The sequence below is a fragment of the Urocampus carinirostris genome, chromosome 5 (assembly GCF_059441175.1).
Source record: "Urocampus carinirostris isolate Australia breed hairy pipefish chromosome 5, RoL_Ucar_1.0, whole genome shotgun sequence".
Taxonomy (NCBI): domain Eukaryota; kingdom Metazoa; phylum Chordata; class Actinopteri; order Syngnathiformes; family Syngnathidae; genus Urocampus; species Urocampus carinirostris.
Genome location: NC_142353.1, coordinates 39483417 through 39627595, shown reverse-complemented (window position 1 = coordinate 39627595; position 144179 = coordinate 39483417). Strand labels below are relative to the sequence as shown.

Below are 144179 nucleotides of genomic sequence, written 5' to 3'. Positions count from 1 at the left end.
GTGTGCCCTGCGACTGGCAACCAGTTCAGGGTGTCCCCTGCCCACTGTCCAAAGATGGCTGGGATGGGCTCCAGCACCCCCGCGACCCTACTGAGGATAAGCGGTGCAGAGAATGGATGAATGGATAGACGGTAACATCAACAGGGCCTATTTAAGCTAAAAATATCTGTGTTTATTTTTAATGAACAGTGCAAACTCCTGCAGTCTAGTCCTGAAACCGGGTGTCAAACCCTGAGTAGCAGCACCTTTATCAATGTCATTCAAGTGTTTGTTGTTAACCTTGAGCGCTGCTTTGTTTTATTCTTGTTTATCACAGAGAACACGTGTTCAAATCAAATCAAAATGTATTTGTTTAGCATTTTCCTTGCCCTCATGTAGGTTTTAGATCAGGGTATGATGTCATAATAGTCTGTAGTTTGCAATAATCTGTGGTCTGTGCAGACCTTTGAGACTCCTTGGGATAAAGGGCCTCACAAATAAACATGACTTGACTTGACTTGAGGTTCTTGAGTTTTTCTGTGCCCTCATGTAGGTTTTAGATCAGGGGATGGTGCCATAATAGTCTGTGGGTTGCAATAATCTGTTGTCTGTGCAGCCCTTTGAGACTCCTTGTGATTAAGGGGTATACAAATAAACTTGACTTTACAGGCAACAAATTTAAATTAAAAACATTCTCTCTTAGGAAAACACGGAGGCTCTAATGCATGCTTTTATAGCTTCTCGTTTGGATGATTGTAATGCCCTGCTCTCTGGTCTTCCCAAAAAGAACATTGCCAGGTTGCAGCTATTAGGAAATTCAGCAGCTCGAGTGCTTATCAGGGCTAGGGAGAAGGATCCAATGACACTTATTTTAAACTGCTGTATTGGATCCCTGTGAATTTTAGAGTTGATTTTAAGGTTTTCCCAGTTTTTAAAGGTCTAAGAGTCTTGGGCCATTCTATCTGTCTAAGTCGATTTTATTATATCAGGCCTTCTGGTCTCTGAGGTCCTCTAGCAGTGGTTTGTTGACTGTTCCCAGAGTGAGGACCAAAACCTATGGTGAAGCAGCATTCAGCCATTTTGGTCCTCACCTATGGAACAGTCTGCCGGAGGACATCAGGTCTGCAGGGATTTTTAAGAGGGGGCTTAAGACCCACTTTTTAAATATGGTTTTTAACTGACTTTAGTTATGATTTGTTTAACTTCTATTATTTTACTGTCTCGTACTTTACTTCTACTTGACACTTTTACGTTTTATTATGTAGTCGTTTGTAGTTGGATTTTTATATTTGAGTGTCATTTTGGAGGCCCACACTGTTCAATGGCTGAAACCCAGAGGTCATCATGTGTGGATTACCCTGCCTCAGGTCCCTTTCCTCACATGGTTAATCTGTGCCTTGTCATCATCACATTTTATATCTATTACTATTTATTTTGCTTTTACAGTACTTTAACCATTGTGTTTCTCTGCATTACGTGTTTTGGGTTGTTGGCGGGGATAAAGGAAGGGATTTTATTGTCTCATTGTTCATTGCATGGTCTAATTGGGCAGTTTGAATGGCAATTTATCGCCTGCTTTAGAGATGAATTGGATTTACATATATGATTGAATTCGGGGATGGGCGCCACCAGGCTGTACTTGCCCAAGATACACCACAGGAAATCGTGCTCCTACACCCCTAGTGGTTAAAGGATCCGCCCACCCAGCCACTAAAATAAGAAAACAAATGGCGGCATTTTGCCCCACCCAACTATCCGGATACAGAGGTCTTAAACATCTGTCCTGAGAGTCAAAGTTTAGAATTTCACAATGTGTTAAAAACGTGGGAGTTATTTTAAACTCGGACCTTCATTTTATTCAACATATCTATATAAGTAAGATTGTTTTTATCAAAAAAAAATACAGCCAGAGTACGCCCATTTCTCTCTCAGGCCAACACAAAAGTGCTGATGCATGCTTTCATATCCTTCCGTTTCAATTATTGTAATTCCTTACTCTCCGGTCTCCCCAAAAGCAATATTGCAAATTTCATCAGCAAATAGTCCCAAGGATGGATAGAACCTTATGCTGGAATTCAGCGCTTTTACATCTTGACTGCGCTCTAGCAGCGAGAAGGAACATTTGGTTTCTATTTATTTAATACAAATCATAACTTTTGATAGAAATGAGCTAGGGACTTGCTTCTTTTTTGACACACTCGTCAGATTATATCACGTTTTGTGTAAAGACACACGCACTTACTTGCAATGGTGCTCATTGACGTCCACCAACAACATGCATTGGCCTCCGTTCATGCAGTAGTTGTCAAAAGTGGAGTCACAATTCTGTGTGGAGCGTTTGACCACAGGGGGGCGCACTTCGCCATGGCCTGAAAGGGAACACACTTTAATATCTATGCTGGAAAAGCCTAATAATACGTCACAACTTCATTTGTAATCAATTAAAGGCATTTGTCTTCTTTTTGTTACTATTGAGTTATGTCAGTGGTGGTCAACTATCAGGTCGCGGGCTGCATTGAGTTAAAAAGGGGCTAATCCAGGAGACATATCTAATTTTTCATTTATAAACGAATAACACATGTTATAGTTCTTTGTATGTCTATTTGAATAGATTTGTTTCAACAAATTGGTTTTGAAACTCTCCCAATTAAAGCGAAATCATTTATAAGGTCCCTGTTTTAAGCACACAATTTTAAATTTGGTTTTGTAGTATTATCGTAGTTGGCCTTTTTATTATTTTTGTAGTGCTTTTGCAGTAAGATTTTTGTCGTATTTCTGTAGCAGTATTTTGGAGTTTTCCATAGCAGTATTATTGTAGTATTGTAGGAGTATTTTTGTTGTATTGCTCTAGTTGTATTTTTTATTATTTTTGTAGTATATTTGCAGTAAGATTTTTTTTTCATATTTCTCTGGTAGTATCTTGGAGTATTTCCACAGCAGTATTCTTGTAGAATTTTTGTAGTATATCGATAGTATTTTTGTAGTATTACTGTAGTTGTATTTTTAAATATTTTTGCAGTAGGTTTTTTGCCGTATTTCTGTAGCAGTATTTCCACAGCAGTACTGTTGTAGTATTATTGTAATATCTCTAGAATTTCTGTAATACTGTACTGTAGTGGCATTTTTGTTGTATTTCTGTCGTAATATGTCTGTAACAGTATTTTTGTAGTATTTCTGTAGTAATATATAGTACCACTGTATTGGTATTTTTGTAGTATTTCTGTAGAAAAAAAAAGTATTTTTATAGTAGTATTTTTTAGTATTTCTGTAGTATTTTTGTGATATTACTGTTGTTGTATTTTTGCAGTGTATCTGTTGTAATATTTCTGTAGTAGTATTTTTGTATTTTACTGTTGTAGTAGTATTTTTGTATCATTTCCATGCATTTTTTCTTTTCAGAATGAAAGCCAAATAATATATTTAGTTCCTGTTTGTAAGCATAACATTTGATATTTTGTTTTTTTTAGTAATTTTGGAGTAGAAATTTGTCGTATTTATATCGTAGTATTTGGGAGTATTTCCATAGCAGTATTGTTGTAGTATATCTCTCGTATTTTTGTATTTTATTGTAGTTGTATTTTTGTATTATTTCTGCCGTAATATGTCTTTTGTAGTATTTCTGTGATAATATTTCTGTCGTAGAATTTTTGTTCTTTAGTACTACTGTACTAGTATTTTTGTAGTATTTCTGTAGAAGTATTTGTGTTGTATTTCCAAAGTAGTATTTTTGATGTCTTTATTTAGCATTTTTTGTAATATTACTGTAGTCTGTATTTCTATCGTAGTACTTTTGTATAATAGTATTACTGTTGTAGTATTTTTGTATCATTTCTATCGATGTTTTATTTTTCAGAATGGTATATAACATATCATTATAATATATTAGGTCCCTGTTTTTAAGCACTATATTTGATATTGAGTTTTTTTTTTAGTAATTTTGTAGTATTTTTGTTGTAGACATACAAAGGACAATTGGGACAAAGTTGGCACCAAAAAAAAAAATAAAGATTTCTATTCGTCGTACTTTATTTACTGTTATATATTTTGCCAGGAAATATTGACCATTTTGTTTGACGGGCCGTATGAAAAAGCCTTATGGACCTCACGTAGCCCGCGGGCCATATTTTTTCCCCTGTTTTTTTTTCCTAAGATTCTACCCATCAAGGCAGTGTACCTGCAGTTACGGAGGAGTCCGCATGTGTCGTGTGAAGTATGGATGAGATGCTCTTTGTCAGGATAAAAGGCCACAACAGCATGACACCTAGTAAAAATATACACAATACACAAAATATACACAATAAATGAGTATTTTACGTGGTTGAAGCAATATAACGTTGTGAAAACGTGTAAAAGTATAGCAGAACCCTTGCTGATCACGGGGGTTAGGTTCCATATAGAAGGCGAAATCCATGAAATAGAAATCTTTATTTATTTTTTTGCAATTACGATACAATTAAAGAGACACTGTGTAATATTTGACCACTAGATGTTGTTGTATTGTGTATTACAATTGAAAGCGCACAAGGACGAATACAAACTATGGAGTCTAAAAGTAACCTGTATCCTTTTTCTTCAATTTTCTATGTAAAAATAAATAAAATGAATGTAGTATTTAAAAGAATGAACGTTAATATAATAATTTATGTCTTTTTTTTGTGCTTATTATTGTCATGATTACCGATGTGATACACCTGTGCCAGCTCCTTCGGACTTTGATTGGCTCCCTGCCACTATTTGAACCCATGTCTATCTGTCACCTGTTGTCAGTCCGTCGGCGAACCTCCGTTATTCTAAGCAAGCTCTTTTCGACCCTGACTCCCACCTGTTTTTGCTCCCGTCTGTTCCCCGGCTTCGACCCATTTTTTGATCCTGACCACGTTTTTTGCTCTCCTGTGCCGGCTACTGACCCGCTTCTTCCGTTCCCGACACCGCCATTGCTCGCCACGGAAGGCCCTCTTCCGCGTTCAGAGCGACCTGCTTCTCACGTCCAGCAAACACCGGATCGTGGGTACAAACCTTTCCTTTCTTCTAATAAAACTGAGAGGAACGTAACGCAAGTGGGTCCTGTCTCCGTTCTGGTCTTGACAATTATTCAAATCAATATTGTTTTTATTTAAGAATTACATTTTTTTAACCACAATAACACGCACTTTAAAGGGACACTGTGTAGAATGGACCACTAGATGCCGCTGTATTGTGTTTTGCAACAGGAAAAGAGTGCTAAAAAGCACAGGAAGAAATACTACATTTGTCAGGACCAGAATGGAAACAGGACCCAATTGCATAACGTTTACCACAAGTTTTACTGAAAGAAAGAGAAAGGACTGCGCCCACGATCAGGTGTTTGCTGGACGCGGGAAGCAAGTCTCTCTCGCACTAGGATTGTGATCCGAATATGGAAGTGGATCTTCCGTAGCGGGCGATGGCGGTGTCAGGGACGGAAAAACTGGTCGGTAGCCGGGACAGGGAGAGCAAAGCGTGGTTGGGGTTGGAAACGAGGTGTAAGCCAGGACGGGAGAGTAGAGGTAGTCGGGATCAAAAATAGGTCGTAAGCCGGGACGGGAGAGCAGACGTGGTCGGGATCAAAACAGGTCGTAGTCGGAGACAAACGGGAGCAAAAACGGGACAGGCGGGAGTCAGGGTTGAAAAAGGCTTGCCTTGAATAAACAGAGGTTCGCAGACGGACTGACAACGGGATATTGACAGGACTGGGTTAAAATAGGGACAGGGAGCCAATCAGAGCCCTCAGTGGTTGGCGCCAAATGAGCGGGCACAGCGGTAATCATGACAACATTTAAAGCGACCAAGCTGCAAAGTTTTCTTCTCATATTTTTTGCCAAGCCTCTCACAAAATTTGGGGGTTTTGGGGATACCCATAGCAGCAAGATGGCGGACAGTCACGTCAGCCTCATGTCATGTAAAATAAATATAAAATTCCCGACCTGTGAGTATTTCGAAAATGCACGTTTATGTAATAGTTTATGTAATTTTGCTTATTATTTAAATCTATTTTTTACCGCTAGTAGGCGAAAAATAACACACATCTTTAAATACTCTATTAGTACATCAAAACCAAAGAACAAACACTTTTTAAAAGCATTTGTTTAACAAATACAAGTAACTATTAAACCTTTTTTACCTTTAGGAAATACTTAAAATAATCATTGTGACCTAAAGCTGAGATCCCATTAGCCAATCAGAATGCAGAATGCAGTACACGATGCAAACGAGTGAAATAGCAAGACAGTGGAAGGTGAAGCACGCTATAGCGAGGGTTTACTGTATTTCAACAATTTAAAACTCTATATACCCAGATTCCTAAAACTCAATTTCATGCCACGTTCAGTGTTTTTCTGTCTTTAATTGATGGATTAGTTGGAAGCGGACCAAGTATAGGATCATTTGTTAATTACTACCGGTAAAATTGTTCTGACGTCATTATCAAATGAGTCACGTTTTTCAAGGCACAAAACAAAAAAACTGACAGGAAATGACACAGATAAGAAACAGTCAACTAGTTTGGACAATGCATCACTTACAGTATTGTGCAAATTTCTACTACTACTGGTAGTTAAACAGGAACTCCTATTATATATTTTGTTAATCCACTTGCCACCCGAAATTCTGCCATTGTATTTCTGTGCTTTAAGGAGTTTTGGCTTTCTATTGGTTGCTAGCACCCCTTAGTGATCAAATGAGTAAATCATAAACTGCTTTTCAGGTTAAACAGTCTGTCAAAATGGCCTAAGGCATAAACCAGGGGTGTCAAACAGGTGGTCAGGCATGCTAAGGGATTGAATCCGGCCCACGAGACAACGCTGAGAGAAGCGCAAGAGAAAAACGAGCTGCAGGTTGAAATATGTTCACTTGATGTTGCCAAAGCCAGGTGCCTCTCACAAACGCTGTACTTGTCTCTCTCTCTTCCTCCCTTTTTTCTCGCTCTCTATCTCTCCATATCTTTATTTCACTCTCCCTCTTTTTCCTCTTTCTTTGTTCCTTTTTTCTTTTTCTCTCTCTGTGTCTTTTTATCTTATTTTGCTCTCTTCCTTTTTTCTTTTTCTCTTATCTCTCCCTCTTTTATATATATATATATATATATATATATATATATCTTTTGCTTTCCCTTCTCACTTTCTCTCCTTCACTTTTCTCTCCTCTCTTTCTCTCTTTCCATTTCTGTTTGGATTTCTTTCTCTCTTTCGTTCCCCCTCTCTCACTATTTCTCTTTTTATCTCTTTTATTTCACACGTTTTTTTCTCTCTCTCCCTCTCTCTCTCTTTTCTCTCTTGTTCTCTCTCTCACTCTTTTCTCTCTTGTTCTCTCTCCCTTTCTTTCTTTCTCTCTTTCTCTCTCTCTTCTCTATTGTTCTCTCTCCCTTTCTTTCTTTCTTTCTCTCTATTTCTCTCTCTCTCTCTTTTGTTTTCCCCTTCTCTATTTCTTCCCTTCTCTATTTTTCTCATGATCTTTTCTCTCCTTCTCTCTTTCTATTTCTCTCTGGATTTCTTTATTTCTCTCTCTTTTCCCCTCTCTCACTATTTCTCTTTTTATCTCTTTTGTTTCTCATGTTCTCACTCAGTCTCTCTCTCTCTCTCTCTCTCTCTCTCATGCTTCCCTTCTCTATATTTCTCCTTCTCTCTTTCTATTTATCTTTGGATTTCCTTTCTTTCTCTCTCCTTTTCCCCTCTCTCACTATTTTTATCTCTTTTATTTCTCATGTTCTCACTCAATCTCTCTCTTTTTTTGCTATCCCTTCTCTCTTTCTCCCCTTCTCACTCTCTCTCCTTCTCTTTTCTCTCATTATCTCTTTCTATTTCTTTTGGATTTCTTTCTCTCTCTTTTGTTCCCCCTCTCTCACTATTCCCCTTTTTATCTCTTTTGTTTCTCTCTCTCTCTCTCTCTCTCCTCCCTTTTCTTGTTTTGTACATTTGTTGTTGCCGTTCATTTAAAACAAAACTAATTTCTGTTTAACTGTGAATTTATATACTGATTTATGTATTTTTTTGCCTTTAGATTCAGTACATTTGTACATCTGATGTTGCAGTTAATTTAAAAATTATACAGCAGGTTGTGTTTGCAGTAGATGATTGGTTTATTTTATTACTTTTAGATGGCTTAGATGACCCTCGGTGTCTTTATAGTATAATTGAATATTTAGTGTAAATCAACCCCTAGCTGCTCTTGTAGTTAGATTTTTACCCTTTCGGATTATAAACCAGATAAAAAAACAAGCCTGGCGGCCATTTTAGGTATAGATTCCTGTGTGGCCAGGGTTTGATACCCGGTTTCAGGAAATATTCAAGTAATAGGAGGCCACTATATCCAATTTCGCTTAGGGCCCCATGAAAACTTGGCCCTGGTCAATCGTGTCTCAGTCTGTTTGTTATCCTTCAATTGCTAAAACCTCGCCCTTTTTTTTGCTGTTATCCTGTTACATCATTTTCATGTTTTTACTTGTTGGACAACAACGATGGAGACTGATTTATGCAGGCGGACGATGTTAGCCAATGCCTAAAAAAACAGTACGTTCTGGTTTTCACGGTCTGTCGTCATGACGAAGGTGTTTACACCTAAGAGTCACACTGGTAGTCCGGAACTAAGATCTTCTACACCGAGTGAGAGTCAGATGAACCCTTTATTGACTAAGTATTGGAATTTTGCGATACTGAGTTTTCTATAACATTGGGTAAAAAGCATTTTATAGAGCTACATATCTCATTTCTTATGAGTTACGGTAACTTCATTACATTTTTGTATCCGTGATTATTTATGACTAATTACCAGAAAATATGTTTAATCTAGTCAAGTTTATTTGGGGCGCCCTTAATCACAAGGAGTCTCAAAGGGCTGCACAGACCACAGACTATTGCAAACTACAGACTATTATCACACCAACCCCTGATCTAAAACCGACATGAGGACAAGGGACAACTAAAAAAACCTCAAGTCAAATCAAGTCATGTTTATTTGTGAGGCCTTTTATCACAAGGATTCTCAAAGGGCTGCACAGACCACAGATTACTGGAAACCACAGACTATTATGACACCATCCCCTGATCTAAAACCTACATGAGGGCAAGGAAACACTCAAAAACCTCAAGTCAAGTCATGTTTATTTGTGTGGCCCTTTATTACAAGGAGTCACAAAGGGCTACACATACCATAAACTATAACAAACTACAGATTATTATGACACCATCCCCTGATCTAAAACCGACATGAGGGCAAGGGAAAACTCAAAAACCTCAAGTCATGTTTATTTGTGCGGCCCCTTATTACAAGGAGTTTTGAAGGGCTGCACAGACCATAAACTACAACAAACTACAGATTATTATGACACCATCCCCTGATCTAAAACCTACATGAGGGCAAAGGAAAATCTCAAAAACCTCAAGTCAAGTCATGTTTATTTGTGTGGCCCTTTATCACAAGGAGTTTTGAAGGGCTGCACAGACTATAACAAACTACATAATACTATTACACCATCTCCTGATCTATAACATACATGAGGGCAAGGAAAAACTCAGTTTTAATTCCTTCATAACATTCATAGTTTCATGTGCTAGATACAAAATGTGAAAAAACTTTTAAAATGTATTTCCTTTAAAAAATATATATATTTGTGGTTCACGACTCACGGTAGTTAACTCATCAATTCTTGAAATAATAAACAAAGTATACAAATAAAGAAATAATTGAATGGAAAAATATATAAATTAATATGTTTTTGAAAGGCTTTTGTATGCAATGTGACAATGTGACACATATATTTATTTTTATGTCTAATTATTTTCATTTTATTGTTTCTTAATGCAACATCCATTGTAGCCTGGTCATCCTGGAAGGGGGATGAGCTCAAGGTCTCTTCAATTTCCTCATGTTGATTTTTTTGAGTTTTTCCTTGCCCTCATGTCGGTTTTAGATCAGGGGATTGTGTTATAATTGTCTGTAGTTTGCAATAGTCCGTGCATCTCTTTGAGACTCCTTGTGATTAAGGGCTATACACATAAACATGACTTGACTTGACTAAGGTTTTGAGTTTTTCCTTGCCCTCATGTCGGTTTTAGATCATGATTTGACTTGACTTTTGTTATTTTGGCCATGAAAGAGTCAGAAATCATGTTATGAGTGATTACCTTTGGCCCATTTTTTCCAGACACACCCCGAGCTTTCAATATCTGGCAATATCTACCCTAAATCCGTGTTAAGACAATGTAATAACGGTTTAAAATGAAAAACAGACTGGGATTTTTCAGGATTATAACGAAGTAGGGACTGGAAATGCATATGAAGGGACTGAAACTGCCAATATAAACTGTTTTTAATATCCTGAAAGGTTTTTGAGTCTTGTTCTCACAGTTGTCTGTATACTGTCAAATATTTTTCACCAATGACCAGCCGTTTTATGGGACTGTGTGGTAAATGGTGAAGCAATTCCTAGAGACCCACATCATACATGACCCATAAGTACCCCAATTCATTTCCCCATTGACAATCAAAACTATTAAATTAATGTTTAAATCATTTGCATGGTTTTTTTTAAATAGATACAGAAAACTTAAAATGCATTCTGTGTCATTTCATGCCTGTGATTGGTCTGTTGTCACACGTGGATGCCTGTGAGACACGATTTTGGGAAATTGCTGCCACCTTGTGGGTGTTTTGGAGAACTACTTTGATTCTATTTGATTTTTTATAATATATAAAGCCCATCTTTTTTTCTCCCATGAAGAACAAAAGCTTGCGATCTTCAAGAAATAAGAAAAAAGCACATGAATCGCTACCCGTGCTAAAGGCATGGCAATCCTTGCAAATGGAAGGTTCAAAATATGTTTTAATTCTAATCCGTCTTCACTGTCTCCTCCCCCTCTGCATCCACCTGGTGCTCCACTCCGCCAGCTCATGTTACATCACACAAAAGATGACTCGAATGATTTTTCCTCTTACATGCGCGATAATTTATAGTGTTATGTAATCATGTGCATTTAAATTAGACATAAGCAGTACTTACTATATACTATTTTGTTGTTTCAATATTTTTATCGGGGTACGAGGTTTGGGTCTCCTTACCATATGTTTCTTTCCCGTTATATGGCAATTTTATGTTAACAGGTTAATATCATATATTGGGGGCCTACTATTTAGTATATGTGCATTCAGGTTATCTTTATTCTATTACTAATGAAATCTCACAATGTAAATGAACTAAATAACACAGAATTAAGGCTCAGAATTGCAAAATAAATCTACTTCCTCAAGCACACTGTCAAGAACCGGAACAGGAGGAGAACCCAAATGTGTGACGTTTCTCACACAAGCTTTTATTTTACGGGTAATGGGGCAGTCATACATGTTAACCCAAACGCCAGTGATTCGGCGATCGTTGGGCGTAATACGTAAGGCAGCAGTCTGGCGTACAATGACAGGAAGCCAGAGGCAGACGAGATCGATACCAGATATCGGATGGATGGGGTCGATACTGGACAGGACGGGACAGACAGGATTGATATAAAAACTGGATATCGAAATTAAAAAGGACAAACTAGACGGGAGCGAAACTGTAGATAGATATTAAACAGGACAAAATAGACGGGAACAATACCAGCCGGACAGGAAACACATGCAAGAAACCGGACAGAGTCTAAAGCCATGTCTTGCGGTTGCAGAGGTTCGTTGATGGACTGACAAAGGTTGACTGAGAGCACTGAGCTTAAATAAAACTGAAGCCAATCTGTTAACGAGCCGCACCTGGCGCCACACGGGCGGGCCCAATTGGGCGCCACGGCAACTGTGACACACATACTGTGTTACAAGATATTTGATAGATCTCATACATCATTTTTTATTTTTCATTAAACTATTAAATCAAATTGGTTTAGAAATGCTCACATTTAAAAAATGCCCTTTTAAAAATGTAAATTGATAATATACTCAAAAACTCAAAATGCAATACAACAGCTAGTGACTAGCTCAGGGGTCAGCAGCCTGCGGCTCTGGAGCTTCATTCGGTTCTTAAGCGCCATCCTAGTAGCTCCCTGGACCTTTTAGAAAAATGCTTGAAAACAGAAAAAAACATTTTGAAATCTGGTTTACTGTAGGACAAACACAAAACAAACTTAACATTTTTTAAAGTCCTAAAAACGTTGAAAACAGATACTCGTTTTATTATTGTTTAAAAAGGCTTATTAAACAAGGATTTTATTTATTTGTTATTTTATTTAGCAGCTCCTGACATATTTTGTTAGTCTATTATGGCTCTTTCAACATTTTTGGTTTCTGACCCTAGCTTTTAAATCTTCACAATGTTGATAGACACAAGCTAGCTCAAACTCACAAGCTAAAGTCTTTGGCATGGTAATAATATGAAATGAAATTAAATGAAATGATCTGCATTTATATAGCGCTTTTCAAGTCAAGACTTCCCAAAGCGCTTTACAGTGTCCTTCACATTTCCCAATAGCGGCCGTGCAGCCATGTAAGGTGCTAACCTGCTTATTGGTGGTATTAGGGGTTCAGTGTCTTACCCAAGGACACTTCGACATGTAACAAGGAGTAGCCAGGATTCGAACTGCGATCTCTTGATCCCAAGACGAGCGCTCTACCTCCTGAGCCACTAACATAGCTTTGACAATCAACGTATAGAGTATTGCCAAATATTACCAGGTTTTGTCGATTCAATGCTTCTTAGTTTACAAATGCATGGGCTTTTTGTTGTTGCTGGCCGCCACCAGGCTGTACTCTCAAAACACACCACAGGATTAAAGCCCCAACGACCCAAGATGTTAAGGGGTCCAACCAGCCAACCAACATCGTTTTTAATGAAAATAAACGGCTTTTGATTTTGATTCATCTCCTGCTAGTAAAATGGATATTATTGATGATTTAGTTTAGGAAAACAAACAACGTAAGCATTCAGGTACGTTGCATTTCCATATCTTTTAAATAGTTTTTAATTATTAGTATTATCATTATCAGTTTATAATTATTATAGTTTTAATATTTAATATATTAATACCCCGTTGTAGTAATCATGCCCGGCGTCACTTTCGTATTTCAATTATTTATATCTCTTCTTAAAACTATTTAGTCATTTTTAATTCCAATATTTAAATTAAAAAGGAATTTCCCCGTTTTAATCAAACGAGGAACTAATCAGATTGATAAACTAAGATGTTAAATAGCGTTTGAGAAAATATATATTTTTTCCTAATTGAGATACCAAAACTACGTGAAATATCTACAATAATTCAGGAACTCGCTATATTTAATAAGAAAACAAAAATAATCAATGTTAATTGATTCATTAATTCACACACACTGTACACGTTATACAGTATGAAGTCACCTAAAAACCACATTCAAGAAAATCAGACTTACCAACAATTGAGAGGAGAGCTGAGACTTTTGCCATCAGGAATAACGAGGGAAGCAAACAAATAAATAAAATAAAATTAAGTACGACTCGTTGAGTGTTGTGCAGTGTTGTGGTGTCGCTAACCAACTAAAACAAAAACCAACTAACGGTGAGAAGAGGCGAGGCTCACGTAGCCAAGTGGGTGCGGTCCAAAAGACAGCCAGTAATTCGCTCCGAGCGAGAAATTCATCAAAAGTCCCACAGATACCGACAGCCCCTGAAGGCATCACGACTCACTCGTCAAGACCATTCATTCATTCTTTTTTCATTTTTTTCACTTTAAAACAAGTCCAGTGAGTTCACCCATCAACCACACAACATTTAATATTTATGTTATAAAGATAAACATGTTTAATTTCAATCCATTATCAGTGAGCTCTGAATAACTATTTTAGTATTGCGGTTCATTTAAATGGCGTGCGGTGAGGTTCGTGTCAGGCAGAGATGAGTAAAGTAGCCAAAATTGTTAATCCAATTAAATAATTGTCATTTCAGAATAATATGACTCAAATAGAGGTGAAAGGTAGTCATCCACATACCGTAAATTCTGGACTATAGAGCGCACCTGATTATAAGCCGCACCCACCACATTTTAAGAAGAAAACCGATTTTGTACATACACAAGCCGCACCTGTATATAAGCCGCATGCGCCCACATTTAAACATGTAACGCAAACACAAAATTAACCCAAACCTGACTTTGCGTCCCGCGATTGAAACTAAATGTTTTTTTGGTTTGAACAAATTTATTGACACTAATAACAGAAAACAATCATGACAATCTCAACAGCAACTAAGCACATTCACAATATTATATTTCAATATGACGTTTAACAGCAAACACAATGTGAGGTTTGAACAACCCTTCTCGAAAATCTTAATAGCAATCAAGCATATTCACAATTTCATTATATAACATCTTTGTTAGTGTCAATAGATCCGTTTCTCTTTCCCAACTTTTTTTGTTTCGAACAAATTTATTGACACTAAAAACAGAAAACAATCATGACAATCTCAACAGCAATTAAGCAAATTCACAATATTATATTCCAATATTACGTTTTTAACAGCAAACACAAAGTGAGGTTTGAACAAACCTTCTCGAAAATCAAACATATTCACAATTTCATTATATAACATCTTTGTTAGTGTCAATAGATCCGTCCAGGCCAAAGTCGATTGTTCTCGGTCTGAACAAATCCACTGACACCAACAGCAGCAAAACACAGCCATCAAGCATATTCACAATTTTTTATATTTGACAATATGACGTGACGATATGACGTTTTAACATTTTTTCCTGATATTTCCAACATCAATTAAACAATTTCAGAGTTATTTTCTTTTAACAGTAGTTAACCAGCGTGTAAAAGGCAATACTATTGTGCAAGGGCATAGCTCTGCTATCCCACCCTCCCAAGCAGCATTCTTCCAGTCCTCTGTGTGGGTCCTTTCCCTTCTGCGTGGGTCCTCTCCCTTCTGGGTTCCACAACCCAGGCCGTTGCTGCCGGGACTCCCACAGCGTAGCTCCGGCTCCCCCCTCCGGGTGGGTACAGACGAGTCTTCTTTATGGCTGCGTCCTAGGCCCGCCGCTCGCAGATTGTATGGTATCTGCAGCCATTTGGAGCACAGCCACGGGGGGGATCTGCCTGCACCTCCATACCAGCAGGTTTCTGGAGGTCCAGATGGCGTCCTTGATGGCGGCGAGAGTGAGCCAGTCCCTGGCAAAGTCGTTCCGATGTCTCCTCGACCGACTCACCCCGTAAAGCACGTACTGTGCATCAGGGACCTCTCCTGCTGGCAAGTCCGGGAACTTTCCTAGTTGTTCGGCCATTGTCCACAAGACCTTGGCAGCGCTGCACTCACAAAAAAGGTGCCTCACCGACTCCTGGGCGCCACAGCCAGGTCGAGGGCACGTCGAAGTCGCTGACATTCCTCGGTGGTGCATTACAGCTCTGACTGGGAGAACTTCATGAGCCACCATCCATGACAAGTCTCGTAGTCTGTTTGGGAGGGCAGGATGATTGACGTTGCTCCAAACCGTTGTGGAATCGCCAAACGCAAGCCCCCGCACAGGGCTTACTGTAGCTCGCTCTTGCACAATAGAAATAAGGGCCCTGTGGTTTTGTAAAGTGTGACATTCTTGTGTTTCCAAATCAAACTTCTTCAAAAAAGCCCGAATAAAGAGATGTGTTGGTGGCAAGTTAAACGAAACTGGAATCAAACGATTGTTTGGTACAAGCTTTAGCTTCCGCAAATATGAGCCCATCCAAAAACGGGTCATTGCTTGACTTTTCGGGTTGTTGGGTGGGCCCACAGCGTTTTGGAAGTGGAGAGAGACATATTTGCTTCCCAGGAAAAGCTGGAGTTCAGGCACTCCTTTCCCCCCTTTTTCCTTTTTCTTTTTCATTGTATCTCTTTTTATCCTTTCCCACTTTGAGCCCCAGACAAAGCGAAAGATGGCTCGGTCCATTTGTAACAGCACGTTTCTTTTAGGCATAAAAATTAAACTGATTGACAAAAGCATTGGGAGGATGATCGCTTTGATGATTAGGACCTTCCCCTCTATTGTCAGTTTTCTTAGTGACCAAAAAACAAGTTTTTGCTTAACTTTCCTTGTCACGTCATCCCAGTTGGTCTCGCCTCCTCCATCCGCATTGAATTTTACCCCTAGGATTTTCTGGTCTGTCTTTAACACCGTCAGCGGGAGTCCTGCCTTTTCTGTCTCTTTCCACATTCCATAAAACTTCACTTGCGATTTTTCTCTATTTAGCCTTGAGCCAGACGCCCTCCCAAACAGGTCAGTCAAGTCAAGGGCTCTTTCAACAGATGCGCGGTCAGTACACAAAATATTAAAATCATCCATGTACAAAACACACTTGGTAATTTGTCCCCCACTTCCTGGGATATTGATGCCTTCGACAAATCTATCTTTTCTTAACATTTGTGCCAAAGGTTCAATGCAAAGAACATAGAGAAGGGGAGACATAGGGCAACCTTGACGTACACCGCAGTTGATCTCGATTGCTTCCGATAAATTCCCGTTAATCATGAATTTGCTGTAGATGTCTCGGTATAGCAGTCCTACCCAATTGATGTATTTTTGGGGGAAACCACATTTTTGCAATACCCTGAAGAGGTATTGGTGCGAGACTCGATCAAAGGCTTTTTCAAAGTCTAGGTTTAGGACCGCTAGTCGCATGTTTCTGTCTCTTGCATAACAAATGGTGTCACGGATCAGCATGAGACTGTCGCTGATCTTCCTTCCCACAATGGCACAGGTTTGGTCTGGATCAACCAAGTCTCCCAAGACAACAGACATTCGTGTTGCTAGAAGCTTGCTGAAGATTTTACAGTCCACGTTTAAAAGCGTTATGGGTCGCCAGTTTTTTAAGTCAATTTTGTCTCCTTTTTTGTGCAATAGAGTAACTATCCCGATTCTGAAACTGTCCGGCATATGGTCTCGACTGGAAAATTCGTTAAAAACAGTTAACAGATCTGGTGCTAAAATATCCCAAAAAGTCCGGTAAAATTCGAGGTTGAGTCCGTCCTCCCCGGGTGATTTGCCTTTTTTCATAGTCTTTATGCAATCATTCAGTTGGTCTTGGGTAAAGTCCGACATTAAAAAGGGGTCTTGACGCACTGATCTTGAAATATGATCTAATACATGCCCCATTTCATTCTCATATGTTTCTTTCTTTTCAAATAATTTTTTGTAGTAGTCTTCGACCAATCTGGTTATTTCACTACTTTCCTTTGTTATTTGCCCGTTTTCGTTTTGAAGTTTAAAAATCCCCTCATTTTTGCCCATAATTTTTTTAAAAAAGTAGCGTGTACATTTTTCCCCTTCTTCTATTTCTCTTTCTCTGCTTCTTATTATGATGCCTTTGCTCTTTATTTCCGCCAAAGCGTTTAGTTCTTGTTTGGTCTCTTTGATTTCATCATTAAAGTCCATCCCCTTTTCTGTTAGGATGAAATAGCGTTGGAGTCTTCTTTGTAGTCCCGACATGCGTTTCATCTCTTTGAGTTTCTTGTTTTTCCCTGCATTTTTAAAAAAGGTCTGTGTTCGTTTCTTTGTCATTTCCCACCATTGTGCTCGTGAATCATACGAGTCTTGAAGGGTCTGCCAGTCTTTGTACAGCTCCCTGTATTGTGCGGCTAGAGCCTCATCCTCCAGCAGGGAGCAGTTTAACTTCCACAAACCCTTCCCAACAGTCATACCTGAAGGAAATGAGAAAGAGCAGGACAGTAGCAAGTGATCCGAAAAAAAAACTGGAATTAATCTTGCATCACTCTGTGCTAAACCCCTCGTAAATATGTAGTCTATTCGAGAGGCTCTGGCATTGTCACTACTGAACCAGGTGAAGCCCTCCTCTCCTGGATGTATGGATTTGAAACAGTCCACCAGTTTAAATGTCCGGCACATGTCTTGTAATAAAGTTGATGTTTTATCTACTTTAAACTCCTCATCATTCCTCTTTCTATCCTTCCTACTTAAGATGCAATTAAAATCTCCTCCCACGATTAGTGGTTGATGGCCTAGCATATACGACTGGATGTCCTCTAAAAGTTCGTACCTGAGTTGTCTGTCGGCATGGCCGTATATGTTAATGAGGTTAAAATCATTCCCTATATAAGAAAGTCTTGCTAAGATTGCGCGTCCGTCTCTCATCACAGTACTCCCCTTTATGATGAGTTGAGGGTTGTTTATTAAAATGGCTACCCCATCGTTACGGTTTTCATTCGAGCCACTCCATAATGACGGATATGGCCAAATCTCTTCCCACTGTTTATAATTTTTTAGAAAGGGGATGCAGCATTCCTGTAGTAAAAACACATCCGTTCTGATAGTTTTTAAAAACGATAAAACACTGTGAGCCTTAACCTTTGATCTCACACTTCTTACATTGATAGTAGAGAATGTAATGTTCATAATTGTTGTAAAAGTATTTAAACTAGTTAGACAAAACTGGGGGATCTGAGTCCATTCTTTGGTGATCATCGAGGGTGTCACCTGTGTCAGACACATCACTTAAGAGTAGTACCTCATTTTGAGACTCACCGGGGAAAACTCTGGGACCCTCTGACTCTCTGTCTGTGGTTCCAGGTCTTCCCCTTTTTTCTGGGTTAGGGGGTGAGCCAGAGGACCTATCAAGGGGTCTCTTACTTCCTTGCCCACTAAGGGTCAGGTTTTTTCCCTCCCCGACTTCCTCCGTCTCAACTTCATACAGTTCCCTTGTGGGCTTATTCACCGGCAATCGGCTTTCTTCTAAATCTCTTATCTTTGTTTCTGGTTTTTTCACCACTCCCAATTTTGTCTTACTTTTACTCCTCTTTCCAGTGCCCGTATGGGTTTTTGGAGAGTCATTCGCCTTTTCGATTTGTTTGTCTTCTCCAAATCCCGGCAATGGCGTAGCAAACAAATTTGCTAATTTGAACTCTCTTCCAGGCCCTTCCTGATTAATATGTGTTTTCGGAGTGGCAGTTGCTTTTTCTATTCGTTTGTCATGTCCAAATTCAGGTATTTTATGAGAAATCGAATTTGAATTTCCAGGTTCTTCCTGTTTCAATTTTGATTCTCTGGTCTCTGCTCCAGGGGTTTTGGTAGGTACATCTGTTTTTTCAATTTGTTTGTTTTGTCCAATTTCTTTGTGCATTTCTTGATCAATTTCATTGGGTATTTCCATAACTTTATTCATTTCCTGTTCATCTTCATTGGGTATTTCTATAACTTCATTAATTTCTTGTTCATTTCCATTTTGTATTTCCATGACTTTATTAATTTCATTGTCTTTGTTATCTTTATTCACTTCATTGTCTTTGTGACAATTATTCATTTCATTATCCATGTTGTCTGACATAATTTCATTGTCTTTGTTATCTTTATTCACCTCATTGTCTTTGTGACATTTATTCACTTCATTATCTATGTTGTCTGACATCATTTCATTGTCTTTGTTGTCTTTGTTAACTGCCTTCCTAGCTTTCAATTTGTTAGCAAACGAATTCGGGCAGTTTCTAAAGAGGTGATTCGTTTCTCCACAGAGATTGCATTTTCTGCTATTGCTACATTCCTCAAAGGAATGTCCAATTGTTCTGCACTTTCCACAAAAAATTCGATCACATACCTCAGCCAGATGCCCATGCTCACCACATTTGCGACAGAGTTTTGGTTGCCCTTGATAGTGGATAAAGCCACGGTTTTCCCCCAGGAATATAGTCGACGGAATTTGTTTCAGTCCCTGAAAGCCCTGAGGATCTTGCCGTAGTTGGACTGGTACCCTCCAGGCACCATTCCAATAGCCTTTCTCACACCTCACCTTCATAGCCTGGCCTTTTACTGAGCAGTATCTACTCAACCAATAACAGACGTCATCAGCACTGATCATTTCACTAAACATTCTAACAACGACAATTTTGTTAGTATTATCAGTCAGCTTCTCCACTGTAAATCCTGAAAACTGGGACCTCACTCCCTCACTAAATGTCCTTCATTAAAGTCCACAGTCCAAAAATCACAGCCGGCAAAATTAATGGAAAATGATACCGGTACTTAAGGTTTGATGCAGACCTGCAGAGTCCGGGTCCCGTTGAAAGTAATACAAGGAAAAAAGTGTATATTTCCAAAGGTAAGGGTGGGAAAAATATATCAGATGAACACATTTACTGACGCAACTCCTTTTTTTTAACCAACTTTTTACCCCCTCTTCTTTCCTTCTCTGTCCCTCACCTTTAGCGGTCCCCACTTAAACTCGGCACCCCGCGTTTGTTCCGCCCTTCATTTTTCGTTCACACGTGCAAAACATATCAGAATAAGTGTCTAAAATAAATACAAATAAATACATTACAAAAATATACAGTTCCAAATACACACTATACATGGGTTACACATATTTACAAAGAAAGACCGAGAGAGTTTTCAAAGCTTTAAAAATAATAACATAGCTTTGACAGGGCAGTTAATGGTAGCAACACTCGAGCGCCGCTTGCGGCCGTTAGAAAAATTACGTAAATTGGCCGCATCACTGAATAAGCCGCAGGGTTGAAAGTTAGGGAAAAAAGTAGCGGCTTATAGTCCGGAATTTACGGTAATTATTTGAGTAAAGTAAACAAAAGTATTTGGTAAAAAAAAAAAAACTACTCGAGTACTGAGTAACTGCAGAAACGTTTTATTTCTTCTTATTATTTTTTAAGACGATTCAATCAAATCATTAGTCAATTCGATCAAAAAAAAATTACAAGTGTAATTGTAAGTGTGTGAAGCCTCTTTGGATCCGGCTAACACGCGAAAGGTCCCCGGTTCGAGCCCGGGTGGAAACAAATGTTGGCCTAGAGAGGGATGGGCGCTACCCAAAACACACCACAGGAAATAGTGCCCCTTGAGGTCAAGGGATCCAAAGAACCACCACAAAAAAAATAGATAATAGACTTTCAAAATAAATTGTTCTTCTTCAGACTGAAGAGGAGCATCTCCTTTTAAATGTTATTTTTCTCAGTTTTCTTAAAATTGAGAAAACAAAGTTGTCCTGAAAGATATAATTATGCGCAAAGTCCACTTCATCATCAAAGAGTTGCCTTTTGCTTTTTTGCGTTAATTTGTTTTTATCATGATCATTTAATGTTTTCTCCGATCTCTAACATTCGTTTCTGGTACTGTGGGTAAAAACAGTGGGATAATGAGATTAAAATCGAAAGTCTTGTATTGTAACATCTGTATCCCTGGATGTCTAGTGGTTAGGTTTCGGCACTCACAACCGGGTTCAAATCCCATTCTGATCGGGGTCAGCGACATAGTTTGACATAGTTTGATAAATCATTGCACTAAAATATACAGAATCGTACTTTGTATTCATTACAGCCCTAATTACGAATGATATCGTTCGCAAGTTAAGGCTATGTTTGAGGCTTGTATAGGTTTTGTACTATTTCATAAAATATGCTCTACAAAGACAAATGAAGTTAAGTTTAACTTACTTTTGGAAGATGAGCTTCAAGAGTTAGGTGACTTCCTCCTCCGCGATAAAAAAGTGGCAGAAAAAAGTGATCCGACCATTTTCTCAACCGCATCAAGCTTTCTTATTCCACTTTCATGACTAAAGAAACGTCTCGCCTCTTATTTAAACTTTACACAAACCATATTGAATGGATGCACAAGATATTAAACAATAAAAATGTCAAAGTTCTTGGCGCGCTGAAGATACGGTGTAGTATGTTTACACACGAACTGGGAAGTAGAAGCCGGATTTCTTCTCTCTCAAAGCGCCACACGGCAGAAAGAAGCACTACAGTTCTGTCTTCTACTCAGAAACACCACATACCACCACCCAAAAAAATAAGATGGAATTTCTCAGTGCAATTTATTTTCGTAACACGGTCGACAAACACGCGAATTAAATAAGTAATTTTCTTTTTTCTTTTGGATTAATAAGGTGAGGGGGGGGGTTTTGGGGTTTTTAAGGGTTATTGATCTATCTTCGTTATTCATTATCCGTTATCGGTCAGTTCATAATACGCTACAAAGCCTAGGAGCCGGGACACTTACTCTCAGCCAAAAGGCCAAGCTAAGGTCCTAGCCTTAAAGCATTGCTGCGATCATTGCGAATGCACCGTTCCCGGAAGTACTGCAATACCGGGCTGATGCGTGGAGTGGACAGAGCAAGCTCTTATTCCATCTCCGGATTGCAAAAATCTAAGCCAAAAGGTCATGCATCGTTTCCGGAGGCACTGCAATTTTAGCTAACTTTGGAATAGAGAAATAAGGTGAGGACGTTTAATTTGTTGTCTTGGTAAAATATTGTTTTAACATGCTTTGTATGTCCATCCATCCATTATCTGCACCGCTTATCCTCAGTAGGGTCGCGGGGGTGCTGGAGCCCATCCCAGCGGTCTTTGGGCAGTGGACACCCTGAACTGGTTTTCAGCCGGCCAATTAACCTGACATGCATGTTTTTGGAATATGGGAGGAAACCAGGGTGCCCGGAGGAAACCCACGCAAGCACGGGGGAACATGCAAACTCCACACAGGAAGGCTCGATCTCATGATCTCAGAACACCCGCGCCACTGTGCTGCACTGCTTTGTATGTGATTTGTGATCATAATTTAGTGCTGTTAAACATACAAAAAAAATAATTGGTATTCACTATCAATCCAAAACTTTCATTGACAGTCTGACACTGACAGTGAAAGCACGCCTCCTAGTGACACTTTTCACTATCTGCCCAACACTATGAAATGAAATGAAATGAAATGATCTGCATTTATATAGCGCTTTTCAAGTCAATGACTTCCCAAAGCGCTTTACAATGTGCTCCACATTTCCCAATAGCGGCCTTGCAGCCATGTAAGGCGCTAACCTGCTTATTGGGGGTCTTAGGGGTTCAGTGTCTTACCCAAGGACACTTCGACATGTAACACGGACGAGTCGGGATTCGAACCGGGATCACTTGATCCCAAGACGAGCGCTCTACCTCCTGAGCTACTGCCGCCCCCTATCATCTCCTATCTGAGTTTGAGAGCTTTGTTTGAAAAAATGTGATTGCCAAACTGTTTGGTCTTTCTTTCTTTTACAATTTTTGTTGAATTGTATTGTATCAGTTTTTTTCTTTATATGCAAACTCTTTTTGGTATTATAGGCGGTCGCGTGAGACTCACATCTAATAGGCCAGTGCGCCGGAGCGGTCATCCAATTGGCCAGTGTGCCATATGAGCCCACAAAAAAATTAAACACCTATATTTCATGTTGGCAATGTCTCTGTATTGTTTGTTAATGCAACATCCATTGCAGCCTGGTCATCCTGGAAGGGGGATTACCTCATGTGCTTCTCAAGGTTTCTTCATTTTCCTCATGCTGAGGTTTTTGGGTTTTTCCTTGCCCTCTTAGATCAGGGGATGGTGTCATGATAGTCTGTGGTTTGCAATACTATGTGGTCTGTGCAGCCCTTTGAGACTCCTTGTGATTAAGGGCATCACAAATAAACTTGATTTGACTTGGGGTTTTTGAGTTTTTCCCTTGCCCTCATGTAGGTCTTAGATCAGGGGATGGTGTAATGACAATCTGTAGTTTGCAGTAGTCTGTGCAGGCCTTTGAGACTCCTTGTGATTAAGGGCGTCACAAATGAACATGACTACACATAGCCCTGGGAGAAGAGGGGGGGCACCATGCAACCGGAGATAGGCCCGGGGCACAAAGCAGATACACTTGCTTTTGTATTGTTTAACCATATTAGCACATATTATATTAACACTTTACACTTTTTTCTTCCACGACCCCGATTTTTTTCAGTGCCCCCCTGGACACTTGATGCCCTACATAGTGCGCGTTATGTGCCTTTGCGGGGCTAAAGCCCTGTGCAGCTCCCAAACAAAAAACACAGAACAAGCATAAATCAAACAATGAATGGATTTTGAGTTCACAGCACTATCATAAAGAAAACTAATTCTGTGGCATATATTAGGCGAACATAAGACTTGTACAAATGTGTAATTCATCGTGAGTAAAAATGCAAAAATGTCATGTACTTCAAGAACATCCCGACACAGTCAATTCGTTCGGCAAAGTAATAATATCAAAGGAGCATGAAAAAAAAAATACAAATATTAAAAATCTCACAATAAAAAAACATGTTAAATAAATTGAACACAAAATAAGTTAGAACCATAAATAATCACACTTTTCGTGAAGTTTAAAGACAAATTGCATAGTTGTGTCGCTTTAGGCTGTTTTGTGATGGGTAAAAATACTGAAAGTCAGCTGTGTATCAAAGAAAATACGTTTTTGTTGCATTGGCTAAAACCTGGCTGGGGATGAAGAACGCCTAAAGGCGAGATTGGGAGAATGTCACACTGTCACGTCGAACGGTGGAGATTCTATTATCTTGGCTTTTGCGTCTGATCTTGCACACCTTAGAAAAACAGAACAAAACAGGAATTACAGTATGTAAATGTAGAGGAGGAGACCTCTACTTTAATGGCTATTAACCTTTTTAGGTCTTTTTTACTGATGCACCAGCAGTAGTCAACACACACACACAAAAATAAGAATATGAAAAATATCATGATTAAAATATTTTGTACACGGCCAAATGTCCAATTAAAACAGTATGATCGAATAAAGTCAAACTAGTGAAATAATCATCTTTTCAATTCAAATGTTCTGGCAGTTTTTCATTGTTATTTTTCTTGTTCAGTTATTCTTTTGAAATATTATATATTTGTTTCAATATAGTGGTAAACAGATTTGCCTAACACACAAAAGGCCCCCTTGTTCGAGACCGGGTAGAAACGTATGTTGGCCTGGAGAGGGATGGGCGCCACCAGGCTAAACTTGCTCAAGGTACACCACAGGAAATGGTGCCCCAACAACCATAGTGGTTGAGGGATCCAACCATCCATCCAGCCATTATCTGCACTGCTTATCCTCAGTAGGGTCGCGGGGATGCTGGAGCCCATCCCAGCTATCTTCGGGCAGTGGGCAGGGGACACCCTCAACTGGTTGCCTGCCAACCGCAGGGCACGCAGGGACAGACAATTCACTCGCCCATTCACACCTAGGGACAGTTTAGACTGGCCAATTAACCTAACATGCATGTTTTTGGAATGTGGGAAATCCACGCAAGCACGGGGAGAACATGCAAACTACACACAGGAGGTTTGATCTCATGACCTCAGAACTGTGCCGCACATGCGTTAACCACTGCGCCGAAAATGAGATAAAACATTCTGCCTTTTCGTATGTCATTTGTATCACTGGTGGTCTAGTGGTTAAGTATCAGCGCTCTTATGTCACGACCCCGGTTCGATACACGTTGCTTTTTAAAAATGAATAATTATTGCATTCATTTATACTGCAACGGTTATACACGAATAAATGCTTACTGTAGTTTTATATGAATGCGCCTTATAGTCCAGTGCGACTTATATACGAAAAAAAATATGACAAAAGAATACTTTTAGGGGGTGCGCCTTGTAAGCCAGTGCGCTTTATAGTGCAAAAATATGGTACATAGACCCCTTGCTACTCTGCGCTTTGCTTATTGCTGGTTTACTCCTTCGCAGATTTTGAATTGAACTGAATTGTCTATTTTCATTGATATCATTGTAGCGTGTATTGTGTTCTGATAGACAGGTTAGGGAGGGCGCTCTGTGTTGGGTGGGTGTGACTGCCTGTGTGCATGACTGTGATAGGCTGGTGTATGCTGTCAGTAAAACAGCAGAGTGGGCACAGAATTTGCCACCAAAACAAACTGGGGCATAGCACTTGATAGTGACTCGTTAGATTGAAAAGGAATTCATCTGTTGAATCGGACTCTAAGGAAAGACAGAAAAGTGTGAAGGTTTTGGAAGCAACGTAGAGGTAGAAGGCAAGAGTGGTGCTGCAGGTCCATCCTACTGTGGCTAAGCTACGTAGCAACCCTTACAAGTTCCCCCCTCAGAGCCTGTATTTCAGCAACGCCAAATCCATTACCCATAAAACGGATGACCTGGAGCTACAACTCGAGGGAAACTGCTACATTCAGGACTCTTGTATTTCAATCTTTGCGGGGACTTGGCTGAAATCGAGGACACCCGATGCTAGCTAGCTGCTCTCTAAATTGCTTTATTACACTGAAAGAAGAATCACTCCAATTTCATTTGAATTTTGTATAATGACAATAATATAATCCACTCAACTGCAACCATGTGTTGTGCGTTGTTATTATTTGTAGATCTATAGTTGTTATTTTGTCGCATACTCTCAGTCAGAAATGATGTTCTCTCTGTAAGTCTTGGGGGCTTTTATGGAAGTGTGATGCTACCACGCAGATTTTTACTTTTCGCAGGAGGTTCTGTTACCCATTAACCATGACAACTGAGGGATTGCTGTATTTAGAGTAAATTAATAAAAAAAAAAAAACATGACATTTGACCGAATCAATGCTCGATTCCTTCACACTAGAACTCGTCTCACCTCTTGCGGACAACGCAGTAAGTGATGAAGACGGCGCTCAAAACCAAAGCGGCTGTCACGCAGCTGAGGGAGAAGATGTGCTCCACGACTGTGTGTCTTTTGGACGACATGATGTCCACCTCATTGTGGCAGCGTTTCCCGTTGAAGCCAGATGTGCAGCTGCGCCGTGAAAAACACAAAAAAAAAACAGGTAAGCTTATTCCCAAAGATAAAGGGAGTTGCACCTGTCCGTTGAAGGCCATCTTACATGCAAGAGGGTTTGCTGGTGTCTTGAGGGTAGAAGCACGAGCCGCCATTGAGACAGAAATGCTGGTCTTCGCTCGCGCATGGCCTGTGGAAATTCAAGAGTTTGGGATCCTCCATTGTGCCTGCACAGAGAAAAATATTGTTAGCTGCCGTACTTTTATATAAAACTGCTTGAAAATTATAAGGAAATATTTGAAGGCAACGTAGTGGACATCAGTGTATGGACAAGAGGTAATATTTTGAGTCGGTTAGATCTTAGACGTCAATCATTACGTTCAGGTTTAGGCCAAGCATCTTTATCGTTTTTTTTTTCCCCTCCTAATTGTCCACCCGTCATTTTTCTTGATTTATTTTTCTATGGAGAATCCGCGCAGCATGCACGCTCGTGGGCGTTCGAGTTGGCGAAAACCATCCTTTCTCCTCCCAAGTCCTCAAATATAAAATATGAAAATTCATGTTCGCTTCAGGCTCGGTCCCTCAAATCACAAAAATCGGGCTGGTTTGGGCTGAGTTTTTTCAAGCCTGTTTTTACCTTCTAGTTGGGACTGACGTGCTAAAAATAAACGCATTCTTGGAACGCAGTTACTATTCTCAGTAAGTACTGTAACATTTTGAGATTCTGTCGTGACTACATAGTAAATTACTGTGTTATTCCACAACTTATTAATTCCAAAATGAATTACGGTGTCCTCTTATTGCTGAATACTCCTGCATCACTCAGTTTCACATATATCCTTCTAAACTTAAGGGTGGACATGTTTATATTTACCTACTAAGTAAGAATGAATACAGTTATGGCTGTGCCTTCTCTATCACAAGACCCTGAATTTCCCCTCATGAAGATATTCACCCTACCAATTGTACTTGCATAAATGCAGAATTTACAGATATAAAATAAAATACTGAAATCAGGGGGTCAGCTTATATGCACATATTTGGTTAGAAGGCACCATAAGGAAGGGGGCGTGGCTTGTACAGGAACAACAAACCAACATTAAATAGTGTGCCAAAAGTGAGCACAGAATTCTCAGTAAAAGTGTTCTGAACTTTGGTCTTTTTACATAAAAATAATATTTTTGCAAGACACCATGCCTGAAGAAAAAAAGAAAACGTCTTGGACTGTACCCAGAAATGGAGGAGATCTTGGAGTGGTTTGAAGCCCAAAGACAAAATGGATATGAAGTGTCTCGGGTAAGTGTTCATTTGCAAGCTCTTAATATTGCATTAGCCAAGAAATATGAAGGTTCGCTGCTTCCACAGGTTGGTGTATGTTTTTTTTTCTATCTATTTTATTGTGTGGCTATTTTTAAAACGTTTTAGCGGTAGGCTTCTATTTGAGTATTTACGGTAATTTATAATTAGTTACTACCTTTGTGTGTCAGTAAACTGGGGAGGGGGGGTAACTTAATTGCTTTCTACATGAAGTAATTGTTAACTTTAACTAATTACTCTTTTTCAGTGGATTGCAATTTTGTAAAAAGAAATGCCATCTGATCAAAAAAAACATTGAAGTCCCGAATTTTTGAGACAAGCTCCAGAAAGAAAAAAACCTGAACCGAATCCTTGAATTTGAAGAATAGCTTCTGCCTTTGCGTTATATCTTTCTGACCTCGAGACGGTGAGTTTTGGGGGAATTTTAAGTGAAGTGACAAAATTTCTTCTGAAGGTCACATTCACGATAAATTGAAGAATACAAGGACCCACTTGAATAAAGTGGTTTGTTTTTCCACATAAGTCCCGAGACATGTGGTATCGAACAGCCGGAATGCTAAGAGAATCAAACATTTATTTAAGATGAATTTTGAGTCAAAGATTTATTTTTTTAATATTGAAGGCCTCACACATGATTTTTTAAACTGAGAGTTTGTATTTTGTTGGATTAGCGCGTTTCTAAAATAACTTATGTTATTACTATGTTATTACCCTATTAGCAGGGTGTAATTATTAGAAGCAGTGTTAAATTAAGCTCAGTCAGCCACTGAAACATCATGCAAGTTACAAATCAAATTTCCTAGGGAATCACAACAATCTATCATTCACTAGTGAGTCATTTTCAGAACCATTTTGCAGGCTACTCAAGGCTTCTTCAGGGGCTACCTGTTGCCCACGGACACCATGTTGACGACCCCTAGAATGGTCAAGTCAAGTCATGTGTATTTGTGACGCCCTAAATCACAAGGGGTCTCAAAGGGCTGCACAGACTACAGAGTAATGCAAACTACAGGCTATTATGACACCATCCCCTGATCTTAAACCTACATGAGGGCAAGGAAAAACTTAACATAAGGAAAATGAAGAAACCTTGAGAAGGGACTGCACATTTTCTCTCTTTTTGTTTCTCTATCTAGAAAAACATATTTTTCAACGTCAGCTACATTTGTTAATATTCACATATTTTCACCAACTATTTTATAAACGTCAAACAAATTAGATTAAAAGCACCCCATTTTAAACTTTACTGTCTAAGAGTGCTTACAGTGATAATTTTATTACTATGGTTTATATGTTGTCATAATTTATTGTATTTTTTTTTGTGTATAACACGCACTCATGTATAACGCCCACCACATTTCTTTTAAATAATTCGTATAAAAATTATTTTCACTATTTCTCAGCTCAAACGAAGCATTGTATGAGAAAAACGCTGTTGTGGTTGCTGCAGTATTGAAAATGTAAACTTTATACACAATACAGATGCTTCCCTACTTACGACCATTCTACTTAAGTAAAACGGTAGATACGAAAAAAAAGTGTGGATGTCGAAAATATCCAAACATTGCTGTAAGTTAGGTTTTGTATTGTGTGCACCTCTTTTCGAGTCCAGGACCTTACTGTAGTGCTTCTTTCCGCCACTACCAGCGTGTGGCGCTGTGAGAGGTCACTCAGCATCCAGCCCGAAGAAATCCGGCTTCTACTTCCTAGTTCGTGTGTAAACATTCTATATTGTAACTCCAGCGCGCTAAAAACTTTGACCTTTTTTATTGTTTAATATCTCGTGCGTCCATTCAATATGGTTGGTGTAAAGTGTAATGAAGAGGTGAGCCCTTTCTTTTGAAATGAAAGTGGAATAAGAAAGCTTGATGCGGTTGACAAAATGGTCAGAACGCTTTTTTTCCAGCCACTTTTTTCCACAGGGGAGGACCTCTTGCAAAAGTAACTTTAACTGAACTTAACTTTATCTTAATAGAGCATATTATTTTATAAAATGTTTATTTTTTTAGTACAAAACAATACAGGTTACTTAGACGAGCCTTAAACAAACAAAATATAGCACTGAAGCAACCTGCGAACAAATTCAACTTACGATCGTCTCGTTTGTAAGTAGGGCAGCATCTGTACTAAGATAAAATTTACAATATTTATTTAACGCCTTTCAAAGTCCAGTTCATCATCAGATACACCAAAGAGTTGTTCCCATTGTCGTGCTTTTTTGCGTTTGTATCTTTCAGGACAACTTTCAGTTTTCTCCATTCACTAACATTTGTATCTGGTCCTGTGAATGAAAATAGTGTGATAACTCCTTCCTGCGCAAACTCCACTGATTTTAACTGAAACACACCACCTAAACGCCCATTTCTCTCATAGTACCCCCCTCCCCACCTCAAAACATTTTCTCCTCAGATTTATACAATTCACGTAGGTCACCCCTTAACATTTGTCTCTGGTACTGTGAATAGAAACAGAGTGTTAGTGAGATAAAATACAATGCTTTTTTCTATGTTGTTTATATCACTGGTGGTTTAGTCGTTAGGATGCAGTGCTCTAAGCGCAGTGACCCAGGTTCGGTTCCCGTTGCATCCAATGTTGAGCTATTGTGGTCAGCGATGTTTTTTGACTGATCAATCATTGGACAAATTAACAAGTATAACATTGTGTATAACACCCACTCACAATTTAAGTTATAGGTGAAATAAAATGCACCGTATACACGTATAAATACGGTAAGTTAGATAGGCGAGTCACAATATTATGTATCACAACTTTGATGCAGTCACACATTTTATAACTTTTGGTTTTACTCAACTAGTTGATTTGCCAACCCATAAAAGTGGGAACACGCTAGACTTGATTCTGACTCGAGGAGTTTTAACCTCAAACATTATGGTGCTACCGTGTACTACCGTTATCTCCGATCATTATTTAGTGACATTTGAGGTGCTAACTAAATGTAGTGTTAAATAAGCTGAAGGATTTAGCGGACGCAATATAAGCACTGGCACAGTTTCTGAGCTCCTTGAACTCCTTCCTGAAGCAGTTGCGTCCTTTCCTAAATACACTGGCTCGATTGACTCACTCACGAATGAGTTCAATACCACCCTGACTAGTGTGATGGATACCATAGGGCCCTTAAAACTAAAATCACGTCCTAAAAGACGCACACCTTGGTTTACTGATGAAACTAGAACCCTTAAAAAAGAATGCAGGAAATGGGAGAGAAAATGGCGCGCTACCAAGCTTGAGGTTTTCCATCAAACCTGGTGTGATAGCTTGTTAAAGTATAAAGCGGCCCTTGCCTCTGCAAAATCGGCCTACCTTTCGAAGGTGATTGCGTCTCAAAAGAACAACCCCAAAGCCCTTTTTGACACTGTAGCATCGCTTACAAGGCAACAGACTACCGCTGATAGTTCGACACACTCTGCTCAGGACTTAATGGTCTTCTTCACTAAAAAGATTCAATGCATACAGGAAGAAATTGCTAAAGATACTATTAGTACCACTCGTATTAAAGAACTGAAATTTGCAGATGCACGACAGGGTGGCTGCCCAGGGAAAATGGCCGGTTTTAGTGAACTGTCACTTGATGATCTCAAACATGTGGTGACTGCGGCCAAACCGACAACTTGCCAGTTCGACCCGCTCCCAGGTTCACTTATTAAAAGTCTTTTTAGCGTCATTGGGCCTTCAGTTCTAAATATTATAAATACATCACTCTCCTCAGGTGTAGTTCCAGCAGCTTTTAAGTCCGCCGTTATTAAACCCACACTAAAACGACCCAACCTTGATCCAGAAATCTTAAGTAATTACAGACCTGTGTCAAACCTACCTTTCCTCTCTAAAGTACTCGAAAGAGTAGTGGCACAGCAGCTGAATGCTTTCATATCTGAGAACAACCTTTTTGAATCGATGCAATCAGGATTCAGGGCTAACCACTCTACTGAGACAGCGCTGATCAAGGTAACAAATGATCTCCTAATGTCAATGGATTCTGGCGCTTCATCACTTTTGCTGCTGCTGGATCTTAGTGCTGCTTTTGACACAGTGCGCCACAATATCCTACTAGAACGGTTGGAAAAATGGATTGGTCTCTCAGGAACCGTCCTCTCGTGGTTCAGATCCTACCTCTCAGATAGGACGCACTGTGTGAAATATGGTGAAACGACATCTGAGCCCTTTAATGTTACCTGCGGTGTTCCGCAGGGTTCTGTGCTCGGCCCCCTACTTTTCAACATTTACATGCTTCCATTAGGTGATATTATCCGCAAGTACAATATCAGCTTCCACTGCTACGCAGACGACACTCAACTATATCTTCCGTTGGAGGAATCTTCCACACTAAACTGTGGAAATTTGGAGGCCTGTCTCACTGAGATAAAAGAGTGGATGTCACTCAATTTCTTGCGTCTTAACCCTGAAAAGACCGAAATGTTAGTCATTGGTCCTTCTAAATGCCGTGACTTCTTCTCAAAAACTGCTGTGAACCTTGACAAATGTCACATCACACAGAGTGACTCAGTTAAAAATTTAGGTGTCATATTTGACCCTGATCTATCATTTGAGATGCATGTAAAGCAAATTACTAGAACTGCCTTCTTCCATCTTCGCAACATTGCTAAAATCCGTTCAATACTGTCTCAGTCTGATGCGGAAACAATAATTCATGCATTTGTTACCTCCCGTCTCGACTACTGTAATGCACTACTTTCCGGTCTCCCGAAGTCCAGAATCAAGTCTCTTCAGCTAGTACAAAATGCCGCAGCGAGGCTTTTAACTAGGACAAAAAAGTACGATCACATAACACCGATTTTGGCTAACCTGCATTGGCTCCCAGTTAGCCAAAGATGTGACTTCAAAGTTCTCTTAGTACTGTACAAAATCATACATGGACTTGCTCCCTCTTATCTTTCAGATCTGATCTGCCGCTATGTCCCGGTCCGAAGCCTGCGATCTGAGAGTGCCGGTCTTCTGGTGATCCCGAGAGCAAAGAAGTCTTCTGCTGGTTCGAGAGCGTTCTCCATCCGGGCACCGGTGCTGTGGAATGCTCTTCCCCCTGAGATCCGATCTGCAACCTCAGTGGAAATGTTTAAATCTAAACTTAAAACTCACCTCTACTCTATTGCATACGAATAACCTACTCCTCTTGTCGGTTGACAATAGTCTGTGTAATATAGTGTAACAATCTGTGAAGCCCTTTGAGACTCTTCGTGATTTAGGGCTATACAAAAATAAATGACTTGACTTGACTTGACTTGATAACCTTAATGATATGTAGAAAGGTTTATAATTACTGTTTTGAAGGTGAGTGGAGCTTGTTGTGGATTGTGCCGACAGCCCCGTCGTTGATATGAGAATGAGGACGGCTGAGAGGATGCCTGCAAAAAAACAAAAACATTCGGTCAAGATTCTAGCTACGGTTTTAGAATTCTCCGTCACAAAGCGGTGAAATTCACTCACCTCTTTTGCAGTTGCGCGTTGCCATTTCTTCCCGGTGTTAAAATCGTCGATCGGATGCCGTGCTACGACTGAGCGACCTCGCAACTTTATATAGAGCGCCATACTCAAGGTTTTTAAATAACCTCGTAATAAAAAAAAAAGTCTCCCAGGGGTAATTGAGACTAGGGTTCCCGAAAAAAAAAATCATTTCATCATACTTCAAGTCCCACGTACTTCGCATGTACAGGCAAGTTCCATCTGTGCCGATGTGATTGGCGGTGGAGGCGTAATGGCCCCCAGGTTCCTTTTGGACGCAACGTGTGCTTTACGATCGCTCTCGGCGCTTGGAAACACGTTTCTTTTTCAAGCATCTAGGATACGCTTTATTTCATATTTGACTTGAAACCTGACATGTGCCACAAGTCATTCGGTAGAAAAAATATGAACTCTTATAAGAAGAAATAAATACATAAATACAAATAAATATCCACCGTATTTTGCGCACCGGGTTATAAGGCGCACCCCACAAAATTAGTCTTTTCTTATATATTTTTCATATATAAGGTGCACCAGGCTATAAGGCGCATACAATTTTGACGACAGTGAGAGCTTACTGTGTTAAATTTGTGTATAAATGTTGGGCTCTTAATACCCTTACTATATATGTATATATATTTGTGCAAATTAGTGCAATGATTGATTAGTGTCGCTGACCAATCAAATCAAACCGGGTTGCGGGGGTGATGGTGCCAAAACCTTACAACTACACCACCAGTGGTACAGATGACACATTATTTTTTTACTAATGGTGCCAGAAACACTTGTGCGCATAGTGCATTATGTTCTGTATTGTGATCAATTGTCAGGTAACAAATTGCAACTCAAAGTGCTGTATTAAAACATTCCATGTACAATAAAAATATACCCAAGCCCTTCTCTCCAGTCAACAACCCAAAATGCCAAATACACAAAAACAAGATAACGTTTTCAAGGAAAAAATATTTCGTATATTTTATTTATTTATATATATATATATATATATATATATATATATATATATATATTTTTTTTTTTGTTTGTTTTGTTTACAAATAAAAAGATTTATTCCGATTTCGAAATCTTCGTTCGTTTTGGGAATTTCGGAATGTTGGTCTGTTTGGCAAGTTGCATGGTCGGCAGCCAATCAGAAGCCTGCATCAAATAACTTCGTGCTTCCGGACTTTCCCGAGCGTTATAAGGTCATGCCTTTGCATACCATTTTCCAAAGTAGATGCACAGAGAACACAAGAAAAATGGAGAAGTGGTTAGGAATTAAGATTTGTCATTTTAATAGCGCTCTTACTCGCGGTATTATGGTAAGACGTTGTCCACCGTGTGACGTCATTACGCACGCACTATATTTCGTTTTGCTAATTGTCGATCGCCATGTTGTATTGAATGAAACCGCGTTCTTGTTTTCTTGCTGTTGAGGAATAAATATGCTGAACCACAATGCCCTGCTTATCTTCTCACGCGTGAAGAAACTGCACACTCTGACATATCCTTATCAGGAATCAAGCCAAAACCTCAGCCCCAGAAGAAATATTCGAAAGAAGCTAACAAAATTGATGACGCTACAAAACATAAACTTATATAAAATACAGATGGCAGATCAATACTTAATACTTTGCTATAATGGCTTTTTTTGCGATTAGTCGTCTTATTGTGTTTCAAGTTGTGAAATATGGGGCAGGCAACTTTATGGCTGGGCAGGCTTTTCAGAGCTGTCTGCCCTGGTGTCCGGTAACTTTTTGTCATGAGTTTCAGACACTGATAATACTGTAAATATAATAATTCTGAGGTTCGGTGCCTATAGGAGAGGACTCGATCGCGTCACTACTGCCCAGAAGACGTGCACACTATTGTTAAAGACCACGAGAGTAGATGTCAGGCGTTAGCATTTTCTAAAGCTATCTGCTTAAGTCCTGGAAACGGCTATGGCTTTGGTTGTAATTTGATCCATTTATTTGATGTTTAAAAGATTGCACAAAGTTGATTTTGTCATTTTTTTGAAGAGCAAACTTTCTTCTAACTAAATAAATGAACACTTAAATGAATCATCCAATCGCTTAAATATATGACACAAATGCAGGTTACAGTAATCCCTTTCTGTATCGTGGTTTACTTAAACGCGGTTTTGCTACTTCGCAGTTTTATTGATTTTTTATACAGTTGCTTTACTTCTTCACCATTCAATAATGTTGCGGTTAAACATGTATACGTACGTAAAAGAACTTCTACAGTATTTTCTTCATTCTCTACCATTTGTAATTGGCTACATGAATGAATATAGTGTGATCATGAGAAATTGTAATGCCTTCTAGTTTGTCAGCTGTACCACTGGTTGTCTCGTGGGAAAGTGTAAGCGTTCTCACCGCCATAACCCCGGTCCGAATCCTGTTGCAATACAATAGTTTGCAATTATTGTCAGTTATGGTGATAGTCACAACTGTAAAACCTTGTGTAGTAACGCACACCAATAAATATTGTATGCATTTCAATCTTATCCATTGTATTCAGTGGTATATAAGGTGCCATTTCAAATATCTGGCAAAATAAAGATTTTTAGGAGCTCCTTATAATCCGGAAAATACGGTAATCGAAACATGGTATAAGTCTGTCAAGTAAGCAGGTATGAAGTGAATCTTGTATAGCTTTTCAAAGTATTCGTAAACAATAGGCACCAGGGTACTTCTCGGAGGCAGTGATTGGCTGCAACTTAATACCATAACAAAAATGTGTTGACATAGCCAAGTGTATTTTTTTTTGTCTGGGCTTAGTTATCGATCACAGTTTGTTTAGCAGCACGATTAGCAATCGTTTGATCTTTCACCACCTGGAAGTACACGGTAAAAGATATGTGTGCAGCATGCTAATGCATTAGCGCGATTCTGGCGGCTGTCACGGTGTTCTTCATCAACATGGCCACAGTCATAGGACCGACGCCTCCAGGTACCGGGGTGATGAAGCTGACCTTCTCTTTCACGCCTGCAACACGAGGGAGAAGGGAAAAAAATGCATGTTAGAGAAATTCCAAGCCTGTTTTTTTATTATATGGTTATAAAGTACCGTATATTCTTGACGACATAGTGCACCTGATTATAAGCCGCATTCGCAAATTTTGGGAGGAAACAATCAGTGAAGTAACATATTAAGTAACTCCTCAGCTATCAATCTTAACTCAATCAGTGCCATAACGTATAAATACGTTTACAGAAGCATTGTCCCTGAGTGCCAGAAATACAGTTTTTTTGTGTTTTATTTTAAAAATCTACTATTAAGTGTTTGGCACTGCTCATCAGTAAGTATCACGCATCTGGGAATGAATTCAGTATGATAAATCACCATTAGATGGCAAGAGTGGCTTTGATCAGATTATTGTCCACTCATCAAGAAAGCCCCCACCACCCACTTTTGCTTCCTGTATCCAGCAATTTAGAAGGTGTAGGCGGTCCCCGAGTAGGTATAGTGAAGCAGCGTGGTGAGAGTAGCGAAGATATGTTAAGTCAGGTCATGTTTATTTGTATAGCCCATTATCACAAGGAGTCTCAAAGGGCTGCACAGACCAAAGATAAGTACAGAAAGACACTTCAACAGCTTTTTTCTTTCTAAAAAATGATGACAAATTCCGTTTGTCATCGTCGGGGCAGGAGGAATGACGTTTTGTGTAGGTCGACAGGAATGTTGACTGACATGACAGCATTTAAAAAAGTAAAAAATGAACAAGTACAAAAGGGGTTTTAATGTTTTAACTCCTGTTAAAAGCTACTTCAACCCTTTTTTTAAAGAAATGTTAAAGCATTAAGGGAATTGTAATACTTGACCACTCGAAGTCGCTACATTGCGTAGTACTACAACGCACAAGAAAGATTACAAACTACGGAAACTCAAAGCGTCAAAACCACACAATGGTTCTCCTAATTTTTTCCCCCAGCCTTTTACAAAGCTTTTGTTTTTTCGCGATACTCTTAAGAGCAAAATGGCAGACAATCATGGCTCCCTTTAGGTGAGCCTCATGTTATGTAAAATAAATTGTAATTTTTTTTAACTACAAGTTTTTTTTGAAAAAATGCATGTTTATATTATAATTCATGTATTTACTAGGAAGTGCTGAATAATAAAAAAATGTCCCTTCACTTGAAAAGTTAAATGTGATTCTATCAAAATTGAAGCTCCAATGTTTTAACCAGGGTTAAAAGCTACTTTAAAACTTGTATTAACTCAGCTTTAAAGATTTAACTCTGAGGTAAAACTTAAACTGTTGATGGTACTAAAAATCAGCAATATTTTTATTTCATAGCAATAATACAACTCACAAATCACTGTCAGACCAAACAACATTGAAGAACATGTTCATAATTGCTGTAATTAACTGATATGTTGTCAGTACTTATTTCCACTTGGCAATCTGTTCTTTAGATTGCCTTCCCAAGTATGCAAAACACCACATGATAAATTACCTTCAAAGTCCACATCACCGATAAGCCTCATTTTTCCCGTTTTGGGGTCTGCGATCCGATTGATGCCCACGTCAATGACTGCAGCACTCTCTTTCACCATGTCCGCCGTTATCAATCCGGGAACACCTAAACACGCACAACAGTATCATCTTCAGTTTCTCTGCTAAGGGATAAGGAAAAGTTCAGTTTAAATAGCTTTGGAGAAAATCTATCAATACAATATGTTACTTAGTTGGTTAGTGGGTAAATATTCATTTGTTGTTTGTACTAAATTTACCTGCAGCAGTCACAATAATGTCTGCCAAGCTGGTTAGCTCTTTCAGCCGCTCCTTCGGTGTACATCTGTGAGTGATGGTCACGGTGGCATCGCCTGAAATCAAACACATGAAATAATATACCATTGTAAACATATTCATCTAGATATATTAGGTCAGTGATTTTCATCCACTGTGTCGTGGCACACTAGTGTGCCGTGAGAGATAGTCAGGTGTGCCGTGAGAAATTATCCAATGTCACTTTTTTAAATTTAAAATGTTATAAAACATTTATGAATCATTTTCTGCAAAAATGTCATTGTCAAGTGTCTGTGCTGTAAAAATTGGGGGTATTATAAATTATATTGTAATTAAACATACTGTTTCATTTTACAACATTTTTGGTGAGTGGTGTGCCGTGAAATGTTTCCATTGTAAAAAATACGTGCCCTGGCTCAATAAAGGTTGAAAAACACTGTATTAGGTTATGTGAGGAAGACCTAATCAGCGAGGTAATGTGAAGTTTTTGGGTTTCAGTGAAGGCGCAGCCAGAAAAGACAGGTGCCCAGCCTCACCTGCCATTATAGCAATACATTACCATAAAATTCGGACTATAGTATGCACATCATAATAACCTCCACCAAATACATACATAAGCCGCACCTGACTATAAGCCGCATGTGCCCACATTGAAACATGAGATATTTACAAAGAAAGACGGTACACAGAAAGAGTTTTAATAATATACGGTACCTTAACCTCTTAACATTCTGGATAAACAAATACGTGTCAGTATGATGTCCCGTTCATCGAAATATGTCATGCCACACATAATTGAAAAGCTTAAACATGGGATTCAAGATATGCTCATCAGAGAAACATCCTGATCAGTCTGAAACAAGATACCTGAAACCTATAAAGCCAGCGTAACTCACAATTACGTCCCCTGGTCATCTTCTACTTCTTTGTATGTCCACCAAAACGGCTTTGTTCCATCAAGGACAATCCATAGAATCCAACCGTGTAAAATATTTACTTCAAAACACATGATAATGCGAATGGATGACTAGTAATCCACCCGAAACATTTCTGCTTCGTTGGATGTTGCTTCTTGTTATCAGTTTGTTTTGCCACATTATTTCCGTTTACAAAAAACAGACTCGTAAAATGGTTCCCAATATGGTGGTTAGCCCTCCCCTTTCGATTGACACCTTTTCCATGATGAGGGTCAGTTCATGCTAGTTTTATTCATGCACAAAATGAGAAGTTACATTCCACTTGAGTCTTCTTTGGCAAATATATTCCACGTGTCTCACTCTTACCTTTCCAGCATGAGCGCCCCTGGCGGCCGTTAATAAAAATGCACCAATTAGCCGCATCATTGCATAAGCCACAGGCTGGAAAACTCGGGGGTAAAAGTTGCGGCTTATAGTCCAAATTTTACAGTAAAAGGTTATGTTAGAAGAGAAAAGAATGGAACACTTTAATTGTCATTACACAAAGTGTCAATGAAATTCAAAGATGCCCCATATAGTGCACATATACGTATCGAATTTTAAGTGTCATAGAAATAACTCAGTGTTAACGTTCTTTCACTTTTTACTTTAGAATTTTTGGATTTATCTTTCGAAATTGCGGAATTTTTACATTATACAAAAAAATGATAAATACAACGTAACATATTACTGCGCTCTGCGTCTGCAGATGCAGAATGAGGCATCCAATTCTCTTGCCTCAGTAGGCAATAGTGAGACCAAGGATTCTGATTTGGTGCACACCTCAGCCCCAAACAATGAAAATAGTTACATTATTAGGAAACTAGGGCAACATGGCGGCGCAGTGGTTAGCGCATGTGCGGCACAGTTCTGCGGTCATGAGATCAAACCTTCCTGAGCGGAGTTTGCATATTCTCCCCGTGCTCGCGTGGGTTTCCTCCAGGCACTCTGGTTTCCTTCCACATTCCAAAAACATGCATGTCAGGTTAATTAGCTGGTCCAAATTGCCCCTAGGTGTGAATGAGCGAGTGAGTTGTCAGTCTCTGTGTGCCCTGCAACTGGCTACAAACCAGTTCAGGGTGTCCCCTGCCCACTGCCCGAAGATAACTGGGATGGGCTCCAGCACCCCTGCGACCCTACTAAGGATAAGCAGTGCAGATAATGGATGGATGGATTAGGAAACTAACAGCATCCATTATTGTTTTCCCACTGCATAGACTTTATTAGACAAGGTAAGACAATAACACCTTTTTTCCCTATGCTACAGTTTTTTTATCGCTTTCATGCTAAATTCATTTATTTGTAAATCTGACTGAACCTCACCAGAGACAAAGCTCACCGCACGTATATTATATATTTTATAATAAACAATTGATGGTATGCAAGATACATTATCATAGTACTTACGGAAAATTTTGACATTTATAGTTCTTTTCCTTTTACGCTTCTAGGTTTTTAACAACAAAAACTTTTAATATGATAGATCTATTTCCCAAAAGTGGTAATTATTATTATTACCCGGTACAGTAATAAAAAACAATTTACGTAACATAACATGAAGCAGAACAAGAGCAGCTTGTACTGATCTAGACGCGATACCGGTGAGGCAAGGTCGTAATAAATAAAACAGGAAGTCCTCATATGGGCGCAAGAACAAAAGTGTTTCCCTGTTTTCGCCTACTGAATAGAAAAAAATAGGAAATTGTATTAAATTACTATTAAAAAGAAGAAATTTCTTAAAAAGTAACCTAATTGATTTGGTTTCATATAACATTTCAAATAAAATCTCTGAAACGATCAGTGTATATGTGAAGAGCCAGCAGGGAAATAACTCTTACTTTCATTGTTTTCATTATTCTCTGATCCATGTTAAAGTACACAAGACTCAATAAACCTTTTGATGATGACACAATAGTCGCGATGAGGGTTATGTTTCCCTACAAAGTAACGCGTTTCTTTCAAGGTGAGCACTTCCCGTGAGTTGAAGCCTGAGGCCACGAACACGATAACACAAAAGAACTTTTGAAAGGAAACAGGAATGTGGTGGAAGGCAATGCAAGTCCCAGCGCATCCTCGCCACCGCATTGCATACCTAAGCGTAAGGGAGAACCTGAGAACTACAGTACATGGCAGGCATACAGAAATATGATTTCCGATTTCATTTTGGACTGAGTCACTATAATGTACTATGGTACCTTTCTACATGAGCACTTCTAAACATGAAAAAGTCGGTATACGAGTCTTATTTGCAACAAAAATCTTGCACGTTATACAAATCCAGAAATCCCAGAGACTACCACTAGAGACCATTTTAAGCTGCTGACCGCCAGCAAACCACTACGGACTTAAAAAAAAAATGTTTTATGTACGTTAATTTTAAGTGTACGGTAAGTGCATACATACCATCAACAGTCTCTCGATCTCAAACCCGGCAACGTCAACTAATTGCTTTCCTTATTAATGGTAGCATATCCTCCTTGTTAACCCATTCAAAACCATAACATATAAATACATTTCCGAAGCATTTTCCCTGAGTGTCAAAACATAGAAATGCCTCTTTCTGGTTGGGTTTAAATAAAAATATTATAAAAGGTTTGAAGCTCCTAATAAGTAAGAATCCAATCCCTGGAAATGATTTCAATATGATAAATCACCATTAGATGGAAGTATTGACTTTGATAAGATTTTCGTTCACCCCTCACTTTCTTTTTCTAGCAAATGAATATCGGTTGGCGGCCCCAAACAGGAAGTTGAAGTACTGACGCAGTGTGGTGAGACTTGCAAGGCATAGAAAAATGGGCAACATAACTTCAAAATAACTTTTTCCTTTCCCAAAAAGATGACCCAGCCCCGTCGTCATCGTCTAGTTAGAAAGGTATGACGTTTCGTGCACGCCTGAGGTAACGCCATCACCAAGGTGACCAAAATCATGGGATCACCGAAACAGTTCTTGGAATGTTAACGCATTGTTCAGTCATAAATTCAGTGTTCTTGGAATAAAATTTTATATTGAAAGCAAAGTGGCCTTGTGTTTATTTAAAGTATTGTTTGGATTTTAGAGGTATCATATCCATCCATATATAGTGTAAGTCAATGCTTTAAGCTAGCCACAAAAGAGCAAATCTTGATAACACACGAGACGCAGAAATGGAATTGATATTTTCAGTTAATTTATGGAGAGGAAAAGCAGAGTATTTCGGTGAATATGGCAAGTTACATAAATGAAATAATCCTTTATTTAATGTAAAATACTAAATGCAGAAACCAAGTCAATTTGCTTCATGTCATTGCTCGTGCATTACAAGCCCAAATTTCATTGTGGATAGTGTTCTGTATTCTGATTGGCTTAAGAATTGCCTACCCCTTATCTGCCTGTGTCTGCCTGTGCATCTATAACGTTGCGGTCCAAGTTGCACGCGTATGTAGATGCAAATCTTCTTCAATTTAATGTTTTTCTAAAAAGCATAATGTCAAAAAATTATCTGGACCGACAAAAGCACCTGCGGCCCAAAAGCAAGAGGAAGATGCTTTTTATCGCTAAAAAAGTTACAGCAGTGCTGCTCAATTACTTTCCGTCATGGGCCCCTCACGAAGAAAAAAAAAACTCTCCCCTCCTCTCTCGGCTTGTCTTCTCATCCCTTTTAAATGTTTTTCATAGCGTCACTTGAGGGCCTGCTACACTTTGTGTCTACACTACATACTTATGCCATGTGCGAAATAAATAAAATGTTCCCCGGGGTCAAATACGCCCTCCTTGACGGAGCCTCGCACCCTTATATTTGAGACGGAATGTAAAATCGTTTTTAGGGCACATTTATGATCTCCAATAACGTCCACATGATGGCGACAAAATATCTCAAGTAAAACAGTGGATAGTACCTTTAATTAATATTGCAATATAGCACCAAGATTATTTTCAAAATGTGCTTATATTTGTTAAACAAATGCTTGAGTCTGTAAATATGGTCTGTATTTTGGTTTCAATGTATAATAGAGTATTTAATAAATAAAAACAGGTTTCTACTTTGCAGGTAATGACTTCTGCGAGTGCTTTTTGAACGCAGCCCCAGTAAAAACCTACCTACTCTACCTTGAAATCACCTCTCTGTTGCTTCATCCTTAAAAACGTAATCCCGTAAATGCCTATCCAAATTTCTTTACAACTTCCTGCTACCTTATAAGGTTGCCATGTCTGTTTGCATCCTCCCTCATGTGAGAGCACGCCCTGGCAATCATTTCTGCTAATCATCAGGCAGCACAAGCGGAAGTGAACAAATATGTGCAGTCTTGAAATATGAATGTGCAGTTGTGATTATGATTAATTGTTGGGTATCACGCAAGTACTTAATAGTCTAGACAAATATGCTCTTCATTATTTGTGGGTCAGGACTTCAGAATGTGAGAACGGTGAAGGAGGAAATACCATATTGATTTGTGTGAAACACGCACCCCTTATTTCAAATGTTTGAATTTCTCAGCTCAAACTAAGCATTGGCAGGGACAAATGTTGTTGAACACGTGTGGCCAGGATTCAAATTATTTATCTCTGAACACAATACCAACATAAAATTGACAATATATTTCTTTTTATGTCCTTTAAAGTCCAATTCATCATCGGATACTTTAAAGAGTTGTTTCCTTCGTCGTGCTTTTTTGCGTTCTATCTCTTTTAGAACGACTTTCCGTTTTCTCCATTCACTAACATTTGTATCTGGTACTGTGAATGGAAATAGCGTGATAACATTTAATATGCGTTACACACGGATGAATACAGTACTCCTTCCTGCGCAGACCACACCGATTTTAATTGAAACACACCACCAAAACGCCCGTTTCACTCACGCTACACCCCCTCCCCATCTCAAAACATTTTCTCCTCAGATCTATACAATTCACATACGTCTCCCCTTATTTTTTTACTTTCAAATTGTAAATTTCTCCATGGATTTATTATTTATCAAAAAAATGATGCATCTTTTGTCAAAATTCAAAAAGTGGTTAAGTATTTCATGGTAATACACTTGCTTATTTGAATACCGATTATGTTGGACTTTGTCAACATAATACATGCAAATATAATTCATAGATTATGTATATATATATATATATATATATATATATATATATATATACACACACAAATAGATACAATGGTACACTCACCACCAGGGCGCTCGTGGTTGCGATCAGTATGCAGCAACATGGCGATGGGCATCCCAACATTTTTAGAGCGCCCGGCAACCAGCACATTCTTCCCCACCGTCTCGATACCTGTATTTTCAAGGAGAAATATTTGGGAATGAATTATGCTTGGCACCTCAGGGAGAATATAACTCGAAATGTGAATATGTGGATGAAGTCATGCATTGCTCGCTTTTTTGGGTTATGAGATTAGATTTAGTCCTTCGTTTTAAGGACATAATAGGAGGGGGTATTAAAAGCATCCAATGACTGCAACAAAAATCTAATGCTGACTAATGTTACATACTTTACATTCTCATGGAACCCTGTTGCAGAATCTATAATGATTTTGATCTTTTCCCTGGACCGCAGTTTGGTGATGATGAAAAAATCATGTAATATTTTAAGCTTTGATTTATTTTTATAAATTTATTATAATCCTATATCATGTAAACATGTTAATAATATAATAACTGCTTTTATTATACTATTTTAATAACAGTTTTGAATTTATTTGTATTATTCTGTAAATTTCAATACGTAAGCACATACGCCTCACAGTTCTGCTGTCCGTGGTTCAATCCGAGCTCTTGGCCTCCCTGTGAAGAACTTGCATTTTCTCTGAGCACTACCGTTTCCTCCCACGTTCCAAAAACATGCATGGAATGAGTGTGTGGACAATTGTCTGTTACTGTATGCCCTGTGACTGGCTACTAACTAGTTCAGGGTGTCTCTGCACACAACCTAAAGACAGCCATTAAAAGAAAAAATTCTCAATTCAATCTTCTTTTTTTTTGCATGAATCGAAAGTTTACAATGGAAAGAGTGCAAAATATAAAAAGGGGCATATTATAATATACATTTTTATTTATATAGCTAGAGTCCCACTCGAAGATGGGAGGATGAGAAAGAACCCCAATCTGATGGATCATAGGGCAACAAACAAAGGCAATTGCTAATCGACAATGATTGCACTATGGAGATGCGGGAAATTCTGCAAAATTAGCCGAAGCCTCAAAATTCATCAGGCCAGGATAAAGTATTTGGATGAGGAGAATGTGTCACAGCGCACATATACCAAATTTATTGAGATGAAGAGGAGCCGGGCCAGGAAGCACCCCACAGAGCACAGAGCCTCGTGGTGGTACCACCTCTTCTGACTGCCTGTCCCTTACAAAGGTTCGAATCAAGTGCCCATGGCCCTGCAAGACGAGAGTTTGGCTTCAAAATGATGAGGACGTCGATAAGATGCTTGAAGCATCTGCAAAGAGAGATGTGGACCAAAGAAGAGTCTTGCCCAAGAGCGGTTTGGGGCAGAAGAAAAGAGTATTTTGGAAAACCGACACCTTAAACCAACAGGTAGTGATTTGACAGGAACTGCAGTACCTCAAGAAGCAGCACAAGGCAGCCAGCGAGGAACTGATGATGTGTTCAAGTGCACTCTCCCTTAGAGATAAGGTGAGAAGCTCTGTCAGCGGGAGGGGCTCGGCGTAGAGCCGCTGCTGCTCCTCCGCATTGAGAGGACCCGGTTGAGGTGGCTTGGGCATCTGATAAGGAGGCCTCCTGGACGCCTCCCCCAGGAGGAGTTCAGGGCATGTCCCACCGGCAGGAGGCCCCGGGGACGACCCAGGACAAATGGAGAGACTACGTCTCTAGGGCGGGCTTGGAACGCCTTGGGATTCCGCCGGAAGAACTGGATGAAGTGGCTGGGTATAGGGAGGCCTGGGCTTCCCTGCTCAGGCTGCTGCCCTCGCGACCCGACCCTTATAAATGGAAGAAAATGGACGGATGGATAGTGTTCAGGTGCATCAGTTGATGCATTTTAGAACGTTTCTTCCGAAAACTCACCAAATCTTACAAGAATGTATCTTCTGGGGAAACTTTCAGTATATTTGGGTTTGCCAGAAATTCAAAAACTGGTTTCATAGAAAGAAAAGTTGTTACTGTACAATATACATTTTTGGTTACAGTATTCTGGATTGAATTGCAGGGTGGAAATTTGTAATTTACTGCCATAAGGTGGAGAAAAACAGCAGACCTTAATGTCGGGCAACACAGGAATTTGGTTGCTTGTCAGGTTCAGTACAATGACTGTAAAGAGTAGATTAATCTATAAAAGCAAAAAAAATGTGTTTACCGGATCTTTTGATGATCTCCCAGACAGCGGCAGGAGTCGCAGGCACCATGGATCTCTGGTCAAGACACAGCTTGCCAATATTCACGATATGAAAGCCGTCCACGTCCTTTTCTGGCGCGATGGCGTTACAAACTGCTCTTTCGTTTATGTGCTCTAAGGGGAAAAAAAAAAGCTCCTGTTAAAAGTTTCACTTTTGATTTGAAATACTTCTCAGTGTTTCCCGAACATTAATGAATCCAGTATGTGTTTTTGAATAACACACTTGATATGTTGTATTTTGTTGATAATAATCACCTCAACATTATTGACCTTGTTCTTCAAATAATAGTTTTTTTGAACAATCATCAATATTTAAAAATAAATGTGTTTCAATATATCACTTTTCCATAGTATTATTTTCCATGTGATACTTCTGATGACACAGCAGATAATAGTCCAAAAATCCACATTCAAACAGTCTATGGGAATTTATCAGGAAATTTTCTGAAACATTCGAAAACCTTGCAACCAACGCGTGCTAATTGTTTTTATTTATTCAAGGATAAAAATAGTCAAATTGAAAAAGGACCGTTTCAAATGCAGTCCAAATGTTAATCCAAACTCCCAAAAGAGATTTAAAAAAAAAAAAAAAAAAGAAAGAAAGAAGAGTTTATTAGAGTGCGCCTAAGAGACGCACATTCGCGCACGCAAAGAAACCGCAATGATGATTTCAGGCAGAATATGGCGTCAGCAAGTGGAATATATTGGATATTACCGACACCATCTTTTACTTTGTCAAAGCTTGAGAAATTTAATCAACCCCCCAGTGAAAATCAATACTATTCGTCAGCCCACACAGGTAGGTGATTTTTTATTTCATATTTTATTTTCTAACAAATGACTACAAAGTGCTAAAATACAAATATATTGTTTTTTTCTAACACAAAATAAGTCAAACTGATCACATAGCTATATCCAATTCAAGTTTTTTTTACAATTTAAATTTTATTTCATTATATAAAACTATAATAAACATATTGAAACGGAAATTATTTTATGGTATCTGATTCATTGATTAATCCAGTGTTTTTCAACCAGTGTTACGCGAGACCTTCTCTAGTGTTTCGAGGGAAATAACTCAATTTATCTTTGCAAAAAAGCTTTCCATTGTTCAGTATCTTTGCTTTCTTCCAGTGATCATCTGTGTATCTGTAACTTTCATCCATAAAATATTCACTTTGGCTCAATAACGCCTTATCTTCTGAACATTAGTGTGCCGATTGGTAAGAAAAGGTGGTGTCATTTCGCCAAAGTAAATATTTTCTCAAATGATTCTTCTACAACGTGCAACTAAACTTTTCTGTGCTTTACCGTTCTAATACGTTTTCCCCAGAATGAGAAACAAAGTCATTTTAGTGACGTTTGTGCGAGTGACTTATGTAAGGGAGGGCTTTTCACGCAGCACAACACGGCAAGGTGGAAATTACCAACACAGGTCTAGAGCGCCCTCTTGTGGATTGGAGTGAAAATAACATAAGCGATTATGTACCTAGTAATGATGTGTTATCAAATTCACATCCAAGTCGCATCCGGAGTGTAAGTCGCTCCCCCGGACAGACTATGAAAAAAACCTGCGACTTATAGTCCTGAAAATACGGTACTTGAGGAATAAACTTTCTGAGGCTGCGATCATGACTTTATGACAGGAGCTGGCAGCAGAGAGTAGCAAATTTACAAGTTGCGGACAGCACCTTAATGCTGAAAAGGAAAGAACAAAAACTGGTGCCAGGGATAATTTTTAAACATTTTCGACACACTGTGTGCCCTGACATCCATCCATTATCTGCACCGCTTATCCTCAGTAGGGTCGCGGGGGTGCTGGAGCCCATCCCAGCTATCTTCGGGCAGGGGACACCCTGAACTGGTTGCCAGCCAGTCACAGGGCACACTGGGACAGTCAATTTGCTCGCTCATCCACACCTAGGGACAATTTGGACCGGCCAATTAACCTGACATGCATGTTTTTGAAACCGGAGTGCCCAGAGGAAAACGCACGCAAGTACGGGGAGAACATGCAAATTCCGCACAGGAGGTTCGATCTAATGACCTCAGAACTGTGCTGCACATACACTAACCACTGCACCACCGTGCTGCCCTGCCCTGACATTATTTAATTTTAAAAAATGCGCTTTTGCTCTAAAAATATTGAAAAACACTGGATTAATCGACAAAATAACGAATCAGTTTTAAAATAACAAGTGCTGATCTCGCTGCATACCGGGAAGCGGCAGCTGCACCAACAGTCCGCTGACCCGCCAGTCTCTATTCATCTTGTCGATGAGATCCAACAACTCCTCCTGAGAAACTGAGCTCGGCCGCAACACCGTGTCACTGGAAATACCTGGATTGCACAAAATATTGTCAGTGACTAAATCTTAAACTATGATATGAAACTCTGTCATGTCCAAGCACAAAAAAAGCTGATTTGGATTACATCTGGATAGTTAGAATAAATGTGACATCTGACCCAGAATGCTGGCAGCCCGTGTTTTGTTGCGAACATAAGTCCTGCTGGCCGGGTCGTCCCCTACGAAGACCACTCCTAGATGAGGTCTCATGTTGCCCTGAGCGACCAGCTCTTCCACGTCACGTTGGATTTCCCTATGGATCTGGCGAGCCAACGCCGTCCCCGAAATCACCACGGCTCCGTGCCTGGACAGAAATTAAATGGCATTTGTTACCGTTGTCATGATTGATTAATGCTACATCCATCAGCACATTGTAATTATTTCAAAAAATAAAGTTTGGATGTTCTAGTAGGCTTTATTATTTTTTTTTTTTACACTTTAGTTTCTAGCTTATGGCTAAAGCTTTGGTACTTATAGGAACAGTGTCTACTGGTTATTGCCTCCTAGTGGTAAAAACGTAATTAACAAAAAAAATATTGATTTAAAAAATAATAAAATACATTAACTATCACATAAACGTGCATTCCTTTAAGTACTTGCATGTCGATTAATTTGCATCAGAGATCAGGCCTAAACCCTTTTTTTCCTTTTTTCTTTGCAAAAAACACATGTACGCATCAGTATTTTGTAATTTAAAAAAAACCTGGTGATTAAAACTCAATCATCAAGCATGTGAGTGTACTTCACCGGTCAGGGTTTGCAAACTGAGTCTTGATAACGATATTTTATTGTAGGTCGCTGTGCAATAAAATTAAATTAAATTAAAAAATACATAGGGTGTCATACCAGTAACAGTATTGATACACTGTCTCCCTCTAGTGGGATATGAAAGAATCATTAGATGTCAGTTTCTCTGCATACAAAAGGTACAGTGTATGTAAATAGATTTATCTATACCTAGGAATTATTTATTTTGATGCCATCCTTTTCAAACCAATATTGATACTCTATTATTGAGTATACCGGTACCAGGTTCAGATAACACTCTTATGTAAAATTGCCTTCCTCTTAAAATGGCTTATATTTCTAAATAATTACCTTTAAAGCTCAATATAAATTTTCCCCTTGATGGTGAACTTCATTGTTAGCAGCTTATTCCTCTAATTTATCGAGGAAAGCCCCTTCTGATATCGACTGATACCTTAAACTTAAAGGGACACAGTGTATTATTTAGCACCTTCTCCGATAATAATTGAAATAATAGTAAAAATACATCATTAAAACATCCATTTGTAAAAATGTTAGTAAGTTATTAAATGTGAATTCATTTCACATAACACATAAAAGTTTCACCTAGACAACTGAGATGATTGTCCACCACCTAGATGCTATGGGTACCCCAAACCTCAAGAAAGGCTGAGTATAAAAAAAAAATTAACGAAATAGGAAGCTCTAGAGTCTCTGTAGTTTGCATTCTTCTTTGTGCTTATTAGCACTCATTTTCGATTACGCTGCACCAAGGATTTCAAGCATGGTTCCCGCAGTCCCGAGTAGCCCACAGACAGGTTCTGAAAATAACTCACCAGTAATGGGTCATTGCAATTTCCAAGGAAATGTGATTTTTTTGAGGTTTTTGTAGTTGATTGAGCCTATTTTAACTCTACTTCTATCGTAATAATATGAGAAGTTATTTTAGGGATTCCTTTCAAACTGGTGTCAATCAGTAACAAAAAGTAGCTCTCAGCTTACAAAAGGGTCAATCTCCACAGCTCCATGCCCTTACAAAATGTTGTATTTTCCCTTACAAAATACAAAATAATCTTACACCCTATATATTTTTTTCAAACGTGTTTATTTATGTAGTTTAACATTTTATATTGTACATGTGTTTCGTTATATCATATATATTTTTAATTAACATTTTGTTGTGAGATACTGAGTTGCTCGATATGAATGAGGTTTATTATAAAAAAGTTCAAAAATTAAGTAGCTTGGACGTTCACTGTAGAAGGAAAAAATAAATGCAAATATATTTAACTAGAATAATACATTTTCTTATTCAAATTATTAATTCATTTTCTGCATTAAATTATTGCTGGTAAAATACTGATTAAAGGGATAACCACAAACCTGTCTTTTGTCATTTTCTCCTTCTTTATACAACAATAATGATTTGTAATATAATGCATCAAAGCAAGTGAGCCGTTTGAGAGCCGGCTCTCTTGAATGAGTTGAGCCGAAAAAGCCGGTTCTATAAAAAAAGACGGACTTCCTTTCACTACACAAATACCCCATGGATGCATGATGGGAAATCCCCAGGCGGCAGACGCATGGGCACAGTAGCATCAAACCGCTCCCTTCGTTTGCAATGGAAAAAAACGCTACCGAGATAGAGGCTACCGGCGCGAACTCGTTTTTTCGTACAGATTTTATTGTACGTCGTACACGTCTTAAACTGCATAATAAAACGTACTTTGTACAGCAAAAACGTACAGGTTGACAGGTATGCTGACATGCATATAACTCGTGGTCAAAAAATACACACTGCTCCTTTAAAAAAATGGTTGGTATTAGCATTCATACCAGGTCAATGTACTCGCCCGTCCCTACTAAAACAAGATAGATTGGTCGGATAAACTCGGCAAGGGAAGTAGGATGGAACAATAATACTGTGTAACATTTAATAAAGCAGAAAGACACAATTATAATTACTTAAATCGGCCTAGATTCGCATATGGCGGTTACTATCTTCTTCAAACCCAACCCCTGCAATAATCATTCATTTTTGACAGCCGTTGCATCCACGCGGCTTAGAAAATGCGGACGGTGTGTTTTCTCAAGCGTCCGGCGGTCAGAATTGCCGTTCTGATGTAATATTTCGCTCTCAAACGTGATTTCATTAGGGAATTTGACTCACAACATAATAACACAGCACCTGCAGTGAAGCAGCGTGTCATTTAAAGCAGGTGCGCCCTGTCCCACATCCATCACTATAACCTCCGCGTTAAAGTGCCATAAAATCGGCTTGGAGGGCTTTCACCTCGTCGCTGACTGGTACAGGTGTCTCCGCGGACTCTCCCATGTTCTGTGTATCCGAAGCTTGGCCCGGCAGGAGCGTCGAAGGTCCGCCAAACTGCTACACAGCGTCCAGTAGGAGCGAAGCGGTGATACAGTAGCCGCCATGTTTGCGCCGACGCGCGTGCGCGTGAGCGTTGTCATAGTTACACGCGAGCGGGAAGCTAACGCATGCTAGGTGCTAGCTGGCGATCAGAATTTAAAAGTGAGGTGTTTTGTTTGAGGTGTCCTTAAATATGTTAAAACTTATATACTTCCTCATTTAAAGGGACAGTGTGCAATATTTAGCGCCTTCTAGCGGTAAAAAATACAAATATTGATTTGGGTACCAGGCAAAAATACATGAATGGTAATTTTTATTTAAGTATAAATTATAGGTCGAGAAATTGGTATTTCTTTTAGCATCCTGCCGTCACGCTGTGCTATGTATCAATAGACCTCGCTCGTACCAGACAAAACAGTGCCATCTAGCGGTCAAATTTTAATGACGGGGGCTTTAAGTATGTGTTCACGATGGTCAAATGAGTTCAGAGAGCCCTTATGTTTTATTTTCCACTACCCCTATCTGCTTTTATGTTATTTTTAGAAAAGTTCGTCATCAGTTTCAGCGACAGACTGCTGTCACTGTCTTGTACTACGGACAGACTGAAGAGATCTTTTCTTCCTCATGCCATGAGGCTCTTTAACTCTACCCGGCAGAGTAAAAGCCCACAGTAAACCACACCACCTACATTGCATATTACCGAATCTTATTGCAATATGTATTCTGTGTAGCACTATTTAGTTATTCTATATAACACGCTACAGTGGGCATTTGCACGTCACACTGGGTATTTGTATATTGTATTCTTTTTGCTTTATTATTGTATTGTTTTCAGCTCAGGGATGCTGCTGGAAATGTGAATTTCTCTTCGGGGATGAATAAAGTATCTATCTATCTATCTATCATGTAGAACACATTCGGTAGGAATGGGGGCATGGTGGAGACTAACGTCATGCTCGTTCCCACTGTTTCTTTCTTTCGATTTGTTAGTGTAGCATTAAAATGGTGAAAGTAAGAAAATAACTGCTTCAGGGAGACTCCAAATGAGAACCCAAACCTCAAGGAAGATGAAAAAAAAGAAGAATTGAGATGAGACGTGACACTACAATGAACATGTAATAGAAAACTTTAAATATTAAAAAAAAGGATATCCGGATAGGCAAAACTGCATTTCCAAAATGGTGCTTGTAGACTGGTTGCAAGTTCATTAGAAAATATATCAATATAAATAGTGCGAAGACACTTGTTGTGCAACTCACACTAATTGGTTTGTATTTATAATAGACCGTGGGTCTCAAACTCGTGGCCTGGGGGACATTTGTGGCTCTCAGATAGTTTAAGGCACCAGCCTTATTAAGAAAGTTATGTGGACGGAGTATATTATTCGACCACTAGATGTAGTATTCTGTCGTACAATCGAAAATGAGTGTTAAATATCACAAGTTATAAAGAAGATTAGGGTGACTCAAATCGACTATACTGTATAACATCACAGTGTCTTCTATTATTTAGCCTGGCCTTTCACTCTTCTTTTTTTCCGTACCCGTTGCAAGATGGCGGATAATTAGGTCCCTCTAGGTCAGGCTAATGTTATGTAGAATAAATAGACATATTTCGACCTACAAGTATTTAAAAAATGCACATCCGTATAATAGTTAATGTATTTTTGCTAATTATTCATTTCAGTGTTCTTTTTTTTAATAAATGGCATTTTTTACCACTAAGAGGCACTGACTAATACATACTGTCCCTTTAAGTGCAGCCCTAGCTGATGATGGATTTATTACTGATTGAGAATTTATACAAAAATAAATTCATGGTTTTTTTTTAATCTTATTTTCTGTGTAATATCAGAAATTCATACCGCAGTTAAGCATTGATTTTAATTATTGTTATTTTTTGGGCCTACCCCCTACTTTGGCATACAACCAATAGACCTTTGTTATCTTAAATAACTTATTTCAACGAGAATTACAAAAAAAGTAGACACATACACTAATTACTGCTTTCGACATTCTAAAAATATTTTCACCTCAAATACTTTGCCATCATTGAATTATAAACAGTAGTACATCTTTTGTCTACGTAACTTGAAAAGTGCTGTATAATGCAGACCATTTACAAAAACAATGACGCGATATTAATAGACGAGTTATATTCCCACCACTAGATGGCAACAAATATGTTGCCTCCAAGGAGTGCAACGATCCAAGGAGTCCTTCTCCCTTGAGCATCAGGTGCCCATTAGAACACAATTATGTCAACACTTAAGTTCTAATAACCCAGAGGACATTTTCTGTTGACATTCATTCCCGTAGGGAACAACCTAGTGGCAATCCAATTATCTTGGTGAAACAATGCTGGAAGACTGATTTATTAAAGTGACAAAGTAACCACAAGGAACAAAGAGAATGACCTCCACACTGTATTGAGTGTCTGAAACTCATGACAAAGGGTTACAGGACAACAGGGCAGACAACTCTGAAAGGTTGCCTGCCCAGCCATAAAGTTCCCTGCCCCATTTTCCCCAACTTGAAACACACTAAGACGACCAATCGCAAAAAAAAAAAAACACTTGTTGCAAAGTATTAAGGATTGATAATCAGAATATATAACAGAACAACACTTTAAAATTAAGTTTATTATAAATCTACTTATAACATTCATTGTGTCATGATTACTGATGCGGGGCACCTGAGTCTGCTTGGTTGGCACCAACAGCCGTGGACGCTGATTGGCTGCTTCTTTTTTAAACCCCAGCCTTCCTGACAACACTCGGCTCGTTTGTGAACCTACGCTACACGCTAGGCAAAATTTTGTGACTCCTGACTCTATCCTGCTGTTTTCGATCTGATTCCCGTTGCCGACCGCTTTTCTGGACCCGTTTATATTTTTGCTCCTCCGGCCCGGCCATTGACCTGTTTTTCCTCGCTCTCGACATTGCCCGCGCTCGACACGGAAGTGCCACTTCCGCGTTCCCAGCGATCTGCTACCCGTGACCGACGATCCCCGGATCGTGGGTGCAAGTCCTTTCCTCTTTCTAAATAAAACTGAGTGAAACGAACGCAATTGGATCCCGTCTCCGTTCCTGGTACGTGACACATTGAATGTATATGACATCGCTGTTTTCCTTCTGCCATCAGTATGTACCTGTATTTACTCATCTTCAATCATGCAATGTTTGCGTTGCGTCGTCTGCTACAACTCACCTGAACTCCTCTTTCCACGCTGCTTTTAATGTGCGTTTACATTTTGTAGCGTCATAGATTATTTTAGCTTCTTTTGAATATTCTGGGGCTGAAGTTTTGGCTTGATTCCTAACCACTTCTCCATTTTTCTTGTGTTCTCTGTGCGTCTACTTTGGAAAATGATATGCAAACGCGCGACCTTGTAATGCTAGGGAGAGTCCGGGAGCACGAAGTTATTCGATGCAGGCTTCTGATTGGCTGCCGAGTATGCAAATTGCCAAACAAACCGAAATTTCCAAACCGGATAAAGATTTCGAAATCGGAATAAAGCAAACGTTTGGGGGGGAAAAAAAAATCATTCTTTGAAGAAGTTGTCGACCACCCGGGAAGAGACGTTTTGTAATTTGTACGTCCGACGTAAAAGATGCACGCCCCGGGCGGACGTTATTATTCGGCACTGCTGTATTTCAAAATGTTTTTTAAAATACATTAGTTGTATTTTGATGGCTGCTACTTGTGAGGATGGCAGATGATTTGCGAGTTGATGTTACTTGACTTTAAGGAAGGGGATATTTTGCCAGTCAATGAAAATCACACATTGCTGTGGCCAATTTGAGTCATGAAAGAACCTTGATTTTCTGAAGAAAACACACGGGTAGGCCTATTTAAGGAGCATGCAAAGTCTAAACGTGTTCGAACCAGATTTGTTTTCATTGTGTGGTAGGAATACTCTGAGAAATGTTTAATTGGAAAAAAAAGCCAGCTTTGAACCTCACTATTGTGAGGTTTGTTCGAGGCTTCATCTTGTTTTGATAAAACATGGCAAACACCACACCCTGGAAGGCTTGCCTGGACAAGAGATGATAAAGGATGCTGGCGGCATTTGTCCTTGTTTGCTCAAGCACACCAATGCAGTCAGGATTACAATGAAGTGTTCATTTTTCAAAAACAGTTGTGTAACCATCAGGAAAGATATTTCATATTAGGTGAAGTTGATTTACCTTCCAAATCTGTGACAGACTTAATTAGTGAAGCAATTTACTGTAGCTTGATGGAAATTATGTAAATAGAAATAAATACTTTCAGGTTAAAATCTCCTGTTACCATGAAACATTTATTAACTGTAGACACAAATATGTTTAACAGCCATTGTATTCTTCCTTGACTCCATTTTTTTGTCTGTATAACAAAGTGGAAACCACCACCCCTCAATAATTCATATACAGTATATCACAAAAGTGAGTACACCCCTCACATTTCTGCAGAGATGTTATTAAAATGTTTAATAGAACATCACAGAAAAAACATGGTTTGGACACAATGAAAAGAAGTATGTAAACAAAGGCCAAGTGAGGAGACCCTCTGGTCTGATAAGACAAATTCATTTGGCTCAGATGGTGTGAAGCATGTGTGGCGGCAACCAGGTGAGGAGTACAAACATGTTTGTGTCGTGCCTAAAGTCAAGCATGGTGTTGGAAATGCCATGATTTGGGGCTGCACGAGTGCAACTGGGGTTGTGGAACTGCATTTCAATAAGGCAAAACATGAACTCAAGCATGTACTGTGAAATACTGGAGCGGAGAATGAACCCCTCCCTCCAGAAACCGAGTCGCAGGGTAATGTTCCAGCCTGAAAATGACCCCAAACTAACCTCTAAGATGGCCAATGTTTTTCTAAAAGGGTTAAGGGTAAAGGGGATGGACTGGCCAATCATGCCTCCAGATCTAAATCAGATAGAACATCTTTGGGGCATCCTCAAGCAGAATGTGGAGAATCACAATAACTTGAATATACCCCAGATAAGTCGTGTTGTCATGGAGGAGTGGAAGAGCATTCAAGTGTCAGTTTTTAAGGCTCTAGTGAAATCCATGGCCAGGAGGATTAAAGTGGTTCTGCAAAATCATGGTGGCCATACAAATAATTGAACTTCAGGAACTTTTACTCAAGGGTGTACTCACTTTGTTACCAGGGGTTTAGTTACTAATGGCTATATTTTGAGTTTTTTTGAGGGGGGAAATGATTTTAACCAGCTATATAGCTTCACACAGACTACCTTTGGTTGTGTCAAAGCAACGTTTCTTCAGTGTTGTTCACTTAAACAATACGATTAAATCGCTGCAGAAACGTGAGGGTGTACTCACTTTTGTGACATACTGTAGGCCAGGAAAGTAAAGTTTTGACTGAATAGGAATAAAACATAATATTTACAAAGGGCAAGCGCTTTATTCACTCACAAGGTGACTCACTTTGGCTTATTCAAGAACCGGAACACACCGGCATATGCTTGTTTTCTTAAGTTGGGAGGAAGGAGACATCATGACACATAGCTCTCCTTCTTCATTTCAGCATTACATGTTGACGAGCCCAACTTGTTTCGTTGGAAAATTAATATATCAAAACTGAAGTATGTTAAAAAAATGTAGTGTTATTTTTGTCAACGGAGTGATAAAAACTTTACAATGCAGAGCTTTTCCCCACAACACACAAGCTAGACTCCGAGTCCTCTAGTCAGTGGCGAACAAGTCCGCCAAATAGGCGTGGGTGAAATCTCGGCGAGTAATTTGTTCCACCCAACTTCTGAATGGAGCAAAGTCGTGTCCCTACAAGACACTGTCTACAGTTTGAGGAAGTGGGGGAAGGATTGGAGCCATCACTATGATTTGAAATATATTTATTTACTTAAATATGTGCACATTTGTGTTTCTAAACAAAAAATATTTATTCACAAAGCGGAAAAAAATATTTTAATGTTTGACATTAAATAAGATAACTGGTTTGTTATAACAGTTGAGTGAATGCATTTTTACACCTGAACCAAGTCACCACGCAATACAAACTCAACACTGCACTCTAGCGGCTGGAGAGAGCAGGGATTTCAAACTCAGTTTGGCTCCGTGGCCAGATCTAGAATATCTGTTCTCCGGCAGGCCAAATTGGTATAAGACTATCAACTCTGAATGTTAAAGTTTTTTTTCCAGTAGTATGATTTATCATTCAGCTTCTTTTAGTAACCTACCTCATATCATAATCACGGATGACAAAGGACCTTTTCTAAACAGAAAACATTTATCCACAAACAAAGGGAGAACATACTTTCATGCTTGGCGTTAAATAAGTTATTTGGTTTATAATAACAGTTGAGTTAATGCATTTTTACACCTGAACCAACTCACCACGCAATACAAACGTAACACTGCACTCTAGCAGCTGAAGAGAGCATTTTGTTTGCATTTATAAAAAAATAATAACTTCTGATAGAAATAATTAAGAGTCTCACTTCTTTTTTTGACACACTCAGAAATTTACGGCGGGCTGGATTAAATCATATTGAGAAAGCGAGATGGACAGACAGACATTCAAATCGAACAAATCAGTGGAACTGTTTAAATCTAAGCTTAAAACACACTTCTATTCCATCACATATGAATAACCTTCATGTTATGTTGACAATATCTGTGTATTATTTGTTATTGCAACATCCATCGCAGCCTTGTCATTCTGGAAGGGGGATTACCTCATGTGCGGTCCCTTCTCAAGGTTTCTTCATTTTCCTCATGTTGAGGTTTTGGAGTTTTTTCCTTGCCCTCATGTAGGTTTTAAATCAGGGGATCGTGTCATGATAGTCTGTGGTTTGCAATAATCTGTGGTTTGTGCAGCCCTTTGAGACTCTTTGTGATTAAGGGCTATACAAATAAACATGACTTGACTTGACTAGACCTTCTACATCTTTAATGAAATTCATCTTAAATGTCAACAAAACAGGTATTTCCACCACACTTTTTCGAGCTGAGCAGTACTTAATCGAATCTTAATTCCACTATGTCGAAATGAGACTCCACTTTTGATTGTGTTTTCCTTGAAAGTGTTTTCCAAAGCATATTGTTATTTGCGAAGAGTTAACCCCCCCGAATGACTCACGGTCACTAGTCAGCTATGATTTTGGCGTTCCATTCATGGTGTGAAATCATGATGATTACCAATAACTCAAAGAACTCAACTCATTTCTAAAAACCTGCAGTCAAAACAATCGTAGGGTGGTCAAGACACCGACCAAAATCTTGATTTTGGAGTCTTTCATAATATTTTATGTACACGTTGAAGCTGTCTTGATATCATTTACATTGCATGTTAGGTTTAATTGCCATCCAAGCAAGCTTCCCTGCTTCCCTCTCTCCCCCGCACACGGTTATTGGCTGGTTGGACTTGTTACGTAACACAAGAAGCCCCTGTGCACATGTCTGCTACTACAGCGGCTGCACGGCACATTTAGCATGATAGGTGACAATTATTTTGATCTCCTCTCCCTTGAAATTAAAAAGTCATATATTTATTTTTAATTTAAATAAAGATGTAGAAGATCTAGTCAAGTCAAGTCATGTTTATTTGTATAGCCCTTAATCACAAAGAGTCTCAAAGGGCTGCACAGACCGCAGATTATTGCAAACCACAGGGGCGGCAGTGGAGGTATCAGGAGGTAGAGCGCTCGTCTTGGGATCAAGAGATCGCAGTTCGAATCCCGGCTCCTCTGTGTTACATGTCGAAGTGTCCTTGGGTAAGACACTGAACCCCTAAAACCCCCAATAAGCAGGTTAGCACCTTACATGGCTGCACGGCCACTATTGGGAAATGTGAAGCACAATGTAAAGCGCTTGACTTGAAAAGCGCTAAATAAATGCAGATCATTTCATTTCGTTTCATTTTCAGGGGGGGCAATCGACACACCGTTGAGCATTTGAAGGGCACTGGAAAAAAATGAAACATTTTTGTAATTATTAGGGATGTTTAATAGCCCATCTCGAGTAGTCATTCATACCGATACTGTGTACCAATACCATTAGAACAAAAAAAACTAATTCCTCTACCAAAAATGACTGACATTTAAAAAAAAAATACCTTTAAGTCCCAACATATTTTCCTTAACATGAATTAATTTGACAGAAGTTCACAAAACCTTTCGTAAACAGGTTTGTGATTGTTAAATGCCCACAAGAAGGAAGCTGATACTGCTATAAGGTATTGTTGCGACCCTGCAAATACTGATTCATTAATAAGAGGCTGCTATCGGCAAAGATACAGATTACTGGTATTCAGTATTTGCCTACCACTATGATAAACAGCAATATTTTAATTTCATGTTTGGGAATCAGCTTACTACTGTGCTTGGATGTGTCATGATCACTGATGTGAGGCACCTGTACCCGCTCCTTTGCACGAACTGCCTCAGACGCTGATTGGCTCCCTGTCACTTTTTATACCCCCATCTTTCTGTCACCGGTTGTCAGTCTGTCTGCGAACCTCAGCTTACGCTAGGCAAGGTTTTCGACCCTGACTCTCTCCTGTTCCGGCTCCCGTCTGTTTCCCGGCTTCGATCCATTTTCTGATCTCGACCACAATTTTCAACACCGCTATCGCTTGCTACGTAAATACCACTTCCGCGTCTGTGCAACCTGTTCCCCGCGACCAGCAATCTCCGGATAGTGTGTACAATCCTTCTTCCCAATAAAACTAAGAGAAGCGCACGCAAGTGGGTCCTGTCTCCGTTCTGGTCCTGACAGGATGGGCATTGGGGAAAACAAACTATGTTTTGGAAAATATTAGGCATGCCCCATACCACTTTTTTCAGGCCAATACTCATGTCAAAATAAATTTGGTTTCTGTAGCATTTTCAGACACCAAAATGCAACTCAAAATGCTGTGCAAAAGCATTTAATGCACAAGAAGAACAATCCCCTTCTTTCTGCCCACACACACATTGACACACACACGGGGGTAGGGGAAGATATATACGTAAGTAAATATAAGGAAAGTAAAAACTGAATAAATACCATTCTATGCCATTGTATATTTGTATTTTTTATCTCATCTCGAGTAGTCATTGATACCCTACCAGGGGTCTTCAACGTGGTGCCCCCTAAGGACAGTTGAGGTACCCGCAGACCTGTTCTGAATATAGCTCACCAATGCCGGGTCATTTTTACTGGTTGACTGAGTCTACTTAACCCTATTTTTAATAATCAACCTGGTAATAACATGATAAATTGTTATTTTAGGAATTCAAATAAATAGATTCCAGTTCATTGGGCTTCATGGACAAGAAAAATTTACTCAAGTATTGATAATTATTTTTAGGCAATTATTAAGAGAATAGAATGAGAATTAATCCATGTATACAACAGATGTATTTATATATCTTTTTGTTGGTTTATTTTACAGGAAATACAACAAACAAAATTCCAATTCATGGGTTTTATAAACCCAATAGGCGAAAGTATGCTGTTTTTTTTAGCCATCTAGCAACTTTTTAGATTTTTTGTTATTTATCTTCCTAACTCTTTAGCTATTTTGCAAGCTATCTAGCCAGATTTCTTTTGCATGCTATCAAGCTAACGTTTGACCTTTTTTGCTAGCTACAAAGCTAAGTTTTAGCCTCTTTTCTAACTAGCTATCTAGTTTCTTTAGCTTTATATCTGTCTATGTAGTAGTAGCAGTTTACCTGCTACCTTTTAGCTATACAGCAAGCCATCTAGCTAAGTTGCTATTTTTAAAATGCATATCAAACTGTGTGCCCCTTGCGCTAATTACTAAAAAAAGGTAGCTCTCAGCTTGGAGATCCCTGCACTATATCAATATTATTAGTTTAGTGCACAAAATTCCCTTCCCTCTGCAAAAGCTTAGATATATATTTAATAAATACCTTTACATCTCAACATTATTTTTTGTGGTATGGCAACTTAGAATTATTTTAATTACAGGTTACGTCCTTCTATAGAGCCACATGGGAGAGCATTCTGACATATGGCATCACAGTATGGTATGCTGGGAGCACAGCAGCAGACAGAAAACTCTCAAAAGTCATCAACAAGTCCAGAAAATCATCTTCTGTTCCCTGTCTCAGTCTGGAGGACATTGCTGGCTTGCCGTACCGCCAAGTGCCAACAACATTGTTAAGGACTCCTCTCTCCTGAACCACCACCTCTTTGACGTGCTGTCCTCTGGCAGATGCTGCAGGTCTCTTAAAACAAGGACAAAAGGGCTCAGAACAGTTTCTTCCCCAGGGCCATCATTACGCAAAAGCACTACTGTGTGTTGGCCAGACATGAAAAAAAAAATATTGTAATTATCGGCACTGTTGGGACTGATGTGTTATAAAGCAGCACGTTCCTGGAACGCAATTACTTTAATCGGCAACAAGTACACGACTGTAAAATGCGTTATTAAGAAAACTCTGTAACTCGACTTTGTCACGTCCAGAAAAAAGGGTAGACCCAATCGCGTAGCGTTTACCACAAGTTTTATTGAAAGAAAGAGGAAGGGCTGTGCCAACGATCCAGTGTTCGCTGGACGCGGGAAGCAGGTCGCTCTCGCACTCGGATTGTGATCCGAATACGGGAGTGGATCTTCCGTAACTAATTACTTTTATTCGGTTACGTGCCTAACACTATTTGGGGGGTGAACATGGGAATAAACCCGCCACTGTGCAGTGGACGGACGTTGAATTTGTTCTTATTTTTCTTTCGTAATTCTCATTTCCCTGTGACACACCTGTCAACCTGTACGTTTTTGCCGTACAAAGTATATTTTAAGATGTGTACGACGTACAAGAAAATCTGTACGGAAAAATGCAAATTTGTCAATTATGGGTAGCATCCGGGATACACTGACTATCACGAAACGGCAAATCAATCAAGTCAAACGAGTTCGCCGCGGTAGCCTCTATCTCGGTATCGTTTTTTTCGTTGAAAACGAAGCAAGCGTTTGATGCTACTGTGCGCATGCGTCTGCCGCTGTAGTGCCTAATTTCAACTCCCCTGCAAAATCCTCCCCCCTCGCGTGAACGCGCATTCTGCTGCGCTTTTGTCAATAGCTTTATTATTTTAATAAGCTTATTATATAGAATACGATTGCTATTGTCGGAAGCGCAGCAGAATGCTCGTTCACGCGAGAGGGGAGGATTTTGCAGGGGAGTCGAAATTAGGCACTACACCGGAAGACTCCTCAACAGCTTTTTTTTTGTTTTGCCATTTCATCGCAGAGCACAACTTACCTCCAACAGTTGACGATCACTTCACAAGGCTTATGAAAAACATGTTTCCCAGTCACAAGGCTGCAAAGGTTTGTATTTTCTGTCCCTGTTAAATAGTCTGTTTGAAATTTTAAATACAAGCATCAATGGTTGATATTGTGTTTTTTTTCCTCCCAAAAATATCTTTATTTACAAATTTAAATTTAAAGTGTTATTGATGGATATTTTAGTAACAATTGTTCCTGATTTTTTTTTTTTTTTAATTAGAATATGTACAGAATGATACAACGAAACACGTGTACACTATAACATGTTAACCTACATAAATAAACACGTTTGGAAAAAAAATAGTGTAAGATTTTTTTGTATTTTGTAAGGGAAAATACGACAGTTTGCATACCTGTCAACCTCCATGGCTCTATCGTATTTTCCCTTACAAAATACAAAATAATCTTACACCATATTTTTTTTCCAAACGTGTTTATTTATGTACGTAAAGGTTGACAGGTATGTAAAAATATCATTAATATATGAATTAAATAACTTTGGACCCAGGATAGAACCCTGTTGTACTCATACCTGTCAACCTGTATGGTTTTGCCATACAAAGTACATTTTTTTATGCATTTTAAGACGAGTACGACGTACAAGGAAATCTACGGAAAAACGGAAATTTGTCAATTTAGGGGTACCATCTGGTATACACTGACTATCACGAAACGGCAAATCAATCAAGTCAAAGGAGTTCGCCGCGGAAGCCTCTATCTCGGTATCGTTTTTTTCGTTTCAAATGAAGCGAGCGGTTTGATGCTACTGTGCGCATGCGTCTGCCGCCTGGGGATTTCCCATCATGCATCATTCCGAAAAGAAAAATATGGTGTACGGTTATTTTGTGGGCAGCACGGCAGCGCAGTGGTTAGCGCGTGTGCGGCACAGTTCTAAGGTCTCGGGAACCTCCTGTGTGGGTTCAAATCCAGCTAGCGGAGTTTGTATGTTCTCCCCATGCTTGCGTGAGTTTCCTCCGGGCACTCCGGTTTCCTCCCACATTCCAAAGACCTACATTTCAGGTGGATTTGCCGGTCCAAATTGTCCCTAGGTGTGAATGAGCGAGCGAGTTGTCTGTCCCTGTGTGCCCTGCGATTGGCTGGCAACCAGTTCAGGGTGTCCCCTGCATCTGCCCGATGATTGCTGGGATGGGCTCCAGCACCCCCGCGACCATACTGAGGATAAGCGGTGCAGCTAATGAGATGAGACGATTATTTTGTACGGGGAAAATACGACGGTTTGTACGGGCATGGAGCCGTGGAGGTTGACAGGTATGGTAATTCTCAGAACCCAGTGAACTCCAGGAGAATGCCCACTCTTCCGATCTCTCCCCCCTCCTCTCCAGTCTTCCTCCTCCCCCTCCTCCATCCATCCCAAAGCTGTCATCCCGTGTGCTCTCAGCTCAAACCAGACGAACGCCCGGATGAGAGTCGAAGCACGAAGACAGGCACAAAACACACGCAGGTTCGACAACAGGGAGGCGTGAAAAAAATCCCCCCAGAAAACGACATTACTCACAAGAGACAGGACCGCAGAGAGGTGGGAGAAAGGGGCGGAGAGGCGACTGACTCTACAGGCGAACCACTGGAATCTGTGACATTTTGTTCGGAACCTCCAACTGGAGAACGTACGCACAGTAAAAGAGGCGAGAGTTGGAATCCTCGAGGTGACGTCTTGTTTGTTCTGTGAGTCCCATGTGTGTACCTTTAACTCGCCGTCCATTGTTGCTATAGTAGGTCTGCTTCTTGAATTGCGAGCTAGCTTGTTTTGTGTCCGCGCCGCGTTCAAGGAGGAACGGGGCCCCGGGCCGAATGTGTGCGTACGTGTGGGGAAGAAAACGGTTACCGGGGGCACAAAGTCACGGAGCTTGCGATGACATGTTGGCGTTTTATGTGGAAGTGTTGTGCTTGGGAAATGTCCGCGTGTCCCGTGGCGAGTCAAGCACGCCACCGCTCGCACGTGCGGGACTTCCCAAAGCCGAGTGAGTGTCCATAATAGCGTGCATTTTGCTCTAGAACTCCGGACACGGCGACCTGGATTATCTTAAAATGGGGTTGACACTTCAAATGGGTGACGAACGTTTGGTTGGATTTGCCAAGTTATTTTTTCCCCTTCTGTTTATCATTCTGTTCATTTCACTATGTAAGAGTGTTGAGGCGATTGCGCATGCGCAGAATGCAAACGAGCAAACCTATTGCAGTGAAGCCCCGCATACTCGCGAATTTACTCACAGGCTAGAAGAAGGGGTTTGTAACCAGGTGGGGAATCGCAAAGTGAACTTCCCGCATAGAGGGGGATTAAGAAACAATCGCAATGTGCTGCTAATGTATTCTGAACCCTCGGCACCTCGGGTAAAAACATCCATCCATTATCTTCACCGCTTATCCTCAGTCGGGTCGCGGGGGTGCTGGAGCCCACCCCAGCAGTCTTCGAGCAGTGGGCAGGGGACACCTTGAACTGGTTGTCAGCCAGTTGTAGGGCACACAGAGACAGACAATTCACTCGCTCATTCAGACCTAGGGACAATTTGGTCCAGCCAATTAACCTGACATTAATGTTTTTTGAAATGTGGAGGGAAACCGGAGTGCCCGGAGGAAAGCCACGCAAGCACTGGGAGGCTGGTAGCTGGATTTGATCCTATGACCTCAGAACTGTGCCGCGGACACCCTAACCACTCATCCGCCGTGCCGCCCTGGTGAAAACATAATAATATACATTTATCCCTCTTTATATTCACCGGGGGCTGTGTTCACAAAAGTTCGAGTGACAGTCAAAACCTGCAAAATAGAAACCTTCATTTATTTATCTATTAAAAACTACATCCCACCTTGAAACAAAAAGAACCAACCCAATTTACTGTCTCAAGCATTTGCAGAAATAGTGATGCACAGGCAGACATGGGCAGAAATACGGCGGGGCGACTATTAAGCCATTTAGATTACAAAACACAATGATAAAAATCTACAAAGGTTCAAAACTGCAAAAAGTAAACTACAATACAGCGAGACATTACTGTATAGTAAGTACTTCTAATGTTTAATATACTTACATATGATTAGATTACATCAAAAAATAAATATACGTGTGAAGGAAAACTTGAACGTTGTTTACCCGAGGTGTGACTTGACGAGCTGGTAAAGTGGATTCAGGGAGGGGACGGCAGATTTACAATGAAACAATTTTTATAACATCCACTTGTGAGCATTGTCATGCCTTTAAATATTTCCTTGCTTTAATCGCCTCCTTACATCCGGTTACAGCCATGCAAGCGATGATAGTGATTAGAGGTCGACCGATTATCGGGCGGGTTGATAATTGGCACCGATATTTGGGTACATAGGTATCTTTTTTTTTTGATGATCATTATTAAGTCACATATGCAGCTGCTTGAGACTATCTCTCTTGCTCCTACAAACTCTCTTCCCTCAACTTCCTCCCAGACCCCTCCCCGCTACCCACTCCGCGCCTTCTGATTGGATAGGCAACCAGGGGCGGAGCCACTACAGCAGGAACATTAGTGGCGCTGCTAACTCGCCCTGACGTACCAGTGTCGGTGATATAAAAGCATGTTTGCGATTAAAAGATAGCGTAAAAAGTGTAGTTGGCTTTTTCAGAAAGGAAGGTTCAGGTGGAGACTGATATTGTCTCCTATTGTGACATTAGTTTGTCAATCAGGCGTGATTGAGAGAAAGCAGAAAAAAGATGCTAAAATGAAAGTAATAAAGCTCTCTTACTATAACATTAGTTTGTCAATCTGACTCAAAACAGAGTGCCCGCAGTTTTCCATTCGTCAGCTTCGTTGAAGTTTCCATGTACTTTTTGTTTTAAGTTAATTTAAGTCATGGTGGTTGTATTGACATTTGTATTTATTTATTGTGAAACAAATCAGGGAGCTATTTAAGTTTTTATGTACACTCATAAAAGTTGCGGTTAAGCCTAATTTGATTTCCTACACTCTTTTTTTTTGGGGGGTTTAAATGAATAGTCACGTTAGTTGTGTTGAAATTTTAATTTGTTTACTGTAAAAGGTTTCAGAGAGCTATTCAAGTTTTATTTGAATTTATAACAAATATTCTTTGTTTCTTTTTCATTATTAAAAATGTTTTACGCCTTTTATAAGCTTTTACAGCAATACGAATATCGGCTCCAAATATTGGTTAGCGGCCTTTTGTTAATACTATTAAACGGTATAGGCCCTGAAAAATTCGTATCGGTCGATCCCTAGTACGGATTTGTGTGCCTTCTTACTTCTTGATAAGCCTATGCTTCGTGTTATCATGTTTTTGCTTCCCCCCTTTAGCATCTCGACAAGCCTTGGGACCCTTTGCGAATAAGTACAGTACATAACAATTCAATATTGTATTGCTGATTCGTAAAGTCCTTACAAAGCACATGAGATTTTGTACTGAATGTAGAATTTCATATGGAGAGGTAGTTCAGCCAATGGCATATTAACATTTTCACTCCGTCATGACCAAACCGATTGCAGACCAGTATTTTTTATGACGTCGACCAATAGAAGACTCAATAAATTCTATGAACCCAAACTAAATTGAAATTTAATTTAGTTTTTGTGCATTCTTAATTAATAATTGTTGATGTTTAGAGGAGGAAAAAAAACCTTATTCCACAATGTAAATTAAAAACATTGTAATGTGGGGTAGCCACAACCCTCAATATGTATCACAAGGTGATCTTCTAGTTCCTCTTTTTCGTTCAAGAATCAAATGCAAAGTTTATCGACATTCTTAAGCCGTGCCAAGATAGATAGATAGATAGATAGATAGATAGATACTTTATTCATCCCCTAAGGGAAATTCACATTTCCAGCAGCATCCCTGAGCTGAGAACAGTACAATAATAAAGCCAAAAGAATACAATATACAAATACCCAGTGTAACGTGCAAATGCCCACTGTAGCGTGTTATATAGAGTAACTAAGTAGTGCTACACAGAATACATATTGCAGTAAGATTCGGTAATATCCAATGTAGGTGGTGTGGTTTAATGTGGGCCTTTACTCTGCCGGGTGGAGTTAAAGAGCCTCATGGCATGAGGAAGAAAAGATCTCTTCAGTCTGTCCGTAGTACAAGACAGTGACAGCAGTCTGTCGCTGAAACTGCTCTTCTGTCTGGAGATAATGCTGTGTAGTGGATGCGATGGATTGTCCATGATTGACCTCAGCTTTTTCAGTGCTCGTCTCTCAGCTACTGTTGTTAGGCTGTCCAGCTCTTTGCCCACAACAGAGCTCGCTTTCCTAGCCAGTTTATTGAGACGAGAGGCATCCTTCTTCTTGACGCTGCCTCCCCAACACGCTGCCGCATAGAAGAGGGCGCTTGCTACTACTGTCTCATAGAATATTTTCAGGAGCTTTTTGCAGATGTTGAAGGAGGCCAGCCTTCTGAGGAAGTAAAGTCGCCTTTGCCCATTCCTACATAGAGCTTCTGTGTTGGCAGTCCAGTCCAGTTTGTTGTCCAGCTGCACACCCAGGTATTTGTAGGTCTGGACAAATTCTACACATTCTCCCTTGATGGTTACAGGAACCGGGTGAGTTCTGGTTCTCCTGAAGTCCACCACCATCTCTCTGGTCTTGGTGGTGTTTAGGTGCAGGTGGTTTGCGTCGCTCCATCGGACAAAGTCCTGAATCAATTTCCTGTACTCCTCCTCCTGCCCGTTTCTGATACATCCCACGATCGCAGTGTCGTCGGCAAACTTTTGCACATGGCAGGACTCAGAGTTGTACTTAAAGTCCGATGTATATAGAGTGAATAGGAACGGAGAGATGAGCTGAAGCCTGAGCATGTATGATATAGTTTATGTCAATATTTTGTGGATGCTTGTAAAATTTGCCTCACTGCTTTCTGTCTGTCATTAATAGGCACCTATAGGTTTTTTGACATGGGCACTGTTTTGTTTATAATGAAACTATAGTAAGCCATTTATTAAATGGAAGTCTTGTTTTCATGGCACCCTGCTTTGGGATCAGAGTGGGTGACAATCCTCTATTTTCAAAATATTTTTGACAAAACGGGTTTATGTAACTTCTTTGGCCAGTGCTTGGGTGTTCCCCTTTATGTTTCTTAATGGACTCCCTGTTGATACGAAGAGCCAGACACTCATTACGTTCCTTTTACCATTGGGGAGCCAATCCTATTGTCAACATGATAGATTTTCCTCCACACAAAGGAGTGAGTATGCAGGAGGTAGAATGAATAGCAGGAACACCCTGCATCACAATCAAAGAGGGCAATGAAATCACAAAATGCAGAAATGTTACGATCTATTTTTATAGCAGGACTATAGTCCTACAGGTCTGTGTTGGATGATCTCATGAGACATACTGTAATCAAAAATAGACACCGACTGGAAGAAACACAATTCCACTTTTCCAGATACACTTTAAGTTGGTCACAAAGACATGGCCGATAACCTTTAAACACTTAAAATGGCATTTATTTTTTTCTGTGATGGAACAATTTTCAAAGACAGGTGCATATAGAATTAACGTTTTGATTGAATAAAACTAAGCAAAATCAATTTTTTATATGCATGCCACGCCCCCCCTCCACAAAAAACAACTCTATAATAGCAGGTGGAATTTGGTGGTCAGAGTGTAGTCTGAGTTCATAGTTAATGATCAACAATGATAAGAGTGGAAGAAAGGGATCCCATGAGTTTGGCTGTTGTTTGCAGCCAAATAAAAAGGTGTGTTTGAAAGGAAGAAATGTTTTAGGACATTTGGAAAACTTAAGGCAACTTGGAAACGTCTTGCAAAACTGATTGTTGTTTATTGGTTGGCCATAAATGTTTTGAAGCAGATATGAAATCTTGCTCTGATAAGATAAGTAGATTGATTACTTCCACCTTTAAAAGGACACAGACGTATACAAACACATATGCACAACTAGTTTATTGTGTGTTGCAAAAAGTGGTGCAACCATTCCATCCATTATCTGCACCGCTTATCCTCGGTAGGGTCGCAGGGGTGCTGGAGCCCATCCCAGCCATCTTTGGGCAGTGGGCAGGGGACACCCTGAACTGGTTGCCAGCCAGTCGCAGGGCACACAGAGTCAGACAACTCACTCGCTTGGACAATTTGGACCGGCCAATTAACATGACATGCATGTTTTTGGAATGTGGGAGGAAACCAGAGTGCCTGGAGGAAACCCAGGCAAGCACAGGGAGAACATGCAAACTCCACACTGGAAGGTTCGATCCCATGACCACAGAACTGTGCTGTGGACATGCTAACCACTCAGTCAGTTTGTGTTTTCAAAGATTTCTTTCATGCATATATTTTTATTTTCTTTTTCAGCAAAAGAACAACATGTTAGGGCCATCATGTACCTTTTAATAACTGAGGGCAGGACAGCACAATACAATAAAATTTGTGGCGTCTTTATAGGGGAAAAAAATCACTCTCATACAGTTTCATTATGACTTACAACTTGCCAAATTTAACAGCTTAAGTTTCCTTTTTTTTATTACAGCATGTTAAGTTTTAATCGTTTTTGTTTTTTGGCACAACTCCCAAGATGAGGACACATTTTGCCTAGAGTTGTTTGATGTAAAAGCTTTGTGTTTTGGCGTTATACAGGGAGTGCAGAATTATTAGGCAAAAGAGTATTTTGACCACATCATCCTCTTTATGCATGTTGTCTTACTCCAAGCTGTATAGGCGCGAAAGCCTACTACCAATTAAGCATATCAGGTGATGTGCATCTCTGTAATGAGAAGGGGTGTGGTCTAATGACATCAACACCCTATATCAGGTGTGCATAATTATTAGGCAACTTCCTTTCCTTTGGCAAAATGGGTCAGAGGAGGGACTTGACAGGCTCTGAAAAGTCAAAAATAGTGAGATATCTTGCAGAGGGATGCAGCACTCTTAAAATTGCCAAGCTTCTGAAGCGTGATCATCGAACAATCAAGCGTTACATTCAAAATAGTCAACAGGGTCGCAAGAAGCGTGTAGAAAAACCAAGGCGCAAAATAACTGCTCGTGAACTGAGAAAAGTCAAGCGTACAACTGCCAAGATGCCACTTGCCACCAGTTTTGCCATATTTCAGAGCTGCAACATCACTGGAGTGCCCAAAAGCACAAGGTGTGCAATACTCAGAGAAATGGCCAAGGTAAGAAAGGCTGAAAAACGACCACCACTGAACAAGACACACAAGCTGAAACGTCAAGACTGGGCCAAGAAAAATCTCAAGACGGATTTTTCTAAGGTTTTATGGAGTGATGAAATGAGAGTGAGTCTTGATGGGCCAGATGGATGGGCCCGTGGCTGGATCGGTAAAGGGCAGAGAGCTCCAGTCCGCCTCAGACGCCAGCAAGGTGGAGGTGGGCTACTGGTATGGGCTGGTATCATCAAAGATGAGCTTGTGGGGCCTTTTCGGGTTGAGGATGGACTCAAGCTCAACTCCCAGTCCTACTGCCAGTTTCTTCAAGCAGTGGTACAGGAAGAAGTCCGCATACTTCAAGAAAAACGTGATTTTCATGCAGGACAACGCTCCATCACACGCATCCAAGTACTCCACAGCGTGGCTGGCAAGAAAGGGTCTAAAAGAAGAAAAACTAATGACATGGCCTCCTTGTTCACCTGATCTGAACCCCATAAAGAACCTGTGGTCCCTCATCAAATGTGAGATTTACAAGGAGGGAAAACAGTACACCTCTCTGAACAGTGTCTGGGAGGCTGTGGTTGCTGCTGCACGCAATGTTGATCGTGAACAGATCAAAGCACTGACAGAATCCATGGACGGCAGGCTTTTGAGTGTCCTTGCAAAGAAAGGTGGCTATATTGGTCACTGATTTGTTTTTGTTTTGTTTTTGAATGTCAGAAATGTATATTTGTGAATGTTGAGCTGTTATATTGGTTTCCCTGATGAAAATAAATAATTGAAATGGGTATACATTTGTTTTTTGTTAAGTTGCCTAATAATTATGCACAGTAATAGTCACCTGCACACACAGATATCCTCCTAAAATAGCTAAAACTAAAAAAGCCCCACTCCAACTTCCAAAATATTCAGCTTTGATATTAATGAGACTTTTGGGTTCATTAAGAACATGGTTGTTGTTCAATAATAAAATTAATCCTCAAAAATACAACTTGCCTAATAATTCTGCACTCCCTGTACAGTAGCTCACTGAAGAGCGGTTCTGACTCATTTAAGAATTATTAGAGATGTTCTAGTACTACTGCACGTTACGCGTATACTCGACCGGTTTATTCCACTGCTTAAGTAAGAACTAAAAAATGCTAAAAAAAAATGTCTAAGTGGCACAAAAATACTAAAGAGGACCCAATGTGTGGAATGTGTCAAGGAACTTTGGTCATGGATTTTTCTCCAACACTAAAGTATAGCAAAACTAGACCTACATAGTATACTTTTTATGATGGTTTGTCTTAGAGAATAACAAAATTAATGGAACATACCAAATGCTCTATGAATCAAAATTTTCAATCAATTTAGCTTGAAACAGTTTTACAGGCATAGCGACTGCAATTGACTTTGCTTTATTTCTATGCTAATAATGTCGATTTTAGCTGGTATTTGTAATATTTCAGACACGAAGAGATATGCATGAGTGTGTATATGAAACAAAAATGTCTTATTCTAAAATTTAATAGCTTCTACAGTTATGCTCTTTTTGAACTCTTTTATATTCATACATAACTATTGTAACCTTTTTGTGAAAACACAATAAACAAAGTATTCTCAGTGACATTGTTTCACCCAAAGATCCAGCAACATAAGTGAAAGAAATTTGCTATTTGCCACATTTTTTTTAGATAGTTTAGCAATTAACAGAGAAAATAGAGATGGGTGTTGGGCCATCAGCTGCTTAGAGTACATTGTGTCATGTTTTTATGTTTAACGCAATGCTGAGAATGCAAAGTCAGACCAGTTTTCACAGAAGTGATCTTTCCCAGTGCATGCTAAAGCACAACGGCGGAACTTTGCACCACTGCGACACATTGTCGGTTCACCAAAGACCGTACACAACTTGATTCTTAAGGTTATTCAAAACAAGCTTTCCAGGCAGAGAATGTCCACAACTCGTTCAACTAAAAGGCGGAGCTAGCTTGGTGTAATTTTTTTTATATAGCCTCTTACCAGTATTTAGTTTCTTGTTGGATGACAGAGAATGATGACTGAAAGACAAAGCAGCCGGTGCACTTTCAATGACTACTGAACAAATATAAATACATAATAGGAACCTTCATGACTGACCTTCTTTGTTCTATTCAACACACTGATCGGGTAAAGATTAGCTAGATAAGATCCTGCCACTTTAATAGGCTGTGTTTGTTGTTTGTTTTTTACAGTTCTCTTAGGTTTTGGGTCTGTGCAGTGTTCAGACACCTTCATCGACCAAAATACACATAAAATTGCACACTTTTTTTCTTGGACGAACCAAACCTCTGTTTAGCCTTGTTTGTCTTGAAAGGCTTGTTGCTCTTTTCCTGTGCAATGGATAGTTCTGCCTCACCCTGTGATTTGTTGCCATCTAAACTTTCCTATAGTAAATATTTCCTCAGTAGGTTCAATATCCTTATGTCTTTGAGATTACTTGTATCAAGTTTTTACATGACAAATGAATTCTAATAAGCATACTCTTCAACTAGTAAGAAGAGTGTATCGTTAAACATGTATACCAGTTTTTCCAGTTGTTGCATTGTTTTTATAGCAATTGATGTTTTGTTTCATTGTGGCTGAGTGGACAAGTCGAGTTTAAACACACTAAAGTTTTAATATATCAACTTAGATTCTATAGCTTATAAATGACTTACAGTTTTTTTCCCGTTGACAATATTTGTGTATTATTTGTTATTGCAACATCTGTATCAGCCTTGTCCTCCTGGAAGGGGGATTACCTCATGTGCAGTCCCTTCTCAAGGTTTCTCCATTTACCTCATTTTGAAGTTTTTGAGTTTTTCCTTGCCCTCGTGTAGGTTTTAGATCAGGGCATAGTGTCATAATAGTCTGTGGTTTGCAATAATCCGTGCTCTGTGCAGCCCTTTGAGACTCCTTGTGATAAGGGTAAGGGGCTATACAAATAAACATGACTTGACTTGACTATTTACTTTATCAGTAAATGTTTTTGTCAGTGAAAAAAACAATGGCTTGTTAAAAGGAGAAATTTCCTGAGAATCTAAATCAGGGGTCTCCAACCTTTTGAAGCTGAGAGGTACTTCTTGTTATTAATTAGCACATTTCTAGAATAACAACTTATCATGGTATTACTATGTTGTTATTACCAGGGTAATTATTGGAAGTAGGGTTATATCGAGTCAGTCAACAAGTAAGAAAATAATTTCACAAAAAATATAATTTCACTCGAAGGTCAAATGACCTAGCACTGGTGCAACTCGGGTATTGTCAAAAGGCACTTTGTTAAAGACCCCTGCTCTAAACACTAAAAAATAATTTCAGGAAAACTGGTTGTGATGATCAAACACAAAGTGTTCCTCAAATCTGTGCCCCTGAGTACTTTCAAGTTGTAATGTTTTCATCCTCATACACACATGACCCACAAAATCAAAATAGTAATCCGTTAAAGGTCGCTTGATTTAAAAAAGGTAAAAATATTATGAAACCTCTGTAGTGCAATTGTCCGTAAATTGTAGCAAGTAGCACAATAACCGCATTCCACTAAGCCCGCATAACCAGAGTGCAACGTTATTCAGTTCAGAACACAGTGTTTGTACTAGTTGAGCTGAAGACAACACCTTTATAAGATATTTTGGGGTTTTTCATTTAAACATTTTATTTCAATGAATCTGTTCTTAGCCTTGATGCTAAATGCAGAGCATAATTGTCTAGATGCCAAATGTGAACATAATGAGACTAAAGTCGGATGACCTTCTTCTTGCGGTTTGACATATTCATAACATTTGAAGTAATAAGAAAGTGATGTATTGAAACGGCAGTATACTCCTGGTTACCATGACAATGCTGCGGGAGGCTGTCATGCTGCTTTTGGCTGGTGTCTGGCAGTGTCACGGAACAGTCTGTCTCTCTAGTCGTCCCACCCTGTCCTCGGAGCACAATCAAGCTGTTATGCCCTTGCCTGTCATCGCACTGACTACATCACATGACAATGGAGGCAGAGAGGAAATTGTCATGCTTTGTGTATGTTTATGTCATGTATGCATGATCCTATGCACTATGGCAACATTTCTTTGTTCTAGCTGTCGACGCTTATTTAGATCAGATAACGTTTCACATTGTTGCTCCCATTCAACAGGAAATGTTTACAATAATTCCAAGGAAATTGCAACAACCACTTCATAACTTTTGTAAACCCCCAGTGTGTAATATTTGACCACTAGATGTCACTATATTGTCTAATGCAAACAAAACCAGTGCCACAGAGTAGAGTTTAGCAGCAAGTTGCCAGATAAACATGGCGGTGACCTTAGGTAGGTATTCCACTAGGTAAAAGAAATACACAGTTCTCAACTTATGATTTTTTTTTTATAGAAACAAGCATTGGTATGACAGTTCAAGTATTTTTGCCTTGTATTTAAATCAATGTATTTTATTTTTAAAGAATGATTTATTTTTTGTACCACTAGAGGCAGTGTTGATTTTACCTCTGAAAAGTGATGGGTCCCGGGGACTCGAATGCTCAAAAATCTATGGGTCCCAACAGAGATCTATGGGTTCGACTTATTACTGACACTGAAGAAATGACCAATTTTGTGTTGATTTTCACTTAATACGAGCTGTTTTTTCGGAGGCATACTTAACCTTCACCTTTCCTCAACGACAACCACCACAACAATGACGTAATCTCGATGCAACGAGATCTCGTTTGCCGAGATCGGCGTGCAGACGAAAACTCGAACCGCGAGACCAAAACAACAATGGCGGATCTGCCTGACGAAAAGTTTGGAGTGCGGTAAATCTTTGTTGTAAAAAAATGTAATTGGGTAATAATGACAATTTTGTGTCAAAAAAGTTGTGTCCCGGGGACGCACGTTGATTTGATACTATGCGTCCCCAGCAAAAATGATGCGCCTAGGATGCAGGGACGCGGGCAAACGAGAACACTGTTAGAGGGACTAAATATTACAAACTGTTACTTATTACTTAATTTAAAAAATAATTGCGTTCACCCCCAAAATTACTGACACCTGAAAGTAGCGTGTTACTCTGAAAGTAACTAGTTACACATTATTGTAAATACTCAAATTAAAACCACAGAAAATAAATCATAATACAAAAAAATGTGTACACTTACCTGTGGAAGCGGTGAAACCTTCATACTTCCTAGCGTGAGCAATCGTGAAAGCTTGCAAACTGACACAGCTAAGACACTCAATATCCATTTTGTATTTTGGCTTTAAACCACTCAAAGTATAATTTAAATTGTAACTATTCATTTCCAATTTTATCCACCATATTTTCTGGTATACAAGGTGCACCAGATTATAAGGCGATCTTTAGGCCTTATTATAGTCCGTAACAACAACAATAATAATATGGTAAATAAGTAACTATTCAGGGATCTACACTAACTTTACCACTGGTACCCCTGGTGCAACTACTATTTTTTCAATTTGGCACATCATTTGGTGGCACCTTTTGTTTTTAACTTAAGAGTACCAAGAGGACTCATTACACTCACGTTTTACTTTCAACAAATGTAAATATGGCCACATTTGCGGGTAAATTGGACGCACTGTTGTAGCTCCATATTTTGCTTGTGTTGACCTTTGAGATAGTGAGAGTTAAAATTTGTCAGCTTTTTGGGGGTCATCAATTTTAAATTAAGAACGGTTTGCGCTTCTAACAAGCATATCTAGCATGTAGGGTTTTTGCAAACTCCACTGTGCAGTCGCGCTGTAAAAGACTAATCAATCTGGCATTCTTTGAATGGTCTTTAATAAATTCACCCTCCGTGAAAGGTTTGCAGTGCTTGGCCTAGCTTCCTTTTATTTTATTTGAGTCGCATGGTCTTGTGAAAAAGCGCTGCTGTGTCATTAAAACAGCTTCCAGTTGCTTCACCTTTTCACAGTGTATTTTTCCAATTAGTTTTTAGAAGGCAGAAGGAGGCTTAAAACAAATGGTGAGAATTCACAGCGCATTTGAGTCTTTTGTGTCAGGGAACTAGTAAATCATTATCCAGACCTTTTTACCAAATGCGTTATTTTAAAATACCTGCTCAGCTTTGCCACAGCTTTAAGCTCAGATCCTTTTGGGAAAGTTAAATATTTGTGGTTTGGGCACGCTGTTGCTTCCAGTAAATCCATTAAGAGGCCAGTTTACAATCATTAACACAGTTCGTGTTCCTGCTACCATTATTGTCGTCCTTGCACAACAATGTGTCTGTGTATTTAGCTGTCTCTCTTCCTCCGGACAATTAATACCATAAATTATGTAGGTAAGGTAGTTGTGTCGCCATGCTGGCGGGGTTAGCTTCCTGTTTATGTTCCTTTCTTGTTACGGAGTTAATCGAGAGGGAAAAGGATGTCTTTATTTTCCGTTCCTGTATCTTGCTGTGTGTCTTTGGCTCACTTCAACCCTCTTGACTCATTCCAGGAGAGCTGTGTTGTAGTGTTTAGTGTTGGCCTTCTGGGGGTTGCATGGTCCCCATCAAAGCGCATTCACATAGAGCGTCTTTTGTTCATCTGCCGATGTGGTGTTAGCCATGCTAATGATGAAGACTACTGCTAAACCCTGAGCCAATCCAGTTTTATGTATGGAGCACAGTAGGGGCATTATTTTTTTCCATTCTTCCCTCAAAACTATATTTATTTCAGAGCGCCAGGGGCTTGGTTGACACAGATGAGTCATGATTTATTGCTCCGACCCTGGGTCATTTCGAGTATTCGGGGATGGAAAAAAAGTAGCAAATCATTGTCAGAAACATTAAGTAGAGGATGGGAATCATTCTCTCTTCACTCTTGGTGTGGAAATAACGCATGAAACTCAGTATTTAGGTATTTACTTTTCTGTTCTTATTTTTGATTCCCTTTATTCCCTTTTTATTTTTTTACTATTTTACCATAAAAATTATTTTTCTATTGAGAAAAATAGACTTAAAAATTTGGAAAAACGATCTGACATTGTTGATTGCAGAAAATGATGCTTATTTTATACATGACTTTTGTTTTGTTTTGCAATTTGTTCGAATATCCATCCATGAATTTAATAGGGAAGATGAAGGGGTAGGGAATATAAGTATTTGCTTCTGACTACCCCTTTTTGAACATATTATGTAATATTATTTTGTTGTTGAGTTACTGTTTTTGTTCTGTTTTTATTTTAATGTTCGAATAAAGTTTTCATTCATTCATTCATTCATGAATCTTTTGCACCATTTACACTCACTAGGGTTGCGGGGATGCTGGATCCCATCCCAGCCATCTCCAGGCAGTGGGAAAGAGTTGTATTTTTTTTTTTAATAACACTTGAACTTTATCTGGCAGTGGAAATAAATGTTTATCATACCTATTTTACTACTTTTTTTCTAGCTGGATTTGACGCGGATTCACTCGTTTTTTAAAAAACAAAATGACCATCAAAACCAAAACAACTTCAAGTGATAATATTCCCTTTAATGCACAGTTAGCTGCATTTTTAATTAAATCTTATGCGTTTCACTATCTTCAACGATTTTTAACAGATTCAACATGTGATTAATATGAAATTACGGCTTAATGCCTCGTGTGATGGCACCTAGCTGCAGAGAACAGACAGAACCTTTTGTCATACTTTGTTTCCAAGATAATAAAATTCATATTTCATCTGTTGTATGCTGTATCTGTATGCACAACATGTGTAAACAAAATCTACCATCCTTTTTCCGTGGTGCAGTGTAGAGGTTGACCGAATATCGGGCATGCTGATTATCGGCACCGATATTTAGGAATTTGACGGATATCGTTATCGGCATATTAGGAAACCGATTAAGCACAACAGCCGAGCCAAGCCTTTTTTTCCTCTCCTGGTCTCTGTCGCTGATGCCACATACCCTGCGCCCTCTGTTTGGGTAAGGAACTGGGGGCAGAGCTTCTAAAGCAGGAAGTCCCCACAGTCACAGACTCGAGCAAAAGTTAGGCCTGTCGCGAATATTTTTCATAGTGGCAAATACTTTTAAACATTCACAATTGGCATCCTTTATCTCTCCACCCCCTTTGTGACCAACCTTGACTGAAATGTTGAGTAAATGTCGCCAACGTCTAGTGACGCACACACGGAAGCAGCCAACACTGGTGTTGTTTCAGTCATTTAAATAAGTATCAATCATAAAATGATGAATAGATAATTAACCCCCATATTCTCAAACACAAGCTCTTTTATTACCAAAAAGATAAGAATTAAGTATCACAATAGTCAGTATCAACTAATAATTGTTTTAGTAGTGAATGGTTTAGAGATAATCCTCAAAAATGTGATGATAATGTGGTTAACCGATGATTAGAAAATACATAGTTATCAGAATACATCTTAACGCGGTGCTAGGAATCAAATGGACTAAACCAATTCAAAGCAGGGGAGTGTTTCCGGCGCTGTGTTGTTCAAAATTTTGGTTTGTTTTCCTTTTTAAAAAATTTTTTAATCTAGCATTTTCATTATATTTAAGCTTATCCTGTCCTATATTAAGGAAAAGAGAGTTTTAAAAATGCTATAACTTTTGGGGGTGCTTGGGTTGAATTTGGAGGTGCTCGAGGCCCTCAAAATCAGGCTGGTTACACCCATGTTCACAACCACGACTAGTAGTACACAAGTAGGCTTTATACAGCGTACTGTAGTATCCATATTTATAGTTTGCCATAAAAGCCTTATTGTAATGCATGTTGATTGTATGTAGTTGTTCACTGATTGCTGTTACTAGGGCACCATTGTGACTGAGACCTTGGTTTGATTGGATTTCCACTTGTAAATCACCACACTCATTAGTCATGTTACTTCTGTTGAAAATCAATTTTTTTTTTTACAGTAAACACTTTCAGCCCACTATGTTTTATTTGAATTACTAAAAAAAATTATGTTTCTATTTTGTATCACAATTTTTTTACACCAGCAGTATTTCTGCTCCAAATATCGGTTATCGGCCACCTATTAAGACTAATAATTGGTATTGGTATCAGCCCTGAACAACCCATATAGGTCGATCCTTAATGTGTTGTGAAATGGTGAGTTTAAATTCGTATTTTAGGGCATTATCACCATCTACTGTTAACAAGTGGTATTGACCCTCAGTTATTTTCTTCTTCTTGGCATTATTTTTCCAGGGCAAAGGTCCGTGACCAACACAAAACAGGCCTGCGACCCACTTTAAAGTCCTCACCCACCAGTTGAGAAACACTGCTTTATAGTGTTCAAACCTGAAATTCCTCAAATTGTCGTAATGGTACAATCTGATAGGTGAAACCATAAATATAAGTCATGGCTCTATCTACTGTACATGAATAGATAAATGATGAAAATGTATTTGCATTGACATTTAAATGTTATCATGTGCAATGCATTTTCAAAAAAACGTTTTTTTTCCCATTTTATTTTAGTCTAGTATGGGTTAATTTGCCAGGTTATTTAGTAAAAAAAATGTGCCACTGTGTTGTGCAACATTGCCTGCCTACTTTGGTTCGCACTGTCATGTCGGTACTGGTCCAGCCCGAATTTGACTGTAGGGCTAGGACAAGGCTCCATGTAAGGATGAGCAGCTGGCTCGCTGGTCAGTGTTCATGTCACACTGCTATTTCCAGACAAATCATTCCTGCCACCAACGTCTTTAGCAACCAACGCAAGCGACAGACATGCGACACCTCAGGCAACGGCGGGCTTGAGAGGTGGGGCAATTTGTCTGGTAAATTTGTGTAAGAAACAACCTTAAAGGCTTTGGATTAGCAACAGGAGAGCACGGAAGTCTTGTCAATTCACTGCACATGACTCTAGATAAGAAAGATAAGCGGTATAAACAGAAAAGTATACTTAAATTTCCACATAAACCCAGAAAACAGTGGAATTTGTCATGCTGACATCAAAAATCACTTCAGTCCCCCTTGCTAGGCTTTAAATGAACTTTTCGACTGGTAGCACAGGTGCAACTTACGGAACTATATTTGGTTGAAATTTGTTTTATTGTTACACAATTAGAACATAGTTATTTCATTGACATGGATTGAGACTCATTCACTCTCAGACGACTGTGACTTCCAAATAGAAGAAGAAGAAGAAGAATTTACTTTTATTGTCATTATTTGTAACCATGCACACAGAACGAAATGTCGATACACCTGACCCGTACAGTTGAACTGTAGCGAGCCGATGCAGCCGCAGCCAAACAGGGCGCAGCCATTTTAGTCATTAGGTGACTAAACCCCCCCAATTCCAACCCTTAATGCTGAGCGCCAAGCAGGGAGGCAATGAGTACCAATGTTGTAAGTCTTAGATATGACTCGGCCGGCCGAGGCTTGAACCAGCGACCTCCCAGTCTCAGAGCGGGCGCCCTACCATCTAGGCTACTGAGCTGGTAGAACCTTCAACATAAACTGCAGAAGCAGTTGTATATTCCGTTTTTTCCGGCCCTAAAACCCCCAAATTGGCCATAAATTCAAAAGTACATACTGTAAAATATGGTGGATAGGATTGAAAATGCTAACAGAATTTAAAGGTGTGCATTTCCACACGTATACCACCGTATTTGAGCAATGATTGATCAAACGATAATAAAAGATGGCCCAATGCATAGTATGTGGCGATATTTGGACCCAGGCTGTGACACACAGGTGAAGAAGTTGAGAGACTGTTTAGCCTATCAGAATGCACTCTGTAAATCAGTGTTTCTGGCACTGTGAGTGAAAAAGTGTGAGAAAAATTCAAATGCCTTTTTAAAAGTTATCTGTACTAATAATCTGTATCAGTATCGGACCTAAAAAAAACCCATATCGGCTGATACACACATCCTCGTAATCACACCACGTATATCACAGGACATTTGCGCTCTATGACGTCTTTGCAATGTGATTTCCTGACACGATCTGTACCTAATTAAGTATTTCTCTCATGCAACATGGAGTAGAACTTGTACTTTCTCGTAGCCCTATAAACGCACACATGAAGTTATTGAATGTTATAAAGTAAACTACAATCGTGAAACAGATGTTCCTAAGCCTCTGTTTTTGTTACGCAATTCTTCCATAACTCTGATAAGATTATGTAGTACCGTAAAGATATGATCAAATTAAAGGGGAGAAACACTTTTACAATGCACAACAGATGATAAAACGCAAGATCAGACAAATGCTAGAAATATTTCTTTATCAGGTAGTCTAAGACTTTCTGTCTTCATTGTTTTACTCCCATTGATTTTTGTTACGACCAATATTGACTTCAACAGAAAATACCATTAGAAAACCTTCCCCGTAAATGCTGCTTTTGTCTGCTTTGCGGTACCACGCTGAGAAAGCTTTTGACTGTATGCTAGTGCTGACTCATGTGACTAATTTGTAAATACTGCAGCTGAGTCTATTATTGGCCAATTTCTATGACTAAGGAATGAATTAGGTTATACTGCCTGAACTGTATAATTAGGAGACTAGTTTTCTTGTTCTGCATAATTAACTTTTTCACTTTACATAATTCGATCATTTTAAAAGGGAATTACTCCAAACAATTTAAGAACAATTTAAGAACAAACTGATTGTCTTCATCAATGACGTCAGTATTCTCGGGCAAAGTCAGCCCGGTTAAATGAGGGCACAGGATTGAATGTCCTGCAACTCTGAGATTCCCCCCACCCCCTGTGCAGAACAGCTGATGACATCTTCATAATGTTTCACACATTATTATTATGATTATGGTGCCGCTGCTCTGCGGGAAACGACCCAACTGCTAATGCTTCTGCTTGAAGCCCGTCAACATGACGTCCTCACATTAGCACAAAATGAAATCAAATTCTTCAAATGCTGTTTTTTTTTTGTCCATGTGTGGATGTGTTAAGTCGGCAACGACAGAGGACTTTGTTGCCTGCTGGTTGTTTTGTTTACTGTGAGGATTAGGAGTGCATTCCTTTGAGGGTTTTTGTGCAATCGAGCTGTACTGACGGTCTCACTTGACGAAGGGCAATTGTTGACTTTCATGGTCAACTTCCTTTACAAAGAGTTAAGATGACTAACTAAATGAGGACAAAGTAATAAAAAATGGTAATATTTTTAGGATTATAGTCACTTCAAAAAACATTTAAAAAAAAATACAAAAAACATCTTTAAAACAAGTTTTTTGAGCTGATACACAAACAATTTAAATCTACTGGTATTTTGACTCGAATTTGGTTTTAATATTTTATGTTGTTTTAAATTGGCTCTTCTGTTGTCATCTACCCTTTCTGGTCTTTTAACACTGTTCAGTGTCTTTGGTTCCAGTAGCAGTCACATGGGTGCTAAAGAGAGTACTAGTGCAGACTATGCACTTGGGATCACTCTACTGCTTTAATACCATGTCATTTCAATCTCGATCTGGTGTGATTTAATTTTATTTAATGTCATTCAATCCTTTTTTAGTAACAAAGGTCGAAAAATGACTTGCCTCTTATGATTTTTTTAAATATTGGCATTAATTTACTGTTTCCTCCATTACTAAGATCTACAAAATTAAAACGAGGTAAAATAAACAAGGGCATGGCCACTCTTTTATTAACTAAGATAGGGCAGTGTTCCTAAATCTCATTGCAGTTTCTTCTGACCATGACAGAATTTCCCAAAGACTAAAGAATAATCTGATGTTGCACTGTTTGAAGTTTTTTTTAAGCATATTTTTTGTGAGACAAACGCGACACTGCTCATCACCAATTGGGAAGAAATTATGCAATGCTAATTGTGAATGTAAGAAAAACCCATTTAAACCGGAAAATACTTTTCTAATTTGAGATATGTTTGTGCATTGTATCAAACTGAATCATATCTTTCCACTTGTCTCACGGCTTTGGCAGTTTTATTCAGTTATATGAAAAATGTCCCAAAAAAATAACTATCATGGCTTAAACCATTTGGGAAAGTATGGCTTGCGAGCATCATTTAACACATTCAGGCCTGGTGTGCAACACCATGCTTCTAGCGGCAGTAGCACTGAAGTGCTTTTCTACCTTTAAAGCTTGTAAAAAGAAATGTCATTGGAATTTTTTCCACGTCTCTTGGCCAATGAGATGCATCACAATATGCATGCGAGTGTAATGTCCGCCTATTATCAATTCCTAGATATTTTCTTCAAGCGTTTAGTGCCTGAAATGTATTAACACATGATGAGTGATGAACAATTGGCATGAGGATTTTAAGACGAAAGACGTTGAAAAATCACAGCTACAAAAACGGGATGAATGACGAATAATAAAGACTTGATTCTCAAGGTTAGAACTCCCAATGACGTCCTATAGCTAAAGGTAAATTCATCTGTATCCTTCTCCATTGCAATATTTGGTGACATTGGTACGAAATAACTCTTCATCTGTTTTAAAGCTATTATTTACTACAAAATGAGAAGAACATTTTTGAATGGGACATTTGTTAGCATAAGACGCAGGCTCTGGCATTATAATTATGTAATATGTTTTATGAAATCATTAAAAGTCACAGAATTAATAAAATGCACTGAAGAATCTGCTTTTTTTCTGCAGATCAGGTTTGACTGCTTTGTTCTATTCTGTCTTAAAATAGATGGTGTGGCTCTCACTGAAAAATTACAAACCCAATTTGTCAAAAAAACTCAAATCGTTTGTTTTTCCAACTGAACAATCTTTGAACGTCTTCCCATGACAAGAGTACTCGGATGCTATCGTGAAATCCCACGGCTGTTTGTAGTTCAATTTGGCCATGTTACGCATTTAACACCTTTCTCCGAGTTACACGTAGTTTTTAACTTAAAATAGCAGTGTGCCGATAATCCGCTGACTCACTGACTGAAGGAACTAATCCGGCCGGCCTCATGTCTAAACAGCCGCAGGCAGCCCTCATATGCCAAGGTTAACCTTAGAGTTAATACGGGTCTGAAGGAAATTATTGCCTCCGTATAAAGGACCCCACGTGACCCTTCCCCACCTTGTGTCCCTCTCTGGGCTCACGGCAGCAGGCCTAATCAAAGTGGCCCCTAATGCCGTTAGCTGGGTCATGTGCTGAAAGCCAGATTAGGAGCAGGAGGGCGCGGACCGTTAGATCCATCTTAGCAGAGAACCTTCTCTCTCTTTCACTTACTATGTGTGTGTAAATGGCAGACATGGGATATCCCAAATGCCTCGAAGCTACTAAGACTAGAATACATGTGTCGGTATGCTGTGTATGTAAGTAAATATGTAAATGCTTTTCTTTTCAAATCTGGCACGGTATATGCACTTCATTAGAAGTCTTTACGAGAAAGTACGAAATACTGTATATTGATGACCCTGTGTTAAAAGGCGCAATCTCCGTAGCTGGGTCTATTTCTGTATTTAACACATACATAGGCCGCACCTGATTATTGGGTGCGGGTGCCCTCTGCTTGCGTCTGCGTTAAAACAACACAGACAAGCATACAATTGTGCATAAAATATACAGTGGGAACAAAACTGTTGTGCTTTTTTTTAGGTATTGATTGCAAAATAAAACACCATTTTAAAGACCCATTTAAAAAAGAGCACCGTTGCGATACGCAAAACGGGGTCTGAGAGGTCTTCTTTTACTGTTGTGCTTTGTTTGATGGTCCACTGCTCGAGTCTTTCCTCGAACTCGGGCCACCTCGCCTTATTTCAGGGGGAACTAACTTGTGTTTTCTTAACTTCTCTGAGTTTGTTTTTTAACTTCCTCCACTTGGGGACCAGCCATTCATTATTCTTTAATTATCTCGCGGTTGCTAGGTTTCCATGTTCTTCTCCGTAGCATAGAAATCAACACACCATGGCGGATAAAAACACGGAAAGTATTTAATGGAGAATAAGTGAGGTTTTGGATTAAATTAATATTTGGGGGGACGACTCTGTTCAGCCTCCGGTAGGACAATAACTCTCAAATTACTGGATATGCTACGGTTTTAGCATCCATGAGTACTTACTCAAACAATGGGCACATTGCGTGTGACGTCACTTGTCCTCTTCTGCACATGTGAGACACTTAAAAGTCACAGGAGATGGCATAAAAGTCACATTTACATGGCAATGTGAATGATATCACAAAAACGTCGGATTTCACCCCAAAATTGGAATTGCCATTAAGACATCACACAGCGAAAAAAATGTGTTGAAAGATTGGCCTTTGTATGGTGAGCGGGTTTGTTGGTTTTGTTGAAGGTTTGACATAAAATTGATGTTGTGGCTCTGCCCCCCCTGAAAAAAAAACCTAAATATTTTGTGTTCATGGCTTTCTGGGTCAAAAAGGTTTCCAACCCCTGCTTTAAGAGAGTGTACAAAATACTCATTTGTGAAAGCTACATTGTTTCACGTTGTCGCAAATATTTTGTATACATTGTTTCTGTAGACGCAGTAAATCTGCTGATTTCCCCAAACTTTTCTCTACTACAAAGTGATACGGATTCTAGCATGACTGGGATTTACCACACCATTTGGTTCACACATCTGTACAACTATTGACAAGTGTAATCAGTGGGTTCAAGTTGATGTGCTGCCTCCTTAAGGGAAAATTGAATCATCAAGTTTGCTTTTTGGCTTTGCTGTTATTTTTCTTGTTTTCTTCAATTGAAAGCAGTCTGTTTGGGTATTGTTTATCTTTGGGATAAAGAAGTGGATTGGCATTCTTGATTTTCTGTGTGGCGCTTTATTCAGATACCTTGGGACTGTTTCGGGTCCTAAAATGCAAAATCTGTGTTGAATTGATGGTCAATAGAATCTATTTTTACAAGAAATAATATATATTATAATTTGAATATATTGAATATGTATGTATATATATATATATATATATATATATATTATAATTTAGATTATACTTTTGTGTAAATTGGTTGATTATTTTGTCATTTAAGAATGAAAATGTTTACATTTCAATTTTTGTACTGCATTAAAAATCAGAACTTATTTCAATAGAACATTGTGAGCATATCAATTAATTATTTCGTCACTGGTTTGGCCCATACCATGTCAAAAAGGTGTCGCAAATGTGTATCATTACATCCAAACCAAAGCAAATTACCAGCAACGTGTCTCTAACCTTCCACTTCTAGAATATATATCTCATGAGTCCCAAAAGCTGATTGTTTGCAGAAATGAACCTTTTTACACTTTCATTGGTAGTTAATTAAAATATACATATTGAAATGCATGTATGAGGTGACCAAGACTATCACGGTTCACGGATCCATTAACCTCCTGAGTCGTCAGGACACTAATGAGGATGCAACTCTTGACGGCTTTCTCCACTGTTGACGGTTCCTGTCTGTTTTTGGGACGTGGCAAAGTTGGCTTCCTACCACTCACACACTTATCACTTCAGATCCGGTAGTAATCAGAAAGCGCGGCCCCTTTTGACAACCGCTCCGGTATCGAGTACATTTCTGTTGTCCATCATGTAGTGTGTCTTGGGCAAGTACAGCCTGGCGGGGCCCCTCCCTCTCCAGACCAGGATTAAAAAAAAAAAAAAGCAATGTGCCATATTGCTATCTCATTTGAATGTCAACAAATGTTTTTTTATTTCTATTCAAGTTCAACTAGGACAATAATTTTATGGAGGACAGTTAAATGAAAATTATTTAATTTAGAGAAGAGCCATTTCCAAGCAACTAAAACGTTTTTAAGCCCAAATGTATCCAAACAAATAATTCATTAAAAAAACATTTGATCGATTACTGATTAAATTTTAATTGAGTTCTGCGTACTGTTACACAATGCAAAATATTTTGCACCCTGGTCATCCAGGAAGGGGGATTACCACTCGTGAGGCCCCCTTCTCAAGGTTTCTTATTTTCCTTGTGCTAAGGTTTTGAGTTTTTCCTTGCCCGCCTATTGCTTTTAGATCAGGCGATTGTGTAATTGTAACCTGTGCTGTCATTTCAGACGTTTTGTGATTAAGGACTATACAATTAAATGTGACTTGATTAGACTTGACTAGTAGACATCCTACTTTCAACACAATCCTAAAAACGCCTGATAATGGAGGGTTGTATCAGGAGGTTAAGTGATACAAAAACAAATGGGAAAGAAAATCTGCAAATTCTAATATGAACAATAACATTATGTTTTTTATGCATGTTCTTTTCATATTGTTGATAGAAAAAGGCCATCTGTTTTTTTTTTTTTTTTTTTTTAATGAATGGTCAACGCCTTGCGATGCTTTGCAATTTTTACTCACAAATTGTGTCAAATTTACTCCACTTTCAATCGGGAGTTCTTTTTTTTTCGGGACGCTCTTTGCTCACGATTACCACATTTCAACTTGCTTGGGTTATGTAACATGACAGCCATACGTTAACATTTGTTAAAGACATATGGGAATCCATTCTCATGAAGAAGTCATTTGGCGGTTACTTGCGGAAGAAGGAACAAGCCTGAGGGGATTCACACAAATCCCCAGATCATTGCTTTGAAATGTCACAATTCAGTATTTCGGCTTGCCCTCGAAGCTCTGCGTCTTAACTCTGGCCACTCTGCTCCGCCGCTATTACATGCCCAGCCTTGCCGATCCTAGATTACCAGTCTCGGCTTTTCAGAACCACGTCGGTATGTCGAACTTTCTAACTCTGCTGTACTTTTGAGCCCAGAGCCAGATTAACATTTCTCTGTCGCATACACAACCTACTCATGTGGCGGGGGGTTGAAGGCGTGAGGCTTTCCACTTGGTACCGCCGCCGTTTCTTGGAAAAGAAGTTGCTACTAGGCTGTGGCGTCAGAGGCGAGGGAAATAGCAGGGTAAGATGACCCTGACCGATGGATGCTGTAGAGGGAACAAGACCGGATTTTGGTAGGAAAGCAGGATAATTGGTAGGTAAGACACAATTTTTACCAGTTTTATTGTGGAAGGAATCCAGCCTGTGGTGTTGCTCAATACCTGAAGTTAGTGTGGATAGGAATAGTCAGCACAATAGTGTTCTATTAACAGGTCTGTGCCAATGCTTTACGAAAAATGAACAGTGAAATAAGGCCAAAAGCTTCTGCAATTAAGACCCCACTCTCTGCTAAAATATTCCAGAGATAAAGTTGCTCAGAAATCCAGAGATTGAATCGGACATTTTGCATGGCCTTCATATATCTCGCAAGCAAATGTCACAAGACCTTGACGTATTTTGTGTGGCCCTAGTTTGAAAAGAATGTAAAAGCTTCAATTCTACACTCTTTAGCTTCACTTTGGGTTTATTTCTGTTGTATGAGGCAGCTCTACATCTGGACAATAAGTGTTTGCCTTTTCAGTTGATTACCTTTTTTACTAGAGCCTGATTTGGATTTTTTTTTAGGCTGAAGCTTTTTTTTTTTTTGCTGGGGAAAAAAACTTGATAACCAACCGATCACGGTCCAATTATTAAACAAAAATCTATTATGCAAACAATGTGTGTTGTAGTTTTAGTTTTATAGTAAAATCCACATGGGCTTGATTAAGACAATTTAGATGCCTAGTTTCAAAAGAATAATGCATTTGTAAGCAAAATGGTCCATTTGACCATTTCAATAACCTCGGTTTTTAGTGTCTTACGATATTTTGAGAGAAAACAATCATTCATTTTATTTTCTGCAATGTTTGAAAAGTCATAATTGACTGTTTATAACCAGCAGAGGGTTTTTATGTCGGCCATATTTTGTACATGTATGTTGATAGCAATGGTCTGACTCACTTTTTTTTCCCAAGCGAAATATATTGGCTTTATCTCCAGCCTGATGTACAACACTTTCTATTAAAATGGATTGTGTTCCACTTTAGAGGTTACACTGTACTTTGGAAGCCTCTTATTTCAGATGCTCTTTAAAACTCACTCTCAAAACAAACAAACAAACAAACTCAAGCACCAAGTCAATGGCAATTAAGAGTCCAAAGTTAAAAGTCACTTCTCCATTCAGTAACAAGCCAGTGAAACCGAAGAGAGCTGACCTTAAAACAGAATTTTAACATAACGTACTCGGCACAGGGGAAGCCGAGTTGATTGTTTGCTTTTGAAACGCGGTGGTCATGTTTGTTGCTAAGGCTTCAGGGGCCGGGCTGGCTCATTGTTTACAGCCATGACCCTTCTTGAAGACATCTAAAAATCTCTTCAAACGATAATTTGTTTGCATATCCCTCTATGTTGTGGTCTATGAAATTAGAAGTTTGTACTAGTGTCATTCTTTTGATAAAATTGTGGGTTATGCGGAGTAATGACAAGGTGGCAGCGAGATAATAACCTGTGTGTGCCCTTAGGATGCCATTTTTATGCACTTGTTATTGCAGTTGATACTGAAAAGCTTTTTACAATGCATTTCCACAGGCTTGAGACTTAAAAGTTGGAGTTGACTCTTCACGTTGTCATACTTTATATTAGCAGTGTCTAAAGGGCCACATACAAAAAGATGTTAGGGCTATTTTTTTATTGATCTGACCTTAGTAACTTACAATTGCCTGTCTGTCTGTTAAAGTCAGTCTCTTAAATCAGCTCCTTGCAAAGAGTGGCCAAACATACTGTATATTGGACTGAACTAAAACAGGTAAAAAGCAGACTTTTATTTTAAAGCGGTTGATTGGAATTTTTTTAAGATGGTTTGCTTAAAATTTGTACCATGAAATATTGCAAAAAGCAGACAAAATGTTTTTGCTTCTAAAATTATTTATTTTAAATTGTTTTTCAATATTTTCTTTATAAAACATCATCTTATTGTATTAATTTTAAACCACTATTTCTCTTTTTGCATATTTGAGAAAACCCTGAACACATCTATAACGGTGCATGCTGTGGGCCTTTGAAAATAGGTGAGGGTCTGTAAATGGCCCCAGGCCTTAATAGGAGACAGTCGGTCAAAATTTAAGTATTTCTTGACTTGGGCAGGGCTATTCAAAGGGGAATGCACTTATCGTAATCCCTCATTTTTCACAGGGGTAACATTCCAAAAAGAACTTGTGAAAAGCAAATACTTTTTAAAAAATTTATAATAATCATAAAAGAAATATTCTATTATACACTGAAACCAAAGAATAACCAATTTTAAAGGCTCAGGCATGTGTTTGACAAATAATAGCACTGTCTCAATGTTTTTATTTTATTTTAACTTTTACAAATAACTTCTCTACCGACAAATTATAAGCGGGGAGATTGTTTTGCCATCAGAATGTAGAACACAAATCAGTGCAAATCAGTGAAGTAGCGAAATCGTGGAAGTAAACCGCGTTATAGTGGGGTATTACTGTATCTCCTAAATTTTGGTACAGTAGTTTGTAAAACTGATAAAAGGTGTTCTTAGAGTTTGGATTTTTTTAAAATGTAATTTCCATAGTGTGTAAGATATTTAGTGCAGGCTAAACCGTAATTGTGCAAGTGCCTCTTTAGCAAATTGCATATTTATTGCGATACCACAGTATCCTCGGGTCACATTACGTGCCAAAATCTCATTCACGTGTCCCATGTGCCTTGGTATTTATATCAAGGTACGTCCATTGCATCACACTTTGAAGTCATTTTACAGGTCTGTCTGAACCCATATATCATTTTTTATGTCCTCGTCTACATGAGAAACTTTCACTCGGTCAATTACGTCATTGTTTTTGCTAGCAAGTGAGCTGATGTTCTGGAAGTCTTTTTAATTGTGAAAAGATGGGGAATACCTTCATAAACAAATGTGGGGCTGCAATGATTAGTCAATGTTATCGACAATAATTTATAACAGGAATAGTCGACACTGTACTCCATTGCTGACTATTGCTGCCAGACACGGTGAAGCATCTTACATGATCATAATCTCGGCTGAGAGGCTCATGTGCAAAAACATCTCCGTCGATACAGAATGGTGGCATCAACCTCAGGTATGCGTACCAAAACTTGCAAAGTTTGGGTGCATATGGCAAGTAAAGGACTACTCGCAAAGTTTTCAAAGCAGACCTGGCGTATCATGGCAGTAGCTCGGCGACGTACAAACATTTACAGAGCATGTAGGACTTTTGAAGGAATAAATGTCCTACTCGCCTTGTCCAGATTCACGTAACATTCAAGCCAATACGCTTTTGATGACATGTAAATTTTACAATCTAAGAAAACCTGAGCCATACTGTGTCTGACAATTGTACTTGATACGAAAAACAAACGTCAGTTGTTAAAATGTTAAGTACGACAAACGCCAGTTGTTAAAATTGTTTAATTTCAAACTGTTGAGAATTGTTGAGTTCTTTTGTTAGAGTTTGCAGTTGACCACTGAATGTGCACTTAATATTTGTTTTACTCTTCTACTCCTGCTAATTAACCTGTTCTTGGTTAAGAGATATTTTTTTACCTTCATTTGGATTTATTATTTATTTGCTTGTCCCTGAAAAATTGGACAGAGGTTTATCTATGGATGTATGTCTCTAAGGAGTGAGCACCGCACCTAATTGGTTTTAGAGTGAAGGCATTTTCATTTAATATTTGGACAAATATACTGTATGTTTATTCAAAGATTTATTTTTAATTGTACCCGTTTTGCCTGTGTTAATTATCATTTCCACATTATTAAATCAACTTCATGATAAATTTAAGGAAAAAAAAATTATCAGATTATTTAACGAATCGTTTCAATAGCCAAAAAATCAAAAACTCTGGCGGACTAAAATTCAGAGAGCATTCAATGGAGGGATAGGGAAGTTTAAGATTTAATTATTATTTGGGCGGACATTATCTGCCATTACCATCCATGAGTACTTCCGCAAACATTGTGCGAAATTGCGTTTGACGTCACGTGTCCTCTTCTGTACATGTGGGACACTTGTGGCATTCATAGAGGGGATCACATTCAAGTCGCTTTTAGTTGGAAATGTGAAAGATCTCACAAAAACATCAGATTTCACCCAAAAATCAGTATTGAGCATTGAGCTCTGCAGTGTGACCCTACACTTAGAAAATGTTTTGGTAATGTCACGTGTCTGTAGTGCGGCGTGCATTTTTGTGTGCGCAGGCTTTGGAGGTGGTGTCAAAACAGGCGTGCTTTTTTTCAGCCATGCATGCTGTTGTTGTCATTCTTGAACAGACCCAAGCCCCCCCTCGCATTTCTCCACCCCTTGCACATGGAGCCTGACTGATCATAACACTGCACAGAACGCTTGTTTGTGTGCGTGCTTATAGACGACAGCGCCCCCCCGTTGCAAAGCACAGAGTCGGAGTCAGCAGGTGCAGCTGACACAGAAAGGCTCTCCAGCAGGCAAAGGCCAGTTGGGGCACCGAGAGAAGAGCGGCGAGAAGGCAACGGACAAATCAATAAGCGCTCAGACGGCTGAGAGGAGAGCGAGAAAGGACATTATAAGAATTCCTTTGCTTCACTCATCTATGTAAGTAACATTAGTGTTGAGAATGTTGCGGAAGTTGGAATAGCATCCTCAACGCGTAGATCAGTTCATCGGAGCAGTCGTCGCCAACCACCGGTCCGTACCGAGCCAAACAGAAAGAAAAATGCAGGGTTTGTAAGGGTTCTTGAAATCCTTAAAAATGCTTTTATTTTGGGTAAAGTGCTTATAAATGCTTGAAACTGTTGCCATGTTTATCAACAAGTCTTAAAAATGAGGCCGACTCTGCTGTCTGGTGGCTTCGCTTTGCCATTGCGTTTCCTCTTCCCTTGTAATTAACTGCTGGTGGTTTTTACGCCATTGTCCTATGAAAAATCATCGCCCCCTGCAGGTTGCACCCAAGAGGACAGGTGCATACTACACGTAAACGGGGCACTATGAAATGTGATATATATTCGCAATTTATTCAAGATGAAAAAAAATCTCATGTATTTACGAATGAACACGCAAGATTGAAAATTGCATATGTAAATTGTAGATACAGTATATTTGTGGCTCTGTATAATAGATAATTCAACACGGGATTTTTTGTTTTAATGGTCCTGGAGAAATTTGAAAACTTTCTTTGAAAATTCTCAAAAGTTGTTTAAATTAGCCCATGAACAAAAGTGTGCGAACCTTGAAAATAAGGGCTTTGAGGGGGTTCATGGACCCATTAACCGCCTGATCATAGAGGGCAACACTGAGGACGCAACTCTGGACATTTTTTCAGGTTCCTGGCCTAAAAAGCACCAGTCCATTCCTTTATGTTGTTGGCCCAGTTCTTTTTCTATCTTACTTTCCTTCATCCTCCTCTGACTGTTCCCTGGAGAATGATTTTGGACAGTTCAATGCGCCTTTTGATGGTGGTGTGTTGCGCAGTTGTATTCAAATCCATATGGTCTGCTTGGGCAGGCAAAATTGCATGTAAGGCCGTGCAAGTGTCACGTTGGGAAAAAAAGTTAAACATTACAGTAGCGACCAGATAATGTTACTATGAGCACATCCACCTCACAGTCTCGGGTTCAATTCCAGCTACTGTCCTCCTTATGGGGAGTTTGCATGTTCTCCCGGTGCCCACGGGCACTCTGGTTTTCTCCCACATTCCAAAAACATATCTGGGCCCATCATCCCTTGTTAGGAAAAGCGGTTCAGGAAATGAAGTGTGATTTTGGTGTGATTTTACGAGGACATCTAAATGTTCCAAATGACTACAAAGTGGATTTACGCTTATTATCATTATAATTAATGATATTGTAATACTTTTTTTAATTGTTGTTGTCATTATTATTATTGTTTTTTTGAATACTTTTTGCAGAAGTAAATGGAAGGATACCAAGAGGAAGGCCACGGTTGACGTGGATGGATGGTGTTATGAGTGCACTGGAGGAAAGCGGTCCAAATGTAGTGGAAGCTAGAGCTCTTGTTGGTGGTAGGAATGTGTGGAGAGGTGTTGTGAAAGGATAGTGGGATGTTTGGACGCGTTTTAAGGGATGGGCAGGGCACCTGTATGATGCGGCAGGGGTAAACAAGTGAAAGCTTTCGGGCCCTGCCGTTCAACAGAAGAGTGTTGTGACCCGAGTGACATGGCCACTTTCTTGTATCATCTGGAGGGACGAAAGCATGACCGACTTGGGTGCCGAGGTGCTTAACTTGTTTGGGTGTTTGGGCATTTGGGTTGGCCATGGTCAATTTTTTCTGTTTTTTGCTACTTTTTCCTTTTTTCTTTTCTTTGTTTTTGTATACGTATTTGTCTTGCTGTCGGTCACCCCTCTTGAGGGATATTACCAAAGAAGATAGATAGATCGATAGATAGTATTTATCTATCTATCAATCTATCGATCTAACATTTCTAACGCCATCCTTGGGCCGGGCCGTGAAAATTATCTCGGACTGTCATACAGAAAAATGTTGACGACCACTGCATTAGAAGGATTCAGATCCGTCGTGAATTGTGAAATATTACAAAGTTGTGCAACATGCACGTGGATGGAAAAAGGAGCCCCCACATTGGACTGCTTAGATAATCTTGCAGCTCCTTACGGAAGGAGTAAAGAATTTCTCTCACGTTATTGTTAAACGTTCGCGAACAGGACTGGGTTTTCCGTCTGGGGAACGGCGACCCTGCCGTGACTTTGGCCCCCGCTGAGTCGACAAGAAGGAGCGACATAGAGGCACACTGTTTCCAATGTGCGCTTGAAAGGAACAATTGTAGCAGAGATGGCGTGTGTGGTAGTATGCAATGAGGCTCGGTAATCAAGACAATGTCGCCACACGGCACAATATGAAATGATCTGCATTTTATATAGCGCTTTTCAAGTCAATGACTTCCCAAAGCGCTTTACAATGTGCTCCACATTTCCCAATAGCGGCCTTGCAGCCATGTAAGGCGCTAACCTGCTTATTGGGGGTATTAGGGGTTCAGTGTCTTACCCAAGGACACTTCGACATGTAACACGAACGAGCCGGGATTCGAACTGGAATCTCTTGATCCCAAGACGAGCGCTCTACCTCCTGAGCCACAGCCGCCCCTAAATATATCAACATATCTTGTGTTTTTGAGTATCTTCTGAATTACAGATAATAATAACAGTATGACCATTTGATTTAGCTTCATTAAACAACATGTTCATAAGGTATATAGTAAGTAACTTCTAAGTTTGGGCAGCTTTTAAAAGATGATGTATGATTCAGCTGTAGATTTGCTGTTGTGACCTGTGAGCTCAAGTTAGAAGCTGGTTGGTAACTAGTAGTGTCTGTTTCAAGAAGCTCAAACATTTTTGTCATTTTGTTGATTCGTGAAGAAAATCTCTGTAAATCTGTGTTTGCTTTGAAGACCTGTAATATTCTAAAATCATGAGATTGATTCGCTTACATCATTTAAATTATAGCAACTGTGTGGGGAGGTAGAAGCATTTTTATGTAAGGGCTGCATACATAAGAATGGAAGGACATTTTAAATAAAATCCTTTTTTTTTAAAAAATCAAAAAGTGCAGTTGCCTCTTTAGAAATCTAAAAAGCTTGCAGTCTATAGGATATTTTTAAGGAAGGAACGTTATCTTGTATGTTGTAGACTACTAAAAATAATGAGCTGCAAATGGCTCTCGGACTATTGTTTGGACACGGGTTAAACTGGGGGATGCAACAGGTATTGTACTCCCTAGTGGCTCCCTGGCACTTTAAAAAAGTAGTTTGATAATGTAAAATTTTGAGGTTTCTTTCGGAGAACAAACATGACAAACGTTCTTATCATTTTCCAATTAACACAGATATATAGACAGTATGTGTTGCTTCCTTATAAGGCTTATATAAAGCTTTAAATTGTTTGGTCCAACATGGCTCTTTCAACATTTTGGGTTGCCGAGCCCTGGGTTAAAAAATCATTAGATTACTTTTTTAAACTTGGCTTTATTTGATGTCAGATAATCCATACATTTTAATGGGAAATTTAAGTAACTACACTAGATATTAAGCCGATAGCTTTACTTAAAGGCATAATAGATTTTTTGTTTTCAATTTTATCTGCCTGAACTAACGGTGTTTGTACTTTGTACTGATGGGGTTATGTCTATAACTCCAACATATTCTACCTTCTCATGCTATCATCTGGCTAAAATCTTCCTTCAGCCTCTGACAAGCTTTTTTTGTGGTGCATGCACCTACGTGTCTGCCCTTGAATTTTCACATTTTTGGGGTTTTGGTAGGAATTTGGACTGTTTTCGAAACTGTACTTTTCTTACTTTCACCATTTTTATCCGACAATAAAAAAACCTTGACCATATCTCTCTCCTCACCTTCATCCCCCCACTTCCTTTGCTCCAACTCAATGCGCTCCCTGGCAGGAACACCACTGACAAAACTCAGTTGGGCGTTGTTAACATATGCTTAATAGAGAAAATATTACTTTTTTAAAATTTTAAGGACACTTCAAACTCTGCACTTCACTCTTAAGAATTGAGCACTCATACGTGTGATATTAATAATTCTCAAGAAATAATTATGGGGGCATCCAGAATGTCAAAGCTGGCTATTTGTGAAAAAGTTTGCATAGTTCAGTTTTTACATGGATCTTTACCAGAATAATTTGCGATCTTTGTTTGCATGGGTAAACTTAAATGAGCCTCTTTCTAATGTTGAAATAGGAGAAGCTCTGTTTTCCTTTTTTTGGAACGGAAACTATTTGATCTTTGAACAATCAAGCTGACAATGTTCAAACAGAATTAATACCCCCCTAGCGATCTACTTTTTATTTTTAGAACAAAAAGTTGTGCCATTCAATGTCCTTGATGAAGCGAGCGCTTGTGGCTCCCCACGCTGAAAATCACCTGCCATGTTCACGTTGGCACTACTCCGCCTTCCCTCATTGGCTGCCTTTTCCTCTCACGTCCACCCTCTCTGCACACCGACAGCCACTCATTGGCCGGCTTCTGTTCTCAACGTGGAGATTATCCTTTAGAAAAGGGCTGTCTAGACTCGCCTGGGTTCTAACTCTCTCTCTTTCTCTCTCTCTCACTCTTTCTCTCTCTTTCTCTCTCTCCCTTGCAACAACGCCACAACCTGCTGAAGTCTCACTCTGCCTCTTTTGCTCCTGTCATCGGCTACTCTCCTTCAACAGCATCTCTTCTCCTGTCAGTCACAGCTCTGCCTCCTTTTGGGGGTTGGATGTGGGTGCACATGAAGGTGAGTGAAGATGACTTTCAGGATTCCTCTCACTGTCGTAACTCAGCCAGCCATCTGTTGCAACGTCCTTGGCCACGACGGGGCAGTGAATATTTACGCGACTTTCGTCCCTGAGGAGGCGGGGCACGGCAGGGGACCGTACGGCCGCGTGTCAATGCGGGCCCGAGCTCGTGACACGGCATTTCGCGCCAGCTGTAGTGGCGCTGCTGCAGTGGCATCTCGGGCAGATTAATGAGCATTGTGCTGGAAACAGTGAGAGGAGGACTGGCATTGTCCGCACGACTGGCGTGGGAGCTAAAAATGCGAGTCTGGGGTTGGGATGTTGTTTTCGGTAAAACTCCATTCGCTGTGCAAATGCCGTTCGCAGTCTTGCTGTGAAATGGGCAAGCTTAGGTGCAACTTTATTTTTTCCAACTTTAGGCTTGCATAATGTTAACTCGCAGAAAGATTGAAATATTCTGATTGGTGAATTCATGTCAGTCTCGTTGTGACCTCTATGAAGAAATGGTCTCTGCTAAAAATAATTCTCAAGGGCCTGTTGTCATTTTGAAGTGTTTTTCATTCAAGTTGTCAGGACAGGGCAACTCATCAACCATTTTAGCACGTCCTTCTTTTCGATCTGCAAATTGCAAATGTGCTTCGACAATTGATCATTTTAACACTTGATCACCCTGATTATGTTATTGATATAATAAAGGAAGTGGACGAACAATAAATCAGTTTATATTCAATTCCAATGTCCCAAAAAATGTTTTTTTTTTTTCAAATGACCATCGTAGAAAAGTTCAAATCAAATATGGGTAGTAATTTACTCAGAAATGGTTATTGTTATTTTACAAAGTGAGAGCAAGTATACCTCACTTTTAAGGATTTGTTGTTTGAAACGAAAATTTGGCATGATCACACCTGATATTGATCAATATTCTATAAAATAAAAAAACACAGACTATTACTAAAGATTTTTATTCAAACAGAAACAATATTAGTTTTTAAGTGTTTAACATTTTGGGGGATTCAAAACTAAGATAATCAATCTTCCATTATGAGGGACAATAAACACTATGGCTGCACGATTTTGGAAAAAACTTAATTGCGGTTTTTCCGACCTGTGTTGCAATTTCGATGCGATTTTTTTTTTTTTTTAAATTTTACACGAAAAGTGCATATCTGTGCTTGTTTACATTTGGGGGAGAACTTAAACATAGTGACATGAAAACTTACTTCGAGATGATGTCCTTAGAAACTGAGAGTATATGACTAACAAAATAACTATACATCTACAAATACAGACAAATTTGCAGTTGAATAGTCTTTATTGTTATTATACAAAAGCATAACGAAATTGGAGGGCTACTCCTTTCAGTGTAAGAAAATTTAGAGAGCGGTTGGCTAGCTACACGCTAGCGTCGGGTAACCACAACTTGCAAGGTCCATGTCACGGTTAAAATACAAAAGTCACAAATGTAGAGGTTTCCACAAGTAGTACCTCCAAGTAGTCTGTTTCATGGGTTATGGATCTGGCTTTGGTGACTAGCCACGGTGGGTAGTGGTGGCTTAGGAGTTGTTTGTCTAGCTGTTATTTTTCCCTTCCGACGCCTCCTCAGTAAATTCCCTGACGCAATAAATATCCAGGCACCCGCTGGTGATCAGCTTTTCTTTGCGGTGTTCTGACTTTCCACAGAGTCCGATTTAATAAATTCATTTATTTTCAATGTAACAAGCCACCAAAGCTTTGAGCTGTGGCGTTTTTTTGACTGCCATTTGTGCAAGGGCTGTTTGACAGACTGGCAACTTACACGAGCCTATCAAAGTTGTGCACACACGACTTGCAAACTTTGCCTTGCCTTTAATGGTTGGTATCTTTACATCTGCTTCTGATGGGCCGGCGCTGTTAAACCACGAAATGTGACTAATCTTGTTGGCCAAACACTCTATCACTTTAACAAACTGTAACTACGAATCCTTGAAAAAAAGTGTTTTGTGTTTAGACTGTTGCGATATCGATTCGATTTTGGTCAATCGTGCAGCCCTTATAAACACTGATGTTTTTTGGTGTGCAACCAGGCAGTGGTCAATGATGCCAGTTTAATCAGCTTTGCCGTTTTTAAAAAAACTGCCACACCCAAAGAGTGAGGTTTGTGATGGGTAAACACAAATTTTGTCAGCATCAGCACCTCGGACAGTGGTTGCGCAGGAAAGAATGGTTTGTTTTGACAGACGTTGTTTATCAAGATCTTTTTTGTTTGTGGTTGTACTAGGCAATAGTAAATCTGTGCGGATGTTGTTTTGCCATCGGGTCCATTTATTGTAATCTACCTGACAAAGTTTCCTTTTATTTTGCTGGATTCTTCTCCTTCTGTGCCAGCTCAACAGCCATTTTCACACTCTCAAACTATTCAGTTATATATGTTGTGACTTTCTATGCCCGTTTTTTTTTTTTAATTTTGCACTGGCTAATTCTTTCTAAAAATTGATGACAAGACTCAATGAAAAGTCCCCTTCTAAAGAAAATAACGACATTTTTGCCGGTTACCTAAGATTGTGTTTATTTTATTAACAAAGTGCATTTAAACAGCTTCATGTTTCCTGTTACTCAACGCACAGCTTGACCTTGAGTTTTTAGGTTTCTTAGAATGTTGCAAATTAAACGGTACAATGTGCTTTTACAAGTGGACCTCAATAACCTTAGTAGAAATTCAAAAGTTTATTTGCTATATTATAATTTTTCACAATACCAAGTAAAATATTCAATTACTTTATTTTTTTAAATATGGATGCAGTCATTAAATTATTCAGAAATACCAAATACTAAGGATATTCTGACGTTTATAATGCCAGTTTATCGAAAATTATGAAATATATGTTTTCTGATTTTCAATGTTTGGCAGCTCTGTTTATTTAATTTATTTACTTGCCAATTTATTGATATGTATGTAGGTGTTTTCGTGATTTTAACTTAAACACTTTCTTTCAAATGAATACAAGTAATTGCAAATCTTTTTGGCTTTGTTCTTATCCTCAAGGACACCATTGTGACCTCACCAGCATGTTTTTAATGTTTCCCTGCTGCAACACACTGGAATCAAATCATCAGGATTGCTATCTGTCTTCTCAGGTGCTTCTTAGTGAGGTGATCATACGGGACAGCTATGTCAGAGAAGGAACACATCTAAGGCATGCTAGAAAGTTACATTTGAGGACTTAAGCTGCTGATCTGTTAATTCTAAACATGTTAAACTGTCATGCTCTATTTGGGTATTCACACTTGTGCAATCACATTTGACTTCTCCGCTCTAAATGATATCTTCTTTTGTTTTGACTTGAAAATATTCATCTGGATCGCATCTTTTTATCTCAAACATGTGTCACTGAAGAAGCGTGTTTATACTTTTATATCCACTTAGAACAGGATTGTTGTCATGCTTTTTTTCTGAGCTTTCTGATAATGTGATAAAATGAATGGGCTGACTTTGTTTTGTTTTGGTGGGGTGTTGTTCAACTGATTACAATGCCTCCCTGCAAAGAGCCACTAGTCTAGTTCTGAATCAAAAGAGGGTGTGTTTGTTTATGTATGGTTGTCATTGACGTCCGTCCCTAGAAGTGTTTAATATTTTTTCAGGGGATTGCAAACTTGTGTATTGTGTACAAATTTTTAAGCAATTCAGGTTTACAAATGAATGCGGCAAAACAAAAAAAAGTTTATTTAAAAACGGGAAAACCGAATAGAAGCACTGAGCATGCTTTTAACGTCACACTGTTTTCTACTCACTGTCTCCAGGCAAGTCCTTCTGAAATTGCTGACAGTGGAAGCTCTAAGGGGGGCCTCATACTGGTTTACTCTGATCATCAACAGCAAAAAAAATGTTGAATCTTATCTAAAGGTTGATGAATATGATTCTCTAATGTTATATTTCATTTGTAAACAATAATCAAAAATGCATGTATAAGTTTGTTGACACATTATTTGCTTGCTATTTTTGGAAGATTTTTGTATGCACTTAGAGAATACAATTCTTTAATGTACAGTACATATCCCATGTGATTGTCTTGCAACCATTCAGGATTGGATTTGACAGCTCAAATGAACACTTAGATGCTGTTTTTATGGTTGTTTGGACTTGAGTGCAGCAGAAACAATTGAGAATGTAAAACCTTTTTATAGAAATTATATTTTTTTTCCCCCAATCATTTTGTGAGAGAACTTTACTTAAAATGCTTAACTATTCTGAGAGGTTCTTCTTGTAGATGCCAAAAACAATTGATGTTTAAACGGCTTTAAATCAATCAACAACCTTATCTTAAATGGTAGAAGCTGAAGCATCAATTTGATGTGTCTTAGACAATAGATAGGATTTTTAGGCTTTGAAATGCTTAGTCCATATATTTTTGAATTAACAAACATAGCACTATTGGGGAGATCTTGCTTATCATTTTGTGATTGAAATTCTATTTCTCTTATGGTCTTTTAATATTACAATGTTGTGAAGCTGTTCTTCAAAATCGTCACAATGAAAGGCAAACCACAGACGTTAATCAATCCAGTCACTTTAAAAGGAACATTCCCCTGAAATATATTTCGGACCAGCCTAATGCAATTTACGTCTGAATTGTGATGTTTGTATCACATGACTGTAAAAGCATGTAAAACAATGTGAAACACATAGTATCATTGAAACGTATCTCAGGAGGTTTGGCAACATGGAGGCAGGGAATGCAAAAAAAAATAATGATTTGAGTAATCAAGTGGAGTCAAGACAGACAGGGCGCGACGATGCATGCTCCAATAATGACGGCAATGTCGTATAACTCTGGCCTTACCAACCGCTGGGAGCAACAGCATTCCATCCTCTAACTTACAGGAAGTCTTGTAATCTTCTGAAGGAAGCTGTATCACCTGGTTGTGAATTATTAACCTCGTGCGGTTTTATGGTAATCATTTTGGCAGACAAGATTGTCATTTACAGCTTCTCTCAGCCCAGCCTGTCTAGGTTCTTAATAATAGCTCACTTTACACAACCCACCGTGTTCTCAGAAGAGGGAATTAAAGCTTCAAAGTTTGAGTTAACCAAAGAATTAAATCCAGCACTTATTAATCCAATGTGGTTTCACTCAGGCCCAATCTAAGCCACTTAAACTTTTATGTTTGTGTGTGTGACCAATTGGTCAGATGGGGGACAGAAAATAGTGCGTTACATCAGTCATTCCAGATGGAGTTCGCCTGTGAAGAGGAGGATAACTACTTGCCCCCCACTCACAATGAGCATAGCTCACGCTGAGCAAATCGACTTGTTTACACGGTACACGTCCCGTGAGCAATTGATACAACCGTAGAAGGCGATGGTGCGTTTACTGTCCTCATTAAAGCCTCATTGTGTTCAGGTTTCTAATTTAACATCGGATTCAGAATCCTAATCCATATTTATCATTTCATTGCTAATTTAGGATGGGCAAATAGAATCAATGAGGTTGTGTATGGAAATTTGAAAATCTCATTGCGTAAAATTAAGTATATAAGGTATTGCAAATGGTTTCGTACAATGCACTCATATCGATGTGGCAGTGTTGTATAAAGCAGAACTATTACATGCTATACAATATATTGTTGATCATGCAACAGAAAAAAGCCATACTTTCTCAGCTTGTAGTCAATGTAGGCAGATTTCTAAAAGAGTTCATTTAAAAATAAATTAAGATTGATTTATTTTTCGGTATTGCTCATCAATGTTTGGGGGGCACTAAAGTTTGGTTGACCGGAATTAGGATTTTCAAAGAAAGGTACATGGGCATGGCTTTAAGATGAACACAATGTAAATGTATGTTATTTATACAGCCCTTTCCAACAATCCTTTTGGTGCTTTACAGTGATAACAGTAAGACAACAGCTAAAAAAACAAACAAAAAATAAAAATAAATAAAAATAATAAAAGACAATAAAACAATAAATATAACCGTATCAAATAAGATAAAACAAAAGTGTCCTCGAAGTACTGAGTGTTAAAAGCTATCCCGAATAAGTGCATTTTTAGCCTGGATTTAAAAAGGTTCAGGTCAAAAATAAGACAACGCGACCGGGAGCTGATTCCAGAACCTGGCGTCGGCAACAGAAAAGGCTCCGTCACCCAAGCATTTCTATTTTGACCTGGGCACCTCCAGCACAAGTTGGTCCTTGGACTTCAAAACTCTACCAGGGTTGCTTATAGTTAAAAGCTCACATGAATAAAATAGGAAAAAGCCGTTAACAGCTTTGAAAACAAACATTAAAAGTTTAAAATCAATTCTGAAATGGACAGGGAGCTAATGAAGGGATATAAGAATAGGAGAATAGGAGAGATAGTGTTGATTAAAAGACAGGCAGCAGAAAAAAAGCTATAACTGTACAAACAATGGTAAAAAGGGTTGCCCCCTTCGTACAGATAGCAGATAAAACCGAATACAATACATCACTTTTATTTGCCATCTTGTGAAACAAATAAGTGCATGCCAACCTTTTTTAAAGACTCGTTTGAGAGCCCAAGCTGCTACTATTGGGCTAAAATTATTGCCGACCAGCACATTTTGGAATTGACTTGAACTCTCAAAGAAGCAAGGGATACAAACACTTTCCTACCTTTTCTGGAAAAAGTACAATGAAGAATGTTCAATACTGCATTTTTTTTTCTAGACCAATACTCATACTCAAATATTGAGAAGTCACCAAATACAAAACAATTAGTACATCAAACTATCTTCGGTCTGCAAAAAATGAAGGAAACATACCTTTAAATCACAAAATAAAATGTTTTAATATTGCATTTATTTAATTGCAATTCACCATTCCAATAATTTTACATTTCTGATAGTTTCATGGTCTCTAGAAGGAAGGCTGTATATCTGTTTTTGGCTACAACCACATGTACCAATACCTTTAAAAAATGTCCTGGGATCATTGCTCACTAATCCCTAATTTTATATATATATATATATATATATATATATATATATATATATACTGGACTGTCTCAGAAAATTAGAATATTGTGATAAAGTTCTTTATTTTCTGTAATGCAATTAAAAAAACAAAAATGTCATACATTCTGAATTCATTACACATCAACTGAACTATTTCAAGCCTTTTATTATTTGAATATTGCTGATTTTGGCTTACAGCTGAAAAAAAACTCAAAAATCCTATCTCAAAATATTAGAATACTTCCTCAGACCAAGTAAAAAAATAGTTTTATAACAGCAAAACTAAATCAAACATTTGAAAATGTCCATTGATGCACTCAGTACTTGTTTGGACTTGTACGGATTACTGCATCAATCCGGCGTGGCATGGAGGCAATCAGCCTGTGGCATTGCTGAGGTGTTATTGATGCCCAGGATGCTTCGATAGCGGCCTTCAACTCATTTGCATTTGTAGGTCTGGTGTCTTTCATCTTCTTCTTAACTATACCCCACAAATTCTCGATGGGGTTCAGGTCAGGGGAATTAGCAGGCCAATCAAGGACAGTGATGCCATGGTCAGTGCACCAGTTACTGGTGGTTTTGGCACTGTGGGCAGGTGCCAGATCATGCTGGAAAATGAAATACTCATCTCCATAGAGCTTTTCAGCAGATGGAAGCATGTAGTGCTCTAAAATCTCTTGGTACACAGTTGCATATACTCTGGACTTGATGAAACACAGTGGACCAACACCAGCAGCTGACATGGCTCCCCAAACCATTGCTGACTGTGGGAACTTCACACTGGATTTCAAGCAACTTGGATTTTGCTCTTCTCCAGCCTTTCTCCAGACTCTGGCGCCTTGACTTCCAAATGAAATGCAAAACTTGCTTTCGTCTGAAAAGAGGACTTTGGACCACTCTGCAACTGTCCAGTGCTTCTTCTCCATAGCCCAAGTCAGACGCTTCTTCCGTTGTCTTGAGTTCAGAAGTGGCTTGACCATGGGAATACGGCTATTGTAGCCCATTTCCCGGACACGTCTGTGAACTGTGGCTTTTGATACCTGGACTCCAGCTTCAGCCCACTGTCTTTGAAGCTCCCTCAAATTCTGGAAGCGGCTCTTCTCCACAATTTTGTTAAGGCTGTGGTCATCTCTCTTGGTTGTGCAGCGTTTCCGGCCACATTTTTCCCTTCCAACAGACTTTTTGTGGATATGCTTTGAAACTGCACTCTGTGAACAGCCTGCTCTTTGAGAAATTTCTTTTTGTGTCTTACCTTCCTGAAGGAGGGTATCAATGATGGTCCTCTGGACAGCAGTCAGATCAGCAGTGATTTAGTTTACTGAACCAAGCTGAGTGTTTTTAAGGCTCAGGAAACCCTCGCAAGGTGTTTCGAGTTAATTAGATGATTCAGGTGATTAGTTGAATAGCCTACTTGTATACTTTTTCATAATATTCTAATATTTTGAGATAGGATTTTTGAGTTTTCTTAAGCTGTAAGCCAAATTCAGCAATATTAAAATAATAAAAGGCTTGAAATAGTTCAGTTGATGTGTAATGAATCCAGAATGTATGACATTTTTGTTTTTTTAATTGCATTACAGAAAATAAAGAAGTTTATCACAATATTCTAATTTTCTGAGACAGTCCAGTATATATATATATATATATATATATATATATATATATATATATATATATATATATATATTACATACCCACACTCTCTCACATACACACACACTGAGGAAAATCTGCCAAATTGACATGGAAGGGCACAAGAGGACCTTGGGTCATCTTGCCAATAGACCTTTTCTGAACTGTTAGCACCGTTATCAGCCACTGTTTTTTGTGCCGTTTCAAAGCTTTTATATAAATCGTCATGTCTAGACTGATATCCATTATTATTCTCACATATTAATTTGAACTGCAAACTTCTCTGTTCTGTCCCTCTGAGGTTTTTTGGCAAGTCAAAAGTGATGTTATCTGAAGCTGCTAAACGGTAGTCAAATCATTTTTTGAATCTGTCCTTTCTGTCTCCTGCAGGTGAGGGAACGTGCGGACAGGCTGTCTGACATTAAACGATGGAATGCTCTCTGCGCCCGACATCAATAGTCTCCAATCTTTGGACTCGCCTCCAAAAGCTTAGTTAACAGCTGTGCTCCTCCCCTCCAGCTCTTTCTGACCAGGGGACGGAGAAAAGGAGCGGGCCTCTAAAGTCCTCCGCAAACACACAATACCACCCGCGGAGCACTTTTACTTCTCAGAGTATTTAAGATTTGGTTTCTCTCCTTGGGTACGGGTGAAAAGCATATCAGAATGGATCTGGATTCGTACCTGTGGATGGTGATCTTTGGCTTCATCATCGCCTTCATTCTGGCCTTTTCGGTGGGTGCCAATGACGTGGCCAACTCGTTCGGGACGGCAGTCGGGTCTGGCGTGGTCACCCTGAAGCAGGCCTGCATCCTCGCCTCCATTTTTGAGACGTTAGGCTCCATGCTGCTGGGGGCCAAAGTAGGCGAAACCATACGCAAAGGCATCATTGACGTCAACTTGTACAACGAAACTGTGCCTGTGCTCATGGCTGGTGAGGTCAGCGCCATGGTCGGTGAGTTTTAGGGCTTTGGATATTTTCTTATGGGGGTGTGAAATCCTTGTTAATGTTTGAATTTTAATAATGTGTTTCGAAGGATTGAAAATGGTTTGAAATTTAGGTAAAGTGTTTGCAAATGCTTGAAATTGTTGCCTTGTTTCACAACAAGTCTGCCTATATATGATACTGAAACTGCTCGTTGGTGGCTTTGCTTTTCTATTGCACTTCTTCTCTAGTGATTAACGGCAACTGGCATTAGTTTGTATGTCATTATCCAATGAAGCATCGCCCCTTACGTGGTGCGCCCAAGAGGGCAGGTACAGGCTACACCTAAACGAGCACTTTCAAATGCGTATAAGGATAATACATCAAATACAGACATTTATTATTGGCCATTCAAACAAATTACTGTTGTGTTCTCTAGTGGTAAATTGTAACAGAAGAATTTCCTGCAACTTAAAATGTGAGTAACACATTTTACCCCCAAAATTTACAGGGAGAGATATGTCGTAAAAATATTTACCTATGAATTGTTCGAATCAAAAAATATATTCATGATTTATTCTGGATCTAAAAACTATGTCTTGATAAAAGGACACACAAGATTAAAAATCACATGTGTAGATCGCAGGTATATTAGTGGATCTGCAAAATATATAATTTACACGTGATTAATTTTTTAAATACTGGATCAATTAAAAACTTGGCTTTCAAAAGTCCTTAAAAAGTGCTTGAATTCGGTCATTAAAAAGGTGTACAAACCCTGATATTTGCGAACCGGATTTTCAGAAAACTTGGTAACCTGGGTTGCCAAAGACGAGACAGGCTGGGAACATAATTTGACTTGACCAAATGTTAGTGAAGAGGAAATTATTGAAATTGAGTGCCAAAATGTGTCCAAATAACAAATGGATAATGAAGAAAGATAAATAAATTGAAAAGAAGAAAAAATATATACTCTAGATGTTAAAAAATCTGGGATCACTTAGACATGTCCATTCTTTTCCAAAAAGCTTGAAGGATACCATTTTTTTTCAGAATAAAATTATTGATAACTTTCTCAATGTCTCGGTTATACTTTCTATTTATTTTTCGACTCATTTGATTCATTTAAAAAAGTAGGACTTTTCATGAAAAACACACTGTTGTCTGTGTGAACCCAAACTTTTGAACAGTAGTGTATTTGTACATGATTAATGACATAAATTTAAAAAAATGTACGTGTATACATATATATATATATATATATATATATATATATATATATATATATATATATATATATTGGTCTTTGACAGTTTTAGTAATCCCAATGGCATGACTCATATGCTAGGATGTAGGTTCGATCTTGGCTTTGGTGGGAATATGATTGGTGGGGACCAAACAAAGATCGCTGGATATTGTGGTTGACACGGGGCATTTTTTAAGTGGTCAAATAATATTGTTGGGGAGAAAGATTGCTCAATATTGGTGGGGACACGTCCCCTCCGTCCATGGCAAAATTACTCCCTTGGATATATGAATGACGCCCGAGTACCATAAGCTGAATCCCATTTGTTACTTGGCTTAAAAGCATCTACCGCTACATTTTTGGGTAGAACTAAGAGCTGACCTTTTAGTGGGGTTTGCATGGCAGTAAGTAACTATGATTACTGTAGTGTATATCCGCAGCAGAGTAACAGAGACTGCAATTAAGCTTTAGGCCACAGGTGGCAGTCACAAGACTATTAACAAGCACTTTAAACTAATCCAATCGTCTGTAATTGTCTTTTTTCTTAAAAACAGAATAAGGTTTAATCTATTTATATTTTCATGTTGTTTTCAAATATTAATGGTGGTTTATTAGCACACATCCATTCATTGCACTTTATTTCATGCTCTACAGGCTCGGCAGTGTGGCAGCTCATCGCCTCCTTCCTCAAGCTGCCCATTTCCGGCACTCACTGCATTGTGGGCGCTACTATCGGGTTCTCCATGGTCGCCATAGGCACCAAGGGCGTCCAGTGGATACAGTTAGTGAAGATCGGTAATAAAAAATCCTCCAAAATTACCGAAAACTGTGAAAGGCTCTGTAGAAAGTTTTTTTCTATTGATGTACAGCCAAGCAGGTTGCTAGAGTTACATCCCCCATGTTGTTCAAGTCGTGGGGAACATGCATAATGAGTTGACCTGCCTTCACAAGGGTGTGATGCTAATCTGATCACATCTTTCTGTGTGCAGTTTCATCGTGGTTCATCTCACCCCTGCTCTCTGGTCTCATGTCTGGAGTCCTCTTTCTTCTTATCAGAAATACCATTCTCAACAAGGTTGGTTGTCACAATCGGCACAAGCCTCTCAGTCAGATAAAGAATCAATCGTCAAATCAGAATGAGTGTTTTTTTAAGATCTTTACCTTAAGTGTCACGCTAACTTTAGTGTCTGGTAAAAAAAAAAACTAACGCGAGACAGACTTGCACGTGCACAACCACACAAACGGACTTGCTCCAGCGCTGATAAAAATCCATTTGCTTTGGCAACAACGGGGCATCTCGTATTATATAATGGGCGATTTCTGGCAGGCAGGGAAGGAAAGCGTGTGGCTGCTCATCAGAAGGTCACGACGGTGCGATCTGGGGGATGAATGACTCACGGGATGGTTGGTTCAATCAGACCGCCTGTAGTGCAGGGTCAAACTCGAGATGAGCTTGTCCGTGATTTGGCTGGCTGTGCTCAGGGTAGAAACAAAACGTTTGTGTGTACACATTTTATCCTTTTGTTTAACTTTTTGAGAGATAAGTTGTCTTATAATAAGAGCTAATGGGATTGGTTTAATAATATAGTTACGCGTTGCACTATAACCAGTCTCCTGTCACTAATTTTAATTGCATTAAAAGGTAGAAATGAAATAAACACGCGGCGCCTGAATCTCACGTGGTGTGACACAGGCTGGCGGCTCTGTGTTGCAACAATAGCAGGAGGCTAAAAAAGTCCGACTGGCAGAGATATCAGGGAACTATTTGCTAAACAACTCTGACATCGGAGAAGCTTCTCATCAGCTGATCTGAGTCAGCAAGGGTGCCAGGCGATTCGGCCGGCGTTGCCAGGGTGGCGCCGATTGCTTAGTTATAGTAGGTTGATTACCATCCCAATAATGACTGCTTTGGTATTGTTTTGCAGGGACAATAGTATTTAGTAAAGCGTCCTTGAAAATGTATTGCAGTGTTCTCGCAAGATTACAGGGACTGAATCCTCTAAATTACAAAAAAAATCATTTTAGAATATTTGCCAGAGCTTAGAGATGCAATAGGAAGTTTTTGCATTTAATTTAGGGTACGACAACAAAAAATATTTGATAGGGAGCCAGTAAGCTTAAGATTTATCATTTTATCGATTCGACTCAATCATTCCACAATGCTAACTTTTTAATATTGCTAACTATGTTTTCCATTTGTTACTTGAAGAGTCCTATTTGTCAAATGCCTAACTGTCAATATGTAAGCTCTTAATTGTGCCAAAAAATAGTCTCAAATACATTTTTTATGGGTGATTCTACTTTCTGGGTTTTTTGTACAAAACTATATAATATGGGTTGTTCAAAACAAAGTTTACCCATATTTTTGGGATTGTTCATTCCAACTTTTTAGGGTGTTATTTTCAATTAAAAAACTCAATTATGTAGTTCTTTTTTTCACGATCAAACACATTTTTATTTATAAAGATTGACCTACATTTTTCAGTTTTTTTAATATAAATTTTAGTGTAATTTTGTGTTATATGACCCAATGTTTTGTTGGTTACAACATAAGGTTAGATGTTTTTTTTCCAAAATAAAACAAATTCATTGGTGTTAATTTGAAAATGTTTTACACTTTTTGTGTATTTTAACTTAATGAACCCCCAATTTTTGAACAACTAACATTTGTATGCATTATTACTCCCCCCAGGAAGTAGGTCACATTACCCAAATGTAGGTTCTTTTTGGCCGTACTATTTTCATTGTGTAATAAGCTATAAATCATAACAAATAAACCCGCATGTATTTGCTAATACTTTTTTGGCCTGCCTCATTTTCTGCATTGACGCAATGTATTTCGAATTGCCCTTAGTCTCTCCGGATAAATTGTGTCTCATTACTGTGGCCTGAAGGCACATGCTGAGAAGTATATTATAAAGTGCTAGAACTCTTTCTCCTTGATTTTGTGCTCATTTCCTGAAGTGCTATATGTTGAATTAGAAAAAAACCCAAAAGAAAATATACAATAGCAAAAGGAAAAAAATATATATAAAGGAATAAAATAGAATAAACTTTGCATTTTTATGCAAACACATTAACACAGAAGAACTGAAAACACCGTTAAAATATGTATAAATCTACAAAAAAACAATTTTACTGAGTTTTTTTCTTAACAAATTTAAAGTCAACAATCCCCAAAAATTGCATATTGAAAAAAGGTGTCTCGTAGTCCGCTTTTGATTGATAGGGAGCCGGATCCCTTCATCCACTTCCCAGAGCTTTTTTATAGAGACGTTTCGTTCGTGAATGACATGAGTCACTGCCGCTCAGCCCTCATTTGCCTTTTCTTTCGGCACTTTAGTAAATACTATATTCGTAATCGCTATCTAACTATATGGTTGTTGCCATTTTGAACGGTGACATGCTCCAAAAAGGCGCGATGTCAACAAATTGGAGGAGAGTGGAAATCCGCACGGCTGAAAGGGTGTCATGTTTGCTGGGGCCGTCGGTAACAGTAACGGCAGAAAAAATAATTAGATTACTCAGTTACTGAAAAATAATGCTGTTACTAATCGGGAGTTATTTATAACGACGTTATTCCCACACTGGTCTTCAAATTAGCTTCTACTTTGTATTATATATAGATATATTAAAAAAAGGAATAATTAATATGATCCGATAACAAAAATCTTTATTTAAAAACATGGTTGTCTTTATCTCTTTAGGAAGATTCGGTCCCCAACGGACTGCGAGCACTGCCCCTCTTTTACGCCACCACCATCGGGATCAACACCTTCTCCATCATGTACACTGGAGCGCCACGTAAGATCGTAATCGTCCACTGACACCAACGTATGATCGAATTATCACATTGGGCATAAAAGTCCACGTCGCTGCTGTAATCTACCCGCTCAAAATTCCGTCGCCCGGTGTGATAAAAAGTATTGATGGATGAAGATTGTGTTGTGTTGGCGCCGTGTTGGTACCTCATGACCGTGACATGCGCTCGCTGTTTTGCAGTTCTTGGAATCGAGATGCTGCCGGTGTGGGCCATCTTTCTCATCACCTTGGGGGGAGCTCTGGTGTGTGCGATTGTGGTCTGGCTTTTCGTCTGTCCTTGGATGAAGAGGAAAATAGCAAGTAGGTGTACGAAAACTGCATATGAAGCAAATAATCTTGACTGGTCTTCGACCCTTTCAAGTCTCCGAAGATATCGTGACCTGAATGCCTTTAAGGATTATCGATGATGACAATCGAGTTATTGCTACATCCATCTGAAATGAACTTGTGAATGGCTGGTGGTTTTGTTTGGGTTGAGTGTTGTTTACTGTAAATTCCGGACTACACTCTGCTCCTTTTTTCTACATTGTAAAGACTGAAGCTTTAAATACGGTGTGTTTTTTTCTTTTCACAGTGGCACCGAGGAAAATTGCGAGCTGCTCTTTTTCACAATGCATGCGCTCTAAATACAGAACACAACAGTGGTGTTTGGAAACAATTATGACACCCTTTTAAAGGAAATAGTTATCGATGTTTTTTGCCAAAGTTGTTCATATAATACATAACAGGTGCAAAATGGGAGGATTAACAGTACTTTATGGCATATTTACAACATACTCTCGATATTCCAACTTTTTTACTCACAAATGAAGAAGCTGAATTGAACAGCTGGGGAAGTTATCTGTCAAAAATATTAGTCTTCTTAGACATTATTGTCAAGTCACTGAAAGGTCCTTTAATCCCCTAGGAACGCTAACAAGTCAAACACAATTTGGTTCGATAGTGTGGCAACCACCAGTTAAAACACAATTTCACATTTCATGCGAATGGTCACATGATCCGAACACACAAGTCATAAACAACTCAAAGCAGAATTGAAAAATGACACAGCTGAAAATGGCTTCAGGTGTGTGGGGGTATGGCGCCGTTCTCCTTCTGCAGCCAAAGGTGTTGACACAAAATTCCCCATTCGGTTTACACCAGGTGTGCACAGGGCTTAAAACGTAAGAAATGTATGTGAAGTGGTTCATTTTATTGCTGTTAAAGCTTGCAGCTTTAAATCTGGGGCAACTATTACAAAGACAAAATCGAGTTTACTACTTAAATTTGAGCATGTGGCTTTCAATCAGGTGCACTCAGTAGTCTGGAATTATGGTACTTTACAGGGTGGTTGGGGTTGTGCAGTACTGGTTTAATTTAGCTTTGATCCAGCTGATGGTGGAACCTGTGTCCTTTTCTTTCCAATTCCTTGATTATACCGTTTCCACAAAATTTGCTTTGATTTTAAATAAATAAACATCACTATTGCTATTTAACTAATGTCATTTAAAGCCGTTTTATTTTTCGACTGTCTCCAGGTCGCCTAAAGAAGGAGCAGGCTCTCTCCAGGATCTCCGACGAGAGCTTGGACAAGATCCCTGAGGAGGAAGAGGAAGGTCCTGTCTTCAAGGAGCTTCCAGGGGCCAAAGGCACAGATGAGGCCGTGGTGCCACTCACAGCCGGCAGCAGCGAGAGGAACGCGCGAACATCTAACAGTGAACTCACTAACTCTACCAACGGAGGCACCGTCATGCCCAACGGACGAGTTTACGGTACGAGCTTCAGGTTCATAACATGTGCAATTGGTGTTTTAAATTAGATTTGTCCAAAAATAATTTATTGAGAGATTTTATGAGAGTATATTTGAAAAAAATCTCGTTTCTTTTAGTTTCGTTACTATAATTTAGATATTTTTTTTCTTTTGTAATTTAATGTATTTCTAAATGACACTTTTTTTTTTAAATCCATCAGGAAGCTAAATATTTCGATAGTGCAGATTTTAATTTATCGTATTTTCTGCCCTCGAAGGCACAATGGATTTTAAGGCTCACCCCCCCAAAAAACAATATTACGTCATATATTTTTCATACATAAGTGCACTGGACTCCAAGGCGCATAAAACTGAGACTACAGTAAGAGCATGATTCATCAGTTTATATGTACTACATCATAATGGAGCATTATGTGAAAGTGTTCAGCCAAAACAACGTTGTACCACATGGTAAAAGAGTAAAAATAGCGAGATGATGAGATAAATTTGAATACCTTTCCATATTAAATTTAGATCCCTAGTGTTCTAGTGTTTGCACATTGGGTTTGGCATATTTCTTCTTCTTCTCATTATTATTATTATCATGATTCGTGTCAATATTCGGCTAGGTCACAACGATATAGGCAGACATTTAACCAACCTATGATACAGAAAAGATTGATTTAGATAGAAAAAGGGGTTAAAAATAAAGTTTAAAAAAAGGGGGTGGTTCAAAGTCCAGTTTTAAAAAATGATTCAACTAAGGCAGTAACTTAAACATATAATTGTCAGGAACAGAACGGAGACAGGACCCACTTGCGTTACGTTTCTCTGTTTTATTGGAAGAAAGTAAAGGGTTGCACCCACGATCCCGGGATTGCTGGTCACGGGAAGCAGGTCACTCTAAACGCGGAAGTGGGAGTTCCGTGGCGAGCGATGGCGGGGTCAGGAGCGGAAAAAAACGGGTCAGTAGGTTTGAGAGCATAAAACGTGGTCGGGATCAGAAACGAGTCGAAAGCCAGGAGAAGAGAAGTAGACGTGGTCAGGATAAAAAAAAAAGGTCGAAGCCGGGGAACAGATGGGAGCAAAAACAGGTGACAGTCATGGTCAAAAAAAGCTTGCCTAAAGTAAACTGAGGTTCGCAGACGGACCGACAACAGGTGACGGAAGGGAGTGGGTTTAAATAGTGACAGGGAAATTTAAAAAAGTTTTTTCTTATACGACTAAAAAACATTCCAAAAATAAAGTAAAATAATACTGATCATTTTGCTCAATATTCAGTATTATCTGCTAAAAGGGTAGTGCTTTTGTGATTGGGCTAATTTCCTTCATAGCCCAGTTCCTATTTCATCACACAGGCCGCACCCACTCGATGACCAACGGTTGTCTCAAGTCACCCGTCTCCAACGGCAGCTTCAGTTTCGACGGCCACATGCGCAGCGACGGCCAAGTCTACCACACTGTGCACAAGGACTCTGGTCTCTACAAAGACCTGCTGCACAAAATCCACGTGGGCCGGATGGACGACAACGAGCGCCCCGCAGCCAATGCAGGCCCTCCCGACAACAACTACCGCCTGCTGCGTCGCAACAACAGCTACACTTGCTACACGGCGGCCATTTGCGGGATGCCCGTGCAGCCCCTCATGCGCACAGAGTCCCGCGATGATAGCGAGAAACTGGTCGGGGAAGGCGGCGGCCGCAGCAATAGCGTTTCTTACTCCAAAAAACGAATCCGCTACGACAGCTACTCGTCGTACTGCAACGCCGTGGCTGAGGCGGAGATCGAGGCGGAGGAAGGCGGCGTGGAGATGAAAATGGCTACAGAGCTGGAGGGTGTGGAGGAAGAAGGCGGGTCGGCACCTGTGCCTTTGGACGACCTGGCTGAGGAAGATCAAGAAGAGAAGGACAAGTCGGAAGTGTTTCTGCTTTTCCATTTCCTGCAGATTCTCACCGCTTGTTTCGGCTCCTTCGCCCACGGAGGCAATGACGTCAGGTGATTTTTTTTTTCTTACTTTGTAAATTCCCCAGGGTGCGTACGGGTGCTTGAAATCCTTGAAAATGTTAGAATTTTTAATGTTGAGTTTTTAAGGTTTGGGGCGGCATCAGCTCAGGAGTAGAGTGCTCGTCTTGGGATCAAGAGATCGCAGGTTCGATTACCGGCTCCTCTGTGTTATATGCCGAAGTGTCCTTGGGCAAGACACTGAATCCCTAATGCCCCCGATAGCAGGTAGTTGCGTTGCATGGCTGCTATCCGTTAGTTAGTGTGTAAAAGGGAAAAGTGCACATTGTAAAGCGCTTTGGGAGGTCTTCATTGACTTGAAAAGCGCTATATAAATGCAGACCATAAAAGGGCTTGAATTTTGGGGGAAGTGCTTATAAATTCATGTTTTTCGGCAGTCTGACTTGATAGACCACGCATTAACTGAAGAAAAGTGTTTTACAATGACACCGCCACTGCTCTCTGGTGGCTCATTTCTTCTTCACTTTTGAGTAAGAGTAGCTATCATTAGCTTGTATGACATTGTCCAATCAAGGGTCATTGCCCCCTATGAGTCGCGCCTAAGAGGACAGGTGCATGCCTAAACAGGGCACTATGAACGATGTATTAGTGGAAGAATTACTTATCATTATCGATATTTATTATGGGCCATGCAAAAAATTAAAGTGTTTCCCAATAGTAAATTGTAATGGGAAGAACATCCTGCAACTGAAAATGTAAGATACATATTCCTGTCATTTTTACCCAACACCTAGATCTTTCCTCATATATCTTAAAAATATGTACAAATATTGTGCAAATGCACAACTGTTTGTGATTTACTTAAGAGCTAAAAATTATGTCTTGATGATTGCATATGCAAGATTAAAAATCACATATGTAAATCACAGTTAAAATTATGGATCTGCAAAATACATGATTTATACTGGATTTTTTATTTTAATGGTACTGGAGAAATTGGAAAATTGGCTTTAAAAGTCTTTAAAAAATTCTTGAATTTGGCCATTATTCTACAAGTCATGAGCCAGATATGGCACTTTCCATGAGTCTCTCCCAAAAATCTAAATATTTGAGCTTTTATTGCTCCCTGGGCCAAAAAGGTTCCCGACCCCTGCCCTGAGTCATTGTGGTTGAGAATACTGCACGAATAGCTATGTCTGACTAATCCAAACCACCCCTTTGTGCAGTAACGCCATTGGACCTTTGGTGGCGCTTTGGATGATCTACGACCAGGGTGGCGTGATGCAGGACGCTGCAACTCCAATCTGGTTACTCTTCTACGGCGGTGTGGGCATCTGCGCCGGCTTGTGGGTTTGGGGCCGCAGAGTCATCCAAACCATGGGGAAGGACCTGACCCCCATCACACCTTCAAGGTGAGAGAGGATGCATGGGGCCGGGGGCAACTTGCCCAAGCATGCGTGGTTTCTCTCCAGAAGACACGTGGGACGGACGTGCCTACTGAATGTGTTTTGTTGAATATTTCCTGAAATGACGATTGGTGTTGAAGCTGGTCCGACAACAGATCTTAAAATCATAATTTGATGAAATCTTCACACTGAGTCATTCGGGAGTCGCCCTGGTGAAAGCGAACCATGACAATCACCTATAGAGTATTCGTTATGTAATCATTTTGGTCAGTGGTCTCAAACTCATGGGCCATTTGCCAGATGGTTTTTGGCTCCCACCTTAATATGAAATGTTATTGCTGCCTGCTTGAGTTAGAAATGGATGCAACCTCCTTGCTAACGCTCTTCCGCGACAGCACTGACTGTATTCATTACCCATCCCCTTCCCTCGGTACAGTCGGTGAAAATTAATTTTCCTAAGGTGACCAAATAAATTGAATTATTATTTTTTGGGGGGTGGGGTGTGTTAGTCTGGGTTTTATATTGTGGTAAATGTTCTTTTCTGCAGTGAAATCTTTTCATTATAAAATGCTTCAAGTCAGTTCACTTTTTCTTTTTCATGTGTCAAGGCCATTCCGTTGAATAACTCTGTTCTGAATGTTAAAGGATTCCTCTTTTCCGAATGCGCGATTGCGTTACGAAATAGTTTGGCCTTGTGCGTGAAGTGAACTGTAACATTGGCTCCGGTCTGTGTACCAGACGAAGGACGCCGGCCCGGTTCGTCCCTCTGTGTTTGGCGCTTTCCTTCATTCCATCATGCTCCGTCCATTAAACCTCCAAAATCTGTGCTTAATGTTCTTCCTCCCTCACGTCCTTGTTCCCTTTTCCCCTCGTTTAATTTTCCTTGTGCTTCGCCGGCAGGGTTGTGTGGGTGACTTAAAAATGTAATCCAATACAGATACTAGTTACCTGTTGAAAAATTGAATCAGTGATGTAAACCAATACCATAATATTGCTGTCATCTAATGTAACATGTAATGATGCTAAAAAAACAAATAAACTAAATATAAATACAATTACTAAAAAAAAAATGTTCCAGATAAATGAGCAATGCAACTTAGAAAAAGAAATAGGAGACCAAGATCAGGTAGTTTCTTGTAGTGCAACAAAAAGTGCTTACATTTTAACCACGTAGCATACAGTATTGAGCAAAATCATTTTCTCTTTCACATGGTGGATAAGATAAGTTTTGTTTTAGTACACATTAAGAGCACATCAAGAACACACAAAGTGTCTCTGTTCCTAAACTTCCAACACACTTCTTGTCATCTCTCTCTGTATCTCTCGTGTCAGTAATTTAAATTATGATCGACACAATTAATCTATGAGTGCATTATGTACAAACGCTCCCCTATTCACGACTATTCGACTTACGAAAAACGGTAGATATGAACATTTTTTTTTCGTGATGTTGAGAAATATCCGGACATTGCTGTAAGTTAGATTTTGTATTGTGTGTACCTTACTCCTAGTACTGGACATTACTGTAGTGCTTCTTTCCACCGCTACCAGCGAGTGGTGGCGCTGTGAGAGGTCAAATCCACTTCCTCTTCCTAGTTTGTGTGTGAAAATACTGTACTGAATCTCCAGCGCGCTAATAACTTTGACATTTTTATTGTTTGATATCTCCATTCAATGTGGTTGGTGTAAAGTGTAAAGAAGAGGCGAGCCGTTTCTTTTGAAACGAAAGTGGAATAAGAAAGCTTGATGCGGTTGAGAAAATAGTCGGAACGCTTTTTTTCTGCCACTTTTTTAACACGGAGGAGGACCTCTTGAAGCGCATCTTACAAAAGTAAGTTAAACTCAACTATAATTATCTTCATAGAGTATAATTTTTATGTAATGTTTATTTTTTAGTACAAAACAATACAGGCCACTTAAACAAGCCTTAAACATACTTCTATAAACCTTAAACATACAAAATATAGCACTGAAGCAACTTACGAACAAATTCAACTTGGATTCCGGACGATCCTTCGTATCTCGTTCGTAAGTAGGACAGCGTCTGTATATGTAAATGTAAGACACATGTGAATGAGTGCATGAAGTGAAGGAATGGATGGTTGAAAAGATGCTGTGGGTGTTTCCAGGCATTAAATTACATTCATCAATTCAATTCATGCTATTTCATTTGTTCATTCTTGTGTCTTGATGTTCTCTCCTTAGTTGCACTTTCATTACATGGCACTTTTCTGTCAGTTTTGCGACACTATTGGTCATATAGTCATGTTTTGTAGTGCAGGTGGAAAGGGGGGGCTCCCAAGTATGCTTCCTGTGTGTATCCTGATTACGTTACGTCGCTACATGTATTCTGTTACTCCCCAAGCCTGTTCATAGCTAATTACCTTCCCACATCCCAGTCATTCTCACGGCCTCACAGTTTCATCGTTTTCCCCTCCTCCTTCCACATCTTTTTCTTTGCCGCCTTCCTTCCTTCCTTTTCTCATCTAATTTGCCCTTTCCATCGCGGTCGCAGCCGGCTGCCAACTCTCAAAGACAAATTTGCTCTGGTGGAGTGTGTCAAAGGAGCACCTTCTTCCTTAGTCTGTTTCCATGCCTCGCTGTGTGGGAGCTTAGGCAGGCCGGCTTGGTAATGTGCTCAACTGGTTGTGGCACTATTATGCGTTTTCTCATTTGTTTGCCGGACTCTGGGATGCACATTGCAGCTTTTTAAGAAGTTTAATGGATGGAACATTAATTTTCTTTGTCAGCAACCGTTGCTGCTCCCATATGCCTTTGCCAGCAAGCTTTTGGGAGGGGTAAATGATTTTGCAGTGTTCAGAAAGAGGAATTATCAATTATAATCCCTATTTGGCTTATCTCAGTTTATTATTATAATAGAAAAAGGGTTGTTCTGCAAAAAGGCGCCGTGCGCTTTCATGTTTCTAATGTAAAAGTAGCCTGAATAAAGTATTTGCATATTACAGCAAGCAATATTCTAACCATCTAATTATGATGTTTTATGACACTTCTTTGCATTTCAATGTTAGACAAATCACAAAAATCGAAAAATAACATTTCACTTCCATAAATGGTATTCTTTTTTAAAGTGTTACTTGTCAAGCTAATGCTTAAGTTAAAGGAGCGTTACGGAATTTGGCGTTTTTTTACCCGCTGCGCCACCTTTAGTCACGGCCACACCTTTGTGGCATGACTTGTAGCCCCTAGCATTTGTGGCTAGTGTGTTGTCCACTACTTTATAAAATGATGACAAAAACATCAATTTCGAATTATTTTATAACTTCGATTTTAAATCAGCTGTACGAAATTTGGAATTTTGTTATTCTCTGCCACCTTCTCCCGAATTGTCATCATTGCAGCCTTAGTCTGCTTGTTCTTGCATGTGCAAGTACGTGCATTTCTTAGCTCCATTTGGATCAACTTATTTTTTCAACATTCTTTGGGTGTTGGTTGACGTTTAAACTCCACTTGTAGCAGACCTTTTCTTACTTTCACCATTTTCATGCTACAATAAAAGATATGGAAAACCGCAGGGACTAGTTTGATGTTACTCTCCAAAACTCCCCCATAGCCCCATTCCAATTACATAATGTGTTAAATCCTGGACAACTCTGTTTAAGTAAGATAAATGCAGATAGGCGCTGTAGAAAATAAAGCATAAGGGCTCTTTGAACTCAGTTGGGCATTGTTAACACATACTTAATAGACAAAATATTTACCTTTCAACCTTTAAGTACACCTCAAATGGCACACCCCACCTTAAATAAAGGATCAACTTTAAATGCTAAGAGGAAAATAAAATAATGTCCCTTAAAAAAATAATATGGATGCTGGAAAAGCACATACACACAAGATATTGTTTCTTAATAGCACCATTTTTTCAACGTCTCAAAATCAAGCTGGGTTTTATAGACTCAGTTTTACCTTATATTGTATTTTACGGGCATTATTTATTCATGAATGGCCGCTAAACAACGGAAGAGTATTGGTTTGATGGTATATATATATATATATATATATATATATATATATATGGTATATATTTTTTTTTCTTAGTTTGTTATCAATTTGATTTATTTTTGTCCTTTAAATTTGTATTTAAAGCCTAGTTATCAACTACTAAAAGTATTCGATTTCTCACATTAGAAGTTCATTTTGTACTTACTTATACTTTACAAACTGAAGAGTTCTAAAGGGTTTTATCACCGTAATTGTATCTTTAATTCGAAATTGTTATGATTGCTATTTTTCCCATTATTAGCCAGCATGTAAAATGTTTTTGTCTACAGTATTTAAGGCAGCAGGCTTTGTCTTGGTCGTGGGACGTCTGCAGAATCTTGAATAACATCCAAACTAGCCTCCTACAGTCGGTCTCACACTAGACTCAATAAAGGATCTCTTGGGCACAGAGTATTTGGCTCAATGAGCATTCGCTGTGCGTATCAAGGAGACGTGAGACCATAACTAAGAAAATGCCCCAATGTGGTTTGTCATGGTTCACTTTTTCCATTGAAGACATTCTATTTGATGCTCATGTGTGAATACCGCAGAGACGTGACTGTTTTCAGACCAAGGCGTTGCTTGGTATGGCTCACGAAAGCCACACTTTGACCTCAAGTTCATCAAGTTCTATGAACTTGTAAATCATTTTTTGAAGGGTTCTGATCAAAAAGTTATTTGTTCTGCTGAGGAGCTTACTCCAAGCATTCTTGAGATTTCTTAACAAGTTTTACCAAATAAAGTTGTCTTTTGATCTCAATAGATTAGCTCAAAATTTACCGGAGCGACATAAGTGACTCATGGTGCAGTTTAACTGGAGTCCATGTAGAATTTGGCATCGCCAGTTAACCGATGACCACGTGTTTTTTTGGGGGGATTCTGGGAGGAAAACGGAATACCGAAAATCCACCCTAGGTGCACTAAGAGCATGGGAAATTTTCTGTTTTGGTGGTTGCTCACATTTCCAAAATAGTGAATCGATAATTGATGCTAGTTTCCCTTTTCAAGCTCCTAATCATTCTAACCAAAATGACATAATTATGTTTGCAGCTAAGCATTCTATAAGAATAAAGTGTATTTCACTCCCGCGTGGGTAAACAAATGAAACTGGAATAGAGAAGATGGGGTGCCGAAAATATATTTTAGTTTTCACTATTAATATTTAATTGGATTTCAAAATGGCACTTATTTTAGATATGCGAAAATATATATTTTTTTTAATACAATTTTTAGCTATGGAAGATATATTTAATTGTGGAATTTATATTTTTTTTCTCACTTCTGCCTTGGCGCAAGTTTTGGACTTATGAATCCAAAAGTAATCTTTGCCTTTATCAGTTTCCTTACCGTCTGCCATCCTTTTTGTTGAACCAAGTTAGAGCAGCATAGCTAAAGCTATGGCTAGGTTTTAAGTTTCATGCCTGAATTCAGTCCATATTTGTGCCTATTTGCAAATTATAAACTACTGTCGCAGCCTCTAGCCACCTTAGTGGCATGTGCCGTAGCCAATAGTAATTGTGGCTAGCGTGTTAGCATCTACTTTCTTTTTTTTGTTTAAGGCCATCAAACGAAAATGTTTGGACACACAGGCTTAATGCAAAGGAGACTTTTAAATTGTTAAAGGTGAAGACAATCAATTCATGTCACTCAAAACGACAATAAAATTGTCTGTTTCCTCCTCTAATCTGAAAGCGTGGTGGTAGAAATGACAGCACAATGTGATCAGAATCATTTTGATCTTGTTATAGTGAGTAGCTGTCGCACAGTTTATTATTACTTCCATCTAAGAAAGGCATCCCTCTATTGATTTCAATACAGTGGTACCTCCTTATATGAGCAACTCTACACATGAACATTTCGCTACACAAATTTTTTCGTAGAGAAAAAAAAAAAGTTTACAAGCAGTCCCAGAGGCTACCACTAGAGACTGCTCATCGCCTGTGATTGCTCAGTGCCGGCATCAACTTGTCCAATTTGCGCATGCAAACTGCTACAGGCAAAAAAGTAATACTACCATCAGAACCTTAAAATCACATCTTAAGCTGACAGGGAGCCAAGGCAGGTAAGCTAAGATCGGGGTAATGTGATCAAACTTTCTTGTCTTAGTTAAAAGCTTCGCTGCAGCATTTTGTACCAGCTGAAGGCTCTTGTTTTTGGACTTTGGGAGACCGGAGAATAGTACATTACAGTAATCGAGACAGGAGCTCACAAACACATGAATTATAATTTCCGCATCCGACTGAGACAGCATAGGGCTACCATATAGTTAGATAACATCATGAATTTTGTATTTACTAATGCACCGATAAAAAAGGCGAATGGGGCCTCATTCGTGAAAAATTAAAAATGTGAGCCATATATTTGACAGCAGCCCGACCAGTGTCCTTCGCTAACGAACTATCTCTATGATTGGAAGCCCGACCAGTGTCCTTCGCTAACGAACTATCTCTATGATTGGAAAAGAACAAAGGGAGCCTTCTTCCCACCAATCAACAGTTGGTTTGCTTCAAGACGCCCTTTTTCTTTTGTGATTGGTCAAAATACCATTTTGGGGATTCTGTTTTTGACTTTGACATACAACTTCTTTTTAAAGTAACGGAAAATGTTACTTTCCCTGTTAAATAGCTACTTTTACTATAGAGTAATTCAGTTACTAACTCAGGAAGAAGTAACTGGCTACCAGTGACCGAGACGATCCGGATTAGAGCCGAAATGTGTAAGATTAGAATATTTTTTCAACTTTAATTTCCTCGTATTACATTTCTATACGGCGTGCACTATTTGAAATGGTCAAAAACACGTACAAATTGAATAGTTATGCGATCTCCGTCAACCTTCCATACACGAGCAATTTGGACTAAGAGCACAATCCTGGAACGAATTCAACTCGTATGTAGAGGTACCACTGTATTTGGTTTAGATAAAAGGTAAGAACTGTGATAATCTTAATGGTGATGTGTCACGTGGTTGGAAATATCCATCTCATAATGTTTAGGTATGATGTTTTTGTTTTTCACGTACTTAACAAAACAAGAGCGAGATAAAGCTTCGCCAATCAGATTTTCTGTTATCGTCCGTGTGCGTGTTTTGCATTTTTTAAATAGCAAATGCTTGACTCGCCACGTCGGAATGTGACCGGATGGTGCCGTCTGCAGGCCCCAAACCCCCCCCCTGCGCTGCGGACATTTTCACCCAAAAAATGTGTCTTTGCTCCTCCTCCTCCTCCCTCCCCCCTCCACAGTGGATTCACTATTGAACTGGCGTCCGCACTCACAGTCGTGTTGGCTTCTAATATCGGAATCCCTGTCAGTACCACACACTGCAAGGTATGGCAACCCAGCGGGCCCCCCGTGCACACCCCAAACCTCGTTGCTGGCCCCTCGATGGAAGTCTTTGTCCTTTTGCAGGATTTGTCCAGGGGACGAGGGCACGCACGCACTTCCTCTCCGGCCACCAGTCATTCAGCTCAAAAGCATGTGAGATTGGGATGAACTATCTCAGTTGATTGAATTAAGTGCAAGTGCACTTTTTAAGGCTGATAACAGTTTAATTCAAAATGCGAGTTATGTCTCATATTCTAATTTAAAATGGTAATTCTGGTTGACAAGAGTAAAAAAAAACGAACTGGACAATATCAAATTTATTAAGACACATAGCAAATTTTCCATCCATCCACCCATTATCTTCACCGCTTATCCTCAGTAAGGTTGCAGGGGTGCTGGCGCCCATCCCAGCTATCTTTCGGGCAGTGGGTAGGGGACACCCTGAACTGGTTGCAGGGCACACAGGGACAGACAATTCGCTAGCTCAATCACACCTAGGGACAATTTGGACCGGCCAATTAACCTAACATGCATGTTTTTGGAATGTGGGAGGAAACCGGAGTGCCTGGAGGAAACCCACGCAAGCACGGGGTGAACATGCAAACACCACACAGGAGGTTCGATCTCATGACCTCAGAACTGTGCCACACACGCGCTAACCACTGTGCCGCTGTGCTGCCCAATAGCAAATCATATTTTACCTATATTAGCAGTCAATATCCCATTAACACCACTTTAGAAAATAACATAACTTATGCCATATATCTTCCCCAGTAAAAATGTACATTTTGAATTGAATCATAAGGGACCACAGCAAACCCCGAATAAACAAGTAAATACGGAATTCAATTGCAGCATTCGCTATAATAGGGCTAGTAAATTACGCCCTGTGGGTAGCATACGACCTGCCCAACGAAAATTTTTAAAACATAATCACATAGATGATGGTAACTAAATTACAACCCCCCAAAAAACACCCATTGAAAATACTTTTTTAATGAAGCATTAATAGGTTCCACACTCAAATCCAACATTTAGATAGCTGGATACATTTTTACATCAAGATATTTATATCGATTTATAAATTGGTTCTTAAAACAGGGATTTAGTGCATTACTTTGCTTTATTTCTGTTATTTGATTGAATAATTCCATTTATAAACAAATATCGTTCAGTCAAATAGCCCATGACTCAAAAGGTTTGTATCACCCCTGGACCCTTAGCATGTTATCGCAGCTATAAAATTCTACACATATTTTTGAAACACTTCTTACCAAACCTACACATATAGAATTTTACTCGTCATTGAAACGATTAGTCGACTAATCAGATATTTTTTCTTAGTTTTAGCAGAAGTTGATTTAATTGTAAGGCACTTAGGCCTGAAGGCTACAACATCTAAGTGAGAGACCAGCGTTTGTATTAAATTTAGCAGAAAGAGAGCGAAATTGGCATTCATGTAAAAAGAGGAAAAAATATTCCGTGGCGTGCAGCTGGACCGGCAGCCCCCTTCCAGGATTGCGTGCGGCCCCTCTCCTCTGCCTATTTACAGGAATGTCGGATCCAGACTGGAGCGTATGGGACACCCCCTCCCTCTCCGGGTTCATCCAGGATGACCCCGACCTCTTCCCAAACAGCATGGCGTCTCATCCTGTCTCATTCCTCTCTTCCATTTCTCCTTGTCAGCACTCGCATGGTTTGGCGTGTGGGACCCCCACCCTCCTGTGCTTGGCTGCGATGCAGAACACCCCCATCACCCACCCCTCCGCGTATGCCCACCTGTCACAACTTGTTTTCCGTTTTTTTTACCTTTCCATTCTCTCTCCATGTTTGTCCCTCTCCCTCTCTCTCTCTCCTGCTCTCTCTCTCCCTGCCTGTCCCCATCTGTCTTCACAGCGGATTTTGCATTGAAGTAATGAGTGCGCTAACAGTGCTTGTTGCATCCAATGTGGGCATCCCAATAAGCTCCACCCACTGCAAGGTATCCCACCCTCTGGTCGTGAAGCCGCGCTTAAACAGAGCTCGGCGTAGATGACAGTCCCCAATCACAACTTCAACAGTTGCGGTTTTGCTCTTTTGTGCAGTTTGTCCTCCTGTAAGAGGAATGAGGAGTGAGTACAAAGCGGCAACAAGTTGCATGGGGAAAATCACTTATTACTCAATACTGCCTTCAGCCAAATGGTAGAGAAATATAGATTTATGTTTGAAAATGTGTTTTAATATCTACCTATCTACCCTGGTCATATCCCTCGAGAGGGGTGACCGACAGCAAGATAAACACATACAAAAACAAAGAAAATAAAAAAGGGAAAAAGTAGCTAAAAAAAACCCAAACAAGTTAGGCACCTCGGCACCTAAGTCGGTCATGCTTTCAACCCTCCAGATGAAACGGGACACAAGAAAGTGGCCATGTCGCTCTGGTCAGGGTGACACAACACATTCTTTTGTTCAACAGCAGGGCCTGACGGCTTTCACTGGTTTACCCCTGTTGCATCATACAGGTGCCCTGCCCATCCCTTAGAACGCATCTAAACATCCCACTATCTTTTTACAACACCTCTCCACTCATTCCTATCACCAACAAGAGCTCTAGCTTCCACTATATTTAGACTTCTTTCCTGCAGTGCACTCATTATAAAACAAAATTAAATAGCTAGATTTCAAACAGGATCAAATATGGTATCACACCTGATCAAGTCTGAATGACCTTTTAGCAGAATGGAAATCCAGATAAATATTGGTATAAAAAAATGGTGATATAAAGGGACATTGTGTATTATTTAGAGCCTCTTAGTGGTAAAAAAAAATCATGTATTCCTTAAAAAAAGCAATATTTATTCTAAAAAATAAGCAAAAATACAAGAACTATCTGACAAACATGGATTTAGGCTGAGAAATATGCATTTATTTTGCATAACATGATGATTCGTATTGGTCACTTTGAGTTTGTAATCTTCCTTGTGCTTCTGTAGAATTTGTTTCCGGTTGCACGGCAATACGGCAACATCTACTGGTCACATATCACACAGTGTCCCTCAAATGTTCCTAATACTTAATTGTTCAAAATTTATTTGGTGAGTTAGTTAAAGAAGGTTGATCCATATTTTTTGCATATTATTAATCATTAAATTCGAACATCCTTTATTTGCATAAAAATAAAAATAGATAAAAAAGATATTGTCTCTATTTTATTTCAAGTATCAATTGGTCATTCTTCCAAGGAATGAGCAACTGTAGTGCTAAAGGCTTAGTCTGTTTAATTGGCTTTTTTGTCTTCATTTACTGTTGAGTGGAAGTTGAAATATGACATTTAAGGAGGATTCATTCATTTATACAATCTAAATACAATATTAAATGGTAAATGGTATATGGTTTGGATTTATATAGCGCTTTTCAGGTCAATGAAGACCTCCCAAAGCGCTTTATAATGTCCTTCACACTAGTGAAGAAATAAAAACCAGAGAAAAGTAAAGCTCAAGAATAACCAATAAAAAACAGATTACAGAAATCCTTAAAGTCCAAAACCTAGGAGTGGGCGCGACTAGGAATTTCGATATGGTAAATGGTCCGCATTTATATAGCGGTTTTCAGGTCACTAAAGACCTCCCAAAGCGCTTCACAATGTTCTTCACACTAGGGCTCCATGATCAACCGAAATCTAATAGTGAATGTAGTATTCCATTCAAAAGCGAATTTATTAAAAAAAAGACCTGTATTATAAACAATGTACGACCCAGGAATGGTTTTCCAGATGCTGGTGTGTCAGAACTCAATCAAACATTTACACCTCATAGAAATGGGGTGATATTTTAAAATGATTTGGGGAGTGGGTTGGGTATTTAATGTAAAGAGGAAAGACTGCACAAATGTCAAAACTGGTACTTGATCAAGCACTAATACGTGGATTCATCAACATCGCCACCTCCCTCACTTTAACGTCCCCGTCTCAGGCAAAATGCTTCTCTCTTCCGGTGTTAAGAGTCGTCTTTCTCTGCTTTGATTAATTCAACGATTTGTCCGCGGGGAAGCCGCTCAAGCTGTCGGACTGAGAAGAGCAGACACCGACACACATGAGTCATTTCTTCAGTTAAACGCTATTTAGGAAATAATCAGACACAGTGTTGACAGCTTGAGCGTTTGTCCCCAGTTTGCCTTCGATTGATGAGGGGCCCCTGAGCCGCTTCACGCTGCGATGGTGTGCAATGACTGCCGGCGGGGTTCTCGGCGGTGTCGGGATCACTCGGTTGCCGCCTGATTAAAAGGAAAAACACGTCTCTTTTGGCCTCTGCGTTTTCATCAATGGAGGCGCCCCGTCTTTATTTTGGTGACGCCACCCGCGGTCATTGCACATTCCATAGACGTGACATTGCCACTGTCAATTTGTCTCTTCTGGTTGGTTGTGTGACGCAAAAAATACGCAGGTAAGTGGAAATTGTTATTGTGGAAGTCTGACACGAGCTGCTTGGTTTTATCTAAATTATAATAAATGTATCAGTGTTTCTCAATCTTTTACAGTTTGATCTTTAGTAGACACTTCAAATAAAGAGCAAAGACATCAATGTATTTTGAACTTATAAAGAAGCCAGGGAGAGAAGACTTCAAATGAGGAATTCCAAACGTTTCTACAAGTCCTCCGCTTTATTTTTATTAAATACCCTAGGTTACAAAAGAAGATCCGCCCTAAAGAGTGTGGAACTCAAAAAGCAGCAACTAAGATGTACAGTGTGTCACAAAAGTGAGTACACTCCTCACATTTCTGCAGAGATTTCATCATAGTTTTTAATTTAACAACACTGAAGCAAGGAAGTCTGTCACTAAAGGAAATGGCTTATTGGAAAGATATCCCCTGGTCTGTTGGGACAAAGATGAATTTATTATGCTTAGATGCTGTGAAGCATGTTTGGCGGAAACCAGGTGAGGAGTACAATCGTTTGTGACGTGCCTAACGTCAAGCATGGTGTTGGGAATGTCGAGGTTTGGGGCTGCATGAGTGCAACTGGAGTTGGGGAGTTGCATTTCATTGAGGAAAACATGAACTCAAGCATGTACTGTGCAATATTGGAGCAAGGAATAATCCCCTTTCTATAGAAACTGGGTCACAGGGCGATGTTCCAGCTTGACAATGACCCTAAACTAACCTCTAAGATGACCAAGGGGGTAAGGGTAAAAGGCGATGAACTGTAAAGTATGTCTCGAGATCTAAATCCAATATAACATCTTTGGGGCATCCTCAAGCGAGAATTGGAGAAGCACAATATCTCGAATATCCCCCAGCTCTGTCATAGAGGAGTGGAAGAGCATTCCAGTGGCAATTTGTGGGTGATATCCATGGCCAGAAGGATTAAAGTGGCTTTGTAACATCATATTGGCCACATTAGAGGTAGGATCTTGAGCCCTAACCCGGCCCGACCAGAAGTTCGTGTTTATTTTGGCGGCAAATTGAAGCTTCGGGTTTATTTCGGGCATCAAATCAAGTTAATCTGTCGTGTCGGGCGGATTCGGGCTTATGTACCCGCGACTCGGGTCGGGCTGATTTTTTTAGGCCCGATCTTACCTGTAGGCCACACAAAATATTGAACTTCAGGAACTTTTACTTTAGGGTGTACTCACTTTTGTTACTGGGGGTTTAGCTACTAATGGCTATATTTTGAGTTTTTTGAGGGAGGGAAATTAAATTGACACTGCTATATAAGCTTTGCATAGACTACCTTTTATTGTGTCAAAGCAATGTTTCTTCAGTGTGGTTCAATTAAACATAATGAAATCTCTGCAGAAATGTGAGGGGTGTACTCACTTTTGCGGCAATTTTTTAAAATAGTTTTTTTGCGATCTGCAATGCACGGAAGCCACAAAGTAGCAATGGATTGCACAGTATTCTTAATCTGTTTTTTAAGTTCAACTATCTTTTTATCTTTTTTTTTTTTTACCAGAAAACAAAAAAATAATTCCTCAAATAAGGTGGAAGAAAGGTATTTTTACTTTGTTGTATTTTTTCAACAATATTATGTGCAAGATTTTTACTTTGTGATTTATTATTCTACTATTAACAGCTTAATCCAACAAAATACTTTAGATATATTTCCCTGTACTACATCATGAGCTACAAAATATTAAAAAGAAACAAAATTGTGATGCTGCCACCTACTGTTATGGATGATTGTTAAGTTTTTATTTTATTTTGTATTTTTTGCAAATATCAAATCGTGCTATTTCCTGCAGCATACTAGACAATGTCTCACAGTGTACTGATTGAAAAACACTGGTTTACATACATAGTCATAAAAAAATCAAATGTGATGCATAAAAGAGTTGATTTCAGACTTCCACAATTGTGACATTTTGTCAATGTCCGACCAATTATTTAACCAGCTTGCTCAAACTAACAAGCATGGGGGGGAAAGTTGAAGGTTGCAGGCTGTTATCTTCATTTGATTCCATTTTAAATGCATTTGATGACGTCAAATATCTTTTAGTACATATAAAGAGTAGAGGGTTGTTACACATTTGTGAAGACTACACGTCAGTTCTGACGTCATACTGTCAGGTACCGATTATTGCAAGAGTTTTTCTGCTAGCCCAGATTTTGATCTTTGTTTTAATCAAAGTTTTAAACAGACAAATAATAGAATAAGAAACCTTAACTGCCATTTGGTGCAAAAATACACAAGATAAATATCAACTGTTTTTGACTGCTTGACAATAATTTCTCTATTTAGTATTTAACTTTACCATGAATGTACCAAATTTGTAAGAATGTTTTGGTTGTCAATAAATTGAAATGCTATGTTTTATTGTGATTAAGAGAATACTAGTAAAAATCATGAATAAAATATATTACAATGTCGAGTGAGATAAGAATAACTGTACCCTCTTAAAATTCACAAATACTATCTACATGATTGTAATGTTTAATTATAAATAATATGCTAAAGTAAAAAGCAAAATAAAACAAAAGACAAAGTTTTCACTCAATAAATTATTGTATATTTATTATAACATTTTAAACTGAAATTCACAAGCAAAAATAATTACTATTACTTTGAAAGTCTAAAGTTTACCTTTCCAAAAAGAATCCAGGTTTTTACACATGAAAAAATACTAAAAATATTCTTAAGAAATGAAGTGTCTCCTATTAGTGAAAATAAACTTTTTTTTCTTAAAAAAAATTAAAAATATACTTTGAATAATACTGTAAGCGAAAATACACTAATTGTGTGAATGTGCATTTAAAAAAATGGTCAGCTGTTGTGCTGCTACTGATACCTGAAAAAGCCAAAAACCTTGTGAAAGGCTGAGGAAAAAAAGGAAAAATGGTGCATTTTGGTCAATTTGAGTCTCCGTAGTTTGCATTCTTTAAGCTTTGTAGCACTACACAATACATCTAGTGTCCCTTTAAACAGTAGGTAATATTAAGTGACTCCTAGTGGTACACAAAAACATTAATTTCGTTCAAAATAACATCATAGATTTGAATACTTGGCAAAAAATACAAGAACTATCAATTTGAACTAAGAACTATGTTTATATAAAAACAGTCATAGGTTGAGAAATTTGTGTTTTATGTAGTGGAATCCCTACCTAGAAGTCGCAGCCATATTTGTCTGCATCTTGCTGTTACACTGTGCTCACAGGAACTGGTTTCCAGTCCTCAAATATTACACACTGGGGCTTTAAGGTTGCCAATGAGTTCAAAAACAGCCTGCAGCCTTCTATCATGTCTGATCTTTTTACGCTTTCCATTCTGTGTCACTAACTCTGTTTTTCCTCCCACCTGACCCGCGTGGTCCCTATCAGGTGGGCTCAGTGGTGGCAGTGGGTTGGATCCGCTCCAAGAAGGCAGTGGACTGGCGCCTTTTCCGGAACATCTTCTTGGCCTGGTTCGTCACCGTGCCCGTGGCCGGCCTCTTCAGCGCAGCCGTCATGGCAGTCTTCGTGTACGGCATCCTGCCCTTCGTGTGAGCCGGGAAGAAGCGTCCAAGAGGAGTCCCCAGGACCCGATAGTCGAAAAGGAAAGGCCAGAGAGTTTCTCGCTTGCTAGGTTGGGTGGATGTAAAGGAAGCAGACAAAAATGAAAGGTTGAGGAGGAGGGTTTGCAATCTACAGTCCTGTACATAAAGCTCAACTGATCACAAATTGATCCCCTGAAAATACAAATCATGGTTGAATTATTACTCTAACATATAATACCGTAAATTCTGGACTACAAGTGCATAAATTCAAGGAAGAAACTCGTTTTTGCAGAAATAAACTAATTTACGTCAATTTCCTTCATTTTAAAAAATCAGCAGGGAAATGTCTAGTACAGCAAAGTAACACTTTGTGCCGCAATTAAGACACTGTTAGCAGACTGTGTCCACAGATGTCAATCTCGATGAATTCGCATGCCAGTTAATATTAAAAAAGTGCCATTAATATGTACAAAAACCTTCTTAAAACAATACTGTACTGAATCAAATTCAAAAGCACGTATAATAGTCAAGTCATGTTTATTTGTATAGCCCTTAATCACAAAGAGTCTCAAAGGGCTGCACAGATCAAAGACTATTGCAAACTACAGACTATAATGACACCATCCCCTCATCTAAAACCTACATGAGGGCAAATAATACACATATTATCAACATGAAATATAGGTTATTAGAAATAGAAATTATAGAAATCCAGCCCAACCCAGGCCCACGGGTTTTAAATCCCGACCCAGCCCGAGTCTGACCAATTGACTTGATTTGCAGGACCAAGCCCGTAAAAAAATCTAAATTTCACATTTTATTTGTTAGAGGACTTGGGAGGAGGAAAGTCGATTTATCATAACCTTTTTAAAGCCTGTCTTATGTAACAAAATCCAAGTTAAACAATACTGTATAAACATTTATATTCTTTTTATTTTTTGTGTCTGCAAAGGTCAACCGACAATTTTTTCTTCTGTTTTTTTTTTTCTATAGAGTTGACGTGAAAACTTTAAGGCAGGTTGAAAATTGGGCCATAAATCATACCAGCAGTATGTTCTTAAGAATGTAGTGCGGCACTTTAAGAGAGAGAGAAGCAGAGGGACAAAGAAGAACAATGACGGGTGGATAATAAACACAGGAGGAGTTCTTTGAAATATTTTTCTCTTTTTACAACGCATGCGGGTTTTTTTTTTCTCTCTTTTTAGGTTATTATCCACAGTATACAGCTTTAGAAACATTTTCCAAACTCAAATTGACTTAAAAAAATCACAACAGCCTGTACACATGGCGAGTCATGCAACTGATCTTAAGCTCTCCCATCCCTTGCGCACATGACAAAGTGAGAGGAGACCAAATATGCTATTAATACATAACAATATACATAAATGCTTCGAATTTTTCTACTTAGTAGTGTACGCTGATTGAATATTTTCCTGTTTCCGCACGTGACTAATTACTGGGTATATTTTTCCTATCGGGTTGAAAACTGTTAGGTTGTTAATCAGTCCGTGTATTCCTTCTAGGTTAATAACCAGTGTCGCCATGTATATTGATTTATAGTAAGCCGCAGCGTTTCAAATGTAGAAAAATTAGCGGCATGTGGTCCGGAATTTACGGTACATCCAAATAATTTTATCCGATTTTGGTGGGACTGGGATTGCTCAACCAACCGATTTCATTTGGAGGTGGTGACCATGACGGAGGGCCAATCAGACCGTCTGCTTCTATATTTTCGATCATGACGCCGTACACAAAAAAAACAAAAACAAAAAAACACGACAGAGTTGATTTGTGTGTGTGTCTATGGATTTTGAATTGATGTACTATACCGTAAATCTGTACTGTAAATACCGACCTTCAAAAGAGTTTTGAGGGCACGCGTTGGGAAAAGCGGGTGGATCATGTTCTGTTGTATTTTTTGAAACTTTCGGGAAATGGGTTACTCTCTGCACCTTTTTCATCAGAGTATGTTCCATCGCGATATTTTTACGAGAAATTTTTATCAGAAAGCCAGGAAAAAATGGGTTGTCATTGCAAGGCGGGCCCACTAGGTGGTGTGAGCGAGCCGTTTAGCTGCTAGCCAACTGCCGATTGAATCAAAAGAGGACCTGTGTTAGCTGCTAACTTTTTGGCGGCTATTTGAAAAAAATGTCACCGTGCCAAAGTCAACTACAGTAATCCCTCGCTGTATCGCGGGGTACTTTCCGCGAATTTTGATGGTGCGTCGTGTTCCGGATTCTGATTGGCTCAACAGTCGCCCCGCCCCTTTTTCTGCTTATGTCTGCCTTTGCGTCTATGACGTTGCAGTTTCACACGAATGTGAAACGGCTTGGCGAACCTACATTACATATGCGCAAATATTTTCTCTCAACCAAGAAAAGCACCAAAAGGCAGAGGAAGATGCTTTCTATCGCCAACAAAGTTGGACTTCTCGATCTGCTAAATTTAATCTAGAGTCGCATGCGGCTCCCTGGCGCTTTTTCAAAAACCTTTGATAATGGAAAAATATATCGTTTTCGTAGGACAAATGGGACACATTCTCAACCTTTTCCGATTAATATAGATACAGTATCCCGGTCCATTCCTTCTGAGGCTTATATAAGGCTTTTAATTTGTGTGCAGCTCCAGACATACATATATTATTTCTTTGGTCCAATATGGCTCTCTTTAAACATTTTGGGTTGTCGACTCCTGCCTTAATGTGGTTTTCCATAATGTCCACATGATGGCGACAAAGTATCATGTAAGGTAAAAACGAAGTGTCCTAAAATCAGCTTCGCCTCCTAGTGCAAAAGATTATTTTTTAGAGTTATACATTTGAAAATACAGAAGTTATTTGTTTAAAAAATGTTTATATAGTAAAATACTGTCATGAACCAGAAACAGAGACCGGACCCAGTAGCGTTCGTTTACTCAGTTTTATTGATAAAGAGGAAGAGCAGGGCTTGCTTCCACGATCCGATGGTTGACGAACAAGGGTAGCAGGTGGCTGGAAACGCGGAAGTGGCACTTCCGTGTCGAGCGAGGATAATCGTAGACTTGCAGGAATACTGGTCGTTAGCCGGGACGGGAGATCAAGGACAGTATCGAGTTCAAAAACAAAGTCGGCAACGGGTGTCAGGCAGGAAGCGGGGCAAAACAGGTCGGATGTCGGGATGGCAGAATAGGGCAGAATCGGGTCCGGAAACAGGTCGGCAACGGGTATCAGGCAGGAGAAAACAGGGCAGGAATAATGTCTGAAAGTATAAGCTTGCCTAGCTGGGAGCATCGGTTCGCAACGATCTGACGGCTTCCTCTTGAAAGCCGGGGGTTTAAGAAAAGTCTCTTAGCCAATGAACTCTCAGGGCTGTTGGCGCCAATTGAGCAGTCGCAGGTGCCTTGAATCGTTGTTAAAGGTGTGGTGCGTCATTTGAGGTGTCCTTAAAGAGGTGAGAATCGAATATTTGCTCTATTAGGTATGTGTTAGCGATACCCAATGGAGTTCAAAGAGCCTTTGTGATTTGTTTTTGCACCTGCTTTTATCAGAACTGTTCGGAACTCAACATATTAGGAAGCAGGAAAGTGGAGAGTCGGAGCGTTCATTCATGCTCGTCCTCGCGGGTTTCTGTTAGTGTAGCATGAAAATGGTGAAAGTAAGAAAAGGACCGTTTCAAAGACAGTCTAAACGTCAATCATTATTAATAAATAAAAAAAAGGTTTCTACTTTGCTGGTGTTGACTATCGCAGGACCTGTTCAGAACACCCGCGAAAAACGAGGGATTACTGTATTTTTATTTTCATTGCCATGACGACTTCAAAAGCTATAAGGTGCGGCCGGAAGCCAAAAACGACACAAAAATTGCTCATATCTGCCTTTTTCTTCATTTTTTTTTCTCTTTTTTTTTTTCCTCTTATTTCGGTCTCACTGTGCTGGAAAGAAATGCCTCATCGTGTCATATCGAAACCATAGTAAAGTAGTAAGAATATGCAGAGCTTAGCGTATTTTGTGTCGCTCTTACGACTCCTATAGCAACTAGAAAGACGTCACCAGCTTCTTAACCGCGTCGCGTGACCCGTAAAGAACAAAACGAGGACAAAATGGAGGTTTTTCTTTCCTCTCTACCTGCTTTTTTTGTGAACAAATGTGTAAACGCTAACGTGGTAGCCAATTGCCTTTTGTAACGCCGTGTTTCTTTTCTGTTTTTCGATGATCTGTGCTGTTTACATTGTAAGCTAGCGGCGAGTGTCGGGGCCATAAACAAAAACAATCGTTTTTTTTTTTTTCTAAAGTCATTTTTCAAGATTATTGGTGGATATTTTGGATATGTGAATTTGCACATGTGATCGGTAAGATTTTCGAAAGTATGCAACTTTAATCACACGATTTTGTGAAATCAAATGGGAGTATCTCGGTTATCCTGATTGAAATTGCTCGGCTTCAATGGAAAATAAACGTGACAATTTATTCTTGTAATATTACTTTCATTTTTGAAATACTGTATAAAGTTATGATCATTGTTACTAATTGTATCTCGCAAATGGCTTTAAAAGGGACATGGTGTATTATTTAGCGCCTCCTAGTGGTAGGAAAACTTTGTTCCTTTAAAAAAAAAAAACGGTATTGATTTGAAAAATAAGCTAAAATACATGAACTATCATTATTAAAACATTCATTCAAAAAAATACTTTTAGCTACCCTTAAAAATCTTCTTTCCTTCATTTTTTGCTTTTACCTTTTTCATTCTTGGTTTTCCCGTTATTTTCCTACTTTTTTTCTTTATTCGTTTTCCTTTTTTCTTTCCCTTTTCCCTTTGTTTTCCCACTTTTTCTTCTTTGGTCCTTTCCTTTTATTGTTCATTTTTTCTCTTCTCCGTTTTTCATTATTTTTCTTCCCTTTTCCTGGTTTTTCCCCTCTTTTCTCTATTCCCTTTTCTTCTCATCTCTTTCTTTTTCCTTTCTCTTGCTTTTTTCTTATTTTTGTTTTTGCCTTTTTTCTTCTTCTTTTATTTGTACTCATTTATTTTCATTTTTCACCAGAAAAGGTGTGGTCAAAAAAGAGAAATTTTGATTTTTGGTCACATTGAGTCGCCGTAGTTTAGAATTTTGTCCTTTTTATTACTTGGTTTAGACATTTAGTGGACAGATATGTCCCATTAAAACTAAGCCAATGCAAAAACTTTGAAAGGGACATTTTGCATTATTTAGCGCCTCCTAGTGGTAAAAACGTCATTGTAAAAAAACAATCTATATTGATTTAAAGAATTAAGAAAATATGCCTGGAATATCATATAAACATGGATTTAATTTACATACTATGAGCCTCACCTAAAGAGAGCTGACCTAGCCACCATATTGCTGCTACGGGTACCCAAAACCCTCCAAAAGGTTGAAAAACGGTGCGGTTTGGTCACTTCAAGCCTCCATAGTTTGTATTCAAGCTCTTATTAGCCTTTGTTTTCGACTTCAAGGCATGATACAGAAACATCTCGTGGTTAAATAATACACACGGTCCCTTCAAGTGATTTTTATTTTGTCCGTTTGGCCCCAAAACTCCTCGCTAGTATCCAACAATCCATATCACGACCGGAAAACAAATGTCAATTTGCCTCACTATGCCAACGAACGTGATCACACGAACTAGCAAGAGAAAAAAATGTGTTATTTTTGTAGCTGGTTGCAGCCAACGTTAACAATCCCCGCGCCACTTTGAGAGTTTAACAAGAGACCTATCATCTAAACAATATATTTTTCTACAATATTTTAACTGGGGGGGACATGCGTGGGCTGCTTATAGTTTTCAAAGGAAATTTCTCATGTTGGTGTTTTGATTTTGCGGACGACAGTGATTGCTTACTCCTTTTCCCTTCTGTTCGTGAAATGGCACGGGCCTTGCGGCCTTATTGCTAGCGCTAGCCCAGGGGTCGGGAATCTATGGCTCAAGAGCTATATATGGCTTATTATTTTTTCTATATTATTAACTGTATTGCTTCAGATAAAACCAATTTGAGCACGTGCAAAGCCGGAACGACACTGAACTTCTGTTGGGTTCTTTTTGGTACATATAAGGCAGTCTTACCTCTCTAGTTCACAGTCTAGGTGTCACAACAAGAGACCCTGTTTCGACTGTACATCGCTAAAGAATCCTGTATATGCAAGCTTATTAAACAATGTATGTTTACTGTTGAGGTACAACAATGAAAACCCACAGAACAAACTGTAAACACCCAGAAAACTCTGATTGGGTGTGCGGTAGGAATGGGGGGAGCTATACAAACCGCACGCGCACTCCTCCCCTTTGCTCAGCGCCGTCTGCATCGAAGGTAAATTCGTTGCAGTATTTCGGGACATTTTTACTGAAGAATTTTGCTTGCACTTTGTCAAAAATGAACCTCAACTCTCAAGTAAACTGAGGAGGGAGACAAATTTTATGTGGTACATTGATATAGGAAACAGGCTTTGGCATTATTATTCCATAGAGTCTATGGAATTATTAAACGTCATTCCGTGAAATAAAATGCGTTCAAGAATTTTTGTCTTGAGAGCGTGTTTGGCGGTTTTGTAGAATTTTGTCTTGATATATATGGTGTGGCTCTCCAAAAATATATATATATACTTCTATGGCTCAAAGAGGTTCCCGATCCCTGCGTTAGCTGCTAGGTCAGAATCAAAAGGTGTCAACGTTAGCGTAAATAATGCGAAAAGATCAACTGGACAGTGAACATTTTTTACTTTTTTTGTGTTTGTGTGTGTTGGGGGGCTGAAAACACAGCAATAATAAAACAAAATGGCCGCTGTCAAAATGATATAAGGGGAAGAGTTTGTAAAAGAACATTTTTGTGTGGGCTTACATGCAGCAATAACGGAGCAGAGACCCGTGTTCGGAATTGGTTAACGTGTAAAAGGGCGATTGTTAGCAACTAGCTAGCGTAGGCTAACATGCTAGTATTTCCTCCCCCAGTGACGAGCAGTCAGGTTCTCAAATAAACAAACCAATTCTTATTCATCATTTGATTGGCACAGCAGGAAGGCAATATATGAATAATGACTTGTTATAAATGGAGTCTATGTGGTGCTATTTTTGAGTCAAAGCATGAAAAATAGGTAACCATGAAAAAGTCCACGTAACGGAAAAAAAAACAATACTGGATGGTTTAATTTTCTGTTAGCTTGCTAACACAATCACTGATCCTATTGTCTGGAGCTGAGGTGTGCGCCGAATCAAAATCCTTGGTCGTACTAGCGCCCTCTGCCATGAGGCGAGAGAATTGCGTGCCTCTGCATCAACAGAGGCTCAGTACAGTAATTTGTTACTTCGCCGGTGGGCAAACCACAGCCTGCAGACCTCATGCGGTCCATCAGGCTTTTTTTCTCCAGCCCGCCAAACAAAAATGATCCCAATATGATGAAAATATGTATATTATATATAATACTAACTAAAGTACTTCTGATAAAGATGTGTTTGATGCCATGTTTGTCATCATTGTCCCTTCGCGTGTCTACAACAAATATACTACAAAAGTACTACAAAACTCAATATCTAATTGAGTGCTTAAAACAAAATAAATATTTAAGAAATACTTCAAAAGTACTACAGAACTAAATATCAAATTGAGTGCTTAAAATAAATACTTAAGAAAATATTAATACTATTGTAAAAAAAATACTAAAACATGAATACTGCAAAGATACAAACAGTACAGTAAAATTACAAAAGTCTTATTGAAGTACTGCAGAAATCCAACTATATTACAGTAATTATACAAAATACTCAAGAAATACAAATAAATACTACAAAATTAGCATTACAGTGATACTATAATAGAAAAGTACCACAGAAACTAAATTGCAAATACAGAAATACTAGAAAAATACTACCAATATGCTACAAAAAATCCACTCTTGGAATACAACAAAAGTACTCCTATGGAAATACCAAGAAAAACACTACTGCAGAAATATAATAATAAACACAGTAAATACTACAAACATCCCAAAGCAAAAACATTAGAAAAATACAGCTACAGTAATACTGCGAAACTAAATATAAAATTGAGTGCTTAAAACTAAATACTTTATAAAAACTACATATGTACTACTACAGTAATACAAAAATACTCTAACAAAAATCTTACAACGTACAGCAAATACTGCAGAAATACAACTACTATATTACTGTAGTTTTACAAAATACTCAAGAAATACAAATAAATACTACAAAAATACCATTACAGTGATACGATAAAAGAAAAATACTACTCCAAAAATATCACCACAGAAACACAACATTACAACTACACTAATACTAGAAAAATACTACCAATATGCTACAAAATAATCCACTATTGGAATACAACAAAATACTACTATGGAAATACCAAGAAAAACACTACTACAGTGATACTACAAAACTACATATCTAATTTAGTGCGTAAAACCAAATACATACTTTAGAAAACTACAAAATTACTACTACAGTAATACCATTGTACAAAAATACTACAACATGAATACTGCAAAAATACAACCACAGTACAGCAATATGACAAAAATCTTGCAGCATACAGTAAGTACTACAGAAATACTACTGTATTACAGTAGTTTTACAAAATACTCGAGAAAAACAAATACTAAAAAATACCATTACAGTGATACTTTAATACAAAAATATCACCACAGAAACACAAAATTACAACCACACTAATACTACAAAAATACTACCAATATGCTACAAAATAATCCACTATTGGAATACAACAAAATACTACTATGGAAATACCAAGAAAAACACTACTACAGTAATACTACAAAACTACATATCTAATCTAGTGCGTAAAACCAAATACATACTTTAGAAAACTACAAAATTACTACTACAGTAATACCATTGTACAAAAATACTACAACATGAATACTGCAAAAATACAACCACAGTACAGCAATATGACAAAAATCTTGCAGCATACAATAAGTACTACAGAAATACTACTGTATTACAGTAGTTTTACAAAATACTCAAGAAAAACAAATACTAAAAAATACCATTACAGTGATACTTTAATACAAAAATATCACCACAGAAACACAAAATTACAACCACACTAATACTAGCAAAATACTACCAATATGCTACAAAAAAATCCACTATTGGAACACTACAACAATACTACTATGGAAATACCAAGAAAAACACTACTACAGTAATACTACGAAATAAAATATCAAATTTAGTGCAGAAAAGAGGGACCTAATATGTTACTTTCATTGTTACCGTTTCAAAACAAGTTTAAAGAAACTAATATATTTAAAAAGGAAAAATAAGATGTAGATTTTTGCATGTATATTTATACATAAATGGAAAAAATAGGTCTCCAGGATCGGCCCCTAAGCCACATTTTTTACCCCAATTTGGCCCGTGACTCCAAATAGTTACCCACCCTTGGGTTACATACTAAATGTGTTAATCATATTATATATATCGATAAAATCCAGAAATTGTAACGTTAAGAGAACTTTAACACGAAATGTATAAAACCATTCAATATGTTTTTATTTTTCATTTCCATGACAGGTGAGGCAGAGCCTCGCGTGCCTCACCTGACTGCACGTCACTGGCCTCCTACCACTTCCGTTGTATTTGTCATTTTTCTTTCCAAACAATATCAGCTCTCAAAAATTAATAATGGGACAGTGCATTTAGTGCCCCCTAGTGGCACAACAACATTAATTTTAATAACTAGCAAAGATACATAAACTCATAGAATTGTGTTTTTTATAAACATAGTGGAATCCTTACCTTGGTTTGCCTGGCAAGTTGCTGCTACGCTGTGCTCTGTGGCGCTTGCTTCCGTTCACATTACAGTGCCATCTAGTGGTTAAATATTACACACTGGGGATTTAAAGGATTTTAAATGTTTTTAAAAATCCCATATCTGTCAATAACGGCCATTTGCTCCCTTTATTAATGTTTGAAATTGTGCTTATTACGCAATAACAAACAACGCGGTACCTATTTACTCACAGAGCGACAGGTTCCCCAATTTCAGTAAAAGTCTTGCTTTTATATTATGTGTTTATGTAATACGGTTCACAAAAATATAAAATAGAGGGGAAATGTATAATTTAACAAATTTAACGAAGCCGAATGTTCACTAACAAGCACATAAACGGCAAAAATACCGCTTTAGGTACAACTTTGTGGTCATTCTGTGATCACCAGAAGAGGGCGCCCTTTCGTAACGGAGTCTATTACGAAAGGGCGCCCTCTTCTAAAAAAAAATAGACCATCCCAGTTAAACGGAATGTACCATTTTCACCTCTGCCTGCTCCGAAAGCTTGTTGCTCCGCCCACCCTCGATCTTAGCCCCGCCCCTTAGCGTGCGTGAGGCTGTCAGTTGGAGCGTGATTGACGTCTCTCATCTCATCTCATCAGCCGTACCGCTTATCCTTATTAGGGTCGCGGGGGGGCTGGAGCCCATCCCAGCCATCTCCAGGCAGTGGGCAGGGGACACCCTGAACTGGTTGCCAGCCAATCGCAGGGCACACAGGGACAGACAACTCATTCGCTCATTCACACCTAGGGACAATTTGGACCGGCCAATTCACCTGAAATGCATGTTTTTGGAACGTGGGAGGAAACCGGAGTGCCCGGAGGAAACCGTGCTTTGCATTTTCGTGTTAGAGCGTTATTTGTTCCCGGCTATCTTCGGAAGCCTTCGGGCTTTTCCGGGCTCAGTGTCGTCCTTTCTAATGTTTCGCTCTACTTCCTGTCCGCTCGCTGCATTGCGTCTAATGTATGGATTTAACAAAATAAAAGAAAAATAAAAAGAGACAAATGTCGCTTGCTTCAAGAAAATCTAACTGATTTGCTTCTGTCGTACTGTAATGTTTTATTTTTTATTTAAGATTTTATTGAGGAAATACAATTTGTGCATTTAAACTAAATGATGGGAATTAAAATTGCAACGAACACATTCGACTGTGTTGTGTCATTTTTGGAACTTGACAGTGGCACGCGGAGCGGAAGTGATTTGACGGGTGCTTTTACCTACTATTGGCTGCTTTATGACGTCACACTTCTGAAACAGGAAACTGGTTTTGTGAGAGAAAAACACCGATA

The 144179-nt window shown here is 39.1% G+C and overlaps 4 protein-coding genes and 1 pseudogene across 7 annotated transcripts in view; 1 reads left to right on the top strand and 4 right to left on the bottom strand.

The window, feature by feature from the left end:
* The window catches only part of LOC148366374 (proepiregulin-like), a 17163-nt gene extending 3645 nt beyond the window's left edge, over window positions 1-13518 (bottom strand). Inside the window, exons 1-3 of the mRNA XM_088335209.1 lie at window positions 13354-13518; window positions 4154-4240; window positions 2222-2348 (exon numbers count right to left, since the gene is read on the bottom strand). Coding sequence (XP_088191335.1) covers window positions 2222-2348; window positions 4154-4240; window positions 13354-13387 — 248 coding nt within the window. The 5' untranslated portion in view covers window positions 13388-13518. The remainder of the gene's footprint in view (window positions 1-2221; window positions 2349-4153; window positions 4241-13353) is intronic.
* An 8468-nt stretch (window positions 13519-21986) lies between these two features.
* On the bottom strand, window positions 21987-22130 carry LOC148366373 (U2 spliceosomal RNA; annotated as a pseudogene).
* Window positions 22131-23774: 1644 nt separating this feature from the next.
* Window positions 23775-34244, bottom strand: LOC148366372 (protransforming growth factor alpha-like). Of its 2 annotated transcripts, XM_088336806.1 has the most exons (5): window positions 33256-34244; window positions 33090-33173; window positions 26585-26705; window positions 26338-26496; window positions 23775-24292 (listed from the first exon to the last, which is right to left on the bottom strand). In XM_088336806.1, the coding sequence occupies exons 1-5, from the start codon at window positions 33278-33280 to the stop codon at window positions 24229-24231; spliced, it is 453 nt and encodes a 150-aa protein (XP_088192932.1). In that variant the 5' UTR covers window positions 33281-34244; the 3' UTR covers window positions 23775-24228. The 2 variants fall into 2 exon arrangements, with proteins under 2 accessions (XP_088192932.1, XP_088192931.1); XM_088336805.1 differs by having other exon boundaries at window positions 33090-34244.
* A 1874-nt stretch (window positions 34245-36118) lies between these two features.
* On the bottom strand, window positions 36119-51890 carry LOC148366371 (bifunctional methylenetetrahydrofolate dehydrogenase/cyclohydrolase, mitochondrial-like). Its single transcript, XM_088336804.1, has 8 exons — window positions 51728-51890; window positions 48807-48991; window positions 48558-48680; window positions 46301-46453; window positions 44146-44253; window positions 38011-38103; window positions 37734-37859; window positions 36119-36261 (listed from the first exon to the last, which is right to left on the bottom strand). Exons 1-8 carry the CDS (start codon window positions 51868-51870, stop codon window positions 36146-36148), a joined length of 1047 nt encoding a protein of 348 aa, XP_088192930.1. The 5' UTR covers window positions 51871-51890; the 3' UTR covers window positions 36119-36145.
* A 12572-nt stretch (window positions 51891-64462) lies between these two features.
* Window positions 64463-138676, top strand: slc20a2 (solute carrier family 20 member 2). Of its 3 annotated transcripts, none has more exons than XM_088336803.1 (11): window positions 64463-64746; window positions 107117-107678; window positions 109549-109689; window positions 109884-109969; window positions 112602-112698; window positions 112897-113016; window positions 114234-114467; window positions 115804-116440; window positions 117634-117819; window positions 127032-127116; window positions 132930-138676. In XM_088336803.1, exons 2-11 carry the CDS (start codon window positions 107390-107392, stop codon window positions 133092-133094), a joined length of 2040 nt encoding a protein of 679 aa, XP_088192929.1. In that variant the 5' UTR covers window positions 64463-64746; window positions 107117-107389; the 3' UTR covers window positions 133095-138676. The 3 variants fall into 3 exon arrangements, with proteins under 3 accessions (XP_088192929.1, XP_088192926.1, XP_088192928.1); XM_088336800.1 differs by lacking the exon at window positions 127032-127116 and adding an exon at window positions 125054-125138; XM_088336802.1 differs by lacking the exons at window positions 64463-64746; window positions 127032-127116 and adding exons at window positions 98014-98146; window positions 125054-125138.
* The last annotated feature ends 5503 nt before the right edge of the window (window positions 138677-144179 follow it).

Coding starts and splice junctions, on each gene's coding strand:
- slc20a2 (XM_088336803.1), top strand. CDS start 107,390: ATGGATCTGGATTCGTACCTGTGGATGGTGATCTTTGGCTTCATCATC. Junction 112,699..112,896: donor CATGTACACTGGAGCGCCAC/GTAAGATCGTAA, acceptor GCTGTTTTGCAG/TTCTTGGAATCGAGATGCTG. Junction 117,820..127,031: donor ACCCCCATCACACCTTCAAG/GTGAGAGAGGAT, acceptor CTGTCTTCACAG/CGGATTTTGCATTGAAGTAA.
- LOC148366372 (XM_088336805.1), bottom strand. CDS start 33,357: ATGGCGCTCTATATAAAGTTGCGAGGTCGCTCAGTCGTAGCACGGCAT. Junction 26,497..26,584: donor ACCAGCAAACCCTCTTGCAT/GTAAGATGGCCT, acceptor TTCACGGCGCAG/CTGCACATCTGGCTTCAACG. Junction 24,293..26,337: donor TACTGCGTTGTCCGCAAGAG/GTGAGACGAGTT, acceptor TGTTTTTCTAAG/GTGTGCAAGATCAGACGCAA.
- LOC148366371 (XM_088336804.1), bottom strand. CDS start 51,870: ATGGCGGCTACTGTATCACCGCTTCGCTCCTACTGGACGCTGTGTAGC. Junction 48,681..48,806: donor ACGGGCTGCCAGCATTCTGG/GTCAGATGTCAC, acceptor TGTGCAATCCAG/GTATTTCCAGTGACACGGTG. Junction 38,104..44,145: donor CAACCACGAGCGCCCTGGTG/GTGAGTGTACCA, acceptor GTTTGATTTCAG/GCGATGCCACCGTGACCATC.